At 45.7% G+C, this 113,807-nt stretch overlaps 1 protein-coding gene across 1 annotated transcript; it reads right to left on the bottom strand.

Moving 5' to 3' along the window:
- Positions 1-1,795: 1,795 nt before the first annotated feature.
- On the bottom strand, positions 1,796-110,417 carry LCORL (ligand dependent nuclear receptor corepressor like). The gene is made up of 6 exons (XM_033959339.1): positions 110,308-110,417; positions 62,595-62,660; positions 44,002-44,081; positions 34,202-34,328; positions 14,365-14,449; positions 1,796-6,663 (listed from the first exon to the last, which is right to left on the bottom strand). Exons 1-6 carry the CDS (start codon positions 110,402-110,404, stop codon positions 5,634-5,636), a joined length of 1,485 nt encoding a protein of 494 aa, XP_033815230.1. The 5' UTR covers positions 110,405-110,417; the 3' UTR covers positions 1,796-5,633.
- Positions 110,418-113,807: the final 3,390 nt, after the last annotated feature.

The raw sequence follows: 113,807 nt of genomic DNA, 5'->3' as shown, positions 1-113,807 counted from the left end.
TCCATAAGGCCCCACAAGGCCAAACTGACAACGGTAAAGAAAAAATAAAAGTTTAATTGTTTTTTATTTTAGGTAGTATGAAACTTATGAAAGAAATAAAAGAAGAAACTGACAAGTTAGTATATCGTGAGAGCAGGAAGGCAGCGAAAGAAAAAATTATTCAACAGCCATTGAAACGCGACTTCTTAGCTCCGCGGAAACTAAGAAACTGAGGGACCGCGCGCCTACGTCGGGCGGGAAGGCACTCGCGCATGTGTGGTGCGGGCATCAATAACTTTCCAGGTTCTTAAAGTGGTTCGTACCGGGGCTCCGTCGGTGACATTACCCATCAGTGAGAATGTGTTGCCTGCTTGTCCTGGGATAAAGATTTCTAAGATTGATATACTGAGAAGAAACTAAAGAGACAGCTGAAGGGTCCTAAGAGCCAAAGTCAGGCAGAAAGGTACTGGCACACGTGCAGTACGGGCACTGCATATATATTTAAAGTACAGCGCATTTGGCAGCATATGTACCAGATTTCATGGACGACATCACCCACAAGTGAGAATATTATGCCTGCTTGCCCTCAGAGAATGACAGATTTTCCCATTTTCTGCTAACTTTGTCACTAGGGGTCAGGAATTTTTTTTTAAAAACCCCACCTCATCATGCTAAGTGCCGCCCCTGCTAATCTATTAGCGCTGTCATGCCCACTCTCCACCCTCTAACAAGCTTCCTTTAAAGACAATTAAAAAATGTTTTTAGTAAACACCGTGGCCCAAATTCTGTAACCAGCGCCTAAAGTTAGGCACCTATTTCAGAGGTGCCCAACTAGACAGGCGCCTATCTAAATTGAATAACAAGCCCAATTAAGCTTTTTAATCAGCACTGATTGAAACATATGCGCATATCAAGAAAATGTGATTCTGTAACAAGATGCCTCTAAAAATTTAGGCGGCCTTAAAAAAAAAAAAATAGGCGCTATGCATGTTAGGCGTGGGCGTGGCTTCATGTTAGGTGCCTCGTTGCAGAATCACTGCTCTTAAGCGTGCTTAAGCGCTCGCATGGGCACCTAACTTTTAGTTGTGCCTAGAGCTGGCCTATTTATTGAGCGCCTCCACAATAGGTGTCCAAACAAGTGCCGCTTAGTGCGATTCACTAAACAGCACCCAATTTTACTTGAATTGATGGAACAATGCCCAATTTGGTGTTTAACTTTTGGGTGCTTCTTATAGAATTTGCACCTTGTGTGCTCACAAATTATCCATTTTACCACAGGACCCCAGTGAATGTCCTATGGTAATCCTTTTTAATGTTAACACATGCTAGTATAGTTTAGTATATGGATCACTTTGCTGTTTTAAATTAAGTTTAATCCACTAGTAGTGGAACTTCTTTAAATACATTTCTCCTCTTTTAAATATTAGAACACAAACAAATCTTATTGTTTCATTATAGTAACATTAACTATAATTAATGACATGAAGTACATCTACTTTTGTTCATTACTGGTATATCCCATTATTACTAATATTACCAATAAAAACTAAACTTGATATTTTGCCCACATAAATGTCTGACTGACATAGCCCCTTCTCTCGTATGAAAATTAGTACATGCTGGAGATCAAATCAGCTAAACTGACAAATTATATCCTTTAACACAGATCTCTAGTTTGGACAAGATATTTGTCAGTGCAAAGTCTCCTATCAATTTTACTGTATAAGTATCAAGCTAGCACAAAAATATAGTATATTATGATAAAATCAAATGAGCCAATATATAATCTTTTCTCATTTACTGAATGACTGAAATCACAAACCAATTTCATTTCAGATTTTATGTGCAAAAGCATTGAAGTGCTTTACTACAAATTACATCCCAAAACCACATTAACCAAACAAATTTACAATCAGATTTAGGTTTAGAACACAAGAGGAAACAATTACAGTACTTTTACAACACAAAAGTTAGATAACATGAAATTCATTAGAAAATATTGTAATAAATAATTCAGGAATTATAGTGCAATTGATTTATGCATAAATATGACTAATTGTCTAAAAATCAGTTTATATTAACAAAATTTGTCAAAAATCAAGGCAGTCACAAAGTTTTACTATGTTACTGCGACAATGAAAATACTGCAATAAAAAAAACACACAAATACAAGTATTTGTACTGTAAACAACTAAAAAAGTTGCTAAAGTTAATATACAATTTAATATAAAATTGTCATTAGCTACCAGAAATGTTCAAACAACTTTACTGAGCAGTAGTTCTAAAAACAGAGGCACTGTTTTTTTCTTTTTTAAATATAAAATACTTGAGAAACATTAAAGTAGAAAGCACATAAGACTTGCTTTAACCTTCATTTAAAAGTGTGCTGAAACTTGAATTTTCAGAAACTGTTAATTGCCAGTCAGTGTCTAGTAACCATTTATAGTACAGTCCAAAAGCATAATTTAAATAATGCATTAGTAGAATGTATTGAAATTTGCCTTTTTATGCTTCTCTGTTTAGCCTTAGATTAAAATCTGTCTTGTGAGGTTTAAGTATTAAAGTATCAAAAATATGTTACTATACTATTAGACCTGAAAATAAATATATGTACTAGACATCGGCAAAATTAATAGAATACTATTTATAAAAAAAATAAACCCAACTAAAAATGAACAGTGATGTTAGCAAAATATCCCTGATTATACGAATCCTGTTGTTTCTTTTCAGATCATCTTTTAAATATGGAACTCATCCTACTGTCAGTATACACCTCCACCCAATATGCATATTATCTGGTGTCTAACAAGTGCTCAGTATTCTAAAATTTCTAGGCATCATCTGTCAAATGTGCCTCTTTTAGGAACAAAAGTCTATCAAAAAGGTCGGTCTTACTGTAAAACGTTTTCACTTTTCTTTTGATTGGGGATATATCTAGATGTTACACCATATATACTTAAAATTTCCTCAGCAACTGATGCAGTGTAGTCTGCTTATACATTTAGATTATGTATTTAGTAGATGCATAATTTACTACATTATATTCTATTTTGAATTAATTTTACAACACACAAAGAACACATCAAGCAGTCAGAGAATTCAGGAGAGTCCTAGAAGACTAATGCCCAACCAACTTTGAAATGTGTTTGCTATAGTTTTCCTTTTCCTAATTATTTACCAAAAATGTATTTCGGAGGTGATCAGTAGCCTATTGGCAGCTTTATGTATTACCAACACATGGGATCATGACTCAAGTTCAGTTTCTTTTCCTTGGGCAAAAATGGGAACACAAACACTGTAGAAGCAGCAATCTTAACCCCTATGGAAAAGTTTTGTAACTTTTATTCTGTGTTTGCGGCTGACTTAAAAAGTGGTAAAGTAAGTTCGCAAACCTGAACTTGGGATTCTAGAATCACTAATATTTCCAGGATATCTACAGAGACTATAGTTGAAATCAGATCATATGCACTAGAAATCTATAAATCCCAAATGATCTTATAACCCCTATTGGTATCAAGGCATGTATGGGAAGCTCTTAACTACAATATGGGCTTATAATTTGTCATATTGGTTAAAGGGGGGCTGAGATCATAAAGCAAATTCAAAGACTTCAGTCAGGAAAATACAGGGCATATTTCGACACTGAAAATACAAAGGACTCAAGTGTGTGCCGACATTTGTTTTCCCTAGTCTTCATTCAGTCAATTAGTTACAATGAAGTTGAATTTTCCTTGGTAAGTAGCTAGAGTCTATGGCCTAGTAAAAAGAGTGGCAAGAGACATACATATGCCACTTGACTAAGTTTGTGGTGGGAGAAATCTGATCAGAGTATCAAATTTACACAATGATGCTGGCCTACTGGACATTCAATCTAAAATAGAAGACCATATTCAAATATATAACAGCCAGAAAGGGGGATTTTATGCACTGCAAAATACACAACTGACCAACTACACTGGCTGAGTCATGTTTTTGTGGTGTACAAATGAACCAACATGCAGTTAAATCAAAGATTTGTTTTGTAAAATATCTATTAGGTGGCATAAATGTAGTTGTTAAAATTAGGAAATGTATAAAATGGCTTTGCTAGCTTAATATTTCTTTATTTCATTGTGACAACATTTTTGAGGAAAATAAGATTCTTAATAGAATTCTGAATATATAAAGCAAGCCACAACCATACTTACGGTTTTATGACACTTTGCTACTAAAAATTATGCATTCCATAAAATCCAAATACTTAAGAATTCATTTAAAAATCACTATCTTGAGAGGTCTCAGGTGAAAATATTAAAATGAACTGACCAGTTTCTAACTGATTTATAAAGAATATACATGACTGAAAGCTCAAAACAGTTTACATAACTGTTTTACATTTATAAAACTATTAAGACCCTGAACAAACTGCAATTTGGTTTTTAGCAAAATATTGGCCTACCAAAATGAAGTTTGAATATTCATTTTGACTGAAAATAAGAGTATTGAAATGTTACAGCAGCAAATACATTACAGTTACAGTGAGGTTTCTCAATAGGAGTGTGACACAATCCTTAAACAAAAATGTCAAAAAAAATTTATAGTAGTCAAAACATCAACTAGCACGCATTTAAAACCAAAGTCACCATTCTCAAGCTTATTCTGTGCATATTATAAACATGCTCTAAGTTGCATTCTAACTTTCTCCTTTGTACTTAAGTTACTTTCCAAAAGTCTTTTTAAATAAATTATTTGAATAAAGTTTCCTTTTTATGGTATTATAGTTTCATCATATATTCATTATGAGTCTATAGCTATTGTGGTTTTAACTGTTACTTTCCAGTTTCCATAAATACTTCATTACAAAGCATATTTCATAACCTCAAACTCTTGCTATATCCAACAAGAAAATTATGCTTAAAATGATAGATTTCCCTCATTCTCTGATAAAACTTTGCAGCAGTGAAATGGTTAGTTTTCTACTTCCAAAGAAGTGTTGAAATGTACTCAACATTTTTTGCTACAAAATGTATTCCCTTAATTCCCTATGATCTGAGGCTTTTTCCTTCTTCATCTGTACTGTGTAACTGGGGCTGCCCGTCAAATTTTAGTGGAGAGTAATTGGGATATTTTGGATAATTCTCTTAATACTGTACATATTCACCTCACTGGTGAGGAATTAGCTACACTTAAAAATGTCCCCTTCCCATGATTTGTTTAATCCAAGACTGTCTACAACAGTTGGTATATGAATGTTTTAGCTGAAATATAAAAGTTTACAAACCTTAATAAGATGGTTTATTAAATAGCTAGGAGGAGAATAGTTTTTCCAACAGTTAATCAAATCAATGCTTCACTTGACAAGTATCTATTTTCCCCAAAAGTGTTATGTTATTGACTACTAAAACCTGAATCTTTTTCATCTAGTTATACAAGGATTGTATTAAATACAAACTATAAAATTAAGTGCGCAACTATTCTGTCCACAGTGAAAACCCTGAATAAACTATTTCTTAAAAGGCATGTATGTGGTTTTGAAAGGTATAATTTTATATCTCCTGTTATAGTGAGCATATGTATTTTTCAAACACATATGTATGCATTTGCATACATACGTACATACACACATGCACACACGCGCGCACATACACACACACACACATATCAATGAACATAAATTACAAAAGCTTGCTGCTGTTTTTGGAGCTGCCAGTCCCTGAATTTGTCACATTATATAACTCAGTATCTGATAATCTGAGTTTCTTCTTCGGTGGAGTCTTCAGTGTTCCAGATCTTTCTTTAACTTTGTATTCTAAAGTGCTGTGAGGTACCCCATATATCCCTTGTGCTTTGGAAACACTCATCTTTCCACTCATTACCATACCAATTGCTTCTTCCATTATTTCATGGTCATACTGTCGATAGCGGCCACGTTTTTTCCTTGGCTGCTTATTATCTTTGCGATCCAATCCATCTTCTGCATGATCAGATGATATATCAATTGTCCCATTCTTTGTATTAAGACACAAAGGAGAGAGATCCCCATGGAGAATGTAGGAATCAACATTTGAATGAGTTACATGCCCAGAACATTCATTTTTGTTCTGTTTGGGGAGTATATTTTTCAGTTTTTGAAGAGCTGATCCTCCAAGGACGGAAGGGGTTTTGGAAACCTTATACATAACATCCAGAAGACCAGATGTATCGGGCTGTGGCTTGGGCACAGAAGATCGTACCTGAGGAATTTTTAATTGTACAGTAGGATATGAAGATTTAAAATGTAGACCTTCATTTTTTTCTTTGAACTGAGTAACCATTCTCTGTAGAGTTAATTGATGGAGGTAACTGGAAGCAGTTGGGAATTTTATTTCTGAGGTTTCAAGTAAACTGAGTTTATTTTTTTCTGAACGCTCTGCTTGAGTTCTTGCCCACAAAGCTACTTTCTGCAGTACTGCACATGTTTCTTTACTATCTTTACATAAATAGCTATCACTGAAATCTCTAGTTTTGTTTTTAAAATATGCAGGCTTTCCTGCTGGTAAGGCTTCTAAGTGGAAAAATAAAGTTTTTTGAGGTATGCCATAGAGTATGGATGCTTTATTCGTGTCCAGTGCTCCTGACTGAATGTCTTTCAAAGCTTTTGAAAGCAAGCCATCTGCAAACTCAGCACTTCTTTCCACATAGTCCTCTCTGTCCCTGTGTCGCTTCCTGGATAGATGGAATGAAATGATGGTAAACTGATGCACTGTATGAGAGGCTTGCATATAGTAATGCAAGGGAATGGTCCACTCCTTTATTATACTCCTTGCTTAGGTAACATCACTGCTTCTCACATTGTTTTAAGTCTTTGAGATCTGGCAGTTACTTGTAATCGTAGCAAATGCTACAGACCTGTCAAACATACGATGGCTCGTACAGCAGCCTTTCCAAGAACTCTTAGGTCCCAGTTCTGTATTTGCATATAATACTTGTGGATGTGCTTGCTATTTCCTGTGATAGTTGCTTCCAGAGCAAAAATATGTTATGTTTAGTTACGCAATTTGCAATCATTAATTCCCAAATCCTATAGGATTTTGTTACTAGAAACGTGACGTTACCGCTAAACAAGTAATAAAAGAGTCAACCCCCTTACAGAAAATTTGCAGAAGCAACATTAAAACACAAAACCATTAGATACTTGCATAAGACCTATGTGTAGCCATGAAATCACATTATTAAAATCAACTTAAAAATCACATCTCAGATTGTATTATGTTCAAACAACTGCTTTTCTCTTGTCTAAATTTGCCTGAAAAAGCTCAGTTACTTACCGTAAAGCACAGTTACTTACCGTAACAGGTGTTATCCAGGGACAGCAGGCAGATACTCTCACATGTGGGTGACATCATCCACGGAGCCCAGATGTGGACAGCTTCACAAGCAGATTTGCTTGTAGAACTTCAGAAAGTTTACGACTGCTGCACCGCACATGCATGAGTGCCTTCCTACCCAGCACAGAGCGCGTCTCTCCTCAATTCAGATAGCTAGCAGAGAAGCCAACCAGGGGAGTTGGGTGGGTTGTGAGAATATCTGCCTACTGTCCCTGGATAATACCTGTTACGGTAAGTCACTGTGCTTTATCCCAAGACAAGCAGGCAGCATATTCTCACATGTGGGTGACCTCCAAGCTAACCAAAATGGGATGGTGGGAGAGTTGGCAACTTAGGAGAATAAATTTCGTAATAATCTCTGGTCAAAATGGCCATCCCGTCTGGAGAAAAAATCCAGACAATAATGAGAAGTGAATGTATGAACCGAGGACCAAGTGGCAGCTTTGCAGATTTCCTCAATAGGAGTAGATCTGAGGAAAACTACTGATGCCGCCATGGCTCTGATTTTGTGGGCTGTGACTCGACTCTGTAGATACAGTCCAGCCTGAGCATAGCAGAAAGAGATGTAAGCAGCTAACCAGTTGGAGATGGTGTGCTTGGAAATCGGATGTCCCAACTTGTTTGGATCAAAGGAGACAAAAAGTTGAGGTGCATATCTATGTGGTTGAGCGCGTTGCAAGTAGAAAGCCAAAGCACGCTTACACTCCAAAGTGTGAAGAGCCATTTCTCCAGGGTGAGAATGAGGCTTTGGAAAAAAATACTAGAAGTACAATAGATTGATTGAGATGAAATTTTGAAACCAATTTAGGTAAGAATTTAGGATGAGTACGGAGGACCACCTTATCATGATGGAATCAGCGATTAAGAGAAAAAGAACCCAAAACCGCGGACTTTAGAAGGCACAAGTGAAAATATTTCACGCAGAGAGTCGAAGACGGACTTCTTGGCTCCGCGGAAAAATAAGAACTGAGGACACTCCCTACGCTGGGCGGGAAGGCACTCACGCATGCGCGGTGCGGGCGACTCGAAACTTTGAGTTTCTTCAAGCAAGACTGCTTGTGAGACGTCCGCATCAGGGCTCCGTTGGATCACGTCACCCATTTGTGAGAATACCTGCCTGCTTGTCCTGGGATAAAAACCACTTTCTAAGTGAGATATTTAAGATGAGCCGAATCCATTGGTTCGAAAGGAGGCATGAGCAAGAACATTGAGGTCCCAAACCACTGGAGGCGGTTTGACACTGAAAAGACCTTTCATAAATCTGGAAACCACAGGATGAGCAGAGAGGGGTTTCCCTTCAATAGGCTGATGGAAAGCAGCGATGGCACTGAGATGGACTCAAATGGATATGGATTAGAGGCCTGATTGAGACAAATGGAATAGGTAATCCAAAACCGAAGACAAGGAGGTAGATTGAGGGTCCTTGTGATGAATGGTGCACCAAGCAGAAAATCTAGTCCATTTCTGATTGTAGCATTATCTAGTGGTAAGCTTCCTAGAAGCCTCTAAAATGTCCTGTACAGATTGAGAAAACTGTAGAGTGGCAGTTAAGTTGTGAGATACCAAGCTGTCAGGTGTACAGGCTGCAGGTTGGGATGAAGCAGAGACCTATGACTCTGTGTAAGCAGAGAAGAAAAACTGGTAGAAGCAGTGGCTCCCTTCTGGTGAGTTGAAGTAGAAGGGAGTACCAAGGTTGCCTGGCCCACCAAGGAGCTATCAGAATCATGGTGGCATGTTCCTGTTTGAGTTTGACAAGTGTCTTGAAAATAAGAGGGAATGGAGGGAGCGCATAAAGAAAATGATTCGCCCATTCCAGTAGAAAAGCATCTGCCTCCAGTCGGTGAGAAGAGTATATCCTGGAGCAGAACTGAGGAAGTTTGTTGTTGTGGGGAGACGCAAAGAGGAATCCCCCACTGAGAAAAAATGTGATGAAGAGGCAAGGCAATTGAGTGTCCATTCGTGAGGTTGTAGAAGACGACTCAATTTGCTCGCCAGACAGTTTTTCCCTCCTTGAATGTAGACTGCTTTGAGGAAGGTGTTGTGACGGATTGCCTAATCCCACACTTGTAGAGCTTCCTGGCAAAGAGGGAGAGATCCTATTCCTCCCTGCTTGTTGACATAGTACATGGCGACTTGGTTGTCCGTCCGAATGAGGGCTACCTGATCGTGAAGAAGATGCTGAAAGCTTTTAAAGCACTGAAGATCACTCTGAGTTCCAACAGATTGATGTGACACTGACGATCCATGCTGGACCAATGGCCTTGAATACGGAGACCATCGAGATGAGCCCCCCCAAGCGTAGGTCTAAGAATCTGTCGTGAGAACCTTCTGATGAGAAGGGGTTTGAAATAATAAACCTCTGGAGAGATTGGAAGAGAGCATCCACCAGTGGAGAGACTATCTAAACAAAGGCATCACTCTGATGTGTTGAGAGAGTGGGTCGCAAGTCAGAAACCACTGAGATGCCATGGTCCACTGGGGAATTCTGAGGTGAAGTTTGGCAAAAGGAGTCACGTGAACCAGGAGAACCATCATGTGGCAGAGATGAACGAGAGCCTCCTGACGTTGTTGAGGAAGGAATGCTCCGAGCCTAGAACAGCCTAGAACAGCTCCGATGAACTGCAAAATTTGAGAAGGCTGTAGCTGGGATTTGGGAAAGTTGATTTCAAATCCCAAACTTTGTAGGAACCATGTAGTCCCGTTGGGTTGCTACAATAACCCCCTGAGATGTGGAATCTTTGATGAGCCAGTTTTCCAAATACGGAAAAACCTGAAGACCCATGGCTGCGCAGAGCTGCTGCTACCACCACCAGGCACTTGGTGAAACTCTGGGAGATGAGGCCAAGTCGAAGGGTAGTACTCTGTATTGATAGTGATGATTTCCCACCCAAAATCTGAGGAACTTGCGAGAGGCTGCGTGAATGGGAATGTGAGTTGAGTATAAGCCTCTTTGAGATCCAGAGAGCATAACCAATCGTTGTGGTCCAGACGGGAATACAAAGATGCCAGTGACAGCATCTGGAATTTTTCTTTTACGAGAAATTTGTTGAGAGCTCTGAGATCCAATATAGGTCGCAGATCTCCCGTCTTCTTCGGGACAAGGAAATAACGGAGTAAAACCCCGTGCTCTGCTGTTCCAGAGGAACTTCCTCGATGGCACGGAGACGAAGCAGAACCTGAGCTTCCTGAAGAAGGGTGAACTGCGACGAATTGGAAGAACACTCTTTTGGGGGGGGGGAGATCTGGTGGAACTTGAAGAAAATGAAGAGTAATCCTCCCTGATTATTGTGAAGTCCCAGAGGTCAGATGTAATGAGTTCCCATCATTGATAAAAATGATGGAGACAACTTCTAATGGGAAGAAGAGTGTACAGAGGCAGAACGATTGAGATTATGCTCTGCGTTAGGTGGTCAAAAAGGCTGAGTGGACTTGGGTGCAGCAGGAGTCTGAGGTTTACGCTGCCATTGCTGTTGTTTTTTAGGAGGCGGCCTTGAATAAGGTGCTGACTTCTGCAGATAACGCCTCTGATAAGATGGAGGAGGCCTATAGCTCTTAGCAGTGGAAGGCTTCAGCCTTACAATAGAGGCAAACGATTTCTCATGCTCCGACAAGCGCTTTGTAGCTGCTTCAATGAAGTCATCAAACAACTTATTTCCCTGACATGGGATGTTGGCCAGTTGATCTTGCAAGGTTTGGATCCATGTCCACAGTTCTTAACCAGGCTAGACGACGCATGGCCACTGAGAACGCAGTGACCATGGAGGACATCTCAAAAGCATCCTGAACCATATGCATGCACAGTTGACCTAGAGTAGAATGCATATACTGGAACTCTGAAAGCCAATGTTTTGGGAGATACTTGAAGAAAGCGGGCATAGCATTGACCCAATTCTTAAGATAAGATGTAAAAACAAAATTATAGTTTAAAATCTGATTTGTCATCATCGAATTTTGATACAGCCGTCGGTCAAACTTGTCCATGGTCCTTCCCTCTCGGCCAGGAGGGACTGTGGCATAAACTTTAGCAGGATTGGTTCTTTTTAAAGAAGACTCTAAGAAGAGATTGATGGGATAGTTGAGACTTCTCAAATCTTTTGCAATGAACCATCTTATAGCGAGATTCTAGCTTTGCCGGCACAGCAGGAATTGAGTATCCAGATTCCTTTTGAAAGTTTGGGAAAGAATGCCATTCATGGGTAATTTTAAAGAATCCCTAGGAGGATTAGGCATACCCAGTTCTTCTAAATACTCCTTAGAGTATTTTGAATCAAACTCCAAGGCAATGTTGAGATCTTTACTCATTTGACACAGGAATTTAGTAAAGGACACCGGATCAGAAGAGGGATGACCCTGCTGAGGTGAAGGAGAACGAGACCCCCTCGAAGTTCCCCTGACTGCAGAGAAAGAAGGTGAAGCCTCCCTGGAATATTGATAGCGAAGTTCCGAATCCATAGGTAAAGACGTGGAGGACTGTCCACTCCTGGAATGAACAGGAGAAGCAGAACATTTCCTTTTTGATGAATAAGTTGGTGAAGACAATCTCACAGGAGAAGAGCTCGACTGTCGAGAATGCTGTTGATAAGGTTCTGCAATCAATGTCCTCATCAAAAGAGTTGGAGGTCTCGAAGAATCGTGATGCCTCAGTGAACGTGGCCTACCTTGAGAAGAAGACCTTGGTCGAGATGAATACCTGGACAGATGGTGTGGAGATGAACTTTGCCTCGGAGAAAAAGGCAGTGATCGAGTCAAATCCAGCTTCGATGAGGAGTGATGAGGTATCTTCATCTTACGACTCGAAGAAGGTAATGCCTCGTGCTGTGGAGGAATGGAGGTCGAAGATTGAGATCGAGACAATTTCAAGGACTCGTTCAGATTGACCTCGAGGCACTCTCAAGGACTCGACTCCTTGCGATACTGCTGAGTGCTCAGGCTGGACTGCAGGAAGCAGGGTCGAGGCAGGAGTTAATTTGGAAAGCATATTACCAAACTCCTGATGCAGAATAGCCTCCAACATATTCTGCAAAGCTGGCACCGAGACCACTGGAGCTGGTGCAATTGGTGCAGCTAGAAACTCCGAGGAAGATGACCTCGAGGACGAATGCTTCCTCGAATTGGATACCCGCTTTTTGGAAAGCCTCGAAGCAACAGATCCTACGGAGCTCGTCATTGGAGTGTGTTATGACTCCTGAAGGGGTGGCTTCAATATCCTACCTGAAGGAAACACTGAGGAGAGCAGTCCTTCCGGGGACGATTTTGCAGATTTCACTGAAGATGAAGACTTCTCCAATGAGGGAGGCTTTAGTGAGCCCGAGGTCGAAGATTTAAGTCCTGTAGCAGACTTCGGCACAGTCGAGATCGAGGTTGGAGTCGAGGATTTTGGAGGCAGATCCATGGCTCCAAAAATTTTTTCAATATCTTACCTGAAGGAGACACTGAGGAGAGCAGTCCTTCCGGGGACGATTTTGCCGATTTCCCTGAAGATGAAGACTTCCCCAACGAGGGAGGCCTTAGTGAGGCCGAGGTCGAAGATTTAAGTCCCGAAGCAGACTTCGGCACAGTCAAGATCGAGGTCGAAGTCAGAGTCGAGGATTTTGGAGGCAGATCCATGGCTCCAAAGATTTTTTCAATCTGAACTCGACGACATTTAAGGGCTCGATTTTGAAGTGTAGCACAGCGGGTGCATGACTCCGAATGATGGTCCGGTCCTAAACATACCAGTTATGTGGATCAGTGATAGAGATTGCGTGTTGACACCAGCTACACTTCTTGAACTGTGCAACCAGCCGGGACATGGAATGGAAAACAGCTGCAGCCAAATCAAAGCTCACAGGCTGACACCGAACAGGAAAAATTGTAAAGTCACTTTTTGTTTTTTTACAAGCGCACCGCACGACTGTGAAAAAAAATAATAAACCACACGAGTTGCGGCAATGAGAAGACATGGTACCAACTAAATCTCGCACAGAGCTTCGCGGAAAACTTAGAACTGAGGAGACTCACACCCTACGTTAGGCGGGAAGGCACTCGCACATGCGCGGTGTGATAATCACAAACTTTCCAAAAATTCTTCATGCAAGTCTGCTTGTGAAGCTGTCCGCATCGAGACTCTGTGGTTGATGTCACCCATATGTTGAGAATATGCTGCCTGCTTGTCCTGGGATAAATTATTTTACAAAATATACTTAAATCTGAAAATTTATCATATTGTATAATGCTATAAAATATTTTGGGGGCGGGGGAATTATAAAGGTGGGCTACAGTTAACCCCCACCCTCTTCACTAAACAATAGTAGAGGTTTCTACTGCAGCTCAAATGCTCTGATGCTACATTTCTCTATATATTTTGTGGAAATAAAAAAAAAAGCTCAGTTATAATGTGGGTGCCTCTGTAAAAAAAAAAAAAAGAAAAAAACTACTTCAAAATAGCAGGTTAATTTTTTTAAATTCTACATTAGCGTAATGGTAGCTTTCTGAACCTAGGGATTAGGGTTACCAGTTACTGATGAATACAATTTCAGTTGTGTGCTACCACCTATCAGCCATGAGTGACAAAATGAAAATATAATAATTTTAAAAATAGTAATTAAAAAAGGTTCACTATAAAAAGTGTATACAAATTATAATTTTGTATAAGTAAATTAGACAATATTCAATGTATATTTCTTAAAGAATACCATTAAGATTTAATAGTAAAATTGTATAGCTACATTTCCTGAGCTCCTATATTAAAAGTTTCAGTTTACTGTTAGCATCATGAACTAAAGTTTGGTGACCGTTCAGATCTCATTTGTATAACAGAAAAAAAAAAAAGGTACTAGAAAGTAGAAACACAAGAACTTGGTCAACACTACAAAAGATATGTTAACATGTGAATTCTCTGCCATTAGTAAACTTGGAGCTCCTTTTACAAAGATGTGCTAAGCGTTTTAGTGCGCGCTAACCATGCGCTAAACGCTAATGCATGCATGTTAGTCTATGGATGTGTTAGCGCGTGTACATTTAGCGTGCACAGGGGGTTAGTCTCTAGAATATAGCTTACCTTAAATTACTGGATGAGTCATATGCATTTGGTGTTCCAGTTCTCAAATTGTTTTTCTTTGTAGAGAGATCTAGTACTCCTTCACCTGCAATGCATACACACATATTTGTAAAATGAAAATTAATGTTATAATATTGGTAATAAAGCTAAGTTGCCCAGCAATAGCAGTTGTAGTCAGATCAGGACACATTCTCATATATGAATGGCATTATCCAATGGAGCCCAGCATGGATGTGCTCCACAGCTTCAAATAGCTTTTTGAAGCAGTACCTTCCTGTCTATATGTGGCGCAGAGTCAGGGTAATTAAGGGCTAGATTCACAAAGGCCATGGATCAGATCCGATCTGTGAGCAATCCAATCCATGGCCGGGGGGCTGATTCACGAAATGCCCTCATGCAAATGAAGGCAGTCGGAATCACAACCCCAACCGACTGCATGGCTCGCTCTCCAGAGATCCCGACGCATGTGCAGACCATCTGTAGATGGTCTGAGCATGCACTGGCCTTCTGTGCCCAGCAGCAGGAAACAAAACTTTTTTTTTTACTTTAGGAAACATTTTTTGCGAGCCCGTAGTTTTAACCCGCTTTAAACCTGCGGGTTAAAACCAAGGGCTTGCACTGCGGGGAAAGGGCAGGAGAGTCGGGGAGAGTCAAGCAGGAGAATAGGGGAAGAGCAGGGTGGCAAGAAAGCAGGAGATCAGGGCAAAGCGGGGCAGCAGGAAATTCGCAACAGAGAGTTGGGGCAGAGAGCAGGAGAATCGGAGCAGAGCAGGGCGGCAGGAGAATTGCAGCAGAGAGCAAAATATTCAGGGCAGAGCAGGGCAGCAGGAGAATCGCAGCAGAGAGTCAGGGCAGAAGAGAGCAGGGCAGCAAGAGAGCTAGAGAATTGCGGTAGAGAATCAGGGCAAAACAGGAGATGCAGTCAGAAAGGACATGAGCGACTGGTCCCCAGCAGTTGCTTGTTTCTTGATCGGCCAGCCCAGTCGGTGTTCCAGTTTTGGTTTAGTGAATCGAGGCAGGAGGCAGCTCCTGATTGGTGAAACCCGACTTTAGTGCAGGAAGAGGCAGTCGGAGCATACCGCAAGTGATTTCCTTCACTCACTGGCACTCCGGCTGCCCTCTCCTGCCTCTCCGGCTGCCCTCTCCCGTCTCCCCTGCTAAAAACCGTATTTGCGGTTTTTCAACATTCGCGGGGTTCCTGGAACAGAACTCCCACGAACATCGGGGGAGTACTGATGTCATATTTGAAATGTGTATCCTGCCAGAGCTGGTGTTAAGACAGCAAGCTTGAGCTAGGACCTAACAGAGAGGAAAAGACTTTTTTGTTTGTTTGTTTACACCACAGCAAAGGCATAGGTTGGAGGGGGCAAAAGTGGGTGGGTGAAGAGGCTACAAAATAAACCCACTAGGACATTTGGGGGGGTGGGAAAAAATGCCCGATTGGGCGGGAAAATCAAATTGAAAAATCAATTCAATAAGTCAAATTGTATCAAAAATATTTTTTCCCTGAATTGGGCAGCACTGTACAAACAGTACAGACAATTGTTTTCCTAAATCATAGGGATTAAGGTGCCCAGGAAAAACATCCTGAACTTTTATTTGTCCAGATACTTGTTCAAGGCCTTTAGGTCAAGGAGAGGAAAGAAATATCTTGTCTTTGGGCGCCCAGGAAGTACTTGGAGTAAATACCTTCCTTTTTCCCTTTGGTAGAATAGGTTCAACCACATTGGCCTGCGAAAGAGAGGAGAGCTCCTGTAAAAGCAATTCTGGTACCAAGAGCTTCGGTTTGACACTCTCTGGGAGGGTGTGTGTGTGTGTGTGTGTTTGGGGGGGGGGGCATTTGGAGGAGATTTTTGTCAATGAAGGTTGGAGTAAATCCTTTCCTTTTCCCCCTTGGTAAAATGGGTTCAACCACATTGGCCTGAAAAAGAGAGGAGAGCTCCTGTAAAAGCAATTCTGGTGCCAAGAGCTTCAGTTTGACACTCTCTGGAAGGGGGTGGGGGCATTTGGAGGGGAGTTTTGTCAATGGAGGGTGTAACAAATGGAGGGTGTAATATTTCTCAAAAATGTAACACTTTCTTCCCCTCTATACTCAACCTCCAACCCCCACTATGCTGTTCCTTCCTTATATTAAGCTTTTTTGCAGCCTCTTTTTACTGCTTCCTTGAGACGCTTTACTTTTTGCAGCGATCCTCGGCGAACACAATATACAGGCACTTTGTTACTTATCTTCATTTTTTTATGGTATGTCCCAACCTTTTTCACCATGGACCCCTGACGAAGGGTTGTCCGAAACACGGACCGTGTCGGGTCCCTTGATTGGTAAAAGGGTTTATTTTTACTTATTTGCAATTTTAATTTTGGTACAATAAATTTTTGCCTGCAATCTTGTACACAGTCTGCAGTTTTGTTTGTTTCTCTTGCTTGGTTTTTTTCTGCAGACAAAGTTGGACTTTCTCCTTTGTTTTGTTGCCCTGACGTTACAAGGGTTATCTTTCCTGGTAAAAAATTCAGTCTCCCTCCTATTGGGAAGGTTGTCCGGCATGGCTACTTTTATTGTAGCTGTACTCTCCTGGATCCAGTCAAAAGCTCATCCTTTGCTTCAACTGGGCGTGCTGACTAGGACTTTTGAGCTCTAAGTTTCTCGGGACAGGAACGAGAGCACTGAGGCTGAAGAGTACAAGGAGGAGGAGGAAATCTATGCCTTAGAGAATAATAGGGTTTCCTCTGTCCAGTGATCGTGCCTTGATCTTGCACACCTGACAGAGGACCCTGCAGCAGGAGCATGGCCAAGAGAAATGACCTTGGTATTAGTTCTCTTCTTGATGAGGTCAGCAACTTCTCCCATCTTGTCACCAAAAAGAGTATTCTCCCCAGCAAGGGACATCTGCCAAACTCTCATAAAGCACTTGCTCCAGATTGAAAGTATGCAGTCAGGAGAATCTGTGCATTCCAATTCTTACACTGGGAGGCCCTGGAAGGACCGGTCAAAAGAATCATAGGCTGCCTGTGCCATGTGCATCCAACAATCCTGCTGCTAGGTTACTAGCTGACAAAGTTATTCAGCTTGCTCAGATAACAGAGTGTTTGCAAACTCTGTCACACTGTTCATCTCCATCCCTTCTATCTTGCTGCACCATATGCCTGGAATAGACTGCCTGAGTCAGTACGTCAAGATCCATCTCTGGAAGTATTCAAATCTAGGTTAAAAGCCCACTTATTTTAAGCTGCTTTTAACTCTTAACTCCTACTCATTTTCTAAAGTACCCATGTATGTTTTATCATTCCTTCTGTGAAAAAAACTCCTTAACCCCTGTTTGTTGTCCGTTTTTAATTAGATTGTAAGCTCTATAGGACAGGTATTGTCTCTAACACGTAATATATAGTGTTGCATACGTCTAGCAATGCTTTAGAAATTATAAATAGTAGTAGTCATTAAGGACACATGTAAGAGCTGGTTAAAAACTATGCAGGACATGAGCTTAGCATTCTGGAAAACATTTTTTCCCCAAGAGATTTTTCACAGACCTTGAATTGCTCCCCGAGGCCACAGAAGAGCGAGCCTTAGAGATTTTGGCCCTTTTGATGTGGATTTGATGACCATAGAATGGGTGTGGCAGCTTGAGTTTCTTAATCCAGGAGCCTTCTGGACAAAGAAGAGGGTCTCCTAATGTTTCACCTGAACCGACTTCAGGATGTTGTAAATGGGCACAAACACAGCTTCCTTGGAAGGGGAACCAAAATTAAGAATGTCCAATATTTTTGCCCTGGGCTTATCCTCAACTTTCAATGAAAATGGGATGGTCTGAGCCATATCCCAGACAAAACTGGCAAAGGAGGGTTCCTCAAAGGGAGACTCTCCCTTTCATGAGAAGGGGAGGGTCTGACAGAAGACTTAAGGGCCCCTAAACTGAGATAATCTCTAGCTCCAGGTCAAACTCCCATGAGTGATCTGAATCAGACTCAGGGCAATCTTTCTTCATGGGTTCAACTTTAGTTTTTCTGGACTAGTCCAGATTGGAGCGAGAGAGTGCTGAGAAAGAGAGCCCCTCCTAGCCCTCAATCAAGCTGCCTCTCCTGAGGAGCTAGGAAGGAGCACCATCTCATCCGGAGCAGACTCCAATGCCCACCGGGCCCACCAGCATCAAGGCTCATCCAACAGGCAGAGCATGAGTCCCTCCAAATTGTGCTAGGGTGGTACACAGTCAACAGCAATACCCTAGGAGTTTCAGCATTGTGCCAAGCCAAGATATGCTCTAGCTCCTCTTGTAAGAGAACCTGGAACGACTCATCAAGGGCAGGCATCAGGGAAAGATGAGCTGGTACTGGTGTGGGCAAACTAACGATATGACTAGTAGAACAAAGACCATGAGGAAGAGTGATAACAATGAAGGCTCCGTGAGGAGAGACAGAAAACAATGTCCTCACATGGAAAAGAGACAACCACCTTGGTCTAGTACACCATGTAGAGGCAGGAAGGTACGCACATATGCGGAGCCACTTCCAAAAGCTTGTATTAATAGAAGCAGGGGAATGCATCCATGCCAGGCTCCATTGAATGATGTCACCCATTTCTGAGAATATGTCATCTTGCATGTCCTTGGAGAAAATAAATTTACTTTTTTTCTACTCTATAAATCCCACAAAATTGTATTTGAGCAGCAAATTCAAGTTAAGGTTCTTTAAACTAGTCTAAAACAAGACCTCAATAAATTTTAATTAAATCTAAGAGTCAGCCCCAAAACTTAGGAGGCATCAGCTGAGACCTCTCTTGCTTCTCCTTTCTCTCTCTTTCAACACAAGTTTTTTGGGGGGAGGAGGGAGATCGTCTCCCAGATTAACAGCAGCTCTTTAAGAAACTGGATTCACTAAGGCTCTTTCCTGCATCTGTGGACAAAAACTTTAGTAAATCAGTTCTTTTGTGTGTTTGTAAATCACTGGCAGTAGCCAGTAGTTTCCCTTCTCAAGATATGCTGTCAGCTGTGACAGTACCACTTTAATAGGTGAAGCAAAGAGAAAACTACCTTGATTTCACAAACTACTATGGCTTAGGTCCCTATCAGTCTCTTTCTTCCATGCCACGCAGTCTCTCTCCTATCTCCTGTCCCCCCCCTCCAAACGACATTCACACAGTTTGTCTTCTACCTCTCCACTCCCAGCTTTCACCTAGTTTTCTCTTCAACCTTGCCCCTCTCCCCAACCTTCACTCAGTTTCTCTCTTGCTATCTCTCTGCTTGCCCTTACCTTAACATTTGCAGATCTGGTCTTCCAGTTCTGCACCGTAATTCAGTTCTCTGTAAATTTGAGCCATTCAGTGCAGGAGGTTCCGGAAGTCTCACAATTTCAAGTTTCATGGCACTTGAAACTGTGAGACTTCCGGAATCTTCAAATTAACAGGAAGCTGAATCCTGGTGAAGAACAGGGAGATGCAGTTTGTGAAGCAGCTCTGCAAAAGAAGATAATGATTAAATAACAAAAACAAAAAAACAAACACAACAACATTTGGAAGTATGAAATTCTGGGCAACAGATTACAATTTCTAGGTGCCATGATTAAGCGGTAGAATCCAGAGGGTAGTGGTTAACGGTACCCCCTCCAATACATCGGAGGTGACCAGTGGAGTGCCACAGGGATCGGTCTTGGGACCAATCCTTTTCAACATATACATAAGAGACCTGACTCAAGGGCTTCAAGGTAAAATAACACTATTCGCCGACGACGCCAAACTATGCAACATAGTAGATAACAACACCTTGCCCAACAGTATGAAACAGGACCTGCTCTTATTGGAACATTGGTCCTCGACTTGGCAGCTAGGCTTCAATGCCAAAAAATGTAAAGTCATGCACCTTGGCAGCAGGAACCCGTGCAGAACTTACACTCTAAATGGTGAGACCTTAGCTAGGACTAGGGCCAGAGCGTGATTTGGGAGTAATCATTAGTGAAGAAATGAAAACTGCCAAGCAGGTGGAGAAAGCTGCATCCAAAGCTAGACAAATGGTGGGATGCATCCGTAGAGGTTTCGTCAGCCGGAGGCCCGAAGTCATAATGCCCCTGTACAGATCCATGGTGAGACCTCATCTTGAATATTGTGTTCAATTCTGGAGACCACATTATCAAAAAGATGTGCGGAGAGTCGAGTCGGTTCAGCGAATGACCACCAGGATGGTCTCGGGACTCAAGAAAGCAAAGTTACTTACCGTAACAGATGTTATCCAGGGACAGCAGGCAGATATTCTTGACTGATGGGTGACGGCACCGACGGAGCCCCGGTACGGACAATTTTAGAGTGATTGCACTCTACTTAGAGTGCGATCACTCTAAAATTGTCCGTACCGGGGCTCCGTCGGTGCCGTCACCCATCAGTCAAGAATATGCTGCCTGCTTGTCCTGGGATAATCTTAAAATCAACAAACTGTTCTCAATATTAGATAACCTAACCAACACACGAACGAGATCACAAATGGCGACAACTCCTCTATTCCAACAGCCCCAGAACTAGCTATTTTAAAACAAAGATTTAATCCATACAAAACCAGCTACCGCTGCCCCTCCTACCCCTTCACCAATCTATCTAGACTAGCGGTCTCAAACTCAAACCTTTTGCAGGGCCACATTTTGGATTTGTAGGCACTTGGAGGGCCGCAGAAAAAATAGTTAATGTCTTATTAAAGAAATGACAACTTTGCATGAGGTAAAACTATAGTTTATAAATCTTTCCTTAATTGCTTCTGATAATTTCAGCTATACACACAGCTGAAAGCAGTGCAACATGCAAAAAGTGAAAAACTATCTAAAATCGTCTGTAGTACCTGAAGATTGGAGGGTGGCCAATGTTACGCTGATTTTTAAAAAGGGCTCCAGGGGAGAGCCGGAAAATTACAGACCAGTAAACCTCATTTTGGTGTCGGGCAAAATGGTAGAAAAATTGTGTAACACGTAGACAAGCATGTGATTTAATGAGACAGTCACCATGGGTTCAGCCGAGGGAGATCTTGCCTCACAAATTTGCTCGACTTCTTTGAAGGTGTGAATAAACATGTGGATAAAGGTGAGCCAGTTGATATAGTGTATCTAGATTTTCAGAAAGTTTTTGATAAAGTTCCTCACGAGAGGCTCCTGAAAAAATTAAAGAGTCATGGGATAGGTGGCAAAGTTCAGTTGTGGATTAGGAATTGGTTATCAGATAGAAAACAGCGGGTAGGGTTAAATGGTCATTTTTCTCAATGGAAGAGAGTAACAGTGGAGTGCCACAGGAGTCTGTACTGGGACTGCTGCTATTTAAACTTCTTTATAAATGATCTGGAAATTGGAACAACGAGTGAGGTGATTCAATTTGCAGATGACAATAAACTGTGCAAAGTTGTTAAAACGCATGTAGATTGTGAAAAATTGCAGGCAGACCTTAGGAAATTGGAAGACTGGGCATCTAAGTGGCAGATGAAATTTAATGTGGACAAATGCAAAGTGATGCACATTGAGAAGAATAACCTGAATCACAGTTACCGGATGCTAGGGTCCACCTTGAGGGTTAGCGCCCAAGAAAAGGATCTGGGTATCATTGTAGACAATACGATGAAACCTTTTGCCCAATGTGCGGCGGCGGCCAAAAAAAACAAACAGAATGCTGGGAATTATTAAAAAAGGGATGGTTAACAAGACTAAGAATATCATAATGCCCCTGTATTGTTCCATGGTGCAACCTCATTTGGAGTATTGCATTCAATTCTGGTCTCCTTATCTCAAGAAAGATATAGTAGCGCTAGAAAAGGTTCAATGAAGAGCGACCAAGATGGTAAAAGGGATGAATTCCTCTCGTATGAGGAAAGACTAAAATGGTTAGGGCTCTTCAGCTTGGAAAAGAGACAGCTAAAGGAAGATATGACTGAAGTCTACAAAATCCTGAGTGAAATAGAATGGGTACAAGTGGATTGATTTTTCATTCTGTCAAAAATTACAAAGACTAGGGGACACTCGACGAAGTTACAGGGAAATACTGCTAAAACCAATAGGAAGAAAATTTTTCACTCAGAACATAGTTAAGCTCTAGAACGCATTGCCAGAGGATGTGGTAAGAGCAGATAGCGTAGCTGGTTTTAAGAAAGGTTTGGACAAGTTCCTGAAGGAAAAATCCATAGTCTGTTATTGAGGAAGACATGAGGGAAGCCACTGCTTGCCCTATATTTGTAGCATGGAATATTGCTACACCTTGGGTTTTGGCAAGGTATTAGTGACCTGGATTGGCCACCATGAAAACGAGCTACTGGGCTTGATGGACCATTTGTCTGACCCAGTAAAGCTATTCTTATGTTCTTCACTTTCTGCATGTTGCACTGCTTTCAGCTGTGTATAACTGAAATTAACAGAAGCAATTAAGGAAAGATTTATAAACTATAAAGCACAGTTACTTACCGTAACAGGTGTCATCCAGGGACATCAGGCAGCTATTCTCACATATGGGTGATGTCATCTATGGAGCCCGGATGCGGATGCCTCATAGGCAGACTTGCTTGAAAAAACTCGAAGTTTCGAGTTGCCCGCACCACGCATGCGCCTTCCCGCCCAGCACAGGACGCGTCTCCTCAGTTCAGATAGCTAGCAGAGAAGCCAACCAGAGGAGGTGGGGGGGTTGTGAGAATAGCTGCCTGCTGTCCCTGGATAACACCTGTTACGGTAAGTAACTGTGCTTTATCCCAGGACAAGCAGGCAGGTATTCTCACAACCCACCCACCTCCCCTGGTTGGCTTCTCTGCTAGCTATCTGAACATGAGGAACGGTGGCATAAACCTTGGAAGGATGGGACCTTTTCAAGGAGGACTCAACCAGCAGGGATTGATGAGATAACTGAGAATTTTCAAACCCTTTGCGATGCACAGTCTTATATCAAAAGTCCAATTTTCCTGGAACAGCTGGTATGGAAAAGATAACACCTGTTACGGTAAGTAACTGTGCTTTATCCCAGGACAAGCAGGCATGATATTCTCACATGTGGGTGACCTCCAAGCTAACCAAAACAGGGCAGGTGGGAGGATGGCAATTTAGGAAAACAGATTTTGCAATACTGACTGGCCAAACCAGCCGTCACTCCTGGATAGAGTGTCCAGACAGTAGTGAGAGGTGAATGTATGAACCGAAGACCAAGTGGCAGCCTTACATATGTCCTCCATCGGAGTGGATCGGAGAAAAGCTATCGAAGCTGCCATTGCTCGGACCTTGTGACCCGTGACCCGACCCGGGGGAGGAAGGCCAGCCTGAGCGTAGCAAAAGGAAATGCAAGCGGCCAACCAGTTAGACAGAGTGCGCTTGGAAACTGGATGCCCTAATCGATTGGGATCGAAGGACAAAAACAATTGAGGGACCTTCCGATGAGACCTGGTGCGTTGAAGATAATATGCCAACGCCCTCTTACAGTCAAGCATGTGAAGCGCCGTCTCGCCAGGATGGGAGTGGGGCTTCGGGAAGAACACAGGAAGGACAATGGACTGATTGAGGTGGAAGTCAGAAACAACTTTAGGTAAAAACTTAGGATGGGTGCGGAGAACCACCTTGTCGTGATGAAAGACCGTGAAAGGAGGGTCCGCAACCAAGGCTTGCAACTCCCCAATCCGCCTGGCGGAGGTGAGGGCAATCAGAAACACCGCCTTCCAAGTCAGAAATTTCAAGAGGGACTTGTTGAGTGGCTCAAAAGGGGGTTTCATCAGTTGAGCCAGAACTGCATTCAAATTCCACACGACAGACGGAGGCTTAAGAGGGGGGCAAACCCTGAGTAACCCTTTCATGAAGCGTGTCACCAAGGGATGGAGTGACAGAGGGCGTCCCTCCAGAGGTTGGTGGAAAGCAGAAATCGCACTGAGATGAACCCGCACCGAAGTGGTTTTCAAGCCGGAGCGCGACAAATGAAATAAATATTCTAAAACCGAGGATACCGGAACTGATACCGGATCCAGGTGAAAAGACGAGCACCAGGTGGAAAACCTGGTCCATTTCTGCGCATAGCAAAGCCTCGTCGAGATCTTGCGGGAGGCTTCCAACACCTCCTTCACCGATTGAGACAGGTCCGGAGGAGTCAGGGAACAAGAAACCAGGCTGTCAGGTGCAATGACTGCAGATTGGGATGTAACATGGATCCTTGACTCTGAGACAGCAGAGAAGGAGAGACAGGCAGGGGAAGAGGCTCCCTGGCACTGAGCTGGAGCAGCAGGGAGAACCAGTGCTGACGCGGCCCACCGAGGTGCTATGAGGAATCATCGTGGCCGTGGACGATTTTAGGTGTACCAACGTTCGCATGATCAGAGGGAACGGAGGGAATGCATACAGGAACCTCCCTTCCCAGTCGAGTAGGAAGGCATCCGCTTCCAGACGGTCCTGCGAGTACATCCCGAGAACAATATAGTGGTAGTTTGTGTGTCTCCGGAGAGGCAAACAGATCCACCTGTGGCGTTCCCCAGCGAGCGAAGACCTCGCGTAGAACTGCTGAGTGTAGAGTCCACTCGTGCGGTTGCAGAAGTCGACTGAGTTTGTCCGCCAGGCAATTCCGTTCTCCTTGGAATGTAGACCGCCCGGAGGAAGATGTTCCGGGAGGCCGCCCACTCCCAGAGGCGAAGAGCTTCGGAGCAGAGGGGCCGTGACCCCGTTCCTCCCTGCTTGTTCACATAATACATTGCCACCTGATTGTCCGTGCGGACGAGGACCACCTGGTCCTGCAATATGTGAACGAAGGCTCGAAGTGCTAGGAAGATGGCCCGCAGCTCTAGCACGTTGATATGACACTTGACGGTCTTCTGCCGACCACAGGCCCTGCGTGCGAAGACCGTCGAGATGGGCTCCCCACGCGTACTCCGAGGAGTCCGTGGTCAGGACCTTGCGAAAAGGCGGAGTGCGGAACAATAGCCCCATGGACAGATTTGAAGAGTCTGTCCACCAACGCAGTGATTTTCCGCAAGGGCGGAGTCACCGAAATGAGGCGAGACACCGGGTCGCACTCCTGACGCCACTGGGACGCGAGGGTCCACTGAGGGATCCTCAGATGTAGCCTCGCAAACGGCGTGACATGTACCGTCGAGGCCATATGGCCCAGCAGCATCATCATGCGCTTGGCCGACACCCTCGATAGTTGAGAACCTGGCGGCTCATCCGTACCAAGGCTTCCAACCGCTGGGTCGGCAGGTAGGAGCGTAGGCGCACCGTGTCCAGCACCGCACCTATGAATTGAAGAGACTGCGACGGCCTCAACTGAGACTTTGGAAAGTTTATCTCGAACCCGAGAGTTTGCAGGAAGGCAATAGACTGTCGGGTCGCTGAGATAACCCCCTCCCTGGTCGGGGCTTTGATGAGCCAATCGTCCAGGTAAGGGAACACATGGAGTCCACGTGACCTGAGGGCTGCTGCAACCACCACCATGCACTTCGTGAATACTCGTGGGGACGCGGCCAGGCCGAAGGGCAGTACCCTGTACTGGAGGTGGAGGTCCCCCACCTGGAATCGTAAGAATCTTCGACAGGCGGGGTGCACCGGAACATGGGTGTATGCTTCCTTCAGGTCGAGGGAGCACATCCAGTCCCCTTCCTCCAAGAGGGGATACAAAACCGGGAGAGATAGCATTCGAAACTTCTCCCGGGCCAGGAATTTGTTGAGCTTCCTGAGGTCCAGTATGGGGCGCAGGTCCCCGGTCTTTTTTGGGACCAAAAAGTAGCGGGAGTAAAACCCCGTACCCCACTGGTCCTTGGGGACCGGCTCGACCGCCCGAAGCTTCAAGAGGGCTTTGGCTTCGGTTATAAGGGTCGGTAGCTGCGAACGGTTGCAGGGGACTAAACTTGGGGGACTGTCCGGCGGCGAAGACACAAAGTTGAGCGAGTAGCCCTCGGAGACGATCCGGAGCACCCAAGCGTCTGAGGTAATCCCGGTCCATGCCTCCCGGAAGGACCGAAGACGGCCCCCGATAGGAAGGGGTTCCTGTGAAAGTGCGGAGGGGAACCCGCCCCGTCCGCTCAGCCCGTCAAAAGGAAGGCGCGGGGCTTAGAAGGGCCCTGCGCCGGGGCTTGGGTTTGTCCCCCTCTGCCTCGCTGAGACGGACGTCTCGGAGGCGGTCTCGAGAAAGCCGGGGTCGACTTCTGAGGGTATCGGCGCGGCGGAGGCCGAAAGGGTTTTCTGCGGCGGGGGCCTAGGTTTGGGGCGGACCAGGGATGCTAGAGAGCGCTCCTGTTCCGACAAGCGCTTGGTCGCCGCATCCAATGACTCGTCGAATAACTCGGACCCCACACAAGGCAAGTCTGCCAGGCGTTCCTGCAGGTTTGGGTCCATGTCGAGGGTGCGAAGCCAGGCCAAGCGGCGCATGGCCACCGCGAGGGCCGACACCCTCGAAACCAGCTCAAAGGCGTCGTACACTGCATGGAATAGGTACAACCGCAATTGAGACAGGTTGGACATAAACTTATCGAATCCTGCTCTTTGGGAGTCCGGTAACGAGTTTCGATATTGAGGAAGGTCCTTCACCATACCACGCAAATAGGAGGAAAAGGTGAAGGCGTAATTTAGAACCCTGGTGGCCATCAGGGAATTTGAATAGAGGCGACGGCCAAACTTGTCCAGGGTCCGCCCCTCCCTGCCTGGTGGAACCGCCGCAGAAACCCGTGAGGGCTGTGATTTTTTAAGAGCAGACTCCACCAGAAGAGACTGGTGTGAGAGCTGCGCCTTATCGAACCCTTTAGGGGGAATCGTTCTATACTTCGATTCCATTTTTGAAGGCACAGACGTGACTGTAAGAGGGTTTGACAAGTTATTCAGCCAGGTTTGCAGAAGGACACTGTTGAGAGGGAGTCTAGGCACCTCCCTAGGAAGAGTGGGGAGGTCCTGTTCCTCCAAAAATTCTTTGGAATACCGAGAGCCTACCATCAGGTCAATCCCCAGGGCTTGGGCCATGTCCTGAACGAAGGATGAAAATGAGGACGGCCTAGCCTGGGGAGACGGGGTTCTCGACCGCCCCACCGAGGAGAGGGGGGAGGCCTCATGGGAATAATGAGGATCCCTAACCGATCCCGAATCCCAGGATCCCCTCTCGAGGGCCCTCGAGGGGGAAGGGGAAGTTATCCTCCTCGCAGAACCCTTGGGTGAGGACCCAGGGGTTCGTGGGACACTCTCCCGTTTCCTCGGCGAGGCGGCCCGGGAAGACTTCCCATGAGGTGAGCGGAGGAGCCTCGGGTTGTCGAGGCGCAACTCCGACACCTGCAGCGCCTCGCCCCCGAACGACGAGGAACGGTCGCGCCGAGGCGAGCCTCGGGGCCGCTTAGACTTCCTCGATCGACGCCCCGTCCGAGGGTCGCGTCGAGGGCGAGGCGTGTCTGGAAGACCCGGAGGAAGAGGAGGAAAGACGGCGCACTCTGCGCAACTTTTCTTTGGGCCTTACACTCCGCTCAGGGGGTTCCCCCGAGGTCGAGGTCCGGGGCGGGGCCGAGACCGAGGTGAACGGGGCCACCGTACCCGAGACCGAGGTCGCCGAGGCTGGGGCTCCCGAGGGAGCCGAGGCCGGGGCCTCCGAGACCGAAGGCGCCCCGGCCGAGGTCGAGGCCGCCGGAACCGCAGCACGCTGCAACACTTCCAGGGCTCCCGACAGCTCCGATGAGATCAAAGCTCGGAGGAGATCCTGGAAGGCCGGAATCCCCACGAAGGTGGGGAGTTCCGAGTCCGGGGCACACTCCCTGGAGGGCGACCTCGGTCTCGAGTATTCCCTCGGGGTGTGCGGAGTCGAGGTCCGATGCGGGGCCGGGTCGACCCACCCGCCTTGGCCTGACTCGAGGATGGCTTCTTTGCTGAAGGGGATGGAACAGAGGACTTACCCGAAGCTTGCTTCACTGACGACGCCTTCGAGGAAGAGGGCCGAGGCGAGGCCGAGGCCCCCGAGGACGCCGAGGCCGAGGTCAAGGCCGGGGCCGAAGCCGAGGCCGACGTCGAGGCCTTAGGCGGCGCGTCGACGGCGAACAATTCGGCCATTCTTGCCTTACGGCGACGGAGGGCCCTGTTTTGGAAGGTAGCACAGCGATCACACGAGTCTGTCGGATGTTCGGGCCCAAGACAGACAATGCACCACCGGTGAGGGTCAGTGATGGAAAGCAACCTTTCACACCGGCTGCACTTTTTGAATCCCGTAACAGGACGGGACATCCACGAAGAAAAAGAAGAAGGCCGGGAACGTACCGACGTCCCGCGGCCACGGATTCCGGGAGCCCCCGGAGCCCGAGGAAAAACGAAAGAAACCGAAAAGAAAAACAGCACCGCGAACTAATTCGAAGGGAAAACAAACTAAACGCGGCAGCTAGAAGGCAAAAACACTGGAGCTCAGATCCACAGGGCTTTCTTGCTCCGCGGAAAAATTTGAACTGAGGACCACGAGGTGGGATGCGCCCTCTAGTGGGCGAGAAGGCATGCACATGCGTGGTGCAGTGTGCAAACTTGAAACTTCAATCAAGTTTGCTTGAAAAGCTGTCCGCGCCGGGGCTCCGTAGATGACGTCACCCACATGTGAGAATATCATGCCTGCTTGTCCTGGGATAAAAGGTGTTTCCATGCAACGACCAAAAGACTGATTCAAAAGCTTATGAAGTGGAAGCTTAAGAGACTCTGCCGGAGGTTGAGGAAGATGCATGACTGAGATATTGCTTAGAATATTTGGAGCCAGTATCCAATTGAATATCCAAGTCCACAGCCATCTGTCATAGGAAAGACAAGAAAGATAGCTGATCTACCAATGCTTTGCCTCGATAAGGACGTCGAGGCAGCCTGTGTCTAAGAAGAAGTTCCGGCAGGGAAAAAGGCATCAAAAGGAACCTGGTGACTTGGACGAAGCAATCGAGACCGGAACATCCTCGAGGTCTGGCATCGGATACCTCGAACGAGGAATCAGTGGTCTGGTCGAGGTTGGAGTTGATCAAGACTTCGAGGAAGAAGGTCTGTCGTGAAACAAAGAACTATGCCTAGAAGGATGCCTCGATGAAGGCCTTGAATGTCGGTGAGAACTGTGTCTGGAACCAGATCTCGAGGATCGAGGAGACTTCGCCTCGGAGACGTGGGCAGCTGAAGCCGATGTACGAATAGGACTAGAGGCTGTAGATCGAAGCTCCAGAGGCTTGGTGGAGGAACCTCGATGCACTCTCAAAGACTCTGCTCCTTGCATAGAGTGTGAGGATTCTCATCGAGGCACTCGCAAAGAATCTGCTCCTTGCTTTACGTGCTTGGATGCCAGACCAGACACTCGCAGAGACTCTGCTCCCTGCAAAGAGTGTGTAAGTTCAGACTGGGGCAAAGGAAGAGGCTCGACCTCGCGGGACTCTGCTGAATGCCCAGGTTGGATAAGAGGAAGCAGTTTGGGTCCCATGTTAGTAAGGAACTGAATAAACTGCTTCTCTAACATGGTCTGGAAAGAAGCCGGCAAGGATGGAGGTTCCTTTGAGGTAGTGCAAGTGTGTTTCGACTTGGAAGTCTTAGACACTTTAATCACCACCGGCGGAACCGACTGCTGAGCTATCTGACCTGAGGAAACAGGGGAAGATACAACAGACGATGTCATAGCAAGAGCCGCTGCAAACGACAAAGATCTGACGAGGCTCGAGGTGGACGCAGTAGGCACAGAAGGAGCCTCGGTGGAAGTAGAGGCCGAAGATGCCTTCAAAGTCGAGGGATCAGTAGGAGACTCCATCTCGAAGAGCTTGTCCACCAAAATGCAACGACGCTTGAAAGCACGAAGCTGAAGTGTTTGGTAAGGCAGGCACGACCTAGTATGATGTTTTGGCCCAAGGCACTTGAGGCAGCGTCCGTGAGGGTCCGTAAGAGAAATTGCGCGCTGACACTTGCTACATCTCTTGAAGCCCATAACAGGCCGGGACATAGATGGAAAAATAGCAGTCGCTAAATTGAAGCCCTCAGGCTGCAGCCGAGCGGCCTGTTCCAGAAAACGAACGGAAGAAGAAAAAAATTTTTTTTTTTTTTAAATAAAATAAAAGAAATAAAATAAAACAGCGATTCGTGAGGAATAAAACACAAACCGCGGTTGAGAGAAGGCACAAAGTGAACGAAGTCAAAGACGAACGAGAGAAGGCACAAAGTGAAAAAGAGTCAAAGACGGACTTCTCGGCTCCGCGGAAAACTGAGAAGACGTGCCCTGTGCTGGGCGGGAAGGCACTCATGTATGCGCGGTGCGGGCGACTCGAAACTTGAGTTTCTTCAAGCAAGTCTGCTTGCGAGGCGTCCTATCCGGGCTCCGTCGATGATGTCACCCATATGTGAGAATACCTGGCTGCTTGTCCTGGGATAAAGATATTTGCCGTTTACAACTGATACAAAATACAGCCATTATAAATATTACTAACAAAAAGAAATTTGATCATGTTACTCCTCTGCTGAAAAGTGCACATTGGCTACCAATATCACATCGAATTATATATAAAATAGCTATTCTTTCTTTCAAGACACAAAATACTAATGAACCGGCCTTTATTCACAAACTCCTTATTCCACATGAACCCTCAAGAGTCTTAAGATCTTCATCACAACATACCATCCCTGAAAATCATCAGCACATGTCGGACAACCTCATTTGCAATTACGGTCCCCACAGCATGGAATTCCCTACCATTTCATATCAGGTCAGAAAAAAAATCTAGATAAGTTCTTTTCCGTGATGCATATAACTGTTGAAAAGGTCATTTAATAATCTGCACTCCCTTGCTTCCCTATTGTGGTTTACCTTTCTTGTTCTCTTTACTTTTAAATTGTAGCTCTCCCCACTTTCCTATTGTTTCACATGTGTGATGTATTGTTTAGTCTGTACTTATTTGTTCATTGTTTTCACCTCTTTTATATAAATTGTAACACGCTTAGAAAACTTGATTTGCATTTTATCAAAATTTTAATAAACTTGAAACTTTACCAAAAAGAATCTGGCCCTTGAAAGGAAGTCTGCTTAAAATGGCCTTTGAGGCAGCTTCCCCAGCTCAAAAACGGATCCAGAGTCCAGCACATAGATATTGCATAAGCAGAGACATTACTAAGAACTCGTATCAGATCATAAAGGGCATCCGCCACACAGTCCACACCATCTATCACCAGCGGAGGACAAGCATGCACCTCCACAGAGGACGTACTGCGCAAATTGGTAAAACAGGCTTACGCCGGAAAGGAAGTGGCTGCCACTTTGATACCTAGAGACCACTATAAAAGTCTTTTCCAACATAATATCCACCCTGCGATGAAGAGCGTCCTTAAGCATCACTCCCCCCATCACTAGAGAGGACTGTGTGTCAGATAACCTGTACCATGGAGGAATCTACTTTAGGCTATTCAAAAACCTGCTGAAAATTAGGAGCCAGGACATAGCATTAGAAGGTTGGAAAAAGCTTTTTAGAGCAGTGGTTCCCAACCCTGTCCTGGAGGACCATCAGGTTTTCAGGTTAGCCCTAATGAATATGCATGAGAGACATCTGCATATAATGGAGGTGCCAGGCATGCAAATCTACTCAATGCATATTCATTAGGGCTATCCTGAAAACCCGAATGGCCTGGTGGTCCTCCAGGACAGGGTTGGGAACCACTGCTTTAGAGTATCACATTGTTCTGAAACCAGATCAATGAGCTGTGGATGGGATGAGAACAGTCTATGACCAAAGCCTGAGAAGTGGAAGTGGAGAATCCAATTTGAGCTCTTTCAGAACATCAGCAATAAAAAGGTGGACAGAGCCATGTTTAAAAAGTCTGCAGATATTGTTTGTTGTTTCTCATGTTATGCATCTCTGATTGTATTCTTGTGTGAGCATTTTATGTTCTATCAAAAATTTTCAATAAAAATTTTGAACTAAAGAAAAAAAAAAAATAAAATAAAGTCTGCGGATAGAAGATCAGAACCCAAATCTGGACTCTCAGGGCAGCCGAGGTAACTAGTCCTGGCAAGGGTATCAGCCTTATCCAATATAGAAGCAGTGTCAGGAAACAGAAGAGGTATAAAATCTGAATGGCAACTACTGCAATCGAGGTCTGCCACAGTCAGACAAGAGGGCTCCCGAACAGGAAGCTCCACTACCAGTACAACAGGCTTATAAAGACCCAAGGTGCCCGCCGGCTGCATCAAATAAGCAGAGTCTAAAGAATAAGCTATCCTGAGAAGCCAAATAAAATCCAACAAAAAGTCATACCCCGCAACCATGGCAGGGCTCTGTTGAGGCATATGCACCGCACCAAATCTCTATACTCAGAATGAGGCGTTTTGCGCCAGGCTCCAGAACGGCCTCTGGGCAAAAATTATCCTAAGTCACAGACCCAGGCGAGCTCCCCAGCCCTAGAGTACCTGGAGGAAACAAAGTCTGAAGCCCCAGCTCCCTCCCCAGCGTGCTACGGCATGAGGTACACAGTTGCTGATCTGATTGGTGCAATCAATGCGCACATCCAATAGAGTAGGGGCTGGTGAGTCCATCCCAAATTATTTTTAAGCAAATCTAAGGGTATTGAGGCAGAAATAAAACTTTGAAAAAAAAGATAGTTTAAAATCCAAAATGGCCACCACCAGCAAATTTGCACTAAAAATGGCAAAAATAGACAAAATCCCAAACTAAAAAATAGCAATTTGGGGTCTGGGAAGGTGGAGGACCTGAACCGTACTCTCAGAAACTGTGAAAATGACTTTAAAATCATTTTACAAGCCACCCCTGAAGTTTCCATAGGAAACAATGGAGGTTTACTCACAGTTATGTAGTGCCAGACTGTCAGCAGTTTTAAATATAATTAGGATGGAGGAAAATGATTTTCTGACTCAAACAGCTCCAAATGGACCAGACTTGAGATCTTTGGACTGCTAGTTTGCCAGACTCCAATTGTGACCCCCAAGGATCCTCGTCCACACAGTCAGGGGCGGAAAAAACAGCCTGCGCCTTGAAACCCAGGGGTTTCACTCCAGATACACACAGCCTGCGCTTAAAACCCGTGAAAGTCAGCAGATAAGTGAACTTCCAGGAGAAGGATCCCAGAGTTTAAGAAGGATGGCACACAGCAGGCTGGCTCCACAGATTCACCAGAGTTTCTCTGGGAAGCAGCAGTCCAGCTCTGTGGGACTGTGTCATTTCCTCTGACAGTGGACCATCGGAAGGGGTCTCAAGGCTCTAAAGCCACAGAACAAAACAAACTAAGCGAAAAAAATAAGAAGCAGAGCAACTGCAAAAGACTTCTGCACGGATTGTTTGCAGAAATTGAAACTGGATATGTTTCTAGCTCCCAGGCTAAAGGGGTGGTGCATGTGCTCAGAAAAGTGTTTGGATTTCTGCAACTCCTGGATTGCAGGTTGTGATTGAACACCTAGCGTATGGAATCCAGAAGGGACATAACAGAATTAATTGTTCAATAAAACAAACAAATCTTTACATCAAATAGAAATAGAAAACTTGGGCAAGATAGAAAGCTGACCTAATCAACTACTCCAAAATATTAAGCCCAGAATTTTCAGTTGAATCAGACATTCATCTGGAGTCAATAAAGAGAACAAAATTGAAGAGACTTGATTAGACTCTTTCCCATCAGAATCTATATAATGTATCAGAGTCTAACTCATCCAAAATTTTCTCCATAGGAAAAGTGATGGACAAACTGAGGAATCTGAAGGTCCACTGATGAGGGGAAACTTTTTTCTAAAGGGCGGTAGTCTTTTTCCTAAGAATGTATCCTGTTTCTTTTTCAAAATGAATTAAAGGATATGCTGGACAAATGACCTGAAGCATTACGGTTTCAGAAACATACAAACCTGTGGTTTTATACTTTGAAAAATATTTAAATTGATTAAAAATATATTAAACATTTCAACTACTACCTTTCCTTTGAAAGAGTGCATTTAAGTAACTCTCTGCTTGGCATTCAATCTTCTCTGTGTTGTACTGGCCCTGAGATGTTGGCTCCTCTCCAGCTGTTGATTGTAAAAATCCTAGATGTGTTTGATCCTAAGGGGAAAAAAAGAGAGATAAAAGGGCAATGGAATTTAAAAACTACTGCACTTAGGATATTAATAATCATATGTCAAATTAATCAAATGTTGTTTAGACCCTACCTAGGACAGGCACCTTTCACGTTAAGGTTTTCTATCCCTCAATTTCATTTTGCTTAGTTTTATAGGATTGTTTTCCACCAGACGTGTAGCAAAAGTGGTGTGCAAGGGATGCAGGGGCTCTTCCAAATGGATTTTGAATAAAATGGCACCTACTGTATGTGGATTAACCCTTCAGCTTCACACTGAAACCCATTTTACAAAAAGTCTGTTCCTCCTGACATCAAAACCTGGCTACGCTTCTGTTTTCCAAAACTGAAAGGAATCTAATAAGGTGCACTACACTTTAGAAATAGTCAGTGCCTTGTAAAATCTACATATCCTTGTACTGACTTCAGAATGTGAAAAATGTTACAATTCAAAATGCATAAAAGTTAGAGGCAAACCAAATTTTATTTTTTATGCCGAAATTGACCCAAATCCATATTCAGTGTTATTTTGGTTTCAGCCAAAAATACTTGTGCATTTTGAGCTGGAGCTAAAACTATATGTTTAGCTCCCACTTCCTTCCAACTGTAACCCCTCCCCCCAAACCAAAAAGAGTTTCCTCCCAAGCCCACCCCCTCCTGGAACAACCTTGTCACTAGTGGGTAGTGGGCACAGGAGCGCTTCCACTTTCTCCTGCGCACAGTCAACTCCAAGTCAAAATGGTTTCTGGGAGTTCCAGCAGCAATCTTCTTGTAAGACTGTTGATGGAGGTCCTAGCAGCCATTTTGAGACTGGAGCCAGCATGGGAAAGAGCAATCTTAAAATGGCTACCAGATCCTTCAGTAGCGGTCTTGCAAGACTGCCGCTGAAAGTCCTGGACACCATTTTGACCAGGAGCCAGTTGTGTAGAGGAGCAAGTGAGGACATTCCTATGCCCAATATCCACCAATGACAAGGTATGCCTAATGACACTCCTATGGCCCAATATCCACTAATGACAAGGTAAGCCTAGGAGGGGGGCTATTGCTGAGGAAGAAGGGTGTGTGGCTCTTTTTGGTCACATGGGAAGAGAGAGAGGAAGGGATGTTGGAAGGGGGCAATTTTGGTTTTTGCCAAAATTAAGCAGCCAATTTCAGCTGCAGATTGGTTTTGGCAGAAACCATAGATCCTGTTTTTGGTCATGCTCTAATAAAAGTAAAAATTAATTTCTCTTATCTAGACCAGTGTTTTTCAACTTTTTTACACCCATGGACCGGCAGAAATAAAAGAATTATTTTGTGGACTGGCAAACTACTAGGACTAAAATTTAAAAACCCCATCTCCGCGAGCTTGGTTCCCGCAAATCATCTGATCCCATCCGCACAAGCCTCAGTTATGATTTTATATTGAATGTATTTTATTAAAGTATAAAAAGAAATAATATTCTGTACAATTGTCATTTTATAAATACAAATAATACAGAGCAAGGATCAACAAAACCCTGTCTCCCCTCCCCTTCACATATATCCCCTCTATTATCAAGAAAACTGAACAAGCCAAATTATTACAGAGTGCTACACAGAATAATGCAGTCACACATGACAGGAATAGTGTTAGGGGAATGCAACTAGGGCAACTGCCCCCCTGGTCAGAGAGCACCCTAAGCCAGCTGAAAGCTAAAGAAGCACTGCCTGGGCTTTGCAGTCCCCAGTTAAGTCTAACACCAGCTCTAGCAGGATATATATTTCAAATCTGATATATTCTAATCACAAAATAGAAATAAAATTATTTTCTTCTACCTTTTGCCATCTCTGGTTTCTGCTTTCATCTTCTTTTCACTCTCTTCCCTCCGTCTGCCCTCTCTGTCTCTTCAATCCAGCATCTGCCCCTTCTATCCACTGTCTGCCCTCTCCCCCTTCCATATGGTATCTGTCTTCTTTCTATGCCCCTCTCCCCTCTCCATCCAGCCTGTGCCCCCTCTCTCCTTTTTACATGATTCATTCCAGCTTCACTGCTCTCTTCATTTTTATCTCTCCTACACCAGATCTAGCATCGTTGTCCCTCTCTGCTTATTTCTCTGCTGACCCCTTCCCATCATCAATTTCTCTACTTTCTCATGCCTGTCTCTCCCCTCCCCTCCTCTAATCTCCCTGCCAGCTGTTTCCTTCCTTTTTTTCCTTCTCCCTTCCCTCCTCCTCCTGTCCAGCAGTAACTCTCTTCCCTTCCTCCCCTCCCAGCAGCATCTCTCCTTCTCCTTCCCTCCAGTTCCAGTAACAGCTGTCCCTTTTTTTCCCTTGCCCAGCAGCTTCCCAGACTCCTTTCGCTCCTCCCCTCCCAGCAGCATCTCTCCTTATCCTTCCCTCCAGGTCTAATAGCTGTCCCTTTTTTCCCCTTGCCCAGCAGCTTCCCAGCCTCCAACAGTGGCTTTCTCCCCTCCCAACAGCTCTCCTTACTTGCCAACACAGCGATTCAGGAAGGCAGCCTCGGGTCCTCTGTTGGATCACGCCGCCTCTGAGGAAAGAGGAAGTTGCATCATCAGAGGCGGCTGCGACTCAGCAAAAGCCCCAAGGCTGCCTTCCTGAATCGCTGCGCTGGTAAGAAGGGGGGCTGCAGAGAGGGGAGAAAGCCACTGTCGGAGGCTCCCCTTGATCTCTCCGGCCCAGCTGAAAATAACTTGTCGATCTTGCCGGCCCTGTGCGGACCAGCAGGAAATTGAACTTAATCAATCTCATCGGCCCTGCGCAGACCGGCAGAAATTTCCTGTGGACCGGCGGTTGAAGAACAGTGATCTAGACAACAAGGTACACTTTCAATATAAAACAATTATAACATTCAAAAAAATTAAGAAAATACAATAAAAAGTCTTATTGCACAAATTTGCATATCCTTTGTCATAGCAAACCCAAATAGGCTATGTTTCCTAAACCTTCATTAAGACATAAATACAGCCCAACCTGTGTCCAATCACAGCAGCTATAGTTGATGAGAAGTTACTGTACATAGATAAGTCACATTTATGACTAAATTTTAAAGCTCAAAAGTCAGGAAACAGACCTATACACAACATCCAGCATTTCACTTCCTTTTCCATGCCACGCCAGGTCCAGCACTCAGTATCCTATCTGCTCCCTGACAAGAAATGCATTAAGGGTAACATGATCATTTATTTTTTTCATCAAAACAGGACATCTATTAACTGTCAGGACCGCCCCCAATCCCACCAGAATTGATGTCGGGGAGAAGGCTTCTGGGCTGTGCCTGGACTTGCCTTTCCAGCTGTTGTTACAGCGACAGGTGGGTAAGCAGGGAGATTACCATTCTCCCGCAATCGCCTGTCCCATTGTCCCCATACACAGCTTCAGGACACCATCGCTGAAAACGGGACATTTCAGTGTCTTGAAGCTGTGCATGGGGACAACGGGACAAGGGATCATAAAAAGGGACGGGGAGGGGAAGGGAGAGGCTGGTCAAAGAACCAGGTGTACCCTTCTGTCCCCCCTCCCCACCAATAGCTCCATACATTTAATCCACTTTTCCTGCAATGACTTTAATCCCTTCAAACCAGAACACAGCAGCTTCCTTGACATCTTCATCATTTGAAAACCACTGTCCAAAGAGAGATTTCTTCAAAACTCAGAACAGGAAATAATCCTAGGTCATGACTATAGGGTGGATGATTCAGCTGCTGAAACCCATATTCACAGATGGCAACCTGCGTTTGTTGTGACGTGCACCAACGCATTGTGAAAAAGCAACACACCTGCTGTGAGTTTTCCTCTTTTCTCCTTGATTAACTCTCGCAAAGTGATCATTGTGTTGGCATAACTCTCCCTGGTTATGGTCGTCTTATGTGGCATGAACTCCAAAAGCAAAAGACCTTCATCATCCCAGAAGACAGCTGTCGTGACTCTGCCAGCAGATTTTTCTGTCTATGAAAACAAACCCCAAAAGGAAATAGGTCTCCAGCTTCTGCCAAGGCTGTGCAGTTCTAATTGTCACAGCCTAGAAACTTTGTGGTTCTTGCCCAAAGGAATGCAAGGACCCCTCACAAGCCATTAAGGCTTTCAGTAACCTTTTTTTTGCCTTAAGGTTACAGAGACAGCCAGCCCCTTAACTAGCACAACCAGTCTCAGCCTAACTTCCTTTAAACCCCATTGGTCTCCATAGCCCATTGGTCAGAATCAACATTTCCCTCTTTAAAGTCCATAGATTTTTCCTGGTCTAAAAAAGTCTTCATTATCAGACGCTTCCCTCATGAATTCATTTAACATTTCAGCTTCCATAAAGTTAGATCTGACCTGGGTGTTAGGCTGAGGTATACTACTGCATGTCCAGTGTGGGCTGCCTCCTCTCTGAGCACTGCTGCTGGTCCCTATAAGTCTCAGGATAATGAGCAACAGGTGTGATTTGTTCCTGACTAAACTGAGGACTAGAACGTTCCTGGTGTTGCCTGGAATTGTGTCCCCCATGAATGTTAGGAGATGTGTGATGCACCTTCCCCCAGGAACAATATCCTGAGTACTTTTAGTTCCCCTTACCCATTGTTCTCCCTTCTTTAACTCAGGCACAAAAAAAATAGGGTGAGGATGACTTGTGCTTCAACTACATTGACTCCTATTTTGGACTCAGGATCTTTGTGATAGGCCCAAGTCTCATCTCCAGTCACCAAACGATAAAAAAAAATTCACTTGGTCTTCATGGAGCATCTCTAAGTTCTCCTGAGAGCACTGTAGCCCCATAGCCTTTTGACATGGTGTCAGCATTCTTGGAACCCATCTTGCACTACCAACCTTTGATATGCCCAACTTTTCATGAATTATTTTCCAAACTGTACCTGCCGAGATGCCCATTTCTTCAGCTATTCAAGAAACCTTAATTTGTATGTCTGACAAAAGTAAATCCTCGACGTTCTTGCACATTTCTGTGGAAGTTGCTTCCATAGGCTGTCCAGTATGAGGGTCATCTTCAATGGACTCTCTACCCCACTTAAATTGCTTGCGCCAAAATTTTATTTGGTAGGATGATGGGGCAGACTCACCATAATCTGCAGGCAATGACTTGCGAGGAGAGAGGCAAGACATAATATGCAACTTAGGATAAAAAGTGCAAAGAAAAGTTGGCAAATTGTGGCGTGACACCAGTAACTTGTGATGTAGATGATGGTCACGCTTGTCCAAGAGTTGCTCCCGGTGCCAGGAGGGACTGTGGGAAAAACATCAGCCGGACTGGATCTGATCAAAGAAGAGGCCACAGAAGAAGATTTCCAAAGGGCCCTACAGTGGACCATCCTGAATTGAGATTCCAAATGCGCCTGCCCAGCAGGAACGGAATATGGTGACTCAAAAAGGAAGAAGACCAGAAATGGACAAGATGAAAGACTCCTCGAGAGAAGGACACATACAAAAGTCGTCTGAATACACTTTAGAGTGTATTCAGAGATAGATTCTTCAGACTAATGGGGACCACAAGTACAAGGGGGCACTCGGAGAAGCTGAAAGGGGACAGGTTTAGAACCAATGCTAGGAAGTTCTTTTTCACTCAGAGGGTGGTGGACACATGGAACGCACTGCCGGAGGCTGTGATAGGACAGAGTACACTACAGGGTTTTAAAGAAGGATTAGATAAATTCCTGAAAGATAGGGGGATTGAGAGATACAGATAGAGGTAGAGATGGGATATAGAGAGAGTATAGATAGAGACCAAGGGGATTTAAGGGTTCAGACAATGATCACTGTACAGGTCATGGGCCTGGTGGGCCGCCGCGGGTACGGACTGCTGGGCGTGATGGACCTCTGGTCTGACTCAGTGGAAGCAACTTCTTATGTTCTTATGACTGCAACAAAATGTCCACATCCTGAAGAATAGGAGCCCAGTCTGAAGGAGGAGCTCGTGACTTCGAGCTGTTGTGCCTCACTAAGAATGAGGAAGAAGCCTCCGTGGAGTACTGATACCTTAGATATGAATTCAGGAAAAAAATGCACAGAATGCCTCGCAGGCACAACAGATACCCTCAACAAAAAAGGTGGAGGTCTCGAAGAGCTTCCATGCCTGGAGAATCGAGACCTGTCTCGAGAGGAGGACCTGGGGCTCGATGTGTACCTTGACAGAAAATGCAGAGAGCAGTGCCTCAAATCACTGTCTCATGAGCGAGGGAAGTCAAACCTGGAAGAGGACTATCAAGACCTCACTCTATGCCTCGAAAAGGGCAACGCCTTATGTGAGGAAGAAGGGCTAACAATTGGAGGACGAGACACCAAAAAGGATTCAGCTCCTTGTGACGAGGTGTCTCTAATCATTCTGCAGGACTCAGGTCCGTGTATAGATGGATATCGAGGCACTCTGAAGGACTCGACTCCTTGTATAGAGTGTGTAGAGTGATCTCGAGGCACTCTCAAGGACTCGACTCCTTGTATAGAGTGTGTAGAGTGATCTCGAGGCACTCTCAAGGACTCGACTCCTTGTATAGAGTGTGTAGAGTGATCTCGAGGCACTCTCAAGGACTCGACTCCTTGTATAGAGTGTGTAGAGTGATCTCGAGGCACTCTCAAGGACTCGACTCCTTGTATAGAGTGTGTAGAGTGATCTCGAGGCACTCTCAAGGACTCGACTCCTTGTATAGAGTGTGTAGAGTGATCTCGAGGCACTCTCAAGGACTCGACTCCTTGTATAGAGTGTGTAGAGTGATCTCGAGGCACTCTCAAGGACTCGACTCCTTGTATAGAGTGTGTAGAGTGATCTCGAGGCACTCTCAAGGACTCAACTCCTTGTATAGAGTGTGTAGAGTGATCTCGAGGCACTCTCAAGGACTCGACTCCTTGTATAGAATGTGTAGAGTGATCTCGAGGCACTCTCAAGGACTCGACTCCTTGTATAGAGTGTGTATGTTGAGCTCGAGGAACTCCATGTGGAACTTCAGCTCGAGGCAGTCTGGGGGACTCTACTTGTGATGCTGCCAAGTGCCCAGGCTGGACGGCAGAAAACAGAGTCGAGGCAGGAGTAAAGTGGGTAAGCATGTTACCGAACTCCTGATGCAGAATGGACTGAAGCATATGTTGAAAAATTGGCATCGAGACCAATGAAACTGGTACAGATGGTGCGGAGGTAGATGCCGAAGAAGAGAAAGGATGAAGCTTCAAGTTGAAGACAGGCAGCGTCGAAGCCATCTGCTCTAATGGTGGCATAGTCGTAGGAGGCTGCTGAGCTATGAGATCTGAAGGAGACAAAAAAGAAAACGGCTCCTCAGAAAAAGACATAGCAGTTGGACGAGGACTTGTCAATGAAGTAAACTCGAGGACGAGATGGAGAACGGAATCCCCGCAGAAGACCTGAGTAGTCGAGGGATGGAAGTTGGGGTAAGGGCCTTACGGAAAGGCCTAGTCACACCGCCCAAGTTGCTGTACCAAAACTCGACATTTGGAGAAAAAAAAGGAGGACGGCACCACAGACTACAAAAGGCCATAACGCAATCGAGCCCACAGGCTGAGATCGCAGTAGGCCCAACGTTGGTACATGAAAGAAAGTAGTTGGGTTTTTTTTGTCTTTTAAAAAAAGAAACACAGTGACCCTGAAGAAAATGGACATTTTGCTGCTGCTGACTTTGGGTGACTAAAGCCCTACGTTCAAATTGGATTTAGACATTTCTTTTCATTATTCCCCTCCACATGTGCTAAAGTGCAAAATTAATAGTGTAATTTTATCAAACATCAAATGAACAGAGGTTAGTGTAGCACTCCTGCCCTGTACTAGCCTTGAGAACTAAAGCAGAACAGGAAGCTAAATAAGCGTTAAACAAGTAGTACTTATCTAATATGCAGTTTAGTGTCTAAAGTTCATTCAAGGACTAAAACTAAATCACTGGAGGTAGTTGTTTGCTTCTGGAACTCCTTTATTAAGAAAAGGTCCGATCAGGCTTGGTATCAGGGACAAAAGTCCCTTCCCTCAGGAACCACACCCAAATTTTTTTGGGGACACGATTTATTCAAAAGAACAAGTCACAAGCACAAATACACTGGTGCAAAATTTTACAGTAACATAGGAACTAAAACCCCAAGAAATACAACACAGGTAAAACAGCATGAGTCCAGGTGTTGGTTCTTACAACCCAGACCTGACCAACAACAACAAAAAAGTTACCCCACAACCAGACTACTCCTTCCTCCCCCCTCTCACTAGCCCACCCTCTCAACAGTTAACAATAGACAACAAAGGTTCTGCTGGTTTCTGAAGTCTATTTATAATTTAACTCTTTACAGTGGGGGATAGGGTATCTAGATGAGGGGACCAAACAGACAAAAAGACCTTACTCCAGCTTCTAGAGAAATGGGCTGACAGATTCCCAAGCCATTAAGAGGTAAAATTTACTTTTCCAATGCCAGATAGTGGGTGGGGAATCCTATAACCAATGATTTAGAATATATTTCTTCTCCAGGAAATAACCTTTACTAAGATGTAAGTTATGTAATGAAGACCACTGGTCTATGAGGAAAATCAGGGGAGGGGGGTTCCTTAAAACCTGTTCTAATGCAATAGGTGAGACATTCTAGACAGATGGGTTGTGTCCCCATGGCCATATGCAGAAGGAATTCACTCCAGATTTTTTTCTCTGTGCATATGCTGTACTTCACTGGGTTCCTTAGCTCCACCTACACTTTTTCCCTTCTGCACACATGCCAGCAGGGGGAGTATCCCTAGGAAAATACTCCCCTTTCCTCCTGGAGTCTCCCATACTATTTCCTCTTCTGGCTTCCTGTCGTACATCGCATAATGTACAAATTAAGTTTGCTTACCTTTAAATCTCTGATATCTAAAACCCCAGCTTTCATTTACAAATCATCGATTCCTTATTCTTCATCCAGATTACTGAGGTCTAATGACCAACATTTATTAATCATCCCCTCCCCTAAATTATTAATACACGATGGCATTTCATCTTTTCCGATACAGCTCCTCAAACATGGAATTCTCTGCCAATTTATTTAAGAGAGGAAAAAAACTTGGAGAAATTTAAGAGCAAACTCAAAAGCTTTCTTTTTAAAGATGCATTTAATGACTAAAAGAATTGTCTAGGAGTTTCATTTTATCTTCATATCTTTTGAGATTCTTTGTTCTTTCCCTTCCTATTGTTTTTAACCTTACTTGTCTTTTTTTCTATTAATTAGATTGATTATGTTTTATAAGATTTAGTTTTTTGTTAGTTATGTTTGTCCCCCAATTTTGTAATTTTATTGATTTGTTCATCACTTAGAATTTGGAATAAGCGATTAATCAAATTTTATAATAAACTTGAAACTTGACTCATCACAAATCAACCTCTCTTCTTTCCCAGGGTCTTATCCTTTAAGGGCATTTCCTTATGTTTCCCCTTAGATCCCTGGCCTTCCTCGTGACTCCTACATCTGGGTTGGTTTAACTAAGGAATGGCTGTGGTGACCTCCGACTTAAAGGTGGTATCTTAGCAGTGTCCTTAGGGTACTGCGGAGTTCCATGGAAGTTTTCAAGTGAAGGGTAGGGTCTAACGTGTCCCTCTTCCTGAGACAATATCTCCCTTTTCACTAATATACACACACACACAAAATATATATTTTACACACACAAATTCTCTCTTTAACCTAAAAATTATAGAGTGAAGCCATATGAATATAGTATGCTGGATGTGTACTTACATTTAATGTTTCTTTTCTTAAGTTACAGAAGGAACATTTTTCATCCACATACCAATCTGTCAGTTCTTCTGGTTCACAGTCTAAAATAAAGTATAGAGTGAATTTAATAGCAGAATCTATTTACACTCAATAATTTTTTTTTTATTATTATATACCAGGGGTGCCCAACACGTCGATCGCGATCGACCAGTAGCTCAGGAAGGCAACATGAGTTGATAGCAGAGCCCATCCCGGGCTCCGTGATAGACTCGTGTTGCCGTCCCGATCTACCGGGCCTATCAGCCTTCCTCTCCCCGACGTCAAAGACACCGACGCCAGGCATTAGGCTGTTTTTGTCATTTCGCTGGGGGGGGGGGGGGGGGGGAGCGTGGCAGCAGCAGCCTGAAAAAGAAACCATCCTGGCCGGGGTCGGTGTCATGCTCCGGAGCTTCTACAGCCTTCCTATCTCCCTCTCCCTTCTACCTGCTTCCAGCCACACCCCCTGCTCCGCGGCTCTCTTCGGCAACTCAGCAGCAGCGATCGACACAAGCTTCTGACGTCGGGGCCTACCCTCTGCGAGTCCCGCTTGTTTCAACTTCCTTTTTCCACAAAGGCGGGATTCGTAGAGGGAAGGCCTCGATGTCGGCAGCTTGTCTTGATCACCGCTGCTGACGAGTTGCTGAAGAGAGCCGCGGAGCAGGGGGGTGTTGCCAGGTGCAGGTAGAAGGGAGAGGGCCAGATGCAGGACTCGTGGGTGAGGGAGGAGAAGAGAGAGAGAGGGGAGGGAAACAAAAGGAAATATTTCATACTGGGCTGGGCTGGAGTGGAGGGAGGGTGGAAAGATTCTGGCTACAGGGTGCAGTAACAAAGGAAAAGGGGGAAAGCTGAAAATGGAGATAGTGACACAAAGAAGAGAAAGGGTAAGCAGGACCTACTGAATAAGGATAGAGATACAGAGGGGACATGAAGAGGAGGTGAAATAGAGACATAGAAGTAATGCTGAAAAAGTGGGGGGGGGGGGATAAAGACATTGAAAGGGCAAATGGTGAACATGGGGTAAAGACAAGGACAGAGACAAATGAAGATTCTGAAAAAGTGGTGAGATAGGGATATAGGTGAGATGGACACAAAGAAGGGTGATGCTGGAAAATAGGTGGAATGGTAATTCTGACAGACACAGAAGGGAAATGCTGGATCAAGGAGAGATGGGGCTCAGGCTGGATGGAATGAGGAGAAATGCCTTGTTTTCCCGGAACTTCCTCTCCTACGTCAGAATTGACGTCAGGGAGCGGAATGCTGGTCAGCACAACGCTTCTGCAGGGAAAGCTTGGGACGGCAGTGGCTTGGGGGCTGTTCCCCGATGGCGGTGACAGCAAACCGAGTGGCTTGGGGGAGGGCACGGAGAAAGAAAGAAAGGGGCAGACAGGGAGACAGAAAGAAGGGGGAACAGGGAGACAGAAAGAAAAAGTTGGGGGAGAGAATGAGGTCTGGAGGAGAAGAAACATACAGGAGGCTGAAAGAAAGGGAGAAAGATTGGATGCACAGTCAGAAGAAGAAAGTGCAACCAGAGACTCATGAAATCACCAAACAGCAAAGGTAGGAAAAATGATTTTATTTTCAATTTAGTGATCAAAATGTGTCTGTTTTGAGAATTTATATCTGCTGTCTATATTTTGCACTATGGCTCCCTTTTACTAAACCGCAATAGCGTTTTTTAGCGCAGAGAGCCTATGAGCATTGAGAGCAGCGCGAGGCATTTAGCGTAACTCCCTGTGCTAAAACCTACTATTGTGGTTTAGTAAAAAGGGAGGGGGTGTATTTGTCTATTTTTGTATTTTGTTACTGAGGTGACATAGCATAGAGTCATCTGCCGTGACCTCTTTGAAAAAATCCGGAATATGAATAATTAACATTTTCTCTGCCTTTCAGTGTGCTTTGTGTTTTTTTTTTTAATTTTATTGTTGGTAGATCATTTTGACTTAGTCATTATAAAAGTAGCTCGCGCCCATAAAGTGTGGGCACCCCCTGTTATATACAGTATATACAGTCATGTAAAAAAATTAGGACACCCCATGAAATATTCAGTTCTTTCTTAAGAAATGTTCACATATCGATGTCAAATCTTTTTTTATTTATCTCTGGAAAAGAAAGTGATGTAATTGCAGGTAAACAATAACAATTTTCCTTGATTTACTCACGAAACAAAAAAGATATCAACAAAAATGTGTATTCTAACTGGGGAATAAATTAGAACACCTCACATATTCCCCCACTTAAAGTGGCTCAAATTACACATGGGGTGTCACATCAGGTGCACGATTAGAACATTGTTACTCAGCATTTTGAAGGAGGTTTGTCCTACTTAAACCTCAGACATTTAGCTTGGTGTGCTCATGACTGATGCGGTGAGAGTGAATACTGTGGTGAGATCAAAAGAGCTGTCTGAGGCTTTCAGAAAGAAGATTGTAGCAGCTTATAAGTCTGGTAAGGGTTTTAAAAAGATCTCAAAAGAATTTGACATTAGCCAGTCCATGGTGCGGAAAATAGTGTACAAGTGGAGGACTTTCCAAACAATAATAATAATAATAATAATCAGTTTATATACCGCAAGGCCATAAAGTTCTATGCGGTTTATAATTAAAAAATAAAAGAAGTTGAATAGAACTAAAAAAGTTAAAAGCCAATAATTAGAGATACTAAATTATCAAAATAGTGCATAATAAAATTCTTACGAATTAGCTGCCTAAAATACTTCAAAAACAGATATATTTTTAGATGTCTCTTAAATTCCCCATAAGTGTCAGTAAGCAAAAGCAATTGTTCTAAATTCTTACCCCATAACTCTGCTTGATATGAAAAAAGATTCTGATGATGTTTTCTAAGTTTACATCCTCTAACAGGTGGAAAAAAAATTCAAATGCGAGTTTCTCTTATGTCTGTTGGTTGCAAAAGAGAAAAGCTCAATTATATATTTGGGAGCCTTAAAACAGAAGCAACCAAACTTAAACTTCACCCCCGTCTCCACTGGCAGCCATGCAGTACTCGATAGGAGGGTGTTACGTGATCATATTTCTTCAACTTAAAAATCAGCCTGACCGACGCATTTTGTACTATTTGCAAATGTTTTATATTCTTCTGGGAAACTGCTAAATAGGCAATATTGCAGTAATCAAGCTGGCTTAGTATAAGAGACTGTACCAAAACTCTAAATGACGAAACATCAAAATACACCCTAACGGACCAAAGCTTCCAAAGAGTAAAGACCAAAGAGTCCACCTGGTTCTTCATAGTCAAGCCCTGGTCCAGTATTATTCCCAAAACCTTAATGGTAGATTGAATAGGATAGCTGAATTTATTTATACGCAATGATGTTTTAGTATCAAACAGGTGTGGTGAAGGTACAAAAATCTTCATTTTTTCTGAATTAAGCTTCAGTCTAAACTCAGTCATCCATTGCTCCATTAGACCTAATATTTCTGTTGCTTTAGGAATAACTTCAGAAAGAGAAACTGCAAATGGAATAATGATCATAAAATCATCTGCATAACTAAACAGCTTTATCCCCAGCTGGGACAATTGCGCACCTAATGACATATAAACATTAAAGAGCAATGGGGACAATGGTGAACCTTGCAGATGAATTATTCAAATACCTGAAAGATCATTATTGAAACGAACTCGATAGGTGCGAGACATGAAAAAGCCCCGAAACTATTCTAACACCTCTCCTCCAATACCAATAGCATCCAAACATTGCAGCAATTTCCCATGGTCCACTAAATCAAATGCAGAACTCATATCAAATTGCATGATCGAGGCATTAAGACCTTTACTAAGAAAAGAATGTAAATTGTCTAAAATAGCCGCAATTACTGTCTTGATACTAAATAAAAGTCTAAATCCAGATTGAGATTCATGCAAGAGAGAAAATTGATCAAGATATTCCAGTAGTTAAGAATGGACAATCTTTCAATAATTTTTACAAAAAATGGAATGGTACTGGTCTATAATTAGTGATTAATGCTAATGATTCTTTGGGTTTTGGGGGGGATTGGAGTTATTATAATATGACCATTATTAGTGAGGAATTTTCCATTCTTTAAATTATCAGTCAAATAATTAAATAAATTCAGTTTAAAATCTAATGGAGCTGATTTCATAATTTCCGGTGGACAAGAGTCCAAAACACAATATGATTTAGCCCAATGTTCTTCAACCTTTTTACACCTATGGACCGGTGGAAATAAAATAATTATTTCTTGGACCGGCAAACTACTAAGACTGAAATTTTTTTTAAAAACCATCGCTGCCCCGTCCCCACGAGCTCGGTCCCACAAACCATCTGATCCCATCCGCACAAGCCTCAAATAGTTATGATTTTATATTAAACATATTTTATTAAAGTATAAAAAGAAACAGTATTCTATACAATTGTCATTTTATAAATACAAATAATACAGGGCAAAGATCAACAAAACCCCTGTCTCCCCTCCCCTTCACATATATCCCCTCTACTATCAAGAAAACTGAATGAGCCAAATTATTATAGAATGCTACACAAATATCATGTAACAGAATACCACAGTTACACATGACAGGAATGGTGTTAGGGGAGTGGAACTAGGGCAACTGCCCCCAGGTCAGAGAGAGCCCTAAGCCAGCTGGAAGCTAAAGATGCACTGCCTGGGCTTTGCACTCCCCAGTTATGTCTAGCAAGATGCATATTTCAAATCTGATATATTTGAATCATAAGACAGAATTAAAATTATTTTTTTCTACCTTTTGTCGTCTCTGGTTTCTGCTTTCATTGCCTTTTCACTCTCTTCCATCCAGCGTCTGCCCTAAGAACATAAGAATTGCCACTGCTGGGTCAGACCAGTGGTCCATCATGCCCAGCAGTCTGCTCACGCGGCGGCCCTCTGGTCTAAGATCAGCACCCTAACTGAGACTAGCCCTACCAGCGCACGTTCTTGTTCAGCAGGAACTTGTCTAACTTTGTCTTGAATCCTTGGAGGGTGTTTTCCCTTATAACAGCCTCTGGAAGAGAGTTCCAGCTTTCTACCACTCTCTGGGTGAAGAAGAACTTCCTTACGTTTGTACGGAATCTATCCCCTTTCAACTTTAGAGAGTGCCCTCTCGTCCACCCTACCTTGGAGAGGGTGAATAGTGTCTTTCTCTACTAAGTCTATTCCCTTCAGTATCTTGAATGTTTCGAACATGTCCCCTCTTAATCTCCTCTGTTCGAGGGAGAAGAGGCCCAGTTTCTCTAATCTTTCGCTGTACAGCAGCTCCTCCAACCCCTTAACCATCTTAGACGCTCTTCTTTGGACCATTTCGAGTAGTACCGTGTCCTTCTTCATGTACGGTGACCAGTGCTGGACGCAGTACTCCAGGTGAGGGCGCACCATGGCCCGATACAGCGGCATGATAACCTTCTCTGTCTCTTCAGTCCAGCATCTGCCCCTTTCATTCACTGTCTGTCTTTCCCTGCCATCTCTCCTCCTGCGCCCCCCCCTCCCAATTTGGTCTGGCATCCATCATCTTCCTTCTGTTCCCCTCATGGTCTGGCATCTCTGTCCTTCCCTCCCCCCTGTGGTTTTTAGCATCTCTCTCTTCTCATTTCCTCCACTCAGATCTGATATCGTTCACTGTTCTCTCTTCCCTTTTCTTCTCTGGTCTTCCTTCTCTATTTTCTGCCTCCACCTAAATTAAATTCTTTCTTACTATTTAGTCCCGTTTCCCTCTTTTCACTGTGTCTACCCACAGCTTGTCACCCCTTTCCCTCACCCCTCCATTATCTTTCTATTTTTTTCCCCCTTTATTTATCTCCTCCTTGTGTTCTTTCCCCACTTCCATTCAGCATCTGCTCTCCCCTCTCAACTGACATCCATCTGCCTTCTGCTCTCTCTCCCTTCTTCTCACTTCCATCATCTGTCCCCTTCTCTCTCTCATCTCCTCCATTCCATCATCTTCCCCTTCTCTCTCTCCCCCTCCCCAACTTCCATCATATGCCCCCCTTCCCCTGAGGGTGGCTCATGTCAGAGGGGAAGCTTTGGCCGAGCAGAACCGCTTGCAAGGAACAGTGGAACTTACTTGATGTCGATGCTGAGGCCCGTTGCCATTTGAAGGAAAAAAAAAAAAAAAAAGGTGGGAAAAAGGGACCTGCAAAGTTGAGAGGAAGGGAAACCTCCAGGACAGCTGCTCTTTGCCCTCCTTCAGCGGCCCAAGAGTCTTTAGGCAAGCGACAGCTCTGTGTGCTTTTAACTTTGGCCCAGAGCTGCCCCTAAGCAGTAGTTTAGCGCGGTTTCATGAGGCAGCCTCGGGGCCTTTGCTAGGCCGGCCCACATTGCATCATTGAAGCGGGCCGGCCTAGCAAAGGCCCCGAGGCTGCCTCATGAAACCGTGCTAAACTACTGCTTAGAGACAGTTCTGTGCCGAAGTTGGATTAGATATGGAAAAGGCCTTCGACAGCATTTCCTGGCACTATTTATTTTGGGTTCTGCGGCAATATGGAATGGTCGGCCGCTTTCCTGAATGGATTCATAGTTTATATCTTAACCCGCAGGCGCGCTTACTGGTGAATGGGGGCCTCACTGCTCCTTTTCCTTTGGGTAGAGGTACCCGGCAGGGCTGTCCTCTTTCCCCTCTACTTTTTGTGCTAGCTCTCGAACCTTTAGCGGTACGGTTGTGCACTGATCCTTCCATTCGGGGAATACGAATTGGAGACGGGGAGAGTCGGATAAATCTATTTGCAAATGACATCCTACTCTATCTTGATAATCCCCTGGTCGATTTGGAGCGAGCGCTCGGGGTGGTTCGTACCTTTGGTAATTTCTCGGGTCTGCGGGTTAATTGTGCCAAGTCTGAGCTGTTGCCTCTGGACTCTACTCATAAGGAGGCCTGGCACTCCGCTTTGTCTATACCACCTGTTGCTGGGCCGTTGCGGTATCTCGGAGTGTATTTGACCCCGGACTTATCCCTTTTGTACCAGTATAATGTTCGTCGCCCCCTTGAGCAAATCGCGGCTCAGTGTGACCGCTGGAGGGAGTTGCCGTTGGGCTTATGGGGCAGAGTTGCTCTCACCAAAATGGTTCTCCTGCCAAAGATCTTGTAACCCTTACAGACTCTCCCTGTGTGGATTTCCGCCCGAGACGTGCGGGCTTTTCGCTCCACTATTTCTACTTTCATTTGGAGACACAAGAGGGCTCGTATTAGCTATGCTAAATTGATGCTTGACAGATCGCAGGGGGGTTTGAATCTTCCGGATGTTAGACATTACAATGTAGCGGCTCTGTTTCGTTTTATTCATGAGGGTTGGACCGGACATTATAGGTATGCCCCTGGGGGTTGGCTATCTTCCTGGTGTGCGCCGCACTCCTTCTTGGCCCTTTTACATGTGCCGCCTTCGGCGATTCCCGGGGGCTCCTCGACACTGACTCTTCTCCAGCCGCTTCGGTTGGCGTGGAGGTGGTGGAGGCGACAACAACAGAAAACGCCAGCTGCGTCAGTGCTCCTGCCTCTGTGTGGTAATCTTGCTTTTGTCCCGGGGATGGGCCCTTCTAGACTCAAGGTGTGGGAACAGCGGGGGTGTCGGACCTTGAAGGATGTTTGGGACGGAGGTGGCGGGGGTGTATTTCCTCCATTTGCCCATATTCAGCAGAAATGGGATCTGCCCCCGAATCATTTTTGGGTGTACCTTCAGAACCGCCACTATTATACTACGTTAATTCAGAAGTGGGGGGATGCTTGGCTCTGTGGTCCTCTGGATGCATTATTCTTTCTGGTTCCATCGGCCCAGAACAAACTCTCTACGTGGGATCGGCTGTTGCGGGCACAATTGTCTGTCGGTGCCCTTGATGGAGTGGCCTCTGTGTGGTGGGGGGAGCTGGGCTTCCTGGGGGATCGGAGCGCGTTCATTGCGCTGTTTGGTCATCTTAGAGCCCTGGGGGGTTCCTCTGATCTTCAAGAGATGCAGTATAAGATATTACACAGGGCGTATATTTCTAGGAAGCACAGGGCTCTCTGGGAGGCAGATGTCTGCACTAGGTGCCGCCGTACTGCTGGGACTTTGACTCATCACTTTCTGGAATGCCCGTCCACTGATTTGTGGCTGCGGGCTCTCCCTTTTCTGGAGCACATTGTGCACCATCCCATTCCACGAGACTATGGCATGCTCTTATTGGGCGACATGAGAGTATTGGAGGAGGCTGGTTTTTCAACTCCTCAGCAAAAATTTCTGTATTTAGCCTTCCTTTTGGTGAAAAAACTTCTCTTGCAATATTGGGTGTCTGATCAGGTGGCTTCCTTTACTCATTGGCTACATCGGATTGGCCAGGTAGCCCACTTTGAAATTCACCGCTCTCCCGGGGGGAAGGCTTGACCAGCGTTGTTATGTGGGGCTCTGGAAAGCGGTTCTGTCGTTGTGTTCCGGGGATTCGGAAGCACAGCTGGATAATTGTTCCTGATTCTATAGCTCTTTCTCTTCTCTTTCTTTTTCTCTTTTTTCTTTTTTTTTTTCTTTGTGCTTAGGGGCTGTGGGGCAGTCCACAGTGAGGGATGTGGGTTCGTGTGTGGGGGGGAGTGTGCATGAGGAGTGTCTGTTGTGATTTGTATGGAGTGTCTGGAGTTTGTACGCTTGTGGCTTGACTGGAGGGGTTGCTCATGTTTTTCTATGAAACTATAAAAATTGCGGATTGCGACTGGATGGACTGGAGCTTGTTCGCTTCACTTTTCATTTCTGTGCTTGCCAGTACGTTCTTCTGTTCGAGTTTTGTATTTTCTTTTTTCGGACCTTGTGTCCTTGTACTGCTGGTTTTCTGTATCATCTGTGTTGCATTTTGCTAATAAAAATTATTACAAAAAAAGAAAGGCCTATAAGAGGGCAAAATATACTCAGAAGAAGTGGTTTATTGATGAGGTCCAACCATCAGCGGGACACAAGTATTAACTGTGTGTTGCCTCACTCACATCAAGCCCAATAGGTACGTAGAGTAATTCGCTGGTGCTGGCCCATTCTGAGTTTACATTCTCTATTGCAGGGACCCCCTCGGTTTGCATTTACCCGGGGGAGGAATTTGTCAGAATTATTGACTACCGGGAGTGGGACCTATCAGAATAGAGAGGCTCTCACAGGGCACTTCAAGTGTAATGCTTGTGTGTATTGTGATGATGCCATGGAATGTGATCAAGTGATGGTACCCTCTTCTGGCAAGCTATTTCAGTTGCGAGCCTACACTGATTGTAACACCCAAACAGGTAGGTAGTATATAAATGCCCTTGTGACAAGTGGTATGTGGGCCAAACTAGAAGGAAAATTAAACTCAGAATTGCTCAGCACTTGAGTAATCTAAGGCTTTGTAAGGTTGATATGCCATTGGTTAGCCACTGGGTTGAGGCGGGTCATCAAGTGAGTGATGTCAGGTTTGTAGCACTAATTCATGTGAATTTGAATGGGGAGGGAATGGACTGACATGTTATTACATAAAGAACAGCGGCTGATCCATCAATGGAAAACTGTTGAACCAGCAGGATTAAACAAGGATGTGGTGTGGCATGTGTTATGAGGAGAGGTGAAGATAATTTAGGTAAATGGAGGAAATGCATGATGGGAAGGTATAGTCTGTCTTTAGTTTGGAGGAGAAGAGAGTTGCTACAGAAGTTTTGAACCTCATGCTGCTGCTGTTGTTATATGATAAAATGAACTATGATAAGGTAAATTTCATTCATATATGTTATGTATAAATGCTATTGTGAGAGTATAAAGCATTGAGAGAGCCCAACCTAAATTTGGGCAAAAGGATCTCAAAATAGCAAGAAACACCACCTAGAAGCCACAAAGCACAGAATGGTGAAAGAGATGTGGCAAAGGTGAAGCATAAGAAAATGTGGCAAGTGTATCTCAAACAGGAGAAGAACACTCATATCAAAGAGTACACACATAGCTCCAAATATGCCAGTCCAAAGAACTGAGAACATAAAAACAGGAAGCAGAGGAACTGGAACAGTGAGAAAAACAAAGAGAATTTTTTTAACCAGAAACCAAGAAAAAATATTCCGTGAGTTTGTTTTGTTTTTCTTTTTGTTTTAGAAAAAACGAAGAAAGGAACCCTCCATGAAAATTGAAAGAACCATAGAACACAGGTCCCGAAAAGTTAACCATGATGCAAAAATGGAAGAATCAAGTTGTGAGAAAAGAAGAACAGCTGTACTGTCAAAGCCATATTGAAAGAGGTGCCAGAAAAAAATGGAAAAACTGTCAAGGAGCAGAGAAATAATTCTAGTGTAATCCATACGGGGTTGGATGCCAAGAAGTAGAAGAAGAGGTCCGGCGATGTGAAGAATCTTGTCTAGAGGACCTCTGCTGGGAAGAAAGCGTAGATACTGGTTTGTTTAGAGCAGCCAAGTCTGCACATGTTGAGCTAATTTCTAGGCAGCTACTTCCATAGCATCCCCAAAAAGCTTGTGTCCCAGACATGGAATGTTGGCCAATTTATTCTGGATGTTGATATCCATGTTAGAAAGTCTGAGCCAAGCAAGACGTCTCATATCCACAGATAGAGCAGACGCTCTAGATGACAATTTAAAAACGTCAGAGACTGACCTCGGGAGATACCTCGCAGTTTGTGAGAGGGTATGAATAGTTTGTTGATATTCCGGAAGTTGGTCAGGGGGAAGATGTTGTACAAAAGATGACAAGCGTCGCACATAATGCTGGAGATGTTGAGACATATCCTATATAATAAAACGCTAGCCGCGCATGCGCACTCCCACCTGCGTGTTCCGTGATACGTAGGTCCATGGCAGGCAGGAGAACGGATGCGCGGTTAGGGCCCACACTCGAGTGCTGTGGCCGACTAAGGATCGTGGGAGGATGCACCGCGTAAAGTGCTGCACAGGTACTGGAGGGGGAGGGACATACCGCTTCTGCGACAGAGGGACTCAACGGCAGAAGAAAGCCGCGAAGCAGCCTGTTTAACGTGTTGCGGCTGCCAACGCTGGAGGGAGGTTTGTTATTAAAGTCATCTCGCTGGGAGGGTCGTAGAGTCAGCGGGGGTTGGGCTGGGAGGGGAGAGAAACGTCTGCCTCGGGTGCTTCAGGCAGCAGCAGTGTTTACAATTCGCTGCTGTTGCCGGCTTCAGGCCTTCCTCTCTGGCCGGTCCTGCCTACTTCCTGTTTTCATGAAGACAGGACCCGCCAGAGAGGAAGACCTGAAGCCAGCAACAGCAATGAATTGTGAATGCTGCTGCTGCCTGATGAAGTAGTTCAAGAAGGAAAGGGAGCAGAGGGGGAGAGAATGGCTTGGAGGGAAGAAGAGATGGCAGGGCATGGAGGGAAGGAGGAAGGTATGCCAGACCAAGGGAAAAGGAAGGAGGAGATGGAGAGGCCATATGGAACAGAGAGAGAGAGGGCGGACACTAGATGGAAAGAGAAGAGAGGGCAGTGAATGGAAGGGGCAAGACAGAGGGTGAATAGTAGATGGAAGGGGTAGAGAGAGGGAGACAGACACTGAATGGAAGTGTGGAGGACAGGGGGAGCAGACGTTGGAAGGAAGTGGGGAGGAGAAAGAAAAAAGAGCACATGCAGGATTGAGGGAAGAGGATAGAGTTAGAAATAAAGATAGACAGACAGGGGGCTAGGGAAAGACACAGACAGAAAGAATGACAGCGTCCAAGGAGAGACAAATTTAAAAAAAAACCAAACAGACAGACAGACGTCTACTCTAGCACCTGGTAATGTAACGGGCTAAAACACTAGTAAAAAATATAATTAAGGATTCTGCTCAAAAGCATAGTTTTTATAAAGGCAATGACCAAAAGTGTCCAAAATATGACCTTCACGAGTTGGAGTAACTGAAGCGTAGACCCTGGAATCTAAATACTTCTTCTGTGTAGATTCCACCAGAAATGAATGATGAGGAAGCCGAGGTTCAGTAAAGCCTGGTGTAGAAAGAATTTTATAGAGTCCAGGCGTTTTGGAGTACTGGTGGTAGACAAAGGCATTTCCCAATTCTGAAAAAGGACCTGTCGGAACAGGTCATGCAAAAGTAGGATGGGAGAATCCCTGGCAGGTTCTCCAAAACAGAAAATATCTTGAAATGGAGAAGTAGTTATCAGCCTCCATAGGAACAGAGAGGCCTGTCTTTGTGGTGCAATGCACTTAACACCACTTCCAGTGTTAGGCCACCCCCATATTGGAGTTAAGTGCCATAAAGCATCTACATAGGTGCAATTCTGGCGCTTTTTATTTAGGTACCAGAGGCACTTCAATTTTAACATTTTTCACCATTTTAAATGGTGTTTATCAATTATGCTTACCTCACTGCTAACCGAGTCGAGCTCCTTTTGGTTGAAGACCCAGTCAATAATACTAAGTTTTAGTTAGTTAGTTAAGTCTTTACAAGTTGAGTAATATAGGACGAGATAGCAAGCTCCTCAGACTGAGATGTGGTGGAAAAAAAAGCTGGATCAAAAATTTCAGGATCAGAAAAAGAAAGACCATAAGAACATAAGAATTGCCACTGCTGAGTCAGACCAGTGGTCCATCATGCCCAGCAGTCCGCTCACGCGGCGGCCCTCAGGTCTAAGACCAGCACCCTAACTGAGACTAGCCCTACCAGCGCACATTCTTGTTCAACAGAAACTTGTCTAACTTTGTCTTGAATCTTTGGAGAGTGTTTTCCCCTATAACAGCCTCTGGAAGGGCGTTCCAGTTTTCTACCACTCGCTGGGTGAAGAAGAACTTCCTTACGTTTGTACGGAATCTATCCCCTTTCAACTTTAGAGAGTGCCTTCTTGTTCTCCCTACCTTGGAGAGGGTGAACAACCTGTCCTTATCTACTAAGTCTATCCCCTTCAGTGCCTTGAATGTTTCGATCATGTCCCCTCTCAATCTCCTCTGTTCAAGAGAGAAAAGGCCCAGTTTCTCTAATCTTTCGCTGTACGGCAGCTCCTCCAGTCCCTTAACCATCTTAGTCGCTCTTCTCTGGACCCTTTCGAGTAGTACCGTGTCCTTCTTCAGGTACGGCGACCAGTGCGGGATGCAGTACTCCAGGTGAGGGCGTACCATGGCCCGGTACAGCGGCATGATAACCTTCTCTGATCTGTTCGTGATTCCCTTCTTTATCATTCCTAGCATTCTGTTTGCCCTTTTTGCTGCCACCGCACATTGCATGGACAGCTTCATCGACTTGTCAATCAGAACTCCCAAGTCCCTTTCCTGGGAGGTCTCTCCAAGTACCGTCCCGGACATCCTGTATTCGTGCATGAGATTTTTGTTACCGACATGCATCACTTTACACTTATCCACGTTAAACCTCATCTGCCATGTCGATGCCCATTCCTCAAGCTTGATTATGTCACGTTGCAGATCTTCGCAATCCCCTTGCGTCTTAACTACTCTGAATAACTTTGTATCATCCGCAAATTTAATCACCTCGCTCGTCGGACCTATGTCCAGATCATTTATAAAGATGTTAAAGAGCACGGGTCCACGCACCGAGCCCTGCGGCACCCCACTGGTGACGCTCTTCCAGTCCGAGTATTGTCCATTTACCCCCACTCTCTGTTTCCTATGCTCCAGCCAGTTTTTAATCCACGTGAGTATTTCACCCTCAATTCCATGGCTTGCAATTTTCCGAAGTAGTCATTCATGCAGAACCTTGTTGAACGTCTTCTGAAAATCCAGATATACAATGTCGACTGGATTGCCCTTGTCTATCTGTCTGTTTACTCCCTCAAAGAAGTGCAGCAAGTTCGTCAAACACGATCTGCCTTTGCTAAAACCGTGCTGACTGGTCCTCATCAACCCGTTTCCGTCAAGGTGATAAATGATGCTGTCCTTTATCAGTGACTCTACCATCTTTCCCGGTACAGAGGTCAGACTCACCGGTCTGTAGTTCCCCGGATCTCCCCTTGAACCTTTCTTGAAGATCGGTGTAACATTCGCTACCTTCCAGTCTTCTGGAATCTTTCCCAATTTGATCGACAGATTGGCTATTAGTTGAAGCAGTTCAGCTATGGTCCCTTTCAGTTCCTTGATGACCCTCGGATGGATGCCATCCGGTCCCGGGGATTTATCACTCTTAAGCCTATCAATCTGCCTACATACCTCCTCTAGACTGACCGTCAATCCTGTCAGCTTTCCATTTTTGTTTCCAGCATATAGCCTGATGGGTTCCGGTATGCTGTGTACATCTTCCTTGGTAAATACAGATGCAAAAAAATGTGTTCAGTTTGTCAGCGATTGCTTTGTCCTCCTTTAGTGCTCCCTTTATTCCATGGTCATTAAAAGGTCCCACCACTTCCTTTGCGGGTCATTTCCCCTTAATATATCGAAAGAACGGTTTGAAGTTCTTCGCCTCCTTGGCTATTTTTTCCTCATTTTTTTCCTCATAGTCTCTTTTGGCCCCTTTTACCACCTTATGGCACCTGCGTTGATGTTGTTTGTGCTTGTTCCAGTTTTCATCCGTTTTTGACCTTTTCCATTCCTTAAATGAAGTTTTCTTGTCTCTGATCGCTTCCTTCACCTCTACAGTGAGCCATGCTGGTTCTTTGTTCTTTTTCCTCTTGGATCCCTTGTTGATACGCGGTATATATATATTTTGCGCCTCAGTGACTGTGTCCTTAAAAAGGGACCAAGCTTGCTCTAGCGTTTTTACAGTGCTTATCCTCTTCTTAATCTTCTTCCCTACCATGAGTCTCATCCCTTCGTAATTCCCTTTTCAGAAGTTCAGTGCCATGGCTGTCGTTTTGGACCGATGTTACTCCCCTGCGTCCAGATCAAAGCAGATCATATTGTGATCACTGCTTCCCAGCGTCCCTTCTACTTCTACATTTTGTGCTGGTCCTCGCAGGCCATTTAGAAATAAGTCCAGAATTGCATTTCCTCTAGTATTTTCCTTGACAAGTTGTTCCAGGAAGCCATCGCCTACAGCATCCAAGAACTTGGTCTCTCTAATGCAGCCGGAGATGCCTAGGTTCCAGTCTATTCCCGGATAGTTGAAGTCACCCATGATAACTGTGTTGCCTCCTTTGCAGTTGCGTTTAATCTCGTCTGTCATTTCTCCATCAATTTCTTTGGACTGCCCTGGGGGTCGGTAGTAGATGCCGATCTTCGTTTCCAGGCCATTTGTTCCTGGAATTTTGACCCATAGAGACTCTAACTTATCCGTCAGTTGTGGCGTGTTCTCTCCAGCAGATTCAATTTCCTCTTTGACGTATATGGCAACACCCCCACCTTTTTGAGCCATTCTGTCTCTGCGGTATAGTTTGTATCCCGGTAGTACAGTGTCCTAGACGTTTTCCTCAGTCCACCATGTTTCCGTGATGCCTATGATGTCAACGTTATCTTTTTGTGCTATGGCTTCTAATTCACCCATTTTATTTGTAAGGCTCCTTGCGTTTGTGTACATACACTTGAGTTTGCAGCTTTTTCCTTTCTTGCATTTCCTTCCCTCGTGTGTCCTTTTCGATCTCTCTTGCCTGTAATCTGATGAGTCTTTCCTTCTATCTTCTTGCACAGTATCCTCTGGGTATACCGGTTCCCGAACCATCGACTCTCTCTCTCTGTCGAATGTCGGCTTTCCCCTTCTTCCTAGTTTAAAAACTTGTCCACTTCTCTCTTGATGTTGCTTGCAAGTAGCCTCGTTCCGTCTCTGCTGAGGTGGAGTCCATCCTTCCTGTAGAGCTTGCTCTTCCCCCAGAATGTTGTCCAATTGCGCACGAAGTGGAATCCTTCTTCCTCACACCAGCGCCGCATCCACGCGTTGACTGCTTGCAGCTCCATCTGCCTCTTCTCATCTGCCCTGGGTACCGGCAGGATCTCCGAGAATGCTATCCTCTGCGTTCTGGTCTTCAGCTTCCTTCCTAGCATCCGGAACTGGTCCTTCAGTACTTCCCTGTTGTAGTTCCTATTGCTCACATTATTCGTCCCCACATGGGTCCACATCACCACCGCCGTATCTTCTTCTTCCACACTGTTGAGGATCCTGTCGATGCGGCTCACTATGTCTTCTACCTTGGCTCCCGGTAGGCAGGTCACCAGCCGATCAAGTCTTCCTCCCGCTATGTGGCTGTCAACTTGTCTGATGATGGAGTCGCCCACGACGATTGCTGTCCTCTCTATCTTCTCCTGATTCTCCAGCCTCAGGTCCGTGTCCCTGGCGTATGTCCATCTCTCCTGCCGCAGGTCCATATCCTTCATTCTTGCTACTGTATCACCCATTTCTTCCTGGTGGTTGTCTGTCGGGTGGTCCACACTCTCTGTAGGTGTCTTTTGGCAGTTCCACTGTTGCTGGTGATTTTCCACAGCCTCCCTATATGCCTCCTCTATGAACTTCTCCAGCTCTCGGACTTCTTCCTCGATGGTGTCTTCTGTCTTGTTCTCTGCTTCCTCTGTCTGGACGTTCTCTGCATCTCTGTCTCCCTCCTCCCCTGCTTGAAGTGCCTCCAGTTCCAATATTCTGCTCTCCAGGAGTCTGAGTTGTCTCTTCAGGCTCTCCAGTTCTCCCCATCGGGCGCATACATAAGACCGCCTCCCAGAGGGGAGGTAGTCATACATATGGCAGACGATGCAGAAAACTGGGTAGCTCAACATCTTGCTTCCGTCTGCTTGCCGATCTGCTGCGGATGCCTTCTGGGTCTGCTGTGGTTGCGCCTGCTCTTATCTGCTTTTTTCCCCCTTTTGTTCTCTCTGCCTCTGCCACTCTATGTAGCTGCTTTTCTCCTGCTCAGATCAACTGTGCTCCATTGGCCCCTCCCCTTTTTCAGGCGGAGCTTCGGTGATGGACGTCGGGGGGTGGGTGGAGCTAACTCTTACCGATTCTCCTCTTGGTCTCCTGCCTCTGCTTCTCTCTCCTGCTGTTTTATCTGCTTTTTCCCCTTTGGCTTCTCTCTCCCTCTGCCTCTCTATGTAGCTGCTTTTCATCTGCTCAGATCAGCCACTCTCAGAATCTGACCCCCTATGAGAATGGTGATTAGAAACCATATGCCGCTTCCGGTACTGGTCCCATGAGGAAGAAGCATGAGAAGAATGTTGTTGTTGATAGAACAACCTTCAAAAGATGGAGAATAATGGCTGGAACGGGACGCTCGATGACCTGAAGAGCTGTGATGAGAAACAGAAAAATGACGCTTCGGCTGTGCTGAAAAAGCAGCATCGGTACCTAGAGGCTCAATAAAAGTGCCTGGCAAATGAACCAGTACCCAGGGTAGATGATCACAGCAGGCGCTCATAGTGTGATTTGAAGACAGAAACAATCTCCTTTTCAAAAATATGCATCGATCTTCTGTTGAAAAGATTGCACCAGTACCAATGGATCAGCTGGCGGTGCCGGCAGTTGGCTCAGTGCAGGAGACTTTAAAGAGGACGCACCCCATATAGGAGAGCCAAACGCTAGATCAGCAGATCGATGATGTCGTCTTGTAGCCTGCATCGAGACTCTCAATGCTGTTGAGGCCTGGGACTCCTGCTGAAAGATATGCACCGGTACTGAAAGATATCCGCCGGTACCAATGGTGCAGCAGGTTGTTTTGGAGAGGGTGACCTCGATGAGGATGCCCCCCCCCCCCCAAGAGAAGAAACAACCTACAAGTCCAATGGTGTCGCTTCGAGGTCTTCATCGAGGAACTCAATGCTGTAGAGACCATCGACACTTTCTGGGAAGTGGAAGCTTTGAAAGCTAACTTCCTCAAAGAGATCTCTCGATGTTGATGCTGGACGTATCGATGTCGCCTGCTCTGATGATTTATCGATGTCCATGCCAAATAACCTCTCCTGTGAAGGCGATGGGTTTTGATGGAGCGCTTCTTCTGAGTGGAACAGTGAAGACAGGAGTCAATCCTGTGCTCAGGACCCAGACATTGTAAACCCAGACAGTTATGTGGGTCTGTGATAGAAATGGGTTGCTAGTATCTACAGCACTTTTTGAAGCACATCGTGGGTTTTGACATGGGAAAAACTTTGTTCACTAAATTAAACTCAATTATGAAAGAACCCCCCCCAAAAAAAAAAAAAACCAAAGACAGACAAAAAAGAATGTGAATCAGGAAGGTGCTTAGGTGGGAGAATTACAGCTAAACAGAAGCAGTCAAAAAATAGACTTTTTCGCTCTGCGGAAAACGAAACACTGGAGGTACCACGAGCCTCTTCGGGTGGGAACGCAGTCACACATGCGCAGTGCGGGTAGTCGCAAAGCTCTAAAAAATTTAGAGTGAAAGTCCACTTTTCAGACTTTCCATACCAGGCTCCATGGATGACAGCACCCTTATGTGAGAATATGTTGCCTGCATGTCCTAGGATAAGCTCATTTACTAGTGCAACTTAATAAAAGGGTCCAAAAAGCAATGAAATTGCAAGTCCTCACTTATCTGATATAGCTCCTAGAAAAGGAGAGGCTTGCTCTTTTCCTATAACCTTTACCGACGTTATATCCAGGAATTGCTTTCTGTTCTCTTCTATCATTTGTTGTTTATACAGTGGTTTGCAATCCTTAAAATAGTGAATTCAGATCAGTTTAGCTTTCTAATTGTCCTTTAATTGTGAGATTACAAAATATAATATTTATTTTCTTTACTTTCAATTTTAAATTAAGCATTCAAGAAATTAAATGCACATACCGTCAAATAAACTGAGGTCTCTACGTAATCCTGGTCCATAAAGCCCTTCTAAAATACTTTCAAAACCTGTAATAAAGAAATTTCATTTTATTATGGATTAAGTAAGCAGTAGACCACTTCAAAATTTTAAGAACTGAAAACGTTAAGCTATCACTTTTTGAGGCTAGTTTAATATGTTCCATCACTCATTCTTATTGTTGTCAACATTAAAATCATAACTTAGATAAAGCCAATATTGAAAAGCACTACAAAAATAGATGCAATCAAAAGAGGCAAAACCCTACTGCACAAAAGAGTACCACAAAACAGCAGAGGAAAAACCAACAGAAAGAGCTAGGGTCATGTACCTACTGTAACAAATGAGAATGAAATTTTAAACCCGTTAAAAACCAAGGCAATATTTTATTTATATCTGTTAATTTCCTTTCTTTGAATCCAACTAGGTTAATCCAAACAAATGAGTTGTGTCTCCCCATCAAAAGATGGAGGAAAAGAATCCACAGACTTCCAATGACTACTACTACTATCCATTCAGTCGTGTCTGACCCTTGGTTACTCTGTAGGCCAGTCCTCGTCATGCTTCCTTGTTTTCCACGGCTTCTTTCAATTGCTTGATGTTCATTCATGTGTCATTCTTGATGGTATCCAGCCATCTCCTGCTTCCTTTTACCACCAACATCAATATTAAAGGTTTAGTACACTAATGAAACCTTCTGTATGCCATTTTTACACATTCACCAAAACAAAACATCTAGTAGAGAACCACTGCTGAACAAATTATAGTTCCTCATCAAGAGGAGTTATACATTACTAAACTTATGAAAGAACTAATGAAACTAATTAAAATTGTCTAGAAAGGAACAGAACTGGTTTAACAGGACTTAAGGAAAGGAAGTTAACAGGTATGAATAAAGTTTCATCTTCGTTTTCACCATGCAAGACCAACCTAGATGAAATGGGAGGTACAAAACAGTATGCATCAGGGAGAGCATTTCTAATGCTCCATGAGTCATAACTCTGCCAAAAGGTTTTGTCTCTGGCCAAATCAACAACCTTATAATGTTTCACAAAGGAAAGGATGATCACGTAACTCTCTATAAACATCTTCCAGAGCCACCACCTGGCTCTGGCCCATGAAATCATTTGTGCCTGTGCTGAATGAGCCCACTGGCCCAGTTGCACAGTCATACAACAAAGAATGTAAATGACTCAATTACAGCTTTAATCCACTTCACAATGGAAGACTTTGAAGCTGCCTCCTTTTTTGCATGGACCCTGAAACAGCACAAAAGTCTAAGGAAAGGGTGTATCATCTCCAGATATTGCAGGACTGCATGCTCTACATCCAGTTTATGGAGCTTTCCAGACAAATTCTGACAAAGGCCCAGATTCACTAAAGATAACGCCGTTATTCAATCGCTGTTGGCTGATTTTCTGGCCGATTTTGAAACAGCAATTGAGTCACTATCTTTTTTACATGCAAATGAGTGAGCAATTGAGTTGATGCAGAGCCCTGACAATAGCGACAGGAGACGTAGCCTCCTGTCACTGCTGTCAGGGCTTTTGTTGCCCGCCTGCTAAACATATGGCAGCAGTGATGCCCAGTCCCCTCCTGCCATCGGCCTCCTTCAGCCCTGCCTGTGGCCGGATGAATACCCCCCTCCTCCCGCGGCCAGCCGAACATCACCCCCCACTCCCTGCCGAACACACATGCTTAAAAATATGGCAGGAGTCCCTCTCCTTCCCCACCCCCCAAAAACAAATGGCAGGAAGGATATAGGCTCCCTCCTGCTGTCAGACCCCCCTCCCCCCGCCAACCTCCCCCCCCCAAACTTAAATATACATCATATACAACCCCCTCCCCCCGGTATCATAAATTGGGAGCAGGAGGGGTCTCAGTCCCTCCTGCTCTTCCAACCTCCAGCGACGCAATGCGGGCCTTAGGCTCCGCCCCGGTGCACCGGATTCCTCTCTAAGGAAGTCTCTGATTGGCTCAGGTCCCAAGGGAGGAGCACGAAGCACCTGAGCTAATCAGGGTCTTAGGCCCCTCCCCATGCATCATATGATGCATCGGTGCGGAGCCTACGGCCCGCATTGCGTTGCTGAAGGCTGGAGGAGCAGGAGGTACTGAGCATCTTTCCTGCTCCTAATTCACAGGTACCGAGGGTGTACCGGGGAGTGGGCATCCCTCCTGCTATATCTAAGTTTGGGGGGTTCCGACAACAGGAGTTGGCATCCCTCCTGCCATATCTAAGTTGGGGGGAGGGAGTTTGGTGGGGGGGGCGATGGCAGGAGGGAGTGCGCATCCCTCCTGCCATATTCACACGGGAGAGGTGAAAGTGTCTGGTGGCAGGAGGGAGTGGGCATCCCTCCTGCTATTTTGGGGGGTTCGGGGAGGGAGGGAGCGCTTTCTTGGGGGGGGAGGCTTTTTCATTTTTTTTATTGGCCAGATATTTTGCATGTGTGATAAATGCAAAATGTCTGTGCCATTGCAAAAAAAAAAAAAAAAAAAAATGAAATAAAACAAAACCAGGCAGACCTGTCGGTAACAGTTACCATCAGATCTGCAGCAGTCGAATTTTAGGATAGTAAAACCTGATTCAAAATAGCCAAGCAAATGTTAGTGAATCAATCGCTTGGCTATTTTGAATGGGGTTTTACTAATTTGCATGGGTAGGATAGGATCGGATCGGACAATGAGGAAAACACACAGTGGACCGTTTAGTGAATCGGGTGGGTAGCAGCGATGGTTTAGCAATGATCACTGACTTTAGTAAATCGGGGCCAAAGACCTTAAACATGAAGGCATGAAGCAATATCACTCAATTTGTACAAGAACATAAGAATAGCCTTACTGGGTCAGACCAATGGTCAAGCCCAGTAGCCCGTTCTCACGGTGGCCATTCCAGGTCCCTAGTACCTGGCCAAAACTCAAGGAGTAGCAACATTCCATGTTACTGATCCAGGGCAAGCAGTGAATGAAATGGGGAAACAATCTTTGGCAAGAATAGGGCTGTGCAAAGAGACACCATTTTGTCCAAAAAGCATAGATATGGGTCTTCCCAGGATAAGGCCTGCAAATCAGAACGTGGCATACAAATTGTGAATAGTCTTTAGAGTTTTTTATAGAAGCATAATAGATCCTTTATAGAAGCATAATTCAGAGGCTAAAATGTCAAACCTACCAAAGAAACAGAACACCAAAATCAGGTCCCATTGAAGAACTGCCCAAATCGTCAGTCAAATGAATTTAATATGTTGTAAAAAGTGATTATCAGGGTGTGCCGCTAAGGAAAATACATGAATCTTGCCCCAGAAACATGATAGGGTTACTACTTGGACCTTGAGGGAACTGAGGAGCATGGCATCAGCCATGGCATTGTACCATATTCTTGGAAACTACGCTATTATTCCAACAATCAAAAATATTCACTAATCTTTCTCAGGTAGCTCAAATTACCATCCAATTTACAATATTAAATTTTATGCAACGATTATTGAAAAACATGTCTTCAACCATTTAAATGATTTTGTTAAAAAAAAAAAATATTCTCCATCCCTACCAAACTGGTTTTTGTCCAAATCATTCAACAGAAACTTCGTTCCTTGAGACTTATAACCACAATATTGCATTACATTGATCATCTCAAACCACAATTACTGATTTCTTTAGATCTTACTGCTGCATTCGATAGTGTTGATCATAATAGTCTTACTACAATATCTGCAAGCTATTAGTATTACTGACACAGCTCTTCATGTCACCATTACTTACACTTGAATATCATCGGTGTAAATAAATGTAGTAAAGCCGATAAATTGTGCAACTTCTTCACGCCACTAACATTTCAGATCCCAAAGTAGTACAACAAATTAATCAAACACTTAATTTGAATTCTACATGGCTCTACATCAATCATTTATCATTGAATCCTCAAAAATCCGAAGTCATGTTCTCTTGTACAAAAGATAAATCAAATGCTTCCTTCTCCATTGATACTTTCTAATACTCCAATTTAACTTTCAAAAATATTTAAAATTTTAGGTGCTATAATGAAAGGATAATTTAGTATATTTGGTATTTCACAAATTTCTACTACTGTAAAACACAGTTAATATAAATTATGCCTTATTTGTTTGATATCTCATCTTCTACTTCCCTCCACTATTAATATTCTTGTTCATTCTTTAGTAACTAGTCTTTAAGCTCGTTACATTAATGGGTGCTATAATAGATGTGTCTGTCTGTCTGTCTGTGTTTCTTTATCTCTCTCTCCTTGGCCGCTGTCTGTGTCCTTCTGTCTTTCCCCCCTCCCCCCCGAGCAAAGCTGTCTGCCCCCAGCACACACTTCCCCCCCCATGCAGCCCCCTTTCCCTCTCTCTGTCTCTCAATGGCCCTCTTCTGTCTTCCCCCCAGAGCAAAGCTGTCTGTCCCCAGCACACCTCCCCCACAAAGCAGCCCCCTTTCCCTCTCCCTATCTCTCCGTGGCCCCTTCTGTCTCCCCCCAGCACTCCCCTCCCTCCAAAGCAGCCCCCTTTCCCTTTGGCCCCCGGTATTGATCCACTTCTTACCTTCCCTCCATCCTGGCATCTTCTGGCCTGCTTCTCTTCAAAGCAGCCTGCGATTGTGGTGGCCGGCTTTAGCGAACCTCGCAGGCCGCTCTCCAACTCGGTAGCACGTTCCCTCTGACGAGATCCCGTGAGTCAGAGGGAATGTGCTACCAAGGTTGGAGAGCGGCCTGCGAGGTTCGCTAAAGCCAGCCACCATCGCAGGCTGCTCTTTAGAGGAGAATCAGCATCAGCGGCGGCAGCGGCGAGTGAGGCCGAGGACGCGGGCAGGGAGAGAGCTTGCCTGGCTTCCATGGTGATTGAGGGCGGGAGGAAGGGAGTGGCCAGAATGTTCCCTGCCGCCGGGTTGGAACACGACCATGGATCACACACCACGGCGGCAGGGAACACGAAACCCTAAATGCGCTTGCGCACTTAGGGTTTTATTATATAGGATTAGTACACTCAATTACTGTAATTCTTTATATTACGGTATTAGGCACAAAGATTTACACTGTTTACAATTAGTTTTATAGAGATATTTTGAATTAGTTCAAAACACCTCTATAAAATTAATAACTGGAAAAAATAAATTTGATCATGTCACTCCCCTTCTAAAATCCGCTCACTAGTTACCTATTAATCACCGTTTAATGTACAAAATTTTGCTTCTGGTTAAGATACAATCTACTTGATCTCCTCCTACCTTGATAACTATTTGATACCATATTTACCATCACTCTATTCAACAAAATCTTCTCACAATTCTACCTGTAAGATATATTACCGTATTTTCGCGGATATAACGCGCACCTGTGTAAAACGCGCACAGGGGTATAGCGCGCAGAAATCACGATGATATGTACCAAAACTTTTCTATACCGCGCTCAGGCATATAACGCGCATGATGCCCGACGCTCCTTTCGCCCGCCCTGACTTTCCGTGCGCTGTCCCGACTCTCCGTTCACCCCCCTGACTTCCGTGCACTGCCCTGACTTTCCGTGCGCTGTCCCGACTCTCCGTTCACCCCCCCTGACTTTCCGTGCACTGTCCCCCCTTGAAGTCCTGTCCCCCTTGAAGGTCTGTCCCCATTCTGAAAGCCTGATGCCCCCCCCCCCGACGTCCGATACATCCCCCCCCCCGGCAGGACCACTCGCACCCTCACCCCGAAGGACCGCCGACTCCCCAACAATATCGGGCCAGGAGGGAGCCCAAACCCTCCTGGCCACGGCGACCCCCTAACCCCACCCCGCACTACATTACGGGCAGGAGGGATCCCAGGCCCTCCTGCCCTCGACGCAAACCCCCTCCCCCCAACGACCGCCCCCCCCCAAGAACCTCCGCCCGTCCCCCAGCCGACCCGCGACCCCCCTGGCCGACCCCCACGACCCCCCCCACCCCCCTTCCCCGTACCTTTGGAAGTTGGCCGGACAGACGGGAGCCAAACCCGCCTGTCCGGCAGGCAGCCAACGAAGAAATGAGGCCGGATTGGCCCATCCGTCCTAAAGCTCCGCCTACTGGTGGGGCCTAAGGCGCGTGGGCCAATCAGAATAGGCCCTGGAGCCTTAGGTCCCACCTGGGGGCGCGGCCTGAGGCACATGGGCCAAACCCGACCATGTGTCTCAGGCCGCGCCCCCAGGTGGGACCTAAGGCTCCAGGGCCTATTCTGATTGGCCCACGCGCCTTAGGCCCCACCAGTAGGCGGAGCTTTAGGACGGATGGGCCAATCCGGCCTCATTTCTTCGTTGGCTGCCTGCCGGACAGGCGGGTTTGGCTCCCGTCTGTCCGGCCAACTTCCAAAGGTACGGGGAAGGGGGGTGGGGGGGTCGTGGGGGTCGGCCAGGGGGGTCGCGGGTCGGCTGGGGGGGCGGTCGGAGGTTCTTGGGGGCGGGCGGTCGTTGGAGGGAGGGGGGTTTGCGTCGAGGGCAGGAGGGCCTGGGATCCCTCCTGCCCGTAATGTAGTGCGGGGTGGGGTTAGGGGGTCGTCGTGGCCAGGAGGGTTTGGGCTCCCTTCTGGCCCAACTACACAAAGGTACGGGGAAGGCGGGTGGGGGTGTCGTGGGGGTCGGCCAGGGGGGTCGCGGGTCGGCTGGGGGACGGGCGGAGGTTCTTGGGGGGGGGCGGTCGTTGGGGGGAGGGGGTTTGCGTCGAGGGCAGGAGGGCCTGGGATCCCTCCTGCCCGTAATGTAGTGCGGGGTGGGGGTAGGGGGTCGCCGTGGCCAGGAGGGTTTGGGCTCCCTCCTGGCCCGATATTGTCGGGAAGTCGGCGGTCCTTCGGGGTGGGGGTGCGAGTGGTCCTGCCGGGGGGGGGGGATGTATCGGACGTCGGGGAGTCGGCCGGGCAAGAGGGCTTGGGCTCCCTCTTGCTCCGATCGTGGATGCGGGTGCGGGTGGGAGCGCGTGCGAGCGGTCGTTCGGGGTGGGGGTGCGAGCGGTCCTGCTGGGGGGGTGAATCGGGCGTCGGGCGGGGTGGGAACTATGTTTAAAAACTTTTCTATACCGCGCTCAGGCATATAACGCGCGAGGGGTATGCGCGGTACGTAAAATCACGTATAACGCGCGCGTTATATCCGCGAAAATACGGTACATATTGAGAGATAAGGAGTTAAGTCACTTAGGGGTGATAAGGAGTTAAGTCACTTAGGGGTCCTTTTACTAAGGCGCGATAGCCGATTTAGCACACAATGCTAACGCATCCATTATGTTCTATGGAAGCGTTAGCATTTAGCGTGCACTAAATGGGGGGGGGGAGGGGGGAATGGTTCTACTGTCAGTGGGCTATAAGAGTCCATGCCCACTGTCTATGTTAACTGTATTTGCTATGTAGGTCTTGGAATTCTGGGAAGCAAGAGGGTGGGGGGAGGGAGGACTATAGTTTTGACTGTATTGTCATTCTAGGGCTTTAGATGTTGGATTGTTTTGCTGTTTTTCTCCCATTTGACTTATTTAATAATAAAAATTGTTTAAAATTAAGTAACTTTCTAAAAGTTTCAATACTGCCAGTACTGCGCGTACATGAGTGCCTTCCCACCCAATGTCAGTTCGCAGGACCATCAGTTCAATAAACAAGTTAAGAATCCAACCAGGGGAGGGTTGTGAGAATATATCTGCCTGATGTCCCTGGATAACACCTGCTACAGGTAAATAACTGTGCTTTATCCCAAGACAAGCAGGCAGCATATTCTCACAGATGGGACTTCCTAGCTATGACGAATGGGATGGAGGGAAGTTGGCGACTAAATAGAAAATAAGTTGTTTGGTTGGGTTGGGGTTTTTTTTGTGGGGTGTTTTGTGGGGTTTGTTTTTTTTAAACTGTTTGGCTGAACCAACTATCCCATCTGGTATTAGTCTCCAGACAGAAATGGGATGTGAACATATGAAGTAGGGACTTAAGAGACTGCTTCATAAATGTCCACAATGGAGGAGAAATGGAGTGGCTGCCACCACTGTTATTTCAGGCTTTGGAGCAGTAATGTCCAGTGGTTGCCAAACCCACGCATGGCATTAAGTCATGCAGTTCGTTGACTATGGAGAGATGAAGTTCTTGATCATCGAAGGTCCTAGTCTGTTGATATTAAAGGACAATAGCAGATAAGCTGAAGTTTGGAAAATCATAGTACAATATAGGTTGTAAGACAAAGGCAGATTTATAGTCCAATAAGCGAAGTACAGTTGTCCCAGGGAAGCAATGTAGTCTGGAGAAGAAGCTTGGTACTTTCATAGAGTGGTTGAAATTAAAAGTGGAGATAATCTCTAGTAGGAATATAAAATGAGTAAGAAGAACAACTCTTATACTTGAGGAAATGGTGAGTAAAGTGGATCATGTATTAGGATTGGAATCCAGTAGATTGCTACACAGAAGGGATTCAATGGGAGAAGACCACTTGCTAAGTAATGTGCTGTAGAGATGAAGTCATAAGCACTTCAAATGCAGACTTCAACATATGAAGATAGCCTGTGGAATTGAAACAACTGGAGGAGGTTGAACTCCAGTTGTTTCAATTCCACAGGCTATCTTCATATGTTGAAGTCTGCATTTGAAGTGCTTATGACTTCATCTCTACAGCACATTACTTAGCAAGTGGTCTTCTCCCATTGAATCCCTTCTGTGTAGCAATCTACTGGATTCCAATCCTAATACATGATCCACTTTACAATTCCAGTCCTTGAGAGCCACAGGCAGGTCAGGTTTTCAGGATATCCACAATAAATATGCACGAGATAGATTTACATCTCAAGAAAGCAGTGCATGCAAATCCATCTCATATATATTTATTGTGAATATCCTGAAAATCTGACCTGCCTGTAGCTCTCGAGGACCGAATTGCTTACCTCTGGACTAGAGGCCCTGATATCATGAGGTCCTTCAGGAAGTAAGAAAGCAATAGAAAATGTATCCAGATGGTTGGTGTTCAAAGGTACATATATGAAATATAGTACTGAGATGCATATATGAAATATATGTACTGAGGTACATATATGAAATATAGTGCTGAGATGCATTTGTAGGGCACAGAGAGGTGAGATAACCACGTATTGAAGTGTTGGTTGTTCCTCGAATTCTGATATTCCTGTGCTGGGCCTTGAGCATGTGCGTCGAACGTGAACTCTCACGTCGAACGTGAACTCTCAAGGCCCAGCACAGGAAGCAGATCTTCAGGCACCGGCACCACGCACAGGACATGCTGGTGCCAGTGCCGCTGCGGAGGCTACAGCAAAGTAAGAAGAGGGTTCGGGTGGGTTGGGGAAACCTCAGATCGCGGCGGGGGGGGTGCCCGATGGCGGCGGGGGAGGGAGGGGGCGGATCGCGGGAGGGAGGATGCCAGTTCGCGGGGGGGGGGGCTTCGGGGGGAGCAATGCCGGTTCTCGTGGGGGGGGAGCAGCGCTGCTGGCCTTGGGGGGGGTTTGGAATCTATCAAAGCGAGTTTCCATTATTTCCTATGGGGAAACTTGCTTTGATAAACGAGCATTTTGGATTACGAGCATGCTCCTGGAATGGATTAAGCTCGTAATCCAAGGTACCACTGTACTCGTATATGAAAGCGAGTTTCCCTATAGGAACTAAGGGAAACTCGCTTGATACTTTCCCACCCACCCCCACCCTTTACGGCCAGCGGCGCTGCTCTACCCCCCTCCCCCCCAAGAACCAGCATTGCTTCCCCGCCTCACGAAGCACCCGAGAATCTCGGAGAGAGCGTGAACTCGAAGGCCTTGAGCATGCGCAGATGCTCAAGGCTCAGCAAACAAGAAGACGCAGATCTTCAGGCACTAGCACGTCCTGTGCGTTGATGCCGATGCCAGAAGGGAGTAAGCAGTGTGTTCGGATGGGTGCTGGGGGATGCCAGATCGTAGGGGGGTGGGGATGCGATGCTTGCAAATCGAGGCAAGCTCGGTTTCCGAGGCACCAATTTTGCGAATGTTTTGCTCGTCTTGCAAAACACTCGCAAACCGGTGCATTCGTAAACTGAGGTACCACTGTATGTCAGTTTTGAAAATTTATATCTGCTGTCTATATTTTGTACTATATTTGTCTATTTTTCTATAGTTGTTACTGAGATGACATTGCATATTTTAAAATGTCATCTCTGCCCTGACCCTGCCTACCACTAGACCACCAGAGGGGGGGGACAGGGTACAAAGCCTGGCAGGGAGAGGGGACAGGATGCAGAGCCTGGCAAGGAGTGTGGGTTTGGGTGCAGAGCCTGGCAGGAAGAATTTGGTTCAGAATGTTTTTTTTCTTGTTTTCCTCCTCTAAATTTAGGGTGCGTCTTATGGAGCGAAAAATACGGTATGTACTTATTTTAATTATGTATTTATTTATTCTTATTTTGAAGGGAAGAATATTCAAAGTTTAACAGATAACCCCCTACCTGGCTCAATATGAAAGTGAAATCTCTTGATAAGTGTCGATACCAGAAATTGACAGAGAAGTCTCCTTGTTCGAATGGAGTTCTGGTAGAGATAAGAGTATAATTCGCCCCAGTCAAACTGATAAGTGTTATGGTAGAGTGGGTGAAACTCCAGTGAATGTGGATGGAGACTATAGAGCATTGAGTAGGCTATGTAGGATGCTAAAAAGTTGAAAGAACTTTTATCAAGTAGGAGTTTGAGATGTTTGAGAGCATTGGCTTCTAGGGCGATTAGTCAACGATGTGGAAGATGTTGATGACATAGTGTAGCGCCTTTTAAATGATATAGTCAGCTGTTTAGAATCATGCGACTTGGAGGCTGAGAGAGATGTCATAGTGCAAACTTGCCTGGTGATCTTCTGCATAGTTTTCTCAAAGTGATCACCAAAAAGTTTGTCTCCCGTGCAAGAGGAATTAGCAAGGTAGTCCTGAAGAGCAAGTTCAAACCTGATTCATGAAGCCACACTTGTCGTCTCATTGCAATAGACAAGGCTGACAGCTCTGGAAGTGACATCAAAAGCATCAAAGATTGATCTTGACATGAATGTCCTGGTCTCATGGATATCATGCAAAGTTTGCTGAAAGTCAGGAAGTTGGTCTACAAGAATAGCTTGCTAAGCACTTAAAATAGAATGTCATATGGAAAGCATAATTGAGGATATGGCTAGTAAGCATTGTATTTTGAAATAACTTACGACCAAATTTATCCAAGTACAACTTCCCGTACTTGGAGGTATAGTGGCATATGATATGGAGGTACACAAGCTCTTCAAAACAGATTCAACAAGAAGACATTGATGTTGTAATTGTGGCCTATTAAAGCCAGGGCAGGACTACACCCTGTAAAGGGAATCAAATTTGGATGGAGCCACCGCTATATGCAGGAGAGTCTCCCAGTTTTTCAACTGGAATTCCCTTAACAGATCATGGATTGGGAGTTTTAAACATTTCCTTAGGAGCTGTTCAAAGACAAGTAAATCAAAAACTACAGCTCTAGGATCTGGTTCAGATTCCATAGGTACAGAAAATATTTGACCCAGTCGCCATATGAACATGGTGAAGGAAAGGCTCTCTGGTGGCAATGTATGCCTAGTTGAGGAGGAGAAGTATCCGAAAAAAAGACCATAGGTGTCCGGTGCAGAATATTGTGAGCCAGAGAAATCCTGAAGGGATAGATCAGAGTCCTTCTGTTGTAAAACTGGAGATAAGAACATAAGAATAGCCTTACTTAGTCAGACCAATGGTCCATCTAGCTCAGTAGCCCGTCCTCAGGGTGGCCAATCCAGGTTACTAGTACCTGGCAAAAACTCAAAAAGTAGCAACATTCCATGCTACTGATCCAGGGCAAGCAGTGGTTTCCCCCATGTCTGTCTCAATAACTGACTATGGACTTTCCTTCAGGAAATTGTCCAAACCAATCTTAAAACCAACTATGCTATCCGCTCTTACCACAACCTCTGGCAACGTGTTCCAGAGCTTAAATATTCCGAGTGAAAAATTATTTTCTCCTATTGGTTTTAAAAGTATTTCCCTGTAATTTCATTGAGTGTCCCCCTAGTCTTTGTAATTTTTTTATTTATTTATCATTTCTCAATAACATATCAAGTATCCACTTGTACAGAAAGGTAAAGTTAGACAGGAAATAAAATACGATTCAAATTATAATCCACTAACCCAGTATATCTTAACTTTAACTCAAATCCTCAATTTGGATCCAAGATGTAGAATCAGCGAGAATATAACAAAGAAATACAAATAAACTAACAATTATGTTGGCTGAGACAGGAGATCAAACAATCTTAGAGTACTCATATTCCTCCTCCTATTTTCAGTCGAGCCGCTGACAAGAAGGTTGTCAGTTGGCTAGGATCAAAGAAAACATATTTTTGCATTTGATGCACTATGACACATTTACATGGGTGACGAAGAAAGTAAGTCACCCCAAGAGCCATAACACCTGGCTTTAACAACAAAAATTCACGGTGACATTTTTGTGTATCTCATGACAGATCTGGATACATTTGTATTTTAAACCTTAGAAATTATTTCTGTCTATTTTTAAAGAAAAGTCTTAATAGCCAGTTCTTATCCGGTGCTAAGGCAACTGTAAGAAGAAGTGTTGCCGGCTTTGCGACTTCCCTATCTGAAAGTTCCAGGATTGTAGATATATTAAGCAATTGTTGATCATCTTCCTTTAATGTTTCTTCCCTTTTAATAGGTAAATAATACACTTGGGTGAATGGCGGTAACAGTTCTTCAGTAATTTCCAACACCTCCATCATGTAACATTTCAACATATCTCTCGGAGTTACTGCCGCAACTCTAGGAAAGTTAATGAGTCTAAGATTATTGTTGCGGGAAAGTTTTCTAAAGACTCCAATTTTCTCCTTAAGTTGATATTATCTCTCACCAGTGTTCCTCTAATTTGTTTGGAAACTTTCATTTGTTGGGAAGAATTTAATGTTGAATTTTTCAAGTCTTGTAGATCAATTTTAATATTCTTAATTAGTCTTTGTAATTTTTGATAGAGTAAAAAAGCCGATCCACTTATACCCATTCTACACCACTCAGGATTTTGTAGACTTCAATCATATCTCCCCTCAGTCGTCTCTCTTCCAGGCTGAAGAGCCCTAACCTTTTCAGTCTTCCTCATATGAAAGGAGTTCCATCCCTTTTATCATCTTGGTTGTTCTTCTTTGAACCTTTTCTAGTTCCACTATATCTTTCTTGAGATAAGGCGACCAGAATTGAATGCAATATTCCAGGTAAAATCACACCATGGAGCGATACAGAGCATGATATCATTCTTTAGTCTCGTTAACCATTCCTTTAATAATTCATGTCATCTCGTTTGCTGTTTTGGCCACCACACAATGGGTGGAAGGTTTCATCGAATTGTCTACAATAACACCCAGATCTTCTTCTTGGGCGCTAACCCCCAAAGTGGACCCTTGCATCTGGTAACTGTGATTTGGGTTATTCTTCCCAATGTGCATCACTTTGCATCTGTCCACATTAAATTTAAATTTTATCTGCCACTTCGATGCCCAGTCTTTCAATTTTCTAAGGTCTGCCTGCAATTTTTCACAATCTGCATGTGTTTTAACAACTTTGAACAGTTTAGTGTCATCTGCAAATTAATCACATCGCTCGTTGTTCCAATTTCCAGATCATTTATAAATAAGTCAAATAGCACCAGTCCCAGTACAGATCCCTGCATGACTCCACTATTTACTCTCCTCCATTGAGAAAAATGGCTATTTAACCCTACCCTCTGTTTTCTATCCAATAATCCATTCCTAATCCACAACTGAACTTTGACACCAATCCCATGACTCTAATTTTCTCAGGAGCCTCTCATGAGGAACTTTGACAAAAGCTTTCTGAAAATCTAGATACTCTACACCAGGGGTTTTCAAATTTTTTGGTTTCGCTGGGCCACATTGGCTGAAAAAAATGTTTCTGGGGCCTCACAAACATGCAAATGCAGCAGCAAGACAGAGGAAGGAGCCAGCAAGACGGTAAACACCCGGGAGCAGCAGAGGAAAACACTGCATCGCCCTCGACCGGGGCCGCACAAAATACTTCATTGGGCTGCATGCGGCCCTTGGGCTACAGCTTGGACACCCCTGCTCTACACCAAACAGCTTACCCTGTTTGTCTACGTGTTCCACAATTTTATTTTTTATAATTATTTCCACTATTCTGCCTGGCACTGAAGTCAGGTTTACCAGTCTAATTTCCCCTAGAACCCTTCTTAAAAATTGGCTTAACATTGGCCACCCTCCAATCTTCAGGTACTACATACAATTTTAGCTACAGATTACAGATCACAAACAGCGGTCAGCAATTTCATGTTTGAGTTCTTTTAGTAACCTAGGATTTATACCATCTGGTCCAGGTGATTTATCACTTTTTAACTTGTTGATTTGGCTTAGATGTAAAAACAGGACCTCCAGAAGGAGCACAACGTTATGCAGTGTGATGGCTACTGTGCGTTGGGATGGACTTCTTAGTCTCCTTTGGTACCAGTCTGACGCCAATGAGGAGGAAGTGCTCCAATGAAGGGACCTGGATTTGCGTTGAGCAGGAGACCAAGATGTGGTATCCTGAGGCCTCATAGAGCCATGCTCGGACTGGGCCGGTACCAGAGTAGTCAGTGCAGCAGTTGGCTTTGATTAGCCTCAAAGCATGTTGACACTCCTGAAGCAATTCTCGCAGTTGATCCTGATTGGTAGGGTGCAGTACCATGGATGATACCTATGGTACAGGGTATTGAGGCATTGGTAACCTCGAAGTTGAGGCATGCCCCAGAGATGACACTTTCTGTAATGATGGGCAGCAAGACTGCTGTCGACATCGTTTGCCATGCACCTTTTTCGGCGTTATAGATGATGGCGTCATTTGAAGAGGTGAGGCATGGGAATCCTTCTTTAGCCTGTTTACTTGATGTTTGCGTTTGTACTGAGGCAGACAACATCAAATGGTGTGGTGATTGTGGTGCCGACATCCGGTGTTGAGGACATCTGTGATGAATCTTGGGGTCCAAAAGGTTTCTCCTGTTGTAGACATCGAGCCTTCAAAGAACATTTCTCTAACTTAGAACAATGATTACAAGAGTCTATCCGGTGCTCAGGACCAAGGCACTGAACATACCAATTGTGTGAGTCAGTGACTGATATGGCCCTATTGCACTGAAAATATCTCTTGAAGCTGGTAGAAGGCTTCGACAGATCAATGCAAGATCTAAGGAATCAAATTTTTCCTCCAAAAGTCAAGTAAATTCATGATGAAAAAGAGTCGATGCTGCCAGCCAGAAAACTGGCTGAAGGAAAGATGAAGGCCTGAAAACGAAAAATGTAAAACTTTTAAAACAAAACTCTAAGAAAATACAGTAGTATCAAAGAAAAAGAAGGTAATGAAGAAAATCAATATGGGAAGGCACAAAAAGGGGAAAAAAGTAGCGCAACTGGAGAAACTCCAACAACATGGGTCTTCTTAGCTCCACAGAAAACTAAGAACTGATGGTCCTGTGAGCTGGCAACAGGCGGGAAGGCACTCACACATGTGGATTATGGGTAGTCTTGAAACTTCTAGGAAGTTAAAGTGACAGCACATTTTTACACTGTCTGTATCAGTACTCCTTGGATGATATCACCCATCTGTGAGAATATGCTGCCTGCTTGTCCTGGGATAACCAGGATCTCACATCTGGGGAGGCTGTCACATACTTGTCAATGGCATGGATGAGCAGCCCTTGCATTGAGGGCATTTCAAAAACATCAGTGACTGATGCCACACTTTGACAGGGAGTAAGAGAGACACTTTGCCTCCACCCCAATGTCCTGTATCACACTCCCTTTATACAGACGGTTGAAGTTGAATCCTTTTCCTCCCCATGGAGACTGATGTTTCAATGCTGATGTTGATGGACCAGTCTTATCCCCAAAAAGCCTCTCTGCTTTTCTTTACCATGAATCCCTCTGACATCTATGAGCAGAGTACACAAGAGGAATCATAGTCAGGTCTCAGACAATGCAGGCACCATGGCGTGAGTATCCATGATGGATATAGTCCTTGTGAAGCTGCTAGGAATCTTCCTTTTGGACATGTCTGGAAAAATAAGAGCAGTAAAAATCAAACCATTTGATTGTGATAAAAAATAAATAACTCAAGTCAGTTGTTCAATGCAAAAACAAGCCTGAAATAAGCTGTGAAAAAAATAAATAAATAAAAATTAAAAAAAAGCTCAGCTCAGTAAAAAAAATAAAAAAAAAAAAATTACAAAAAACCCAAAAACCTGGGTAAGGGACAGTTACAAAGTACCACACCGTACTGATGCACTAATGGCTACATGTACAACTTCTACTATAAGTTTAACAGCAACAAAAAAAAGAACATAAGAATTGCCATACTGGGACAGACCAAAGGGCCATCAAGCCCAGTATCCTGTTTCCAACAATGGCCAGCCAAGGTTACAAGTACCTAGCTAGATCCCAGACTTTATGCTGCTTATCCTAGGAATAAGCAGTGGAGTTCAAAAAAAGCCATCTCAATAATGGCCTATGGACTTCTCTTTTAGGAAATTATCCAAGCTTTTTTAAACCCCGTTAACTGATTTCACCACATTCTCCAGCAACAAATTCTAAAGTTTAATTACACGTTATGTGAAGAAATATTTTCTCTAGTTTATTTTAAATCTACTACTTAGTAGCTTCATAGTAATTTTAGAAAGAGTGAACAAGCGATTTGCATCTACCCTTTCCACTCCACTCAGCATTTTATAGACCTCTATCATAACCCTTCTGAACCGTCTCTTCTCCAAACTCAAGAGCCCTAGCCACTTTAGCCTCTCCTCATAGGGAAGTTGACCCATCCCTTTTAGAATTTTTGTTTCCTTTCTCTGTACCTTTTCTAATTCCGCTATATCTTTCTTGAGATACGGCAACCAGAATTGCACACAGTATTCAAGTTATGGCCATACCATAGAGTGATACAAGGGCATTATAATATTTTCATCTTTGTTTCCATTCCTTTCCTGATAATTACTAACATTTTGTTTGCTTTCTTAGCAGCCGCCACATATTGAGCTGAGGGTTTCAACGTATCCTCAACAATGACACCTAGATCCTTTTCCTGGACAGTGACACCTAACACAGAACCCAGAATCACATAGTTATAGTTTGGGTTCCTCTTTCCCCCATGCATCGTAGTCTCCTTTCTTAAAGGAAAGTGCTGCTGTATTGGATTTCCTGCATAAACTTATTCCAGGGGTTATATAAAATCTGATCATGTTATAATCACTGTTATCAAGCAGCCCCAGCACAATTACCTCCCTCACCAATTCATGAACTCTACTAAGAACTAGATCTAGAATTACTTCACCTCTTGTCAGTTCCTTAACCAACTGCTCCATAAAGCAGTCTTTGATTTCATCAATGAATTTTATCTCTCTAGCATGCCCCAATGATACATTTACCCAGTCAATATCAGGGTAGTTGAATTCACCCATTATTATTGGTTACCCAATTTCTGATAACATTTCAGCATTTGTACATTTATCCTGGTCAGGCAGACAGTAGTACACTCCCATCACTATCCTTTTTCCCCCCATACACACGGAATTTCTACCCATAGGGATTCCAAGGTGTGTTTCTGCTCTTGTAGAATTTTTAGTCTGTTCGATTCAAGGTCCTCCTTAATATATAACGCTACACCTCTATCGATTCGATCCATCCTATCACTAAGATATAACATGTACCCTGGTATGATAGTGTCTCAATTGTTATCTTTCTTCAATCAGGTTTCAGAGATGCCTATTATATTTATCTTTTCATTTAGTGCAATGTATTCTAACGCTCCCATCTTGTTTCTTAGGCTTCTGGCATTTGCATACAGACATTTCAAACAATGGTTGTCATATCTATTTACAATTTGTTCAGCAGTTGGCATGGATAATTTGCAATCTTTAAAATCAGCCTACTCTGAATTTAAGGAAACCTTGTCTATTGCAGCCTGTATTGCAATCTCACTATCGGGATGCTCTGTCTTCCCTTTTATTATTATATCGTTTAAAAATACCTAGTCCCAAACCATGCTTTTTTGAGCAACTGTCGGCCTTTCCCCAGTTTCTATTTTAAAAACTGCTCTATCTCCTTTTTAAATGTTGACGCAAGAAAACTGGTTCAACCTATGTTAAGGTGAAGCCCCATCTTTGAGGAATAGGCTTTCCTTTCCCCAGTATGTCACTCCGTTCCTAACAAATCTAAAACCCTCCTACCTGCAGTAATGCTGTATACAGTGTTTCTCAACACGCGGTACGCGAGCTGCTTGTTGGGGGTGTGCCGCCACAGAGAAAATTGCCTGCCCACTCCCCTACGCCAAAGCCAACACAAAAGGCTTCCCTCCGATGTCAGAGCTCACAGAGGAAAATCTTTAGGGCAGCAGGGATCCCAGTTACCTCCTTCCTCCTTCCTGCCTTCAGCAGCACTTTTTGGAATGACGCATCAGCGGCTCTTTCATGCTGCACATAGCTGACCCAGAAATCTTCTCACTGATGTCAGAGGGAAGGTTTGTGGGTCATCCACGTGTAGTGTGTGAACTGCTGTCCACATGTCCCTGCAATAACTGCCACTGAAGGCAGAAGGAACAACCCAGCCAGACGGACCTGAAGGAAGCGAAGGCAGCTCAAGAAAGTAAGAGAGAGAGGACATGATCTGGGACAAATGGAGATGGGGGATGGAGCGAGTGCATTGGGACATGGTAGGAGCATGATTTTGGGACAAAGGCTGGAAAGCAGGGGTGGGGGGAATGAACTCAGGACACAGAAGGAAGGGAGCACTAACTTGGGGACATAGGAGGGAGGGAATAAAAAGAATTGTTGAGAGAGAGAAAAAAAAAAAAAAAAGCCGAGCTATGTCATATATAGTTTGGCAAGCTCCCTGGTAAGCCAATATTCCTCACTAACAAAGAAGGACAAACATGAAGAGCAAGTAAGTAACCGAAATTGGAGGTGTTTTCCACTTAAGATTTCCTTGCAAGTGTGTCATAAGATATCAATCTTCAAAATATGTTTTCCTAGAACCCTCTCATTTTTCTAGTTTCGTATTCCTTAAAAGCCTTGGAAGAGAACTACCATTACAACAACAACAATAGTAAAAGAAGACTAGGTCTCCCACACAACAGCAGCCTGCAGATTTCTTAGTTATAGATACTTTTTTCTTTTGTTTAAATTCACTCAGATTATTGAGGACTTGAGATAGATTAAGAAAAAAAAATCTAAATTTTCTGATTTAAGTTTTATCTTGATTTTGATGTATAAGCTATGCTATCTCAATCTATCTTTCAGTACAAGTTTTATATTTGGAGTTTATTTTGAAAAATTAAATAAATAAATAACAAAAGAGGAGAAGTGTAAAAGACCCAACATGTAGTGGGCTCTTATCTAGCGGGCCTTTTCATTCCCCAAGGCCTCTGGGGGGTTATTTCTTGGAGAGGTGAGTTTCGCGTTGCTGGCCACCAGTGCCGCAGATTGGCAACATTTTGTCTGAGGCAGCAAAGTGCTGTTCCTGTTGTGGGAAATGGTGCAAAGCCTATGGGCTATGTGGCAGCTGTTTTGGACATGTCATTTGGGTGCTGGTGGACCCTTCCTCCACAGCTAATGCAGACGTGCCTGAAGTTCAGTCAGAAGGCATGCCCTTGGTGGTTTGGGCTCTCTGAACCAGCGTTGGGAGTTTCTTTTGCTCCATTAGGCCTTTTTATTAAGGCAGGCCCAGTCTTCCCAAGGTCAAGGAAGCATTGCAGCTGAGGGAGAGCCATGTACGGTCTGATGCATGTGTTGGCTAAGCAGATGGTTTTGGATGTCATAGTTCAGTGTTCATTGTTGCATCGCAACTTAGCTGCTAATGCAGCTTTGAAGCAGAAACTGGTGAAACTTCCCTTTAGAGGTAAGCTCCTCTTTGAAGAAGGTTTGGAAAAGCTTGTTAAAGATCTGGGCAAGGTGAGACCTCCATGGTGCCAGAAGATTGTCCTTGGAGACCAGCTCCGCAGATCCCTGAGAGAGCTAAGTATCGAGATTCCAAGAAGTACTGCCTGGTAGATTTTGGTCCTTTTCAGAGGATCAAGTTCCAGTCGAAGCAGTCCATTCATGGAGATAAATGCTATGGCTCCGTCATCCCGTATTCCCACTGACATGTGATCTGCCCAATGATGGGCAGCTGGTCCACTCCCCTCCTTCCTTTCAGAAAGGGGGACGTTTTTCTCTCTTTTACAGGGAGTGAGCCAGAGTTATTATGGATCGGTAGGTCATGGATATCATTTGCAGCGGTTACAAATATTGCAGATTCCTTTGTGGATTCCCTGTGGCATTCCTTCACCAAACGGGAAGCGATTCTGGCCACTCTTGGTTCTTTGTGAGAAATAGGAGAGGTAGATCTGGTGCCACAGTCTAAACTCGGCACAGGGAGATACTCTGTTTATTTCATTGGTCCAAAAAAGGGAAGCTTTTAATCGGTAGCATGGAATGTTGCTACTCCTTGAGTTTTGGCCAGGTACTAGGGACCTGGATTGGCCACCTTGAGAATGGGCTTAATGGACCAGTGGTCTGACGCAGTAAGGCTATTCTTATGTTCTTATACCCAGTGCTTGACTTCAAGTGGGTCAATCAGCTGCTGTGGGTGTAGCATTTCCAGATGGAAACTCTGCAGTTTTTAATTGTAGCGGTACAGCCAGGGAGGAAGAGGGTCCTCACTTCGCTGGACCTAACAGAGGTATACTTGCATATTTTCAATCTGGCCTTCCCATAGTCACTTTCTCCGGCTTGTGGTGTTGGGACAGCACTTCCAGTTCAGGGTGTTTGCCCTTTGGCCTGTCTGTAGCTCTTAGGACATTCAAGAAGACCATGGTTGTAGTAAAAGGGGGATGGGGGTCCGCCTCAGGCGCCATCATGGTGGAGGTACTGACTCCACTCCAACCCGCTGCCGTGTGCACCTTCCCTTCTCTCTCTCATACCTACTTAGGGCCAGATACATAGAAGCTCCCACACCACAGTAAAAAATACCATAGTGGAAGCAATTTTTTCTTTTACCAGCGATCCCTAGCTCAACAGCAATCAAATTTTTTTTTTTTTTTAAATCTTTATTCATTTTCAAATCTTACAACAAGTGTACAATATTTAATCAGAGAATTCTTACAAATCACTTGATATTCTTATATATTATTCTCAAAAGCATAAAAAAGAAACCCTCCCTTCCCATCCCTTCCATTAGGAATCAACCAATTAAAACATATCATACATCCCAATCCCACACTAATCATATTCCTATATAATAAAAAGGTGTTTAAAGTGTCTAGTCATTAGAATATGTAATCAATGGCCCCCAAATCTTTTTAAAAGTGTTATAATTTCCTTGCTGTATAGAAAGCACTCTCTCCATTTTATAAATATTACAGACTGAATTCCACCAAAAGGTATAATTAAGTTTAGTATAATCCTTTTAATTTCCAGTAATATGTTGAATGGCAATCCCCATCAGTATTAGCAAAAGTTTAATGTTATTTGCTGAAATTTGACTCTTTAATCTCATAGATGTACCAAATAAAATAGTATCATGATAGGGCAACATGATTTTCTAACAATGAATTAATTAACAGCAATCAAATTATATGCATTCTATTTGTGTGGAGAATTGCGGGTAAAAGGGGGGTGGGGGAGAAACTGTACCTCACACTTGCTGCTGCTGCTCCTCCTCCTGCTTTCCCTGTAAAAAAAAAAAAAAAAAAAAAAAAAAGCAACCCCTGCTCTTCCTGCCTGCCGGTACAGCTGACAGGGGCAGGGGAATCCTTCATCTGAGCCAGGACTCCCCAAAACCACATCATCGTCGTCATTGAGGGAAGTCCTGCCAGCTCAGCTGACTAGGGGGAATCCCTGATCGGCTCAACCAGCAGGCAGGCAAGCAGGGGCTGCTTATTTATTTATTTTTTAATGGGTGCAGCTGTTGTCTCACACAGCTGCGCCATTAAAAAAAAAAAAAAAAAAGGGAGTCGCATGAGCCCAAAACTTGGGCCCCTTCCCACCACTCCAAAACAAAATCCTTTTGGTCTAGTGGGCTGGGTCAGGCAGGAGGGATGCCCACTCACTTCTGCCTTGAAAGGCCACCTCTTCAAAATGGCAGCCCCTCCCCCTCTCTCAGTGGATCCTTGGGTGCACTGGGAGTGGCCTTAGGTACCTGAGCAAATCAGAGCCTTAGGACCCTCCCAGTGCATCCCGGGATGCACCAGGAGGGGGAGGGCCACCATTTTGAAGAGGAAGCACTTGAAGACAGGAGGGAGTGGGCATTCCTCTTGCTTAATTTTTGACAAAAGGTACGGGGGGTATCAGCAGTGGAGGGTCCTTGAGCTAGGAGCTAGGGCTAGGTCTGACCCAACCTCCATCCCCCACCCAGCCCACTAGACTACCAGGATTTTGTTTTGGAGTGGTCGGGGAGATTGGAAGGGGGGGGGGGGCTGTGTCAGGGGTCCTGGTTTTGGACCCCCCTGCCAGCAGGACTGTATTTTTTAAAAATGCTGTTCTGTTTGTGTTATGTGCACACATTACACACACACAACAGTTACCAGCAGCTCCAGAGCTGCCAGTAATTAGCGACAGGAAATGAGGAGGGATTCCATTTTGTGCATCGCTAATAGAACTCATTTAAATACTAATGAGCTCCTAGTGATGTATTTGCATTGGAGGCTAGGGTCACAGTCCGGATGGTTCTATCTTTTTTTTACCAAAGGTAGTTTCCGCCTTTCACATGAATCAGATGTTATTCCCGACAGCTTTTAGGGAAGAAGACTATCCTGGCCAATTTTGGCAGCTTTACTTGTTAGATGTTCACAGAGTTTAAAATGCATTACTTGCAAGTCATGAATGATTTCCTCCGTTTAGACCACATGTTTATCCTCTTTGGAGGTCCAGCTTAGGAATATGATGGCTTCTAAGGTGACAGAGACTCAGTGGCTTCGAGAAGCCGTTTTATTGTCCTGTATCTTGTCAGAGGCGCCTTCGCTGTTGTTGAAAGGGCTCACTCTAGTTGGGCACTTGCGGTGTCCTGGGCTAAGTCTCCTATTATTTTCCTTGGAAGACATTTGCCATGTGGCTACTTGGTCGTCTATTCATAATTTTGTCAAACACTGTCAAGTGGGCATGATAGCACTGGCCTTCCCTGTTTGAGGACTGCTTTGCTACATCCCATGCGTCTGGATTTGTCTGCTGCTGAGAAGGAAGGTAAAATTATGTCTAACCTGACAATTTTGTTTCCCTTGATTTGGATTTAATACTTAATATACCGCTAAAAACTGAAGTGCTATAGCAATTTACAATTCTAAAAATAGCTCACTACAACAAGTTACAGACTTAAAAACATCTTATAGTTGCAGCAGATGAATCCAGAGCCCCACTTTTCTGGTGGTGGATTTTCTGTCTTTGTGCTCAGTGTCCTTTCCTTTGCTTTCTGTAGGAAGACCAGTTTACAGCTGGATAATTCTGGCTTCTGATGGAATTATGAGGAGGGGACTCAGCTAGTGTTGGCTTTTCCTTTTTGAGTTGGCTAGAGAAATACTGGGGAATCGAGGAGCATGCCATCTGGGATAGAGAACACCAGAGCTGTGATCCATTATCTCCGCCTGCTGGTGGATGGACTTAACCCATTCGCCTGGATTTGTCTGCTGTGACTAAGAGAGAGAAAATTATCAGATGATATAATTTACCTTTTTTGTGTCAGCTTTGCTATTCTGAACCAGTGGATGTTAGCCCTTCCTACCAGCAGGTGGAGGTAGCAAAAACTGAATTTGCCACTGACAATCCCTAGCATAAGCAGAAGTGCTCCCTGGAACAATCCAATATTCCTTATCATCAGATGAATCCAGCGATCAGTGGGTTATGACCATCCACTAGCAGGCGAAGATAGAGAACACTATATTGAGTTCTGTCATGGATGGTAAACTCCTTGGTAAGCCAGTATTCTCTATCTCCAGAAGGCAGATGATTGGTCTCTCACATGCTCCTGGTCTTATGTGCTACTTTTCTCCTGAGTTTCTCAGTTCAGTGAAGCCGTGGGTGTTTAAATTTAAATGGTCTTTATTTTAGAGAGTACATCTGGTAGTGCCACATCCCTCCCCCACCCCATTCTCTTTCCCTGTCGCTGCCCCATTCTCCCTCACCAAAAAAAAAGAAAAAGGGCCCTTTTTGGCATCTTCAAAATGCTTGCGGCCACAATTTGGAGAAAGCTGAATTGGTTGTGAGCCACTGCAAAACTGTTTTAGGTATGTCGACTCTTATACAATGACGAGTACATCTTTTAAGTTTCTTTTCCTTTCTATCTCGGCTGCGACTGTAAAGTACTGCTCTCTCACTGGGAAGTGAAGATCATCGATAGGGAATGGTTTGGTATGTCCCTCAGAGTCAGAGCCTTCAGATTTGGCATTGTGGTGGCAGGGCCATTGGGTTCCTGTGTAGTCTTCTAGCTCAGTTGCTGGTACCCATGGCTATTTTGAAAACCCATGTTTCGAGCTTTCTGCTGTTTTATCAACCAGTTAATTTCAGCATCTGCACAACTTGCTGTGCCTCTTTCTCCTATGGCTGGCATTACTTCTCCTTCCCATGAGTTAAATGGTTCTTACTTGGCAACCTCTGCCTGCAGGCTCTCAAGGTTTATCTTGGGCATCTTTTAAAGTCTCCCCCCCCCTTCCTCAAAGGAGATGCCTGTACTCTGTTCTCATGTCTAAGCTTTTGCTTCCCCTTTTCCAGAGCTTTCTGAAGGAGCATTTTGTGAATCCTCTTGGCATTTCTGTCAACTGATGTTTCTTCATCTAATTATGCTGCCTGACCATAACTCTGGACCTTTTATTATAATAATGAAACCCCCTAAAGGGTAGTAGGATGGTTTAATTGAGAAATTGGTGAGAGTGGTGAATTTGGTCACAGTGAGTTTTAAAAGCAGATTTGCTTTCTGTCTGCTCTGTGATGGAAAATAAGAGTGATTTCTGAGTCATTTCTGCCACTGCAGTAAAATTGTATTGTTTGTGATTAGACTGGATCATATTATTGGTCATTTGTATGTCAGTTCTCATATCAGCTTCATGTTGTGCCTTAGTCTTATTCTTCACAACATGTGATCTCCTTATGTAGTCTTATTCTTCACAACATATGTCTGTGCTACAAATTACTGTTTGCCTTGACCTAGGACCCTGGCCACAGGAGCCAGCTCTATGGGTGCTGTGGGTGCTTTAGCACCTCCATTATTGAGCAAATGTTCACATATGGGTAAATATGATGGTTTCAGCACCCTCAATCATTATGAACAGTAGGCTCATATCAATGTTCCCTCTAATTTTTGCTGGCATGTGTGCACAAGAAAAAGATTTTGTATGTAATTTGCTCAACATGCGAGGCATAGCCTATTTTCACACACAAAAAAATACAGTTATTAAATGTGTGCACTTGCTTTCTGATCCGTTTGACAGCATTCACACACATGACTTCTTAGAGCATGAATATGCATGACAGAGATTTGCATACCTGTCACTTCCATTATATGCAAATCTCTCTCATGCATATTCATTAGAGATATCTTGAAAACCTGACTGGCTGGGGGGGGGGGGGGTTCCCCAAGACAGGGTTGAGAATCACTGTCTTAGCGAGAACACTGGATCCTATGATCTCTGCTGTATTTCATACAAGAATCCATTCTGTGTTTCCTGCTATTATGTGGATATCTATTGTCTGAATTTTAGTTGTGGGTTAGACCACTGGTCCCAAACCCTGTCCTGGAGGACCACCAGGCCAATCAGGTTTTCAGGATAGCCTTAATGAATATGCATGGAGTGGATTTGCATGCCTGTCACTTCCATTATATGCATTATATTCTGCCTAGATGTACACAATGTCCCCATCTCTGTATGTAGGGTGTGGCTCTGCCTGACCTACATTGCAGGCCTCCATCTTTGGGTGTAGAATTCAACTTCTCTTGGATGTGGTACATGGTTCCACATCTAGACATGATGCACGGCTCCACCTGGCATCGAGGAGGAAGATGATATTTCCTTTCTTAAAGGACCCTCGGCCACAAAGGGGCATCTGCTAAAAATCAGGGGCGGGAAATTTCATGGCGACTTCAGGAAGTATTTCTTCACCGAAAGAGTGGTTGATCATTGGAATAGACTTCCTGTGCAGGTTGTCAAGGCCAGCAGCGTGCCAGATTTTAAGAATAAATGGGATGTGCATGTGGGATCTCTAAGAGGGTAATAGTGGGGGGAGAGTCATCGGAATAGGCAGATTCGATGACATATAGGATATCTTGGAGAATAAATTTAGGGAAGGGGGATCTTTAGTGTGGGCAGACTAGATGGGCTATGGCCCTTTTCTGCCGTCATGTTTCTATGTTTCTAAGCTTGATCCCATCTCAGGCTGTGGAGCGTGGCTGTACCCAGCATTATGACTTCACTCTATCTCTGGATGTAGAGCATGGTGCCACCTGTCCATTCGGCATGGCTCTGTCGCTGAATGTAGAGCACAGCTCTACCTATCAGTACTGCATAGATGTAGAGTTATTCACCTGGCTGTTTAGTATAATTTCATGCTTTAATGCACAACCCCACCTAACTATTCTGTTTGGATTCACCTCTGGATGTAGGGCATGGCTCCTTCTGGCTGTGCAGCGTGAATCCTTCTCTAGGGATGAAACATGGTTCTACTTGGATGAGCGTGGTTCCCTCTCTGTGTGTTGGGCACAGCGCCTCCTGCCTGTTTGGCACAGCTCTATCTCTAGACGTACAGCATAGCACCAACTGGCTATTTGGCATGGCTCCAACTATGAATGTAGAGTGCCGCTCCACAGGGCTGGTCAACACTGTTTCATCAATGGATGTAGAATGTGGATCCATTTGATGGTGGCTCTTGTCACCGACCAGCCCCAACAGTAAGAGTCTGGGACTGGCTTGTGGTAGAATTAAAACTCTTCATTATGTAGGTAGCAGCTGGTGGTTTAATACAGATACTTTCACTCCCTCAGTGTCCTTAAAGGGAGCTAGTGCTTTAGTGAAAAGCACTTCAGACTTTTAAAAGAAAACAAACAAACAAATGTCAGAATGCTCCCATCTCCAGGGGGGTAATACTTTATTTAGAACCAACAGTCCCTTCAGGTAGTCTTACTTCTTTCTCATTTAAAGTCGCAATGTGAGAGAGAACTGCACATACCCCTGGCTTAACAGTGTCCATAAGCCAAAAGCTCCTACTTTCCTAGTCAATGCAATAGTCTTAAGCAGTCCTTCCCTTCAGCAACCATAAGAAGGCTGCGTACGTATCACCTTGGTGGCACTACTCCAGAGCCAGTGGCTCTCTCAAAAGAAACACAAAAGGTAAAACAAATCAATGCTCAAAGTTCAATAAAAAAAACAAACAAACAGTTCTTACAACAAACAGTTCCACCTTGGCTCTCTTTATTCACTCCTCTTGCGTAAAAACTCCAGTTATCCTAAAAGCCAATCAGCAGTATCCTTTTTGAACACTTGGCTACATGCTAATGCAGTGTTTCTCAACACGTAACGCATACCCTTAGGGGTACACGGGCTGCCTGTTGAGAATACACGGCTTGGCCGCCACCAAGGATCCCTCCCGCCGGCGATTCCTGCCTACTGCCACTGGCAGGGATGCCTCCTTGCCTCCCTGTCTGCTGCACCACCACTCACCCCCAAAGCTGACACGCTCCAGCCTCCCCCCCCCCCAGCAGCAACTCCACGCAGGGATGGGCCTTAATATATGCAGCGACTCACATGCTGCACGCGGCCAGCCCACCCTCCAATGTCAATTCTGACATCGGAGAGAAGATTCCGGGCCAACCAATTGTCTGGCTGGTCCAGAACTTTCTCTCCAATGTCAGAATTGACCCGGGGGGGGGGGTGGCTTGTGGGCCAGCAGCATGCGAGTCGCTGCACAGCCATGGCCCATCCCTGTGCGGAGTTCCTGTTGTGGGAGGGAAGGAGCGCGTCGGCTCCAGGTCAGCTTTGGGTGTGGGGGAGGGGGTGCAGCGTGCAGGCAGACGGAGGGAGGCATCCCTGGCTTCAGCGGGGAGGCATCCCCGGCGGTGCCTGCAGCCTCTGTAGACAGGTAGGCTTCGGGGGAGGGGAGAGGGAGGACACAAACTCGATACAGAAGGGGTGGGGCATGAACATGGGAGCACTAACTTAGGACATAGGAGGGAGAGAATAGAAAGGGAGAATTGATGGGTATGAGTGTGTGAGTGAGAGATGGGCACATAGGGAAAGGAAGAAAGGAAAATTGGGCAGAGAGAGGAGTGAGGTAGGGATGCATGGGGAATAGAAGGTAGAGGTTTGCATGGGAACTGGGATCGCGGGGATCCCGCGGGTTCCCCCCCTGGCCCACGGGACTCCCACGGGGATGAAAATAGCCTACCTAAATTCTGGCGATGCAGGCATGCAGCTTACAAGTCCGGCGTCGCGGCAGAAAATAGCCATTCTGAGCAGTGAGCTCAGCACGTACACAGATGAAAGCCTTGCTTGCTGATTGGTCCGGCGGCACGGCTAGTTTGCGCCATCGTGCAGGCTCACCACTCTGCCTCTGCCGGCAAAAGCACAGTCTGTCCCATTCTAGGGGGAGAAAACCTAGCAGGGACCAGGCTGCACCACAATACTGGCTTCTAGAAAGCACAATGGACTGGGGGGGGGTCTAGCAGTGTGTGGTCCCATTTGGACCCATGTAGACTTGCACGGCCATTCAGATGCTGACCTGAGGTCCCTTTCCATCCAGCATCTGCCCCTCCCCCTCTTTCCATCCAGCATCTGCCCCTCTGTCTGCTGCTTCTGCCCAGCATCTGATCTGTCTCCTCTCTTCCTCCTTTCTGCCCCCTCTGTCATCCCATCCATCATCCACCCTTCTTTCTCCCCCTTTCATCCAGCATCTGACCATCTTTCCCCCCTTTCAGCCCAGCATCTGCTTCATTTCTCTTTCTCCCCCTTCTATTCAGTGTCTGCTCCATCTTTCTCTTTCCTCCCTTCCATCCGTATCCTCCCCCTCTCCTCCTTTCCATTCAATGTCTTCCTCCCCTCTCCTTTTCTTTACATCCATCATCTGTCTTTTTCTCTCTCCCCAGGCTTTCCAGCTTGTCCTATCTTTCCCCTTTCATCCAGTGTGTGATCCCTCCCCATTTCTATCTACAGTCTGTCTCCTCTCACCTCCTACATCCAGTATCTACCCCCTCCCACCTGACACCTCTGCTGCCGCCAGACTGATGCAAAGCCTTTCCTCCGATGTCAGCTCTGACTTCGGGGGAAGACTTCTGGGTCGGCTACATATGGCATGCTGCAGGCTGCCTCCAACCCCTGCTGTTATCTGGACTCGAATGAAGTGGTGGAAGGGAGTGCATTTTTGGACACAGAAGTCATGAACTGGGGAGAGAGGAAGGGAGGGAAAGAGATGCTGAGGTGGGGGAGGGAATAGAAAGGGAGAATTGGGTGTGGGTGTGTCAATGAGCGGGAAAGAAAGATGGTTGTGTACACATGGCAAATGGAAGAGGAGAATTTTTGGTTGTAGGGAGGGAGGTACAGAATATGATAGGGAAGAAAAAGATGAGTGAGAAATGTGGCAAGGGAACAATGGGACAGATTGAAAGGGATGCAAGAGGGAGGAATATTGGACAGTGGTGAAGGGAATGGAGGGAGAGATGTGGCATAGTGCTGGAGAGGGGTGATAGGAGAAATGTTGGGCATGGGGCTGGTGGGCAGGCACGAAAGAGATAAATGCTGGACCATGGTAGGGGGAACCAATGGACAGCAACAGAAGAATTTACAGACGATGGGAAAGCGGAAAAAAGAAACTGGGACCAACTTTATGGAAAAATAAGTCTCCAGACAACAAAGGTAAAAAACGGAATTTATTGACTAAAATATATTAGCTTTGGGAAATGTATATGGCAGATGTCTTTGTTTTGTGTTCAAAAGAAAAGGAAATGCATTTCTGGTTTTATTTCTACAGTGTTGAAGTACTTGTTGACCCTTGCTGTAACTGGTGGGGATCCCCAAGCACTGCCAGCAGAGGACCTCCTCTAGAGATGGCCAGAACTCCCCCACACCAAGCGCAGCAGTCGCTGGCAGCATCCATGAGCCACTGAGGTGCCAGCATCTGTGACTCAGGGACGCTACTGCTGCCTGCCAAGCTTGGCAAAAGAGACCCCCGGCCAACTGCAAATGAAGTCTTCAGCTGACAGTTTGTGGGTTCTCATCAGCTGAGTATTTATATTTTATATTTACATTAGAGGTTATGGTAGAAACCTATTTACAAAGCTGCTGTAAGAAGGTAATTTAGATTCGCGGCTACAGGGCAGGGAGGATTGTCGGACCCGGGCTGTTATCGGTCGGTCGGGGAAGTGCCACAAAAGTAAGGGAACCTGGCCGGCTGTGCTGCAACCGGGGCGGGGCGGGCCGCTCCTCTCCCTTGGTAGCCACTTGAACCGCGAGGCTACTCTCCTTCTCCTTATCTGCCCTGCCTGCAGCACAGAGCCGAACGGAAGTCTTCCCGACGTCAGCGCTGACGTCGGAGGGAGGGAGGGCTTTGTTTAAGCTTTGTTTAAGCCCTCCCTCCCCTCCGACAACAGCGCTGACGTCGGGAAGACTTCCGTTCGGCTCTGTGCTGCAAGCAGAGAAGGTAGGGAGAAGAAGAGCCGCGTACATCCAGAAGACTGAGTACATCCAGCCCCGCGACCCTCGGAGGCGTCCCCATGGGATCCCCGCGACCCTAGGGGGCGTCCCCGTGCAGTTCTCTAATGTAAAGTAAGGGCATGTAAACAGTACCCGGCGTATAAGACGACCCCCGACTTTGGGGAGGATTTTAAGGTACTGAAAAGTCGTCTTATACGCCGGCAAATACGGTATTCTTCCCAATTAATATTTCCAAATTAATAAAGTCTCTTTGCTTATTTGTAAATGGGTCTCTACCAGAGCCTTTAATTCAGTAGCATAATTAAATAAAATAACTATTTCTGAAGTTTATAGGGAAGGGTGGTGACGGAGGGGATTCCTCGTGGGGACAGAGGGGATTCTTCGTGGGGACGGGTGGGATTTTGGCGGGGACGGGTGGGATTTCTGTCCCCGCGCAACTCTCTAATAGAAGGCTGAGAGGGAGAAATATTGGATATGGTGGTGGAGAGGGCAGATTGAAGGGGATGCAAGGGGGAGGAATGTTGGCCATAGAGATGGGGGGGGGGATGTGGCATTGTGCTGGAGAAGGGTGATAGAAGGAGAAATGGGTATGGGAAAAATTCTGCACATGATCTGGGGGCTGAGAGGGAAAAATGTTGGATGTGGCAGTAGAGAGGGTGGGAGAGATGTCTGGATCTCTCGAGACAGATGGACAGTGAGAAAGAGAGAGGGAGACATATTGCCAATAGGGGTGGAGGAGAGAAAGAGAGAAAGAAAGAGAAAAAGAAGAAAAAGAGAGAGAGAAAGAAAAAGAGAAAGAAAAAGAGAAAGAAAGAGAGATGACGTTCAATTGCTACACCCTATAGACGCCAACGTTAATGGAGATATTACAATTATCAATGAAAAACTTTCTAAAATATCAAAATGATTGCACGACAACAAATTGGCCCTTAACGCATTCAAAACAGAAGCCTTGCTGTTTCCGTGTAGAGAGTGTCAGAAATTAGGAACCAATATAATCATAAACACAACCAATCTCAAAGTAGTTACTAAGGTAAAAATTCTTGGGGTCATACTGGACCAAAAGCTCAGCTACCATGACCAAATTAGTTCATTGGTAAGAACATGTTTCTATAGGTTAAGATTAATTAGATCTCTTTCTGCATTCCTCGATAAATCGTCACTAAATATTTTAATATATTCTCTGGTCATCTCTAAAATCAACTATTGTAATGCCCTATACAAAGGGATTACCTTAAAAGAAACGCGTAGATTACAAATTCTCCAAAACACCGCAATAAAAATTATTATGAACAGGAAAAAAATTGATCATGTAACCCCACTGTTGAAGGAAAATCATTGGTTACCGGTAAACCACAGAGTTACTTATAAAGCACAGTTACTTACCGTAACAGGTGTTATCCAGGGACAGCAGGCATATATTCTCACATGTGGGTGACGTCATCTACGGAGCCCCGGCGCGGACAGCTTTTCAAGCAAACTTGCTAGAAGTTTCAAGTTTGCACACTGCACCACGCATGTGCTAGCCTTCTTGCCACTAGAGGGCGCATCCCCACCTCGTGGTCCTCAGTTCCATAACATAGCAAAGAAAGCCATCCCCGGGGAGGTGGGCGGGTTGTGAGAATATATGCCTGCTGTCCCTGGATAACACCTGTTACGGTAAGTAACTGTGCTTTATCCCAGGACAAGCAGGCATGATATTCTCACATGTGGGTGACCTCCAAGCCAACCAAAAAAGGGCAGGTGGGAGGATGGCAATTATGAAAACAGATTACGTAACACCGACTGGCCAAACCGGCCGTCGCTTCTGGACAAAGTATCCAGACAGTAGTGGGAGGTGAACGTATGAACCGAAGACCAAGTGGCAGCTTTACAAATGTCCTCCATAGGTGTAGATCGGAGGAAAGCCACAGAAGCTGCCATCGCCCGGACTTTATGACCCGTAACTCGACCCTCAAGCGGGAGACCAGCCTGAGCGTAGCAAAAAGAAATGCAAGCAGCTAACCAGTTGGACAAGGTGCGCTTTGAAACCGGGTGTCCCAAACGATTAGGATCAAAGGACAAAAATAATTGAGGAACCTTCCGATAAGACTTGGAGCGTTGGAGATAAAAGGCCAACGCCCTCTTACAGTCAAGGGTATGAAGCGCCGCCTCACCAGGATGAGAATGGGGCTTCGGAAAAAACACCGGAAGGACAATAGACTGATTGAGGTGGAAATCAGACACAACCTTAGGTAAAAATTTGGGATGGGTGCGAAGAACCACCTTATCATGATGAAAAACCGTGAAAGGAGGATCCGCAACCAAGGACTGTAACTCACTGATTCGACGAGCAGATGTGAGTGCAATCAAAAAGACTACTTTCCAAGTAAGAAACTTAAGATGCGACTTGTCGATGGGTTCAAAGGGAGGCTTCATAAGTTGAGCCAAGACCACATTAAGATCCCACACCACCGGAGGAGGTTTCAGAGGAGGATGGATATTCACTAGCCCCTTCATGAAACGTGTCACCAGAGGATGAAGAGAGAGAGAGCGACCCTCAAGATGCCGATGGAATGCTGCAATGGCACTGAGATGCACCCGAATGGAAGTCGTTTTCAGGCCAGACTCCGACAAATGCAAAAGGTATTCCAGAATCGAAGCCACAGGCACCGAATCTGGTCGCAAACTATTCAAAGAACACCAGGATGTAAACCTGGTCCATTTCTGAGTATAGCAAAGCCGAGTCGAGACCTTACGCGAGGCCTCCAAAACGTCCCTCACGGCCCGAGAGACCGGAAACGAATTCAGAGGGAGAGAAACCAAGCAGTCAGATGTAAAGACTGAAGATTGGGATGTAACAGCGAACCCCGACTCTGAGACAGCAGAGAGGGAAACACCGGTAGAAGCAGAGGTTCCCTGGTACTGAGTTGAAGAAGTAGGGAGAACCAAGGCTGCCTCGGCCACCGAGGTGCAATGAGGATCATGGAGGCTCCGGTCGATCTGAGATGAACCAGCGTTCTCAAAATCAGAGGGAACGGCGGAAACGCATAAAGGAACCTCCCCTCCCATTCGAGGAGGAAGGCATCCGCTTCGAGACGATCCGGAGTGTAGATCCGAGAGCAATAGAGGGGTAACTTGCGATTCTCCGGAGAGGCAAACAGATCCACTTGAGGAGTTCCCCAGCGGTCGAAAACCTCGCGAAGTACTCGGGAGTTCAGAGACCATTCGTGCGGCTGGAGAAGACGACTGAGTTTGTCTGCCAGCTGGTTCTGCTCTCCCTGAATGTAGACCGCCCGCAGGAATATGTTCTGGGAAATTGCCCAGTCCCAAAGACGGAGAGCCTCTTGGCATAGAGGCCAAGAACCCGTACCCCCCTGTTTGTTGACATAGTACATCGCTACCTGATTGTCCGTCCGCACGAGTACTACCTGGTCGTGCAGCAGGTGGACAAAAGCTCGCGCAGCCAGAAAAATGGCGCGAAGCTCCAGCACATTGATGTGGCACCGACGGTCCTCGACCGACCACAGACCCTGCGTCCTCAGACCGTCCAGGTGCGCTCCCCACGCGTACTCGGAAGAGTCCGTCGTCAAAACTTTGGTGTGAGGAGGAACGCGAAACAGCAAACCCCCTGACAAAGTGGAAGAGTCGGTCCACCAACGGAGCGATCGACGTAAACAAGGAGTTACTGATATCCGGGAAGACACCGGATCGCGATCCTGGCGCCACTGCGACGCCAGAGTCCATTGCGCGATTCTCAGGTGCAAGCGAGCGAACGGCGTGACGTGAACCGTCGACGCCATGTGACCCAGCAAAACCATCATGTGCTGGGCCGACACCTGCGATTGCCCTCGACAATGACGACTCCACCGAAGCAGAGTCTCCCGCCGGGGCGGGGGGAGAAAAGCGCGAAGGCGAACCGTGTCCAGCACGGCTCCAATGAACTGGAGAGACTGCGCCGGACGCAATTGGGACTTGGGGAAGTTCACTTCGAACCCCAGGTCCTGTAAAAGACTGATAGTCTGTCGGGTCGCTAAGATAACCCCCTCCCTGGACGGGGCTTTGATCAGCCAATCGTCCAGATAGGGAAAGACCTGTAGACCCCGCGAGCGCAGGGCCGCCGCCACCACCACCATACACTTGGTGAATACCCGAGGGGAAGATGCCAGCCCGAAGGGAAGAACCCGATACTGCAGGTGCAAATCCCCGACCTGAAAACGCAAGAACCTGCGGCAGGCGGGATGCACCGGAACATGGGTGTAAGCCTCCTTCAAGTCCAGGGAGCACATCCAATCCCCTTCCTCCAAAAGAGGATAGAGAACCGGGAGCGATAACATACGGAACTTCTCCCGGACCAGGAACTTGTTGAGCTTCCGGAGGTCCAAAATGGGGCGCAAGTCCCCGGTCTTTTTTGGGACCAAAAAGTAACGGGAGTAAAACCCCAGGCCCCTCTGATCGCGAGGCACCACCTCGACCGCCCCGAGGTTCAACAAGGCCCTGGCTTCCTCCAGGAGAAGGGCCAGCTGGTTCCGATTGGGAGGGCAAGCCCCGGGGGGCAAGTCCGGAGGCGTACAGGAGAAGTTCAGCGAATAGCCGTCTGAGATTATCCCGAGCACCCAGGCGTCCGACGTGATCACCGACCAGGCCCCGGCAAAGGCCGTCAGCCGACCCCCGATAGGGAGGGGGTGGCTCGATATTGCGGTGAGGGCCCGCCCCCAACCGCCTATCCCGTCAAAAGGACGGCGCGGCCTTGGCGGCTCCCTGCGCGGCAGGTTTAGAGGGGCCGCCTCTACTCTGCTGGGGCTGTCTTCGAGGGGGCGGTCTGGAGAAGGCCGGTGTGGACTTCTGGGGGTATCTCCTCGGAGGCTGTCTGAAGGGACGCTGGGCAGGAGCCCTAGGCTTCGGCTTCACCAGAGAGGCCAGGGAGCGTTCCTGTTTGGAAAGTCGCTCCGTCGCCGCATCCAAAGTGTCATCAAACAATTCCACCCCAACGCAAGGCAAATTAGCCAAGCGTTCTTGCAAATTGGACTCCATTTCGAGGGTACGAAGCCACGCCAGCCGGCGCATGGCCACTGCACAGGCGGACACCCTCGAGGCGAGTTCAAATGCATCATAAACCGCGTGGAATAAATATAGGCGCAGCTGGGTCAGGTTGGTACTAAAGGTGGCGAACCGGTCCCTATGCGACTCAGGCATCACCTCACGAAAGGAGGGGAGGTCCTTCACCATCGTACGAAGGAAGGAAGAGTACGAGAAGGCATAGTTCAGGACCCTGGTAGCCATCAGAGAGTTCGCATAGAGACGGCGCCCAAATTTGTCAAGGGTCCGGCCCTCCCTACTAGGCGGGACCGTCGCCGAGACCCGGGAAGGCTGAGATTTCTTGACCGCCGATTCCACCAGGAGCGAAGTATGGGAAAGTTGGCCCTTCTCAAACCCCTTGATGGGAAGGGTGCGATACTTAGACTCCATTTTGGCGGGGACCACAGCGACCGTCAATGGAGCCTCAAGATTCCTCAGAAAGGTCTGACAGAGGACCTTGTTAATCGGAAGGCGCGGCGACTCCCTGGGGGGGGCAGGAAGATCCTGCTCCTCCAAAAACTCCTTGGTGTATGTGGACCCCTCAGACAAGTCAACACCCAAAGCCGCAGCCATATCCTGCACAAACCTCGTAAAGGATGAGGGTTTAGCAGGAGGAGAGGGAGACCGAGACTTCCCGGCCGAGCCGAAGGGAGAGGCCTGGTTGGAGTATCTGGGCTCCCTACCTGACCCCGACCCCAACGAGGCACAGTCCTGTGACCTCGACGGAGTCGGAGACCGGGTGCGCCTCGAGGAACCCCTCGGGGATCCCCCCGGGGTCCGAGGCACCGAGGCCCGACCCTTCGGCCCGGGCGAGGAAGCCCGAGAGCTCTCCCTGGCCGGAGACCGGAACAAAATGGGGTTATCAACACGCAAGTCCCGTACCTGTAAGGCACCGCCCCCGGCCGGTGACGAGCGACCACGCCGCCGAGGCGAGGTCCGAGACCGCTTAGCCTTCCTCGGCTTGCGCCTCGCTCGAGACCTGCCCGAGGGAGATGAACCCCTCGAGGACCCCGAGGACGAAGACGAAAGTCTTCGTACTCGGCGCCCCTTGTCCTTCGGGCGCACACTACGCTCCGGCGGATCTCGCGAAGCCGGGTCCGAGGGAACCACCGAGGTCGAGGCCGTGGGCGCCTCGGGAGCCGAGGCCCCGGTACCCGAGACCGAGGTCGCCAACTGTGGGGCCACCGGGGCCGAAGCCTCCGAGGCCGAAGCTGCCGAGGCCGAAGCCTGGTGCAGCTGGTCAATGGCCCCGGTGAGCTCCGAGGCGATTAACGCCCGGAGCAATTCCTGGAACACGGGGATTGACATTCCCTGCGGCAAGACCTGCCGCTGCTCCTCAGAGGGCGACCTCGGTCTCGAGTATTCCCTCGGGGCAGCGGACGCTGGCAACTTGGGCTTCACTGAGGCGGACCCACCCGCCGACGAGCCCGAGGATGGCTTCTTGGATGGAGCTGAGGAGGGAAGCGGAGACTTACCCGAGGCCTTGGAAGAGGCCAGCTGCTTCGAAGGCACCGAGGCCCGAGGCGAAGCCGACGGTCCCGAAGCTGAGGTCGAGGCCGATGCCGAGGCCGAGGTCAAGGCCGGGGCCGAAGCCGAGGCCGAACTCGAGGCCTTCCCCGGCGGGGACTCTACCGAGAAAAGTTCCGCCATGCGGGCCTTGCGGCGTTTAAGTGCCCGCTTCTGAAAAGTGGCACACTTATCGCAGGATGCCGTCGGGTGTTGGGGCCCCAAACACCGCAAACAGCACCCGTGCGGGTCAGTAATCGAAAGGAGTCTTTCACAGCGCCCGCACTTTTTAAAGCCCGTTACGGGCCGGGACATGGGCCCACAAGAGAGCCGGGAACAAGCGAGGTTCCTCGGCCACGGCTACCGGGAGCCCCCGGTAGTAACGGATACGAAAGATTTTTTTTTTTTTTTTTTTTAGAAAAAGAAAGAAATAAAGCAAAAAAAAAGACGAAAAAACGCAGCGACCGTGCGAAAAACCCTACACAGCCGCGGCGACAGAAGGCACAATTAGCACAAATTCTCCACAGGGCTTCTGGCTCCGCGGATGAAAAAGAACTGAGGACCACGAGGTGGGGATGCGCCCTCTAGTGGCAAGAAGGCTAGCACATGCGTGGTGCAGTGTGCAAACTTGAAACTTCTAGCAAGTTTGCTTGAAAAGCTGTCCGCGCCGGGGCTCCGTAGATGACGTCACCCACATGTGAGAATATCATGCCTGCTTGTCCTGGGATAAAATAGCTTTACTGACACATAAGATATTAGTAAATAAAGCCCCAGCATTTTTAGAAAGATTCTTAATACCACTCCTGTAAAATCTCTCAGATCAGAAGAAAAATCCTTGCTGGTAACTCCCTCACTAAAAATTATTTACTCAAGGAGGGATATAATAATAATAACAACAGTTTATATACCGCAATACCGTTAAGTTCTATGCGGTTTACAATAGATTAAGCGAGGTACAAATTGATTGAATTTAAGAGGGGGGAAGAGGAGAGTTAATAGGACCGGAAATGCGTTGTTGAGGAGAAAGAGATTAATAGGACAGAGGAATCACTATGGAGGAGAAAGAAGATGAGTGGGTAAGTTGTCTAGATACTTTAGGAACAGTTGAGTTTTTAGACCAGGGGTGCCCAATACGTCGATCGCGATCGACCAGTAGCTCAGGAAGGCAACATGAGTCGATCGCGGAGCCCATCTCGGGCTCCGTGATAGACTCGTGTTGCCGTCCTGATCTACGGGCCGATCAGCCTTCCTCTCCAGTGTTCTCCCTAGGGCCTTTTAGCTGGGCGGTCCGCCCAGCTATCATCTGCTGCTGCTGAACATTAAAAAAAACCTCAAAAAAACGGCTTGGAGATTTCAGCCCGTAGCGAACTTATGCTCCGGGCTCTAACGTGTGCGTGCCAGCTTCTCTTCTCTTCCCTCTGAAACCGGAAGTTATGTCCGGGGGGGGGGGAGAAGGGAAGCCGGCACGCACATGTTGAGAGCCCTGAAGCAAGCGTTCGCTACGGGCTAATGCGGGAAACAGGTTAGTGAAGCATTTGTTCTTCTTCCTGCCGGGTCCTGCCAACTTTCTGTTTCCGCAAAGGCAGGACCCGGCAGCATTTCCCCCAATAGGTTGATCACGATCTTGGGCTGATCAGCCTTCCTCTTCCCGATGGCAGAATTGACGTCGGGGAGAGGAATGCTGGTTGGCCGAAGCAGGGAGAGCTTGGGGCCTGTTATTGGTGGCGTTTAGGTCCTGGTCCCCGATGGCAATGGCAGTGGCTTGGGGGAAGGCAGGGAGAAAGAAAGAAAAAGGGTAGGCAGGGAGACAGAAGAAGAGAAACAGAAAAAAAAGAAAGGGAGGCAGAGAGACAGAAACGGCAGGGAAGAGGAAGGAAAAGTTGGGGGAAGGAATGAGGTCTGGAGGAGAGGAAGCATACAGGCTAAAAGAAGGGAAGAAAGATTGTATGCACAGTCAGAAGAAAGTGCAACCAGAGACTCATGAAATCACCAGACAAGGTAGGAAAAATGATTTTATTTTAAATTTAGTGATCAAAATGTGTCTGAATTTATATCTGCTGTCTATATTTTACACTAAGGTCCCCTTTTACTAAACCGCAATAGAGGTTTTTAGCGCAGGGAGCCTATGAGTATCGAGAGCAGCGCTGGGCATTCAGCGCAGCTCCCTGCGCTAAAAACTGCTATCGTGGTTTAGTAAAAAGGGAGGGGGTATATTTGTCTATTTTTGTATGGTTGTTACTGAGGTGATAGTGCATAGAGTCATCTGCTTTGACCTCTTTGAAAAACCCTGGAATAGGAATGATAATTAACGTTTTCTATGCGTAGTGTGCTTTGTGTTTTTTTTAAATTTTATTGCTGGTAGATCATTTTGACTTGGTCATTTAAAAAGTAGCTCGCAAGCCCAAAAAGTGTGGGTACCCCTGTTTTAGACGTTTTCTGAATTCCTCATAAGTAGTGGGCGAAAGCAGTTGATCTAGGTCTTTACCCCACAATGCTGCTTGATGTGAAAGAAGGTGTTCATGGTGTTTTTTCAGTTTATTCAGTTTATGATCTTTTCTGTCACAGCTCCACAAATTTGGAACTCTCTTCCTCTCAATATAAGAGAAGAAAAATTACTTAATTCAAAGGCTTACTAAAAAGCTGGCTGTTTAGGGATGCCTTTAACTGATCTTTCTTAATCAATCACATTACTTCTTTCTTTGAACTTATCTGGACAAGGAACACTGTTAAGTAGAAATTAAGTGGGTACCGTCCCCTAACCTTCTGTTTCCTTACCCACCCTTTCATTTATTTTTATATTGTATTTAATCCATTTTTTTTTCTCCCTCATTTTCTGTAGTGTTTTTACGTCATAATTGTTTTTAATGCCCTGTTTGCTTTATTTTTTTATTTTACCTACTTTTAATTTTGTAAATCACATTGGATTTGGATACTTCGATTATATCAAATATTATAATAAACTTGTGAAGAAATTTGATCATGTGACCCCCTCACTCCTGGAATCTGCACACTGGTTCTCTGTAACTCAGACTGACCAAAAAAATTCTGTTATTAGTATTCAAAACCCACCAATCACAATCTCCTCAATATCTTTATCAACTATTGATTCCATTTCTGCTGTTCCATACTCTTCGATCACTACAACAAAACTTGTTAGTTGTTCCAACTGCTAGACAAATTATATATGAATCTACTTGAACTAGCATTTTCTCAGTGACAGGTCCTTCCCTATAGAATGCACTCCCTTCTCATCTTCGATAGGAATCCTCATTAGACAGATCTAAATATGCCCTCGGAATATTTTTATATAAAGAAGTCTGCAAACAAGAACTTCTCTTTAATTAGACACTTCCTCTTATTTAGCCCTCCAGGATGTGGCTAGGATAGCAGCTTGCATGAAAACTATTACCATCTTTTCTCTATCCTAACATTATTGTAGCCCCACTTCTATCCTATACATCAATCTTTCTCTCTCATTCTTTATTGTTTAGAATATTTGCTGTAAGTAAACCATGCAAATGCACTGTAATGCACAATATATCAAGATTTAAATAAATAAACTTGATTAGAAAAGGTTAAAGTAGATGAAATATCCCAGGTATAGTATTTGCAAATGAATATAGCATCACAATCCAATGGAGACTAATTCACACTAAACTGAATAAGTAAAAGAGAACACTACACAATAAAAAAACAGTTTAAGAATGCACATCATTTCCACTTAGTTTTGAAATTATGTTTCTAACAAATATTCACAAGTTTTTTGTGTGACTTCCGATTTGTGCGAGTCCAAACCACAATAAAATGTTTGTATTATTAAAACAATACAAGAAGTTCTGAAACTTTTTTTTTTGTTTTTAATTCAAAGTACACATGACTGATGTACTATTCAAACTGGTGATGAAAAATTTGGAAGTTATTTTTAAATTTCAGAATGATTACTTTGGAACAAATGGGACCAGCCAGCAGTATTGAAGTTCAGCAATTAATATGTGGTGGGGGGTGGGCAGACTGTCCAGGCTTTGGATTCCATGTAGCGAACTGCAAAAGTGTACTTTATATAAAAATAGCACTAAAAATACCTGTAAGCTATTTCACACACAAAAGAACACTTGAGTCATTTCACAAAAGTACACTTCTAAACATTTGTGCAAAGCTGACTTTATACAAAAGTTCATTTACAGAATTTGCCATTAGATGAATTGCTCTAAAGCAAAATCATGCAGAGCAGCAAATTCCAGACATCACGTAAACAAGTGAAAATGGCTTTGCAGGTCTAGTTTTGCAATAAAATAAACTGCATCTCTAGAGGTTGTGTTGGCAGCCAAACTGGAAACCCCCAGGACACTTAAATGGGAATCTTTGCATCCTGGCAGACAAACAGCTCCCGACAACCCCTCCCCCTTTTCAAGCCTGGAATTAAGGTATAACATGACCTCTCATAATAACATAAGAATAGCCATACTGGGTCAAACCAAAGATCCATCTAGCCCAGTAAACTGTTTCCAAAGTACCAATCTAGGCCACAACTAGATGGCATAAACCCAAATAGCAGCAATATTCCATGCAACCTGTCTATCTCAATAGGAGACTATGGACATTACCTCCAGGAACTTATCCAAACCTTTTTTAAACCCAGCTACACTAACCACCCGATACTACAACCGTTGACAATGAACCCAGAGCTTAACTATTTTTCTGAGTGAAAAAATATTTCCTCCTATTTAAAAGGTACAGCAGACTCTTGTTATCCAGCACCCATGGGGATTGGTGAATGCAAGATAACTGTTGTTTCTGGTTCCTTAAGAATTACTGTAAAAATAGTTTTATCATCCCTTCACCCCCACTTGTAGGTCCAGCATCTGTTCTTCCCTTCTTTCTGGGTAACTCTTTCTCCCCACCTAAGGGGCCAGCATCTATCTATCTCCCGTCCCCTGCTGGACCCTTCCCACATCCCACGTCTGCCATCCCTCCCTCTGTGCGGGTTTGGCCTCCTGGACTGAAGCCAGTCACTTCTGATGCGGCAGAAGAAAGGCCCTGCTAGGACTGGCCATGAGCATCCTGCTTTCAGCACTGCCTCTGCTAACCAGCTGCCACTGCTGCTTTGGGTAAGGGAGGGAAGAACAGAGGGGGAAGTTGCAGCTCAGGACCGCTGTGCTGCTAGAGGGAGGAAGGGGGGGGGGTCGTGGCTTAGGGCTCTGCTTCAGGGCTAGAGGGAAGGGGGTTTGCGGTTCAGGACCACTGCTGCTGCTTCTTCAGGCCTGGAAGGAGGGGGTCATGGCTGATGCTTTGAGGATTAATTTTTTTTGGCCAGTGATTTTTTTGCTGGTTGGGTTGCTTGAGTACCGGTTAAATTGAGATTCTACTGTATTTCCATGTACCTTTATTAAGTGTGCCCTAGTCTTCGTAACCAAGAACAGTCCTGCCATAGGACCCCAAATCACCCAGATGTTCCACAGGGCTTCAATCCTCACAGTTACTGACATAAGGGGGAAGGCATTATGTTTTGACCTCATGTCAGGGCTGAGGAAGCCTCTGGCCTACCAGGGCAGTGGAGCAACCTCTCACTCAGCAACAGAGGGGAAAAGCAAAGGGAGCATCCAGTTTGGTACAAGGGCCCTTTAAATAGCAACTACTGCTGAGCAAAGGATATCTGAAAAACTTGCTATACTGCCTTTTCTGGCAAATAGGTCAAAGCAGAACTCCACAAAATATTATAGGACAGTCTAAAGCTGAGAAACTTCATTGCAATTGCATCCAGAATATTGGCTCAAGGCAATCAGACACTGCACTTTGTTGCTGATGGAAATGTGTGAAGTTGTCAGCTCTGGAAACATGAAAACATTGTTCAGCCATAAATTCATTTAAATTCCACTGTAGCTAAATTAAAGAAAGAAAGAAAACATACTAACATTTGAGAGGTAGCCTTAAATGGGGAGGGGGAACCTTTAGCAGAGGGTGGGTGCATGGCACTTCAAACTCTACATGCAAATGATAAAATACCAAACTATTATATATTTTTGAACTCTTTATCTTGCAATAGACACATATCAGTAGATGAATGTCGATGTGGTATAACTCATGCTTCATTAATCACAACTTCCCAATCAAAACTCTTGCATACCTTTTCAGGACAAACCAAACAGGAATAATTCTCAACAATATTACCATATTTTCACGCATATAATGTGCGCGTTATACACTATTTTACAAACCGTGCATAACCATGCGCGTTATATGCGTGAGCGCGTTGTACAAATTTTTTTTTTACATATTTCCCCCCCCCGACGTCAGATTCATCCCCCTGCCCCATCCCGAAGGACCCCTCGCACCCCCACCCTCGACGTCCGATTCATCCCCCAGCGCCTCCCCCCCCCGCACGGAGATGCTGCCTACCGTTGGTTCCCGATGCCAGTGAGCCCTGCTGCTTCCTCTGCCGCGGTCCCGCCCCTTCTCTGATGTCAGAGAAAGGGCAGGACCGCCGGCAGAGGAAGCAGCTCAGGGCTCACTGGCATCGGGAACCAACGGTAGGCAGCATCTCCGTGCGGGGGGGGAGGCGCTGGGGGATGAATTGGACGTCGGGGGGTGCGAGCGGTCCTTCGGTGTGGGGGGCCAGCGGTCCTTCGGTGTGGGGGGGCCAGCGGTCCTTCGGTGTGGGGCATCAGGCTTTCAGGGTGGGGACAGGACTTCAAGGGGGGACAGGACTTCAAGGGGTGGGGGGGGCCAGTGTGGTTAGAAAACTGAGCGGCAAGCATGCTCAGACCATCTTCTTTGTCTGTAGATGGTCTGCGCATGCTTACAGAGCTGGGAGCAGGTCAGGGCGGCGAAAGGAGAGTCGGGACGAGAGGAGACTTGGGGCAGAGGGCAGGGCGGCGAGAGGAGAGTCGGGACGGCAGGAGATTTAAATTCATGGAGCAGCATGCGCGGTATACGCGTGTGCGTGGTATATAATAATTTCTTTACATAAATTTAGGTTTCCCGCGCGCTATACCCGTGTGCGCGTTTTACACGGGTGCGCGGTATATGCGTGAAAATCCGGTACTAGATTTCTTATGGAATGACATATCAAATCTTCCTGACACCTAAGTCTTGTATAACAAAAACAACAGAGGCAGGTGCCATCCTCTAGTTAACCAATTTATTACAACACTAGTCTTTAAGCCCGTTACATTAACGGGTGCTAGAATATGTGTGCGTCTGTCTTTCTTTCTTTCTTTTTCTCTCCCTGGCCACTTTCTGTCTCTCTCTTTCCTCGGCTGTCCACTACCACCCCTTGCCTGCTCCCCCTGTCCAGCAGTAGCCCTTCTCCCTTCCTTATACTTCCCCCCTGTCCTGCAGCACCCCTTCCATGCTCCCCCTGTGCAGCAGGAGCCCATCTCCCTTCGTTTTAAGTCTCCCCCTGTCCAGCAGCACCCCTTCCCTGTTCCCCCTGTGCAGCAGGAGCTCTTCTCCCTTCTTTTTAAGTCTCCCCCTGTCCAGCAGCACCCATTCATTCTCCCCCTGCCAAGCAGTAGGTCTTCTCCTTTCCTTTTACCTCTCCCCTGTCTAGCAGCACCTCTTCCCTGCTTCCCCTATCCAGCAGTAGGCCTCCCTTCCTGTTATCTCCTCCCCCCATCTAACAGCACCTCTTCCATGCTCCCCCTGTCCAGCAGTAGGCCTCCCTTCCTGTTACCTCACCCCTGTCCAACACAACCTCTTCCATGCTCCCCCTCCCAGCACCCCTTACCTGCTCCCCCTGCCCAGTCCGGCGATCTCCAGCCATCGGGCCCGCTCCTGCAGGGAGCCTCATTCCTGCCCTGTCCACGCCGGGTGTGCGAGCCTGCTCTGCCCTCTCCCGACCTGCCGGGAGCATTTGAATTTGAGCGGACGCTTCTTGTTGAGGAAACCTCTCGTTGCCAGACTCAGCGGTGGGAGGATTGGATGGGAATGTCAACAGGGGTTTGGGTGCGCCGGGGAGGGGTGCGCCGGGGGGGGGGGGGGGGGGGGAAGCGACGACGGAAAACTCTGCAAGACATCACGGGGGCTTTCCCTCTTGCTAAATCGCTATAGGCTCTGCCGGTCTCGATCCCGCCCCTCAAAATCAGGAAGTAACTTCAGAGATGAGCAGGATCGAGACCGGCAGAGCCTTTAGCAATTTGGCAAAAGTGAAGAACCCGTGGCATTTGGCTTTGTTATTGGCAGCCGGATTAACAGGGACAAGACCGAAGGCAGGACTGGTGAGGAGCAGAGGCCGGAGTCAGGCAAAGGAGGAGACTTACGTTTGAGGGACGGCAGGACTCCGCGTTCACTCACTCTGTGACGGTTGGTCTTCTGCCAGTGACCTAGTAAGCGCGCATGCACACTCGTGCGGCCACATCCCAACAGAAAAGGGATCAGGGAATACGCGTCGCGAGTGCGCTAGCATTTTATTATTTAAGATATGCTTTTGAGCACCAGCATCCACTTCATCAGATGCGTCAAGCAAGTAAAGAAGCATCTGTAACTTCAATGTTTGTTAAATTCACACATTTAAATCTAAACACATTTAACATTAAGATTCTCAGGTATTATTCCAACACATGAATGTTCAAGTACCAAAATTATTTCCAATTAATTGACTGGAAATAATTGTTGTGATTTGTGATATTTAGTTATAATTGATCCTTTTTTTGGTTGTAGAGATTATCTAAATTTTCAAATGTCCCATTTCTTAAATAAAATTTAAGACAGTTCTCCCTAACTAATTTTTGTTTATTGAATATACTTTCAGAAAACTTCTCACTTATCTGGAGCCAAGGGACACAGAAGTGCAAACTATGCCATATTTATTAATTAAATTTTCTAGACTGGTCTCCCAAGGGCGCTCAGAACAGTTTACATCAATTTATTCAGGTACTCAAGCATTTTCTCCAGTCTGTCCCGGTAGGCTCACAATCTATCTAATCTAGGGCAATGGGGTATTAAGTGACTTGCCCAGGGTCACAAGGAGCAGAATGGGTTTGAATCCACAACCTTAGGGTGCTGAGGCTGTAGCATTAACCACTGCACCACTCTCTCCCAGAATTGGAAAGACCACAGACATTACCTATCCAGATTCATACTTGAAGGTGACCACAGATCATCACACATTCCTTGTAAATACTGTACATAATAGATTCTATATGTCTTATTCAATTCTATAAATTTTCTAGCCTTACTTCAGATAGAAACGTGGATTTAATATAAGCTTTAAGTATGAAAGTATAAAAACTAAATATTTACACATCACAAAAAATATACATACATGTCGTACGTATTCAAATGAAGGCAGAGACTGTAGAATAAGTCTTCTGCTACAACGTTGATTAGAAAAACCGACCTATACAGCATCTATGACAACACAATAATTATATTATTACATTTATGAGATAAATAACACAAGACAGTACAGTATATTACAATAAGATCCGAATATTTTTTTTAGTTTGATAAAAGGGAAATCAAATCAAGTTAACGCTCGGATCGAACTATCGGTGACACACACAATTAACGGTATGCTGCTCTCTAGGAATATACTGTAGTACACACCACGTAAGATATTTTTCCTCACCTTCAGCGAGTTTTTCCGTATATCATACACTCCCTACAAGAGCGAAATTTCAACAGCTAAGTCTGTGCCCCACTGTCCCCACCTAGTAAATTATAATCAAATATCACCGATTACAATTTTTAAAATGGCTTTTTGAACACTACATGTAGACACTGTAGCAAGAATGAAAAAAAAAGAAAATGTACAAATATAAATTAATCATACCACCTCTAAATAAAAATAACATCGCCTCTAGACAAGAATTTCCAGGGTAAAAGGTAGGACATTCGCGGCCATGCTCACCGGAAAGTTTGAAAGAGCCCGGTAGATGATCACGTGACTACTTAAGTTCTGCGGTCAATCTCCGGGGCAGAGGAGAAGTGGGTGTGCGCGCTCCCTCCCTCCTCCAACCAGCGAGAAGGGAAGAGAAGGGAGGACAACAGTTACCAAGGTAACCGCAGCCCCGATTCGCCGGACTTCCAGGAAAACTTCAACTCCCAACCGTCAGTGCACGAGCCGCTTCCCGGAGCCACGCAAAAAAACAGGGCTCTACCCCACAGCACATAACTTCCACCCTATAACAGTCTGCCTACCCACCTTGCACTTTATTCCCCTTGGATCCAAACACCCAAGAGCATATATAAAAACAAACAAAAATAAAAACCCACTCTCATCCTTTACATTGTAACTAAAGAATTCCACCTCTCCACTCCACGCTAAAACAGGAGACAGGAGTTATGCAACGACAAGAAGGTAAGCGGAAAGGGAACAAAAGACCCCCTGAATCTAACTTACCCGCTACCTGAATGTATTTTCGCTGCTTTGTTTTTTGCTTTTCAGGAGTCGCTCATCCCACCCATTCTTCCTTGAACGAATATCTTGCATCACATCCCCTAACAACCGCATAGCAAGACACAGCTGAACACTATCTTACCTACACAGTGGATGAGCCTGTGCCGCCAGGAGTCTAGTTCCCGCCGGAATCCTTTCCTCTCGGCTGTGCATCTAGGGCTCCGGCATTGGGCAGCCATTCTGTCTGTTCCCTTTTCGATCTGCGTCTGACGTCACTGGCCTTCATTTACATAGAGCAGCAGAAGCACGCTGGTGATTGACACGTGTCAGCACCATGACGTCACGGGGCGGGCTACCGTAGGTCTGTAAATTGGGGGAGGGCAGCAACATGGGTTAGTTAAAGAAAAGAGATAGGTTCGTGTGGGGTGGTCTGAACACCCCTCTTCCTATACAGTACTTTATACTCAACTCACGCCATGGTGTTAATATATATTTTCTTTATTGTAAGTCGTTCCCTATTCATTTTCTCCTTTCTGCTAAGGCCACCTGCTTTTTAGCTTTGTGTTTGAACGTTGTTGTTGCTTCCCTTTCGTACAGCCCTTCTTTGCTTGCTTTTTTTTTTTTTTTTTTCTTCTTTCCTGTGAACTTCCTATTGCTGTCTTTTCACCCTCGTGGCTCTCGTTGATATTCAATAGTCAAGGATAAGAGGTATCTGTTTTATCTCCTTTTAGCTCTTAACGTTTTTTTTGTTGTTGGGTTTTATAGTATCTCTTTATTCCATTTCTTCCCATCATAACAAGAAGCAATCGCGGGACAGGAAAAAATCGCGGGGTACAAAAATAAGTATCCTTTTTTTTGAGTATTCATTTGAACTTCTTGAAGTTTAACAATGGGTGTGGGAACGCTAGCTGTAACAAGCGAAAATTGAAGGCAATGTCTTTGGCCACAGTGTGTTTACATATGCTAAATTGAGCTAAATAAACTAAAACAGGATTGGTTTTAAAATAAGTGCTATTTATGTCAAGAATGTGTAGGAGAGCTTCTTAGAAATAGGTTGTAAAAATACAAAATGTGGAAAAGCTGAGCAAACTACCAGCCCCCCCCCCCCCCTTTTTTTTTTTTAACAAAAGCATAGCACGGCTTTTAGTGCCAGCTGCTGTGGTAAGATATCTATAATAGGGATTAACATAAAGATGGGGCCACTTCCCTGGTGCCTTCAACCCTGTACACCAGTGGTCTCAAACTCAAACCCTTTGCGGGGCCACATTTTGGATTTGTAGATACTTGGAGGGCCGCAGAAAAAATAGTTAATGTCTTATTAAAGAAATGACAATTTTGCATGAGGTTAAACTCTTTATAGTTTATAAAACTTTCCTTTAACAGTTAAAAGGAAAGATATATAAACTATAAAGAGTTTTACCTCATGCAAAATTGTCATTTCTTTAATAAGACATTAACTATTTTTTCTGCGGCCCTCCAAGTGCTCTATTTTTTCTGCAGACCTCACATTTAAAGTTTAATATCTTTTCTTTCTCAAAACTGTCACATTTCAATCACTAAATTGAAAATAAAATCATTTTCCTACCTTTGGTAATTTCATCAGTCTCTGACTATGCATCCAATATTTCTTCTCTTCTTTCAGCCTCCTGTATGCTTCCTCTCCTCCAGACCTCATTCCCTCCCCCAACTTTTTCTTTCTTTCTCTATGTCTGTCTTTCTTTGATTCCGTGTCCCATTTTTTGCTTTGTTTCTGGCTCCCTGTCCCCCCCCCTTCTTTCTTTCTTCCTTCCTTCCCCACGCCACCGCTGCCGGGGAATAGGCTGCTGCCGCTGCTGCCATCGGGAACAGGCCGAGATCTCCTTCTTTCTCTTCTCCACGGGGCCGACCAACTGTCGCCGCCCAACGTCAATTCTAACGTCGGAAAAGGCGTTCTGGGCAGCCAGGCAGCGATTGGCTAGCCAGAACGTCCTCTCGCCGTCAGAATTGACATCGGGCGGTGAGAGTTGGTCAGCCCCAAAGAGATGCAGGGAGATCAAATAACACGGTGCCAGCCTGAGAAGGGAAGGGAAGCAGGTTGGGCACCATTGCTCTAGATGAGCCGCACTCTAGGGAGAACAGTGGACCGCCCCCCTCTTGGTATGCCACTGGAGCAGCAGCGTGTCTGGCCGGCTCTTCCATGGATAGCGCAAGGAGCCGCCAACCCACGGCTTTGAACGGAACGAGCCGGCCAGACACGCTGCTGCTCCAAAAGGAAGATAATGATTCAGTCCAGACCGCGGGCCGCAAATAAAATCTGGAGAGCCACATGCGGCCCGCGGGCTGTACACTATGCATGCTTGAAGCACTTAACAAAGTAATGGTCACAGTTTTGTTGGGTTTTTTATTTTTTATTTTGGGGGGGGGGTACCCAGAAACCTAAACCAGCTATACTATAGGAGCGGGTGCTGAAAAGTTCTCAGCCAAACCAACCAACTTTCTAAATTGTGAGCAGGGCCGGATTAAAGGATAGGCCCAGTAGGCACGTGCCTAGGGCCGGCATTAGGGGGTAGCAAACAGGGCAGGGGGGCCCCGACTGCCGGAAGGTCAGCTTCTCCTTCCTACTCCCTCTCTGCTCTCCCGCAACACAAGGAAACTTAACTCAAGTCACGGGGCTCTGGGGCTCTAACTGCACGTGGCAGCTTCCCTTCTTTGAAACAGAAAGTTACGTCATGTTTCGGAGATGAAGGGAAGGCTGCAATATTAGGACCCCCCCCCCTGTTCGCTCTAACACTGCATGTGCCACCTTCCCTTCACCTCTGAAACATGACGTAACTTTCTGTTTCGAAGAAGGGAAGAAGCCACGTGCAGTTAGAGCCCCGTGTCTTGAGTTAAGTTTCCTTGCATTGCGAGAGAGAGAGCAGAGAGGGAGTAAGAAGGAGAAGCTGAACTTCAGGCGGTCGGGGCCCCCCTGCCCTGTTTGCTTCTCCCCTAATGCCGGCCCTGGGCACCCCTGAACCCGGGGAGACTCTTAAAACTGTGCGCCGGCTTCCTTTCTCCTCCAAAACAGGAAGTTACATCATTCCTGTTTCGGAGGAGAAGGCAAGCCTTCACGTGCGGTTTAGAGCCCCACAGCCTGGGTTCAGTTTCTTACCGGTGAGAGGGCAGCGAGGGAAGCTGACCTTACCAGGCAGGGAGGATGGGGGAATGCTGATGCACCAAATGGTGGGGGGATGGGGAGAGAAATGCTGATGCAGTCAGGGGGCTGCTGATGCACCCAATGGGGGGAGGGGGAGAGAGAAATGCTTATGTACCAAATGGGGGCAGGGTGGGGAGAGAAAAGCTGATGCACCCAATTTGGGGGGGGGTTGAAATGCTGATGCACCCACTTGGGGAGAGCGAAGGAAGGAGGGAGAAGGAAGACCTGGAAAAGGAGAGGACAAGAAAGAGATGCCAAGACCATGGGCGGGAGGGGAAGGAAAGGAGATACCAGACCATGGAGGGAGAAGGAAGGGAAGGAGATGGATACCAGACCAGAGGCAAGGAAGGAGGGAGGGACAGAAAGGAAAGAGAGAAAATGCCAGATAATGGAGGGGGAGGGAGAGATAGAAGGGAAGGAGAGCAGAAAGATATGAGGGCATGGGGGTAGGGAAGGGAAACTAAGGA

This window comes from Geotrypetes seraphini, chromosome 1, assembly GCF_902459505.1.
Source record: "Geotrypetes seraphini chromosome 1, aGeoSer1.1, whole genome shotgun sequence".
In the NCBI taxonomy this organism is placed as follows: Eukaryota; Metazoa; Chordata; class Amphibia; order Gymnophiona; family Dermophiidae; genus Geotrypetes; species Geotrypetes seraphini.
This window is presented reverse-complemented; position numbering and strand designations above follow the sequence as displayed.

What these genes read in the sequence shown, in the direction of transcription:
- LCORL (XM_033959339.1), bottom strand. Translation starts at nt 110,404, where the DNA reads ATGGCTGCCCAATGCCGGAGCCCTAGATGCACAGCCGAGAGGAAAGGA. An exon ending in TAAGAAAAGAAACATTAAAT is followed by an intron (nt 34,329 to 44,001) that starts GTAAGTACACAT and finishes TTTTCCCCTTAG; the next exon opens with GATCAAACACATCTAGGATT. An exon ending in GACTCATCCAGTAATTTAAG is followed by an intron (nt 6,664 to 14,364) that starts GTAAGCTATATT and finishes CCATCTATCCAG; the next exon opens with GAAGCGACACAGGGACAGAG.